The sequence below is a fragment of the Camelina sativa genome, chromosome 12 (assembly GCF_030686135.1).
Source record: "Camelina sativa cultivar CO46 ecotype springtype chromosome 12, ASM3068613v1".
NCBI classification, from domain to species: Eukaryota; Viridiplantae; Streptophyta; class Magnoliopsida; order Brassicales; family Brassicaceae; genus Camelina; species Camelina sativa.
This window is the reverse complement of record NC_141891.1, coordinates 40,916,864-41,054,183: the sequence shown is the minus strand read 5'-3', so window position 1 is coordinate 41,054,183 and position 137,320 is coordinate 40,916,864. Positions and strand designations below refer to the sequence as shown.

Sequence of the window (137,320 nt, the reverse complement as noted above, 5' to 3'; positions counted from 1 at the left end):
GCCGGAGAAGTTCAAGTGGTACAAGTTCAATCCTGCGACAACTCAGCCGATCTCTTCACCAAATCATTACTGACATCAACAGTTAAGAAGCTCACGCACCAGATTGGAATGCGGAGACTTAAGGACTTCTAGTGATGCTTAGAACAGGGGGAGTAATACGTGTTGTACTCTTTTTCCTTCATCATGGTTTTGTCCCACAGGGTTTTCCTGGTAAGGTTTTAATGAGGCAGCATCCCAAACCGTTTTATGGTGATCTCTTAGCATCTGCACGATTATGTCATCCAAGGGGGAGTATTGTAAATCACTTAGGATGGATCTCCATAACTGGCCCCCTTATTGTCCAAGTCCATAAGGCCCATCTGCCACCTCCTTTGTACTAAGTCGGTTTAGTGTTTCCTAAAGTAATCAGGCTTTGTCCTTCACTATATATATGTATGATTATCGAACATAATGAATAATAATAAGAGAATATATCATTCGAGTATCTCTAGTTTCACAACAAAATCGTTGTTGATAGATCCATAGGAGATTGGAGACAGAGGCTACATCTTGGTGTGTCAAAGAAACTTCCATGAGTACATTGAGAAATTTAACATTAGTTACTATCAAAAGATTTTGTGACGTTGGAAAAGGGTATTTAGTTTCATTAGTTGCTGGAGCAAGTCACTTTGAGATAGCTAAAAGATGTGAACATGATCTCTCCACACAGAAGGAGGGCAGATCCGAGGTTCTCTATGGTGGAGGAGGTTGGATGCAAGGTTATCTCCCCAATGGAGGAAGGTGGGGGAGGTTGGACGCACGGTTATCTCCCCAAGGGAGGAAGGCGAAGCGAAGACTCTCTCCATGGTGGAGGAGGTTAGATGCAAGGTTCTCTCCATAACGGAGGAGAGCAGAACCGATGTTCCCTCTATGATTAGTCATACACTATTGTGATGTAATTTATTGTTTATCCAAAATGGTTTTAAGCCAACAATTTTAGTGATTATAGAAACTATGCAAAAGTGTGAAGTGACCTTAGTGCAGTGGCAGGAGGTAAGTCCATTTGTAGAAGGCACCATCACACCTGAGATCGAGTCCCGGCTCCTACGAATGTAGGAATTTGGCTAATGGGCCGGCTAGTTGTGGCCCAATGGTTGACAAAAAAAAAAAACTATGCAAAAGTGAAAGTAAAGAGACATATAATAGTTGGCTTAATTTGTTCATATAGAAATTTTCTAGGTGGTGGTGGTAAATAATATATTTGTAACATATAGTATACCTAGGTGTAAAAATACACTTTTAATGGTAACATATATAAAATATTTATATATGGATATAAAGCAGTGTATTATAGAAAAAGAAAATTTATAATAAATAATGTACAATAAATTTTAATATATTTTTTAAAAATTTAATTTAATTTACAAAACTTTAAATCGCACAACGGGCGGGATCCTTATCTAGTATTAAATATACGTTGGTTACAAAAAAAAGTTATAGATTAATTGATCAATCAGTGGGCTATATAAATACATTTAAGAATATCCCAAAAAATCTTCTAAAAAAGAATATTTCAATGATTTATACAATTTACAAAATAAAATCTTTAATATTCTATGTATTGTTACAAAATATATACAGTTAGACATAAAAATATACTGTTAGACATAAAAATAAATAAAAGTTTGGCAATTTATTACACTAAATCGTGATTTCTGAGATCTTATTGTGCAGTTGAAAATAAAATCTTACCTAAGCACGGGTTATATTAAAAACTTTCACCAAACATTTTCAAAATTAAAATAAAAACAAACAACAAGCATAACCATTTCTCATACATAAAATTACAAAATTAAAAATATAAGCTTACAAAATAGGTGTTTTTTTCAAGCCATCATATTTAACATATGATTTTATTGCATGATGTTTTATCCAAAAAAACTTTTAAAAACAATCATATAAATTATATTATTTTCTAAAATTATAATATCTATAAACAGGATTTCAAGAGCATGGTCATAATCTAGTTAGAAAAATAATAGGGGAAATGAATACATAAATATGTAATTTATAAGCTATTGTTGGATTAAGTCACAATTTTACCAATGATTTAATTGTTTTACAAAATTTTACTTAAATTACCCTGATTTAATATGTCTAATATTCTAATATTAGTGGTATTGACCAAATAATTAAATAAAGATTTAATCCGTGTTTCAAAACCAAATTAATAATATTTTATACTTATACTAATGTTAATTCAAACCGTCATGTTAATTACATGTCCCGTCGTATAACAACAAACCGTCATATTAGTGGTTTAACTCGTGTTTCAAAACGGTCAATTAGTGGTTTTGGTTGTGGGTGTTGTGTTTCGTTTGTGAAGTTGATATTTATACGTGGAAAAAATGTTTGATGAGCAAGAAGTTTACGATCCGTAGCAATAAAAGAGAGATTTTAGTGTTTTCCTATTCGAGTTGATAACATTATCGCAGAATAATATTCATTTTCTTAACGCGATATATACTATATTAAATGTATTTCCTGATGCTAAAGTTAAATATACCCGATTATTGAGTTTCTAAATTTGGGTTTTCGTTTTTATGAACTTTATTAACGTTATAATAATTATTGCGACTGTAATCATTTGTTACTCATATTCGGCTATATCATTTAAATTTAAGAGATCATACAGTCTCTAAAGATCTAATAAAATAGTTTTGAAGATTTTTATGGGATTAAAAATTTAATGCATAGAGTTGTTTTTGGAAAAATCGAAATGTATAAATGTTGTGAAGCTATTTATGGCATATCAAATTAGGTCAATTTAAATAGTTTCATTAATTGAGTTTCTACGAAATGTTATTTTAGGAAAATCGTTAGAAGTTAATGTTGTAAATAAAACAAAATAAATAAGCAAAACTTAAAGGGCGGAAACCAAAATGTACTTCAAAAGTGTTTTTAGATCTCTTTACCAAAAAAACATATGCACAAATCTTTTGGTCAGCAATCAAACGTATATTTTGGGAAATAAATTTAAAAGGTCATACTACAACCTTTATACAAATAATTTACCAATTTTTTCGTAGATTTACTAAGATGTTTGCTTAAATAATATTTAAATAGCCAAAATATTCCACCAAAACTTATTAAATTAATTATATGTATATTAACCTTTTTGAAAAACATTTGGCAATCTATCATTTTAGTTATATTTAATTACACAAAGGATCCTGGTTTTAGGGATGAGAATGAAGTGGAGTGGTGATGTTGTGGCGTGGAGGAGGAGGGAGAAGCACTGCTGGTGGTGAGGTGTTGCTCCTTCTTCAGATTTTGTTCCTAATCCAAGGTAAGTGATGATGCTAGGTTTTTTCGAATGATTGTGGTGGATTGGTGATGGGTAAGATGGATTGAGAAGAATCTATGGGTTATTTTTATTGTTGAAATCCTTATGAATACGTTGGATATGTGATTAATCGTGGGGAAAAGAGTATTGGTCATCAACTTAGGATTTGGTGGCCGAGAGGCGCTTGAAATCGACTTTGGGTCGTGTTTCAGGCTTGGTGTCGTTCGACACAATGGTGGTGTCGGTCGACACCAACACCCACGTGCGGAGCAACGTTTGGAGGATGAAACGGAGTCCGATTTGGCTGAAATTTGGTGGAGAGTTTTGTAGTGCTACAGACTCCATATCCAATGGTGGGTGTGTGAAATTAGCGGTTGGTTTGTGATTTAATCAAGTGCTTGTATTGTGGTCTGGCATAGACGGTTTTGTGCTAAGGTTTGGGTGTCGAACGACACCAAGATAGTGTCGGTCGACACCAGGATGTTGTTGTGTGTTTGGGTCATAGGAGGACAGCTGGAGTTAGGATTGGGTGAGGAGATATTGACGGAAGTGATGTTTTGGGAATCGGGGGCGCTAGAGGAGTTGATAGTGAACTAAAGTATTTGTGGGAAAGTGTTGTCCGTGGCTGGACGGAATCAAATATTCCAGCCCAACTGTCTTGTTACTCGGTTGCTAGGGCTGGTTGGTTGTGCGACTCAGTGACTAGATGAGGTGCGATTTGGTGTATTTGTGGGAATTTTTGTAAAGAGTGATTTCTATGCCGGTGTCTCGTTGGAATTATGGGGTTCCAATGAGATTGTTTTTCGTGCATCTTGTGTGAGGATTGGGAATCCGGGTGCGGTCGTTTCAATTTGGAAACAGAGCATATATGGTTCTAGGACAAACTCTATAATGGTTATAGTCTTTTCTAGGTCGTTTGGACGTGGTAAGGTCTACGGAAAAAGCATGAAAATGTTGTTGAGGTATTTGATCCATAAGTGAAAGTAGAAAAAAATTGTTTGGTGTTTGAGAAGTTAGGTCGGGAACTTACTTCATTGGAGAGGCTTGGAGTGCCACGGGATAGCAGGTCAGGAATTTGCATGCAGGTCAAGAGGGGTATGAGAGTGTGGCTAGTGTGGGTGCCACTTCAACAGGTGCAGTGAGTGTGGCAGTAGGTTGCTCAGGCCCAATGGACCGTATTGCAAATTTTTTTGACAATGCTGGTGAGAGAGGATTTATTAAGATGATTAGTTCCTATGGAATCGTGATGTATAGTGGCTGAATGTTTATGCGATTGTTGAAATGAAAAGTTTCCATAATCAGAAAGTTCCATAAATGGAAAGTTTTCATAAATAGAAAGTTCTAAAAAATGAAAGTTATATGATTAGTAAGGACTTATCTATTTTTGGAAAGAGATGTGAAATGCCGGAGTGGTGGGAATGTTTAGAGGTTGACCGGAAGAGTGGTCATATATGAGATGATTAGTTCTCAAGGATTTGTTTGATTGGTAATGTCACGGTGTTAGGAGAATATGCGGATTCTAAAAATGGGAAGTTTTATGAATAGTTAAAACTTACCTATTTTTGGGAGGTAGGTGGATAAACAGCCTTAGTGGCAGGGATTTTTGATGTTGGCCTGAAAAGTGGTCATGATGGTGGTGATATTCCAGTGAGGGAATATGGTGGTTGGTAGGACATTGTGATGTTTTACGCAAACCACGGGAGGTAGTTCCGGTTGGGAGATGCTTGTAGACGTTAGGACTTGTTTGCTCATGAGGAGATGATTAGTTCTCCTGAGGGAGATGATTAGTTCTCCTAAGGGGATGATTAGTTCCCTTGGTGCACCGCGGGCTTGACGGGTTGTGACCCTGAGAACGGCAGAGGAGATGATTAGTTCTCTAGGGGATGATTAGTTCCCCGGAGGGGATGAGTAGTTTCCCTAGTACCGATATCTCGAGAGTGAAGATCCAAGAGTGAGATGGTATGGCTCGAAGACAACGGTCTGAGAGTGCATACGGTGCAGTTCGAGGGTTACGACCTGAGAATGTATGAGTGAGAGAGCAAAAAATGTCTAGAACGTGGTTATGAGCATAGAGACTGGATGTAGACCTCGGGGGTCAGGATTGATCTCGTGTATGGATTGTGATGACTAGTGGGGTCAGGGTTATGTGGACCGTTGGTTCACGTAGATGTGCGGGCTGTTGCGACAGTTGCACGGAAAATCTTGGCTGACGGTGTTCAGTCTGGTTGGAGGATGTGTGGGCCGTGGTGATGGTTGAACGGAGATCCTTGGCGGATTGATGGTGTTGCGGGATTCAAGGACGAAACCTTCTTGGTGGGGGAGAATTGTAACGCCCATGAACTCTAGTTTGGTTTTTGAAGGTAGGTGTCGACGACACCATATTGTTTAAAGGTTTTCGGTTTGTTTCGTTCTTTGTTTCTGTGCGGTTTAGTGGTTTTGGAGAAATGCTAAAGTATCCTATAAAAAGGAGAACGCCCACTTTGTGTTGGGGGTTCCTTTCCGAAGCCGTTTTCCTGCCCTAGAGAAGATAAGAGAGATTTGGGTATCTTTTGATGTTAGGGAGGTGAGAAGATGGTTTTGGGGATGAGAATGAAGTGGAGTGGTGATGTTGTGGTGATAACATGTTTTTCACCCAGGGTATCAATTCCCTATGCAGTTGTAGTACACAGAGTTATCAATCCAAATGGTTGTTATGCTAGCAGATAAAATATGATCAGAACAATGCAAGTCAAACCAAGCAATAGTGGGGGTTTATTTCTAACAACCTAAAGTAAGCAAAAGTAAATAAAAGAACAAGAACCACACGACCTAAGCACTCGATGCAAGCATTCTGGTGCAGGGTCAAGTGGACAAAAGAAATCAAGAACACAAGGATGAACAGCTCGAAGGTATACACGAGGCTGGTGATCGAGTACCAGTTCAGGTAAGGGGTCGAGTTATAGGTTAAAAGCTAAACAATCAGGATGCGAAAGCTCCTAAGGATGGGGTAATCGACTCATAAGTGCTCCTGATCAAATTGGGATGTCTTACATGCCTCAAGCAAATATTCCCTAGACAATGAATCTCTAAACCTTGCTAAAACACTCTCGTGATATAAACAATCAACCTTAGTCACTCCCCTACCCAACTCTCGTTGGAGAAACATGACTAAGCAGGCATTAAAATCCGATTCATTATTGTCAATAAACTTCTTACACATCTAATCTCTTAGGCTAAGTGAGTAAATCTCTAGCATTGATTGATTCAAGCATTTCAACAACATCTCTCTATTGCAAAACACCCTAGATCTAATCTCAACCTCTCGGTCTGAAAATAGCATTGAGAACACCAATCTAGAAAGGAATTTTTATAAAATAAACATTCAAGCTAAGATTTCCTAACCGATCAAGAACACATATTTGTCTATCCCATCCTTAGAAACCTTGATTCACTACTCAGATCTCATAATGAAAAGCATAAAAACACAAATGAATGAAAGTTGCATTGAATTGAAAATAAAATAAAAGTGATAGAGTACAAAATTGAAACTGAAAAGAATAGCAAAATAAATAAAAATTGAATCCTAACAAAGCAAGAAAATGTGTAAATCACTCTCTCTCTCTCTCTCTCTCTCTCTCTCTCTCAGAAGCTCTCGCTCTCTGGTTCGTGAGTGTCTACGGCCTCCTAGGGCGAGAAGAAGAAAGGGGGTTTATATATGGAAACCCCTTTAACCTAGCTTCTCAGTTCTGCCAGAACGTCTGCTCGAGACGGTGCACGAGGTTCAAGTCGGGTAGTTCCTCGGGTAAGGCTTTGGGTTGTTCTTCCTGCGCTCAGATCCTCTTTGATCGGGTTGAGGTTTGGACTGTTCTTCTCGCACGATCACTCCTTCGGGTACATGTTTGGGTTTTACCTCATTCTTCCCCATTTTAGGCTCTAAAGCACCTGTTTTCATCCAAAATGCACAAATGCAACAATGCAGCACCCTAAATGGCCTAAATGTAAATTCCTACGGCTAAGGACCAATAAATGCTAAGGTTAGGGTATATATAATGCAAAATATGGACAAAAAAGGGTGTCTAAACATGTAAATTGGAGAGTTATCACACCTCCAAACTTATCTCTTGCTAGTCCTCTAGCAAGGAAATAAGAGGATGAGGTTTGAAAATGGGGACTCATAAGCTCATAGTACTAAGCGAAGAATTCAAGTTATAGTCCTTAAAGATAGTTTAACGGTGCTAATATCAATCAACATACTTACAAATATTTGTCTATGCTCATCGCCATGCGTCGATCTAGTTCATCCTCCAACTATCAGTAAAGACTTGCGATTCCAAAGAACATCTCTTTCAAATTTATTAAAGTGTTTGGCAAATTCTTGCAAATGAAAAGTGAATCAAGCTCGATCGGTTTCAAGGTCAAGGCGTTTTGGTAGGTAGGTTTCAAACAATAGCTTTTGGTGGCGTACTCTATAAAGAAGGAATGCTAGACAGTTGTGAAAACTATCTAAGATTGAGAACAATTGAGGAATACAAAGCTTAACTCTTGATTACCTACCATTTACTCATTCACTTTTTTTTTATAAAACACCGTAGAGTAAAACTGCCCACAACCTTGATTTTAACTCCCTTTTTTACAATCTCTAAAGTTTTAACTTTAAACATCTAGCTCTCTTTTACAAAAAAAAATTTCTTTCTTTGCTATACTCCTAAATTTTTTTTTGTTTTGTTTTCTTTTTTACAATCCCTAAGGTTTTAAGTTTAAACATCTACCCTAGAGTAAAACTGCCCGCAACCTTGATTTTAACTCTGAACCTTAGGGACTCTCTTCTTTTATTTCTCTTTTGATCTTCTACTAACCCATCCCAAATAAACATGCTAACCACCTATCTTTCAAAACCGATTCTATTAGATAGTTCAAATGGTTCTAAACTTAGCTTAAACAAGAGCCAGTTCTTTGTCGTTCTCAATACTCTCAAGGTTTCACAACCTATAGCACTATCAAAGCTGAAAAGGCCTCACTCAACAAATCACAAAAAGGCTTGAAAGAAAGGTTTGGGTTCAAGGGCAGGGAAAACAATTCGGGTTAAACGAAAAGATTGGCAAAAATAGAGTGTTTACCCGAATTTAGAGTTACCATGAGCAAGCTTTCAAGTTCCATAAGCAAGATAATTTAAGTTCAGGTTAAGTCCAATAATATAGAGATGATACAATGTTCAAGCAAGTTTCACACAAGTGGAAAAAGCTTTCAAAAGACACAAGGTTTTAAACAGAGATTTTTCATTTTTTCCAAAGATTGATTTAGCCACAATGAACTGTGATTAAGAGCTATAACTTCAATCCTAAGGTTGGACTTAAAACAAGGTGGTTTTAATCATTGTCCCCTAAAATGTATATGCAACAATCCTATATGAAGCAATCTAGACTCAATCCTAATATATAAATGCAGCTACATGAACACTCTTTTTTTCTTTGAAATTTTCAAAAAAAAAGATTTTGGGTTTTTTCATGCGATTACATGCAGACTCAAATGAATAAAACTAGTATGCAAAAAATTTGAAATAAGAAAATAAAGCACAATGTTAAATACATTCTCAGACCCTCCCCCAAACTTAAATTACACAGTCCCTTGTGTAAATGAAAGTCTGAAAAGAAATCTGAGAATCACACAAAAAAAATAAAACACAATACAATGGTATAAACAATGGTTTGGATGAAGGTGGTACCTCATGGGTTGGTGAAGAAGGAGGTTCTGACAGCCTCCATGTTCGCCAAAGTGTACCTAGATTGTCGCCGGCTTCAGCAGGTGCTAGGATTTGCTCATCAGAAGGCTCGGTTATGTGCACGGACAACCTGATCGGACCAGCATCCGAGGGGTTGATCAGGTAAGGCATCACGTAGCTCACCGGGTAGGGCATCAGATAGTACGATGGGTATGGTGGGAAAGGTCCAGAATGTTCATTTGTGTAGCTGCTCGTAGGATGCATCGGGTATGGCATCTGGTAGGGCTGAGGGAAGGGATCTGATTGGTCACTCGAATGGGTGCTCGATGGAGGCATCGGAGAGGGCATCATCTATGCCATCGGGTGAGGTGTTGGATAGGCATCTGAGTGACTTCTATGTGATCTATCAGGTCTGGTTGCACCCTCCTCTTATTGTGGCTGGTATGATGACGCGCTATGAGGCTTTGCAGGTGCCAAACCTCGGATCCCTCCTAGTGGTCCGCTCCTCCCCTTCCATGTGAGTTCGTATGCTGAAGTGGGAGCTGAGGCACAACTTGCCTTGTCATGTAGCTCCCTGATCTGACCTCCCATTAACTTGCTGTGCCGGTAAGATCTATCACTTTCCTTGCTAGGAACTTGTTCATCCTCTTCAACCATCCGATCTTCTTGTGTGCTTCTCTCACCCCTACTGGTTGCTTTTGAGAGCAAACATACTCCTCAAAATCATAGTCTTCCGAGTCGTCTCCATGTCCTTGCCTTCTTGGCTCACTCTCTTCGGCTTCTGATCCTTCCTCTGGGTTGTACAACGGTTCCAAAGGAGGTATGAAATCGATGTTTGCGCCTAGCCAAATTTTTGTGGTTCCCATGTTAGGCAAGATCATTTGAGCAGCTCCAACCGTGGGGTGCACGAACCTGAAAAGCAACCTCTCGTTTGGCCTTTCGTAAGCCAATAATCTCGCCAAGGTGAGGAACTCTAATGTAGTACTTTTCTATCAATTAAATTATCAATCCACAATTTGCATTAATAACCTCACTAAGAATACATAAAGATGCTTAATCTATACTTAAACAGGAAAATGTTCTTTTGTAACAATCTTAACTAACAAACTGATTCAAAGAAATAAAACAAGACAATTCAAACAAAACAAACTCAAAGAAACATAACACAACTAGCAACAAGCTTTAAATCAAGATTAAACAAGTGAACCTTGGGCAAGGTAATTGACTTGGGAGATAGCTAATCAATCCTAGATGTCTAAGCAACAATCAAGAACAATCCTAAGGCTAAGAACACTTTAGCAAATCAATCCATTTCCATGATAGAGATTCCTATGCTAATCAAGTGATAATCAACAATTTCAATCACAAGGTAAGCATGAATTAATATCAAGTCTAAATACCACTAAGCACCCTAATCATCAATTTGCATTGGCTAGGAATGCAAAGCTCTTGATTAATTTGGTTCAGGAATCTCATCAAACACCTTATGGGCGTGGAAATCCTAATGTCTAGATTCAAGCATGATCAAGGTTATCTAGCATTATTAACACTAATCAAGATAGGAAACACATAAATAAAGCCTTAGACATCAAAGATCTATCATCTATCTCCCTAATCTACCTAGCCCAAAGCTCTAAAAGATCTACTCACTCATCATCATGATCACACAAAGGAAAAAGTTTGATCTTTGTGAAATCAAAATAAGAGATTATAGATTAAGAGATTAGAAGAAGAAACTGCTATTAAAAACTTAGAAGTACTCAATCATTCAACAAACTAAGAGTAGATAATTAAGCTTAAGAACCCAAAGTGGCTGCTAAAACAAAAGATAAGTCTCCTGTTAATAGGGTTAGAGTATTTATAGGAAAGTAGAAGAGAACTCGGGTCAACCCAAAACAAACTGGGTCAAACCCGGTTCAAAACTAAAACAAATGTGGTATTGTCTCCAACGGCCATGGCTTGGCCGCTTGGTGTGATCGCGTGGCTCCATCAGCCATGACTTGGCCGCTGATGGTGGCGATCTTCGTCTTACTGAACTCCATCGGCCAGCTATTGACCGATTGGGATGGCCGCTGGTCTTCACCCGGCCACCGTTTGGCCGCTGGTCCTGGCCGCTGGTGGTGGCGATCAGTGTGTGTCTGTCGTTCCATCGGCCGGTGTTTGGCCGCTGGTCTTGAGCGATTGAAACCATGGCCGTGTATGCTTCCTGATCCCTTGTCACTTCTCCAACTCCACTCCTCTTTGCTTCTTTGCACCAAAACAAGTCTAAATGCTCCAAATCTGTTGAGATTACTCCAAGAACCTGAGAGATAACACACTAGATGCAAATTCTCCTAAAACAACCTGGAATGACAAGATTATGCAACAAAACTATGCAAAAACAAGAGTTAAAACCCGACAAAAACACAAGATATCAACTCCCCCAAACTTATCTCTTGCTAGTCCTCAAGCAAGAACCAAACAGAAGTGAGAGAGAGAGGTTTGAAAAAGGGATTCAGAGCCAAAAAGTATCAACAAAGGATTCAAATCACAATCCTTAAATGTAATTCAATGGTACTAAGATTAATCAAAGTCCTTACAAATATTTTTCTATTCTTTTCACAATACACCACTCTAGTTCACTTTCTATCTATTGGTAAAGACTTGCAATCCTATTGAGCATCTCTTTCACATTCATTAAAGTGTTTGGTGTGATCTTGCAAATGGAAAATAAATCAAGCTCAATTGGTTTAAGGGAAAAGATTTTTATAAAGTTGTTGGCAATGGTGTTTTTGGGTGGTTTACTCTCAAACAAAACGGAATGCTAGATAGTTGTGAAACCAATCTAAGACCGAGAATAATTTAGGCATACAAAGCTTAGCTCTTGATGTTCTACCCACCTAAATGTTTTTCTACCCTTTTTCTCATCCTTCTTATCTTTCTTCCAAACCCAAAAACTCAATTTGATTCAACTTAAACCCTTTCTCTTTTTTACTTATGGTCTTAAACTTTTGAATATCTCTAAAGCTTCTCCTTAAACATAGGCTCTCTTTTTTTTTACTTCTTTGAAACTTCTCTTTTGATGAACTCCTATTCTTATAAAACTATGCTTTAGCATTTTTTTTTGATGAAACTTTTCTAGGAGACAACAGCCAGATTTTTCTTTTTCTTTTTCTTTTTAAGAGACTTAGAGCTTTTAACCAAACTTAACCTTCGAGATAAATCTTTTCTGTTCTTTTGACCAAGTAATTCTTTCCCTTTTTTTCTTAATCTCTCTTATTTCCAAACATTTACCCAAATCAAAATTCTAACCACCTATTTCTTTCAAAACCAGTCCTATTAGCTAGCTATAAAGATTCCAAAGCTAGCTGAAACAAGAGCCAGTTCTTTGTCATTCTCAATATTCTCAAGATTTCAAAACCTATAGCATTATCAAGAAAATGCCTCACTCAACAAATCAATACATGGCTTGAAAGAAAAGGTTGGGGTTCAAAAGTATGGCAAGAGATTGGGTTAAACAAAATAGAGTGGCAAATAGAGATAGTTAACCCAAATGAAAAGTTCCATGAGCTAGCATTCATAGTCCATTAGCAAGATAATTTAAATATCAAATTAAAGTCCAAATAATATAGAGATGCAGCAATGATCAAACAAGCTTTACACTAGAAGAAAATGCTTTCAGGTGACACAATGCTTTAAGCTTAGACTCTTCATTTTTTCCCAAAGATTAAACAAGCACCAATGAACTATAAATGACGGCTGTGGGTTCAATCCTAAGACTCTACTTTTACAAGGCAATTTCATCATTATCCCCAATGCAAATGCATACTAAATGTCTCTAGACTCAATCCTAAACACAAGAATGAATATGCAAAGCTACATGCATTTTTTTTGTTTTTTTATAACAAATTTCAATTTTTTTTTTGATTTTTCTCAAAACATAGCTATTAACAAATGCATGACACTAAAAGGAAAATAAAAACAAAACACAATGTTAGATGGTTAGTCCCTCCCCCAAACTTAATTCACATCATCTCTGATGTGAGAAAAGCTGGGAAAAAGACTAACAAGAAAAATAAAGATGAAATGAATAAAAGACTCTATGTACATGGACTTGGAGTGTACCTCTAGTTCATGGAGAAGTCAAGAGAGTAGGAGGAGTTACTAGTGTATGGTGTTGGAGACTTCTCTGCTCTTCTCTTCCTCCTTTGTCTCCTCTCATATGAAGAAGCTCTTGGTGGTGTTAGAAACCAATGACAGTACTAGATTCACCATGGACTGAGTGTCTCTCTATCTCATCCTCAACCTCATCTGCTTGTTCCTCTTTTGATTCCACCACAACTTCAGGGTTTGGATTTGAGGTACTTGCAATGTCAAGTTTTGCTTCCACATGCTTCAATCTCTTTTGAAGACCTTTCATTCCCTATAATAACTTCTTGATGTTCTTCCCTTGCCATTTAGCCAAACGCTAGAGAAGGTGGATGTGGGTGCGTGCTTCTCTAAGAGACTTGCTTGTAGTGGCTTCTTCAAATGGTTGGAAATCATACCTAGCACTGCCATAGACTGGACTAGGAGGAGCTGCTTGAGAAGTGTCCTCAGCTTGACTTCACCCCTTCTTTGAAGTTGTTATTGGAATCACTGGCCCATCATCCTTAAAGGAGTAGAGGAAGTCATCTTTAATGTGGCAGCATATTCCATATGTGAGATAAAGGGATGTGACATCCTTTTGAGGGAGCAGAAGCCTCTTATTCCTGAAGCTTTTGAAAATGTATCCATAGTAGGCATAAAATCCCTTATCAGTTTGGTCATCCAAATAAGTAGTATTCTTGAGATAGACTGGATCAAGTCTTGCAATGTCATGGTCAAACTCACCAAGCTCAACTTCTTTTGCTTGCAAAATGGGGGTGACAAGTCCACCCATACTTAGAACTGGGGTCTTATATGTTGTTGTGCAAACCCAACCTTGGTAGTGAAGCATTTGGTGAAGGAAAACAGCAGCAACACATGTATTTTCAGCATTGGACAATGGAGGACTCCTTTCTTCATAGGTTCTGAGACATGCAGCCCTGCTAGAAGACAACCAAGTTAAGTGGCTAGAATTCCTCCAGCCTCTCTTCTTGCAAAAAGAGTCTCAGAGAGAACCTTGTGAGCATATCTCACTGTATGATGTTAGATGCCTGAGTTCTTAACTTGACCAGCTATGTATTTTCCCACACCAATATCTTCGCAAAAAGAATCATACTCCTTTGGGTTAGTATTGTATTCTAGCCTTGTTCCTGGTTGAAAACCATAGATAGCTCCCAACTCTCCGAAGGTCATCTTGTAGTGCTTCCCTTGAACTTTAAACTCAAAATGCCCAAAATAATTAGTCTCCTTCACCATCTCATCTTCATAATAAGTCACTGACAAGGATGCAAGGAACTCTCTTGTTGGCTCAACATAGGTGATAAAAGCCATATTGAAGAACTGTCATAACCCCAAAGTTGTGAAGATAGTTTGCATGTCTTCAAGGAGGCCAGCATTGTGAAGGAATTCATGATATGGGTATCTAGTTGGAGCAAACTTGATCTTCTTAAGGCGCCGCATCAGTTGGGAATAGGTAGGCTTCTTTTTGATTGGCTTAATCTGCTTTTCCTTGGCAGCTGGAGGTGGTGGAGAATCAGACTCACTCTCACTCATATCCCTTTCCTCTGAATCATTATCCTCAATCACAAGCTCCTTACTCTTCTTTTTGCTTGCTAGAGCTTTTTGTTTACCAAGTGAAGACTTAGGCTGAGTTGCTTTCTTCTTTTTCTTCTCAACAACCCTTTCTACAACCTCCTTTGTCTTAGTTTGTTTCTCTCCAGGTCTCAAGTTGGTTCTACCCATTGTTTCTATCAAAAATACAAAAACACTTGAAAAATATTAGTAAGACTCACTAGGAGCCACAACTTGAATCCACATCTAGCAAGTGCTAAGTATTTAAGAGATATATCAACAAAAATAAACCATGGAACAAATGAGAACCAACTTAGATACAAACTTCACAGTCAAATTCAAATTTAATTCTTAAAAATTTAAGAACTCAATAAACCACCGAACATGATCAATTGGTCTCCAAAACTGCTAGTCTCTTCCAAGATGCGTAATTGAACAATAGACAAGGTAAATAAACAATAAAACTTAAATTTCCCCAAATTTTTTGATTTTAACAATTCTAAAAGAACCCTAAGTGCTCATAAATCAAAAATTTCGAAATTTAACATTAAACATAGCAATTCAAACGAAATTGGAACCAGCTAACATTAATATCAAGCTAAACAACCTAAAATCAATGCATAAATAACTTGAAGGTCAATTCTAACACATATTGGATTCAAACTTGAATGAGAGAAAAGGAGAAATAGAATGTCTTACCTTGTTGTCGATGAGGAGTGAAGAAGAACTAGCAGGTGGGGTTAGAAGTAATTAAAAGAGCTTGCAAATCCAAAACCAACACACCAAAAATCTTTGAAAACGTTTGAGCGATGAGAGAGATACAAAGATTTTAGTGTTCTAAGGGTTTTAGGAGTTTGAAATCGACAAAGAGAGAAGAGAGAAGAAGGATTTCGGGTTTTAGAGGTTGAGAGATGCAGTAAACCGGCCAAAATAGATTAGAACTAGGTGAAATTGAGACCGGTTTACTTAGATTGGCCCAACTAAACCGAGAAGGGAAAGGAAAACTTACCTGCATGAGCTCTAGCGGCCAGCCTTTGCCCGATGGTCACGGCCGATGGCTCCACTCGGCCACGGTTTGGCCACTGGTCCTGCCCGCTCATAGCTGCGATAAAAAACTCCTCCTCGTTTCACTCATCACTCTCAATCGGCCAGCCTTTTCCCGATGCTCCCAACCGCTCATAGTCGCGATCAAAGTGGCATTGTCTCACACAACCACGACTTGGCCGATGGTCTTGAACCGATGGCATCACGCGGGCACGGTTTGGCCGCATCTCTTGCCCGCTCATGGTCGTGATCGAAGACCTGCTTCACACCCATGAGTCTTAATCAGCCAGGCTTCATCTATTCAACACCAAGTTCACATAAGTCTCCCAAACTTCCTATTGTTCAAAACTCAAAAACACAAAACCTTAAACACACATACTAAAATAAATGTAGATGATATTTACATAAGGATACCATGGGAATGCCTCCCAAGTGCACTTGTTTTATGTCTCTAAGCTTGACGTTACCGCACAGCTTAGGCGTCTTGAGGTTCTGAGAGAGAAATAGTTGTTCCCTCCTCAATGAAGTCGTTGGCTAAGTAGTGCTTCAACCTTTGTCCATTAACCACAAACTCTTTTCCAGCCTTGTTCAGCAACACCAAGGCTCCATAAGGTCTAACCTCCTTGATCTAAAAAACGGTCCGGACCAGCGGGATTTGAGTTTTCCAAGGAATAGCTTCAAGCAGGAATTGAACAGTAACACCAAATCTCCTTCCTTGAAAACCCTTGGAAGAATTCTCTTGTCATGGAATGCTTTTGTCCTCTCCTTGTAGATCTTTAAACTCTGATAAGCTTCAAGGCGGATCTCTTCCAACTCATTCAATTGCACCAAGCGTTTCTCAACAGCATTCTTGATATCAAAGTTAAGAAGCTTGACTGCCTACATTGCTTTATACTCTAATTCAACTGGCGAATGACAAGACTTTCCATAGAGAAGGTTGAATGGAGTGGCTCCAATTGGTGTCTTGTAGGCAGTTCTATATACCCATAGAGCATCATCCAATTGGTGTCTTGTAGGCAGTTCTATATACCCATAGAGCATCATCCAACCTCTAAAATAGGAGTTTGTGGCATTTCATTTCTCCTGCTGATATTTCATTTTCTTTGACATGAATCACACTTGGAGATAATCTCTTGAGTGTCCTTGAACATTGTTGGCCACCACAAACCAGCTTGAAGAAACTTTTTGACTGTCTTGAATGTAGCAAAATGACCTCCATATGCTGCTCCATGACAAAGCTCTACTAACCCTTCTATCTCTTCTTTAGCAACACATCTTCTATAAATCTTGTCCTTACAAAGAGTGTAGAGGCAAGGTGCATCCCAATAGTAGTTGTTGATGTCCTTGAAGAACTTTTTGGTGGCTCTATTCCACAAGCAAGATAGTTAACAAAATCAGCATACCAAGGACCATTCTCCAAGCTTTTTCCAAGTCTCATGGCTCTTGTCAAGGAGTTGAATTGCCATTATCTGCTCTTCAGGAAGTGCATCATTGATTGGAATCTCATTGTCAATCATTAATCTTGATAGATGATCAGTTACTCCATTCTCAATACCCTTCTTGTCTTTAATCTCCAAATCAAACTCTTGAAGTAGCAATATCCATCTCAACAGCCCTGGTTTAGCATCCTTTGCTAAAAGATGTCTCAATGCTGCATGATCAGTGTGAACAACTACCTTTGAACCCACCATGTATTGCCTGAACTTTTCAAATGCAAAGACAATAACTATAAGCTCTTTTTCTGTGTAGCATACTTGACTTGAGCTTTATCCAAGGTTCTACTTGCATAGTATATAACATGAAGCTTCTTATCTTTTCTTTGACCAAGCACTGCTCCAACTGCATAGTCACTAGCATCACACATGATTTCAAATGGCAAATTTCAATCTAAAGCTTGAACTATTGGAGCACTAACCAACTCTTCCTTTATCTTCTTGAAAGCTTGAAGACACTCATTAAACTCAAATTCAACTTCCTTACACAGAAATCTTGTAAGAGGTCTAGCAATCTTTGAGAAGTCTTTAATGAACCTTCTATAGAATCCAGCGTGGCCCAAAAAGCTTCTTATTCCCTTAAATGAATTTGGTGGTGCTAGATTGGTCATCACATCAATCTTAGCTCTATCAACTTCAATGCATTTCTCTGAAATCTTATGTCCCAACACAATTCATTCTTTCACCATGAAGTGACACTTCTCCCAATTTAAGACCAAATTTGTTTCCTCACACCTCTTTAAGACCCTGCACAAATTAGAAAGACAACCAGAAAAAGAGTCTCCATAGACAGAGAAGTCATCCATGAAAACCTCCACAACATCCTTAATTAGATCAGAAAAATTGACATCATGCATCTTTGGAAAGTAGCTGGAGCATTACACAACCCAAATGGCATCCTTCTATAAGCAAAAGTACCATAAGGACATGTGAAAGTAGTCTTTTCCTGATCATTGGGATGTATGGAGATTTGAAAAAAAACCAGAATAACCATCAAGAAAGCAATAATGAGTATAACTAGCAAGCCTTTCTAACATTTGATCAATAAATGGTAAAGGAAAGTGATCTTTTCTAGATGCAGCATTAATTCTCCTATAATCATTACACATGCGATGACCAGTTATACTTCTAGTAGGAATTAGCTCATCTTTATCATTCTTAAAAACTGTAACTCCTCCTTTCTGTGGCACCACATGTACAGGTGAAACCCATGTACTATCTGATATAGGATATATGATACCAGCATCAAGGAGTTTAAGAATCTCTTTCCTCACCACATCTCTTAAGTTAGGGTTTAACCTTCTTTGTGGTTCAATGGAAGTCATTGATTCTTCATCTAAATGAATTATATGCATGCAAAGAGTTTCAGAAATTCCTTTAATATCATCAAGTGAATAACCAATAGCCCCCCTATACTTTTTTAATTCACCTAGAAGAGTAACAGTTTCTTGTTCACTAAGTTCTTCATTGATAATGACAGGATAAGTAGAGTTTTTACCTAGAAAAGCATACCTTATCCCCTTAGGGAGTGGTTTAAGTTCAATCTTGCGTGCCTTAAGCTCACTCCAATCTTCATTTGAGTCTACTTCAACCGAACACACCATTTGCTCTTTTAACTCAAGGAAGCTTCCATCATCATTAGAAGGTTTGTGAGAGTCAAGGATCTTTTCATAACCTTCACTATCTTCCTTTAGCAAACCAAACTCTCCTTGTTTAACTGTCAAAGTGCTTTGGAGCTCATCTTCTATTGCCAATTCCTCCAAAATCTCATCAGCTAAAGTGATGTTCATATATTTTACCATGTTTTCCCTTAGTTTATTCACATATTTTGCATTTTTTGCTATCCATTTTGACCATTATTGCATAGCTTTAGCACTAATCATGCATTAGAGTTTAGTTGCATTGCATTTGCATCTTTCCATGCATAATCAGGTGATTTTGGAGCTTAAGGAGCATAGAAGCAATGCTGAGGAGAAGTGAAGCAATCATGAAGGGAAAGCAAGAGAGTGAAGGCTGAAGAACCAATGTCCAGAGTCCAACTCGACCCCACACTCGACCGTGTGCAGAAGAGGACTCGACCGAGTGGAGGAAGCAGAAGAAAAGCCAACTCAACCAGCCACTCGACTGAGCACAGGGTCGAGTTGACCGAGCTGTTGACTATTTTGTCTTTTAGTATTTTTAGGGCTTCCACCTCCTCTCCTATATAAAGCCTTGTACCTGCAGCCACCAAAGAGGGCAGCTTTTAGAATAGTCAGAAACCTAGTTTTTACCCTTTTGGGAATTATTCCTTTTGCACTTTTATTTTTCTTAGATCTTGAACTTGTTTTAGAGGAAGAACAAAGAATCTCTCAAAATTGTTGGTTCCATAACTTTCAATATATTGAGAATTTGAGTTTGATTCCTTTTTCATTATTGTAGATCTCTGTCTTATCTTTCGTTTGATGCAAGTTTCGAGTTTTTCTGGGTTTATGATTTTGATCTTCATCATGTGTTCTTGTGAGTAGTAGCTTAGGATCTTGAGGATGGGTTAGGCTGGGCTATGTTTGAGGTTTGTTTGCTTTGGTCAAGCTTGATTGTGGTAGAATCTCTTCTAGGGTAGATGTTCTTAATGCTAATCCTGAACTGAGAAGTTAGGGTTTGATTTCAAGCATCTTAGCATCACACCAATGTTTAAGGAGCATAGATAAGGCTAGATCTAGAGCTTACCATTAGGCTTGCTAAGAGATTAGAGGTCTTGTTTGGTATGAGACATATTGCTTAATGCCTGCTTGTGTAGATTATTTTCTTTGTGAGAACAAGTCTAGAGATGCATGAGTTTGATTGTTTCTTGCCATGAGAGTGGATTAAACTTGTCTTAGATTTATATGTCTTGAGATTAGCTCAAAGTTTGCTTGAGATTTGTTGACCAAGTTAGATAACCTCAGTCCAGCCCATGAATCCCTCCTCAAGGTCTTCCTTGTTTATTGATTTTTAAGTCTTAATCCTGCTGTTTGATTCGTTCTTGTGTTGCTCTGTTTTTCTTGTATTGCTCTGTTTCACGAATTTGTCCAGCTCGACCCTGCACTCGATCTACACTCGATCGAGTGCTGCTCGAGTTCATTCCCAGAACTCTTGTTTATGATTTGTAGTTGTCCTGTCTTATCTCTAGTCTCATTCTATTTGCATTTCTGTTGCATTTACTTATTTTCTTGTTCATTATTGTCTTGCATTAGTTCATTAGTATAGTTTCTATTTCAGTTCTAGGTTTATTTTAGTGACAATCATTCTGTTCCATTTACATTCAGCATCTAGTTCTAGTAGTTTTACTTTCTGTTCTTTACATTTCATTAATAGGATTGTTAGTGACAAACATCCTTTGCATATTTGGCTTAACTTAGGCTCATATACACTTCCTGATTGTTCACAACCCTCAGATTGGATTGACACCTCTTGTACTACTATTGCATAAGGGGAATTGAAACACCCTGCCATCCATTCATTTCATATCTCACCATTGCATACATCCATCAATCCATACCACCAACATATTGTGTTTCATAAAGCTTCTATCTTCTCAATGTAGAAAACTTGACCATCAATTGTAGGCTTCCTTATCACTTTGTTGATATCAAAAGTCAAGGCTTCCTTTCCCAAATTCAAATGAATCTTCCCACTTTTCACATCAATCATTGTTTCTGCAGTTCTTAGAAATAGTCTCCCCAAGATGAGTGGATCTTTTGGTTCTTCATCCATTTCAATCACAATAAAGTCAGTTGGGATCTCAAAATGGCCAATCATCACTGGTAAGTCTTCAAGCACTCCAACTGGTGTTCTAACTGACCTATCAGCAAGAACAAGGGTGATCATACACTTCTTGTAGTGATTGAAACCTAGTTTTTTGGCAACTGAGAGAGGCATCAAGCTCACACTAGACCCCAGATCACATAAACAATGGCTAAAAGATAGAGGTCCCAATGTGCAAGGGAGAGTGAAGCTACCAGGATCTTCAAGCTTCTTTGCTATTACCTTGTTTTGAATAATAGCACTGCACTCATGAGTTAAGATAACTATTCCTTGTAGAGCTTTCTTCTTCTCCAAAACTGCATCCTTGAGGAACTTGCTGTATGATGGGTTCAGCAAGAATGCATCTATGATAGGCATTGTAATAGCAACATCCTTCATTTGTGCATCAAATATAGCTCTATACTTGTCCACTTGTTGCTTCTTAAACCTACCAGGAAATGACAATCTTGGTTCATATGGTGGACGCAGAAATAGAGTTTCTTTGGCAACACCTTTACTTTTCTTGAAAACTTCATCAATGGCCTTGTCTTGCTTTGGTTCCTCAACCACTTTACTCTTCCCTTTGTCAACCATAGCTTCTTTGTCTTTACCCAAGTCTTTCAATATCAACTCATCTTCATCCTTAATCTCAACCACTACCTCCCCTCCTGTAGGCTCAATATCTCTATTGAGCTCCTTTAGGCTTACCACTTCTCAACATGATGGCATTAATGAATTCCTTTGGGTTTGGTTCAGGTTTCCCTGGTTCTCCATCTTGTCATTCAATGGGTGGTTGCGGTAATTGGGATTGAACTTGTTATACCATTGTACACCTACATAGTTGACCTCTTCTTGTCCCTCAACCCAGGCTTCCATACCTTCTTGATACCCTTGATAGACATCACTCTCTGTAACAAAGTGGACTGGCTTTTGATTGGCAAGAATCATCTTATCCATCTTGTAATTCAATGCTTTGATCTCCTTGTGGTGCTGCTCATTCATATCAGAATGATCTCTTAGAGTTCTATCATAATCCTCCCCATAGTTGCCATCACTTTGAGCAAGATTCTCCACCAAAGTCATACCAACATCAACATCTTGGCCAAGAAGGTTACCATTACTTGCTGTGTCAAGCAACATCCTTATCTTTGGTAGCACCCCTCTGTATAATGTATAACATCCTTATCTTTGGTAGCTCTCTTGCATTGATCCCAAGAGGTGACTGATCCCACTGGTAGGTTCTTCTCCCAAGTCCTAGCTCTATCTCCAAGAGAAAACGGAAAGAGGCGGAGCTTGAATGCATCTTCAGAGATACCATTGATTTTCACTGTCCCACACATCATATCAAACTGATCTAAGTGGTCAAGAGGGTCTTCCATAGGCAAAATATGAAACTTTGAGCTCTGCACCATGTTGATAAGACTTGACTTGATCTCATAGTTATTGTTCTCAACGGGAGGTGCTCTAATTCCCATGGGTTCCCATGAATGTTTGGCTGATCAAAAGTTCCAATGACTCTTGGTTGTCTTCGAGGATGGAGAGGAGCTTGGTCATCATTGTGCTGGTCATTTCCATTATGACCAGCAGCAGGAGGAGGGTTATTCTCCATAGCTTGGCGGGCTAATCGGTGGTTCTCTCCTTCAAAACGGTGAATGTCTTCAACAGGCTCAAATAAATTGGCTTGGCCTTGACTTCTCAAGTTCATACACCTTGCAAAAGAGAATTCAAAACACCAAAGCAAACCAAGTAAGTAACAATGTAAAGTAAATGAATAGGCTAAAGCAAAGTTGAAATCCTAAGCAGGCATTAAAATCCGATTTATTATTGTCAATAAACTCCTTACACATCTAATTTCTTAGGCTAAGTGAGTAAATCTCTAGCATTGATTGATTCAAGCATTTCAACAACATCTCTCGATGGCAAAACACCCTAGATCTAATCTCAACCTCTTGTTCTGAAAATAGCATTAAGAACACCAATCTAGAAACGAATTTTTATAAAATAAACATTCAAGCTAAGAAATCCTAACTGATCAGAAACACTATTTGTCTATCCCATCTTTAAAACCTTGATTCACTACTCAGATCTCATGGTCAAAAGCATAAAAACACAAATGAATGAAAGTTGCATTGAATTGAAATTAAGATAAAAGTGATAGAGTACAAAATCGAAACTGAAAAGAATAGCAAAAGAAATATAAATCGAATCCTAACAAAGCAAGAAAATGTGTAAATTGCTCTCTATCTCTCTCTCTCTCTCTCAGAAGCTCTCGCTCTCTGGTTCATGAGTGTCTGCGGTCTCCTAGGGCGAGAAGAATAAAGGGGGTATATATATATAAACCCCTTTAACCTAGCTGCTTATTGCTGCCCGAAGGTCTGCTCGAGACGGTGCACGAGATTCAAGTTGGGTAGTTCCTCGGGTAAGGCTTCTGGTTTTTTTTCCTGCGCTCAGATCCTCTTTGATCGGGTTAAGGTTTGGACTGTTCTTCTCGCACGGTCACTCCTTCGGGTACATGTTCGGGTTTTACCTCATTCTTCCCCATTTTGGACTCCAAAGCATATGTTTTCATCCAAAATGTACAAATGCAACAATGAAGCATCCTAAATGGCCTAGATGCAAATTCCTACGGTTAAGGACCTAAAAATTATAAGTTTAGGGTACATATAATGAAAAATATGGACAAAAAAGGGTGTCTAAAACATGTAAATTGGAGAGTAATCATGTGGCGTGGAGGAGGAGGGGGAAGCACTGCTGGTGGTGAGGTGTTACTCCTTCTTCAGATTTCGTTCCTAATCCAAGGTAAGTGATTGATGTTAGGTTTATCTAGGCTTTTGGGATGATTGTGGTGGATTGGTGATGGGTAAGATGGATTGAGAAGAATCCATGGGTTACTTTTATGGTTGAAATCCTTATCAATATGTTGGATATGTGATTAATCGTGGGGAAAAGAGTATTGGTCATCGAGTTAGGATTTGGTGGCCGAGAGGCGCTTGAAATCGACTTTGGGTTGTGTTTCAGGCTTGGTGTCATTCGACACAATGGTGGTGTCGGTCAACACCAACACCCACGTGCGGACAGCGCGAACTGGTCCAAGATGGCTATTTCGGAGCAACGTTTGGAGGATGAAATGGAGTTCGATTTGGCTGAAATTTGGTGGGTAGCTTCGTGGTACTATAGGCTCCATATCCAACGGTGGGTTTGTGAAATTAGCAGTTGGTTTTTGATTTAATCAATTGCTTGTATTTTGGTCTGGCATAGAAGGTTTTGTGGTAAGGTTGGGGTGTCGAATGACACCAAGGTAGTGTCGGTCGACACCAGCATCTTGTGTGTTTGGGTCATAGGAGGACAGCTGGAGTTAGGTTTGGATGAGGAGAGATCGACGGAAGTGATGTTTTGGGCATTGGGGCGCTAGAGAAGTTGATAGTGATTGAAGTATTTGTTGGAAAGTGTTGTCTGCGGCTGGACAAAATCAAATCTTCCAGCCCACCTCTCTTATTACTCGGTCGCTAGGGGTGGTTGGTTGTGCGATTCAGTAACTAGATGAGGTGGGATATTGTGTATTTGTGGGAGTATTTGTAAGGAGTGATTTATACGCTGGTTGTCTCGTCGGAATTATGGAGTTCCAATGAGATTGTTTCCTGTGGATCTTGTGTGAGGATTGAGATTCTGGGTGCGGTTGTTTCAATAAATATTATGTAAAAGATAAAATTATCCCGCGGTATGCTAAAGGTTAAATCATAAAATTAACAATCAAATATAATTCTAAAAATTTTAAACACTAAAAAAAGAAACAAAATTAAAAATATTACAACTTAACTTTTATTTTTTTAGTCACAAATAACTTATACAGCATGTTAAAATTACTTATTTTTCGTTAACCAAAACATATTTTCACATTATTTATTTTCTTTTTATTCATTTTAATATTAGGGATAATGATTAAGACGGAAGAAGAAGAAGAAAGGTCTAAAAGAAATTGGGCTTAAAATTCGCTTTAATATTGAACATTATCATTTTAAATATGAGTCTCGATTGGACTTTGGTAAAAAAAAAAAAAAATTAGAGAAATTTTATTTGTATTCATACTTTGAAATTAATTGGTTGATATATATATAGAATTCATCAAAGAGAGTTATAGATATGTGTTAATATAATAGTTTGACGAAGTGTTAGAACAAGAGGAGACTCCATGGTTTGAAAAGCCGAGGGAGAAGTGGATTGTTTGTGAAGATCGTAACACCAAATATTTTCATACCTCCACTATCATTCAACGGAGACCGCATTGAAATGTTACAGAATGTTGCGGATCAGTGGATTTCAGATGCGAAGGAACTTGAACAACTGGTGGTACAGTATTACAAACGCTTATATTCACTGGATGATGTTCCGAGTGTGGTTGACAACCTTCCAGTAGAGGGTTTTGCGACCCTCACCAGTGATGAGCGACGAGGCTTGAATAGACCTTTTACTAAGGAGGAAGTAGAGACAGCGGTTAGGAGCATGAGGGGATTCAAGGCCCCGGGTCCGGACGGGTACCAACCTATTTTTTATCAAGATTGTTGGGAGCTGGTTGGAGCGTCGGTGGTGCGTTTTGTACTGGAGTTTTTTCAGTCTAAGGAGCTGCCTATGGAGACGAATGACGCGCTTGTGGTTCTTATACCAAAAGTTACCAAGCCGGAACAAATTACTCAATTTTGGCCTATTTGTCCGTGTAACGTCTTATTTAAGATAATTACAAAGATGATGGTCTTGCGGCTAAAGCGGGTGATTGAGAACTTGATTGGTCCAGCTCAATCCAGTTTTATCCGGGGTAGACTGAGTATTGACCACAGTGTGAGTGTTGAATGGTTTAGACAGAGTGTCAAGGTCTTTCCTGTAGGGTAGTATTGCGGCGAAGAAAAAGCAACATTTGGTGGCTTGGGACAGGATTTGCAAGCCGCGACGTGAAGGGGGACTTTGGATTCGCTCCTTGAAGATGATGAACAGAGTGCTTCTGGCCAAAATAGGACGGTGGATCATTAATGACCGTTCGAGTTTCTGGGCAGGGGTGTTACGTAGCAAACACAGAGTGGGTGGGATTCAGGATCCTCGTTGGATAGAGAAAAAGAGGCCGTGTTCTGCGGTTTGGCGCAACACCATTGTTGGTCTCAAGGAAGTTGTCTTGAAAGGGTGTCGGTGGGTGTTAGGAGATGGCTCTGTTATACACTTCTGGAGTGATAGCTGGCTCTCGAAGGAATCCTTAATGAGTCGGGTGATTGCAGACCTGCCAAACAATTACATAGATTTTCGTGTCAAGGAGTTTTGGCGTGAAGGTCCATGCTGTGATCTAAGTAGGATACTGCCATATATTCCGCAAGCTATTCAACATGAGCTACGATGGTGGTTGTTGATGATGTTACTGGAGCATGAGATTGGCTGTCATGGGGTGGGATGGCTGATGGGTCCTTCACGGTTAAATCTGCGTTGAATAGCTTGTTGACGAAGGACGACATGCCTAGACCAGATATGACAAGTTTTTTTGCATTGATTTGGCGAGCTGTGGTCCCAGAGAGAGCGCGTGTTTTCCTTTGGTTGGTTGGTAATCAGGCTATTATGCCCAATGCAGAGCGGTTTCGGAGGCATCTTGGGGAGACAAGCATTTCTCAGTTGTGCAAAGGGGGGGAGGGGGGGGAAGAGACTATCATTCATGTGTTGAGAGACTGTCCTTCGATTGCAGGGTTATGGCAAAGACTATTACTGGTTCGCAAGAGACAACAGTTCTTGATGGACACACTGTTGGAGTGGTTGTACAGGAATTTACGCTCCACTGTTGCCGGGACGGAGTATGCTTGGTCAATGGTCTTCGGTTTGGGAGTTTGGTAGGTTTGGAAGTGGAGATGTGGTTATGTCTTTGGCGAGGTTGGTAAGTGCCGGTGAAGTACCTTAAGGATTGTGCTATTGAGGTAAGCTGCGCTTATAAGCAGGTTCAGGAGAATATTGGGTTGAGGGAGAGATTTGAAAGGTTGATTAAGTGGCAAGCACCGAATGATGGCTTGTTTAAGCTGAACACTGATGGAGCTTCACATGGGAACAGTGGTTTAGCCACAGGTGGAGGTGCGTTGCGGGATTCATTGGGTCGATGGAGTGGAGGTTTTGCGTTTAATGTTGGGATCTGTTCAGCACCGTTAACAAAACTGTGGGGTGTTTACTACGGCTTACACATTGCACGGGGTAAAAGAGTGTGAGTGAAACAACCCGACCCCTTTTTTTTTTTTTAACAATTAAATACAATGTATAATTAAGCATCCCATACTACTTAATTAACCAACCCAAACCACAACTCAACATTAAACCAGCAATAACATTAAGCACAGCGGAAACATACCAATAATACAAAACCAACAACATCATCAATACAATAACACTTCTATCCATTCTATCCAACAACCTAACATATCTCTATCCAAGGTTCCATCCTAAACAATATAACAAAGACCAACAACACACAAACGAGACCCTAGTTCATCCTCCTCCTCATCGCCATGATTCCACATCACATACCTGCACACCACAAACAACAATTGAGATGCGTAAGTATTATCATAAATACTTAGTGAGACCGTCCTCCCATCTACTGGGTTATACACACAAGCATATGAGACCCTCAAGTTTAAGCAAAACAAACAACACACAACAATACATCAAACCAGGAAATCAAGTCCCGACTGAGACCAGTGTCGACCGATGCCTCACGGTGTCGATCGATGCTACAAACAATGGTGTCGACCGATGCTGAACAGTGTCGACCGATGCCACTCCAAATGGTGTCGACCGATGCTTCCTAGTGTCGATCGATGCTTCTTCTGCAGACACGATCTGCGCGAAACCGAACATCGAACTCTCCTTCCCAATCATCACGAATCCGTCTCAAACTCACCCAATTACCTCAGAAATCACTGGGAATCACAAAAGCAACGAACCCAAGCAACAAAACAACACAAACAGCAAAGAAAACACACAAACAAGAGAGATCTCATGCTTAGATCAACCATGGTCAAGCACTCACCTCAAGAACAGGAAGATTGGATTGAGAAACGTGGAAAACAACACCTCCAGAAGCTCCCCCTTCGTTTCCAGCAACAGCTAACCCTCCTACAGCCTCAGATCTCTCCAAAAACCCCAAGAACAAACCCAGAAAGTCACCGAAACGTTTTCTCCCTTTTCTCTCTTTCTTTCTCTCCAAAAACACAAACGGCGACAAAAGAGACTTTCTGAAACCCTCAGTTCGTCCCCGACACTTAACAAAACGATTAGGGTTTTAATTGAACCAAACCGAACCAATCAGCAATTAAATCAAACCCGACCAAACCGGAAAAACATGGTGTCGATCGATGCCAACAAGGGTGTCGATCGACACCCACACCAAAATTACAAAAATTGGTTCGCGGATGTTACAATTCTCCCCCACCAATAAGGATTCGTCCTCGAATCCCGCAGTACCGTCCATCCTCCAAGGACCTCCGTGCCACCGTCATCACGGCCCGCACGTCCCCAGACCGGACTAAACACCATCAGCCAAGGTTTCCCGTGCCACTGTCGCAACAGCCCGCACACCTCCGACTGACCCTCGAGGTCTTCCTCTAGTCAATATACTCACATCAAAAGACACTATTTGCTCACAACTCAGTGCTTCCCCCGTCCGTGGTTGCAACCAACGAATCATGCCGGCTCGCTATCAGGCCAACCGCCTTAAGCTACGGCATCCAGGAAGTCACTCACACACACACTCCCCCCGCTCTCAGGTCGCAACCTTCGAGTCATACCGGCTCACTGCCAGGCCACAGCCTACAGCTACGGTATCCAGGGAGTCTCAAAATCCCGCAAAACCGTCCAATTGTCAAGGACCTCCGTGCCACCGTCAACACGGCCCGCACGTCCCCGACCGGACTAAATACCGTCAGCCAAGGTTTCCCGTGCACTGTCGCAACAGCCCGCACACCTCCGACTGAACCACGAGGTCTCCCTCTAGTCAATATACTCACATCAAAGACACTATTTGCTCACAACTCAGTGCTTCCCCCGTCCGTGGTCGCAACCAACGAATCATGCCGGCTCGCTATCAGGCCAACCGCCTTAAGCTACGGCATCCAGGAAGTCACACACACACACACTCCCCCCGCTCTCAGGTCGCAACCTTCGAGTCATACCGGCTCACTGCCGAGCCACGGCTCACAGCTACGGTATCCAGGGAGTCTCAAAATCCCGCTCTAAGGTCGTCACCCTAAAGCGCGCTCACGGATCGTCATCCGAAGCAAGTATACCACTCCCACTCTCTGGCCACAAAGTCCATTGAGCTATCGGTATCACATGAGTTGGGCTCACACTATCCTGAGCAAATAAGTCCGATGTCAACGAGTATCTCCCGACTAGATCTACCTCAACACTTTCCATTTCCGGAAACTTCTATTTTTAGAAACTTTCCATTTATAGCAATCTTCTATTTATGGAAACTTTCCATTTATAGCAATCTTCTATTTATGGAAACTTTCCATTTATAGACTCCCGTGCTATTTCCTTTCCAGTGATTTTTCACAAGTCCCAAAACCAAAGAACTCCAACTTTTATTAGAACCTCAAATGCAATAATCGTTTACAACTCCAAATGAAAATACATAATGAAAGAAAGAATACATAAGCTAAAACTAAGCGCCGGAATGGACACCCGGTCCTCCCTTCGGCTGCGCTGCAACCTCCGTCATCTGCCTCCTCTTAGGACAGAAAGGCCTGATATGCCCTTCCTCCCCGCAATGATAACACACTCGACGGTACTCCTGCAAATCACCTCCCCTGGCCCCGCTTGCCGACACGTGATCCATGCTCCCGCTCCCATAACCTCTCTGGCCACCTTGGTTCGCCACTGTCGTCTCTTCCCGCTTCCTTTTACGCCTTTGCTCTAACTGCCTATCCTTGTTTGGAATGCTCTGCTCCAATGTCTCCTCTGAACGAACCGTTGGACTGACCACCACTAACTGTGACCTCAAGTCATCCTCTATCCCAGCTGCAACCTCAACCAGCTCCGCCCTCGTGGCATAGCTCCTCACTCTGCACCGTGTCCTCAAATCATCTCACAAAGCCAGCAAGAACCTCCGCACCTGAGCCGACTCTGGCTCCCAAGCCCGGCCTGCATACCCCACAAGCCGACTGAACTCTGCATCCAGTTCCTGCACTGTACGGTCCCCCTGAGTCAAACCCAAGAACCGTGCCTCCATATGATCAAGAGCCTCCTGAGGAAAATACTTGGAGTTAAACTCCCCCACAAAATCTCCCCAAGACATACCCCGCTGCACCCTCTGTGCTGTCACCGACCTCCACCACACACGAGAATCTCCTGACAAGTAAAACACTGCCAGATCCACCCTGTACCGGTCGGGACACCTAAGCAAAAGGAAAATATCCTCCATCCGCTCTCTCCACTCATCCGCTACACTCGGATCGGTACTTCCTGAGAAATACCCGGCTCCCACATGCCGCAGCTGCTCCATCATCCGCACATACTGTGCATCCACTACCTCGGCCCCCGGCTGCACACCTGCCTGCAAACCCGCCACAGGCTGCACCACTGGACCCTGCCCACCACCCACTGGCGGCACTACTGGACCCTGCCCACCAACCACTGGCGGCACTACTGGATCCTGCCCACCAACCACTGGCGGCACAACTGCTGGAAGTCGCTGCAAAACCTGAGCTAGCAAGTCCATCAAGACATCCTCCCTACCTGGAGCACCTCCCGCTGCAACCCCCACACCCGGGGCAACACCGTGACCGACACCGGGCCCATCCGCCCTGCCGTCACCCAAACCAGCCTGGTCTCCAGACACACTAGGATGAACCTGTGACTCCGCCACCTCCTCACTTGCCATGCTCTGGGCTACACTCACACTGGCCTCAGGAACCTGACCTCGTCCCCGACCATGACCACGACCACGCCCACGACCACGACCACGACCGCGACCAACAGCACCCTCTCTAGCCATCTGCACTACCCAGAACAGAAGGCTAAGCACACAATTCAAAAACCGCACATAGAGTACACATCTTACCGTGGAATCTCATTGAAGGCTCGAAGAGGATGATACTAGGACTCCATACCGCAAACAAATTGACTAACTACTCATAATCAATTCCATCACACAACATCATGCATCAAGCAAAAAGGAAAATAATTCACCCAATTAAATTCCTAACCGCTCTAACCATCCATTTAACCATCCTAGAACCGTAAAGGCTCTGATACCAAAATGAAACAACCCGACCCCTTTTTTTTTTTTAACAATTAAATACAATGTATAATTAAGCATCCCATACTACTTAATTAACCAACCCAAACCACAACTCAACATTAAACCAGCAATAACATTAAGCACAGCGGAAACATACCAATAATACAAAACCAACAACATCATCAATACAATAACACTTCTATCCATTCTATCCAACAACCTAACATATCTCTATCCAAGGTTCCATCCTAAACAATATAACAAAGACCAACAACACACAAACGAGACCCTAGTTCATCCTCCTCCTCATCGCCATGATTCCACGTCACATACCTGCACACCACAAACAACAATTGAGATGCGTAAGTATTATCATAAATACTTAGTGAGGCCGTCCTCCCATCTACTGGGTTATACACACAAGCATATGAGACCCCCAAGTTTAAGCAAAACAAACAACACACAACAATACATCAAACCAGGAAATCAAGTCCCGACTGAGACCAGTGTCGACCGATGCCTCACGGTGTCGATCGATGCTACAAACAATGGTGTCGACCGATGCCACTCCAAATGGTGTCGACCGATGCTTCCTAGTGTCGATCGATGCCTCTTCTGCAGACACGATCTGCGCGAAACCGAACATCGAACTCTCCTTCCCAATCATCACGAATCCGTCTCAAACTCACCCAATTACCTCAGAAATCACTGGGAATCACAAAAGCAACGAACCCAAGCAACAAAACAACACAAACAGCAAAGAAAACACACAAACAAGAGAGATCTCATGCTTAGATCAACCATGGTCAAGCACTCACCTCAAGAACAGGAAGATTGGATTGAGAAACGTGGAAAACAACACCTCCAGAAGCTCCCCCTTCGTTTCCAGCAACAGCTAACCCTCCTACAGCCTCAGATCTCTCCAAAAACCCCAAGAACAAACCCAGAAAGTCACCGAAACGTTTTCTCCCTTTTCTCTCTTTCTTTCTCTCCAAAAACACAAACGGCGACAAAAGAGACTTTCTGAAACCCTCAGTTCGTCCCCGACACTTAACAAAACGATTAGGGTTTTAATTGAACCAAACCGAACCAATCAGCAATTAAATCAAACCCGACCAAACCGGAAAAACATGGTGTCGATCGATGCCAACAAGGGTGTCGATCGACACCCACACCAAAATTACAAAAATTGGTTCGCGGATGTTACAGTGAGTGATATGGACATTACAAGTCTGAGTTTCGAAACAACAAATGAAAGAGTTCTCTGCAGTGTTATGGGTGTAAGGGTTGTGGTCATACTAAGTCTGATTGTCCTTCACGTGAGAACAAGCAGAAATCTTACATTACCTGGAGTGAAAGCGATTCAGATGAAGAAGAGAGCTAAGGTGAGATTCTGAACAGCTTTGTGGCACTGCTGGGTATCATTGTGGAAGATGAAGAAGATGAGGTCTTGGTGACAAATGAAGGTGTAGATTAGAAGATTGACTCTGGCTCGGATGGAGAGGAGGCTGACTTGTCGGTGAAAGATTAGATAGAGCTTCTCATCAAAACAGTGCTGCAAAAGACTCAAGACAACACCCAATTAACTTCCGAGAGGGATACACTGTAGCTGAATACTGCAATGCTTTCTAAAGAACTGACTGAATAGAAGGCTAAGACTCTGCGACTTGAGAAGCAGTTAGAGGAACAGCTGAAGAACATCAAGAAGCTGAGTAAAGGAACTAAAGATTTGGATACCTTACTCAGTAGTGGAAGATCAAGCAATTTGAAGTGGGGTATGGGTTATCAAGGAACAAACACTAGCATATCTACTCAATTTGTCAAAGGATCGGAGTCTGAGTCGAAGCTGAAAGAGAAGATATTTCCTAAAACGACTGGTCCGTATGGTCAGTGTCCTCGGAAGGAGAATTCGAAACACAGAAGGATGAGTATGCAGACTGGACTGCCTTTAAGACATCCATATGCTCCAAACAGCTATCAGCAGACTGCTCAGACACATGTCCAGCTCAGCAGAAGAAGAGGATGCTGGTAATGTGGTCATATGAACCATTATAAGGCCCAATGCTACAAATTTCAAAATCGAGTGTCATATCTGATACAACATGGCATGTTCTATCCAACTGTAAGAAGAAACAATCTGGGGTATGTCAGGAAGGATGATCTCTATTGTAAAGTGGCATACACAGCCGAAAGAATAGAGGTTGATTAAGCCAAATGGTAATTTGACAGTGGGTGTTCTAGACATATGACAGGTACCTATGAAAATATATCACATATAGAAGATGTTGCTGGAGGAAGAGTTCCTTTTGGAGATGGAGGAAAATGATCAATCCGAGGAAAGGGTACAACTGGTGGTGAATCTTAACCACATCTGAAGGATGTTTTTTTGGTTAATGGTTTGAAGGCAAATCTGATCAGTGTCAGTCAACTGTGTGATGAAGGCTTGGATGTTACTTTTACCAAGAAGGGGTGCAAGGCAGTTGATCAGCAAGGGTCTGTAAAGCTCAGAGGAAGGAGATCTGGTAATAACTGTTACATGTGGAAATCAACAGTGCAATGCTTCAACACAACCACTGAATTGGACACGGAACTGGGGCATCAGAAACTTGGTCATTTGAATATTCGCACAATGATGAAGCTGGCTAATCAAGAAGTTGTGCGTGAGATTCCTAAGCTGAAGGGTGATCCACATTTCATATGTGGTCCATGAAACAATGGCAAGTAGGTCAAAGCATCTCATGGGTTATTGTCAGACATTCGAACTAGTCATGCACTTGAACTGGTTCATATGGATCTGATGGGTCCTATACAAGTCCAAAGTATATCTGGCCGACGGTTCATTTTTGTCATGGTTGATGATTTCACTCGTTACACCTAGGTGTGATTTCTTCATGATAAGTCTGATACCCTTGAATGTTTCTATATACTTGCCTTGCAGATCATGAGTGAAAAATGTTTTATCCAAACTATTTGTAGCGATCATGGAGGAGAATTTCAGAATGACAGGTTTGATCAATTATGTGGTCATCAAGGTATTACTCATCAATACTCCGCACCAAGAACACCAAAGCAGAATGGAGTTGTTGAGCGTAAGAACAGAACGCTGCATGAGATGGCACGGGCTATGCTGCATCAAAATCAGGTCCCTCATCGGTTTTGGGATGAAGCTGTTAACACAGCCTGTTATATCATCAACCGAGTGTATGTCCGACCAGGGACCAATAAGACTCCCTATGAGCTGTGGAAAGGGAAGTCTCCTACAGTAAGCTACTTTCATCTGTTTGGATGTCTCTGTTATATTATGAATGACAAGGATCAGTTGGGTAAGTTTGACTCCAAGAGTGATAAAGGGATCTTCCTTGGTTATTTTGGACATAGCACTGTATTTCGTGTCTACAATAAATGCATACGATCTATTCAAGAAACTGTCAATGTGGTCTTTGACGATACTTCGTTCCAACGGGTCACTATGGTTCCTGTCATCTCAGACAAGGACCTGGTAACTGATGATGAGAAGTCAGCATAAGAACCTGCAAGCCATGATGACTCAGTCAAACCTATGTCATCACCCGATGCTCTTCCTTCACCTTCTCAGGTTCATCGGAATCACTCCTCTAATGATGTTTTAGTTGCGATTCAGGGGGGAAGAGTTACCAGAGGAAAGCAAATTGATTTTGCTCAGCTGGCTGGAAAGAAACCAAAGGTTGTTGTTCCTGCGACTATCTCTCAGGACTCTGATGTTGTTCAATTTGCCTGTTTTGTTTCAACTATTGAGCCAAAAAATCATAAAGAAGCGCATCTTGATGAGTTCTGGGTTGCTGCAATGCAAGATGAGCTGGAACAATTTGAGCGGAGAAATGTGTGGGAACTCTTTCAATGTCCTGTGGACGTCAATGTAATGGAAACAAAGTGGATCTTCAAGAATAAGAGTGATGCTAGTGGGTGCATCGTGCAGAACAAAGCAAGATTGGTGGCTCAAGGTTACTCTCAAGTTGAAGGAGTTGATTTTGATGAACCTTTTGTTCATGTAGCAAGGTTAGAATCAATCAGGTTTATGTTCGGGATGGCGTGTGCTCTCAAGTTTACCTTGCATCAGATGGATGTAAAAAGTGCCTTTTTGAATGGAATTCTACAAGAAGAGGTCTTTGTTGAGCAACCAAAAGGGTTTGAGAACTCACAACATCCTAATCATGTGTATCGGTTGAAGAAAGCACTATATGGTCTTAAGCAGGCTCCGAGAGCATGGTATGAGAGGTTGAGTACTTTTCTCCTAGATCAGGGTTACAATCGAGGGAGTGTAGACAAGAAATTGTTTGCTCTTAACAACAACAACGAGCTAATGTTTGTTCAGATCTATGTCGCCGACATTGTCTTTGGTTCTACCTGTTAACCTCTAGTAAAACAGTTTGTGGAAAGCATGTCTCAGGAATTTGAGATGAGTATGGTGGGAGTGCTAAAATACTTTCTGGGGTTGCAAGTTAAACGGTTCATATCCTCTGAAGCTGCTCGTAGGTATGGATTCTTTGCATCTCGAACCCTTGCCTCTGAAGTCTGCTACTCCCTAGGAGTTGATGACAAAGCTAGGGAGCTGATTGATCAGGCTGGTTTGTTGAAAATTGTCTCTCAAGTCGGGTATTTTGACTCGGACGCTGTGTATGAGTTTTGGGCAAATCTCCCTGCGGTGAAGGTGGAGGGGGAGTCTGTTGATGTTCTTGTTCACGACTGGGTGTATGAGTTCTCTCCTGGTCGAATCAATTCCCTTTTCGGTCTGCAATCCGTTGATGTGCGCGAGCAACGCCTGCAGACAGCAGCCATTCTTGAGGAGGATCTGGCACTCTTCCTATCCGGTGGTAAGGTGAAGTCCTGCAAGCAGTTGGTGTCAACAGCAATCAAGAACACGGTCATAAAGAATCTGCATAAGATATGCTGCAGCAACTGGTCTCCCATGGGTGAACACCAGTTACATCTCGACGAACAGAGCAATAGTGATCTACATGATCATGCATCGCATTCCGTTCGACTTTGGAAGGATGATCTATGATCAGGTCATACAGTTGGGTCTGCAAGCTCAATCTGGCTTCAGGTTGACGTTTCCCAGTCTCATCTATCAGCTCTTGGAAGCTCAGCGACCTGTTCTGAGTCTTCAGCCACAGGACACAAAAAAGACCAAGGGGAAGAAGACTGCTTCACTTCCTACGGAGCCTGTTCTTCATAGTGGTTCGTCTGCAGAGCACAAAGCCATCTGGTTGGCCATCAAGATTTTGCAAGACGCCTTGGGCGATGGTAAGTAGTTCTCTCTCTGCTTGTATTCGTTTCTGGCATATCCTATTGATATTTTTGACTAATCTGTGCCAAACAAGCAGGGAGAGATGAGTCTGAAGCTTGAGGGGGAGTTTGGGCTATGGGGGAGCTGTTGTTTATTTTTGCTCTCTTTTGCATTTTTTTTTTTTTGGATTTTAAGACTCGGTTTGGATCTGTAGGATGATTTAATTTGTTTTAACAAGTACTTGTTAATCGGTTAACCGTCTGTGTTTTGTGAGATGCAATACTTTGCTGGTACGGTTGTGTTTGTTTTGGCTGTTGCTGTTTGTGCATTTTCAGGTTTGATGCTATGGATGCTTGAATGGCAAGATTCAATCAAAAGGGGAGATTGAAAGTGCATCAGAGCTCTGATGGTGACACAATGCTGTGGAGAGTCCTAGAGTTCTGATTAGCTGACGTGGCATAGAGTGCTGATGTGGAGAAATATTGTTGGACAAGATGACGAGCCATGGGATTTGGAAAGAAGAAGCAATCGTGATATACTTGAAGATATTGAGAGTATATCTCGTTAAGGGAATAAGGATGTAATATCCTTGGGGATCAAGGATATATTTTTTTTGTTAGGATGCACAAAGATTTAGGTTAGAGATCTTTGGTGCAAGTATAAAAAGACTAGGGCTAGGCACGAAAAGAGCTAGCACTTGTGGGGTAAAAGATTGTGAGATCTGTAACCTTCAAGCATTCATAAAAAGGCTTAGAAGGTGAGTGTGTTTTAACTCTTTTAGATCTACACAGGGTGTTGTGTTAGATAGATAGGAGAGTGAGGTTAGTTTCAAGTCTTGTAAGAAACGAGAGTTTTTCATATAAGATTAAACAAGAAGCATTTGCTTGACGCGTTTTCAAGTGGGTTACTTGCGGTGTGTGTTCTCTATACTTAACATCTACAAGGTAACAATGTTCTTTTGTTTCACAATCTTTACAATCCTATCAAGCATATTCTATCATTAAACAAGATTTACTAATATTTCAGACTTTCCAATCAATCTACACTCAAGACTCAAGAATATATCTTTAACTATTGGAAAACAAATATAGCTTACTGGGAAAACAATCAGATTGTTCGGTTGTCTAATATGTAGACACATGCAGGTCCTCTCAGGTTGTATCTATTGTAGATTCACCCTTCACCCTTGGTAGTGGAAGGTCTGGCGTTGGGAGCAATGATCGAATCGGTTACGAATCTGGAGATCTCAAGAGTTATCTTTGAATCAACATATTAATCAGAGAATTAACCTATAATTCAAGCTTCTCGAATCCTCATGGTTTCTCCGACAACGCCTCTCGTGCCTTGTCGGTTGTCTTTATTTTTGTTTCAGTTCCTGGATTAGCTAATGAAGAAGCTGATATTTTAGCATTAAAGGCCTTAAGCCTATTTGTATTAAGCTCAAATCTTTATTTTTCTTTTGGTATAACGCCTAAATCTTTATGCTAATGAAATAAGATAATAACTTTGCCTTACTCAACTTTACCAAAACAGTATCTTATTTCATTTATTTTTCTTTTAAGTTTTCTGAGATCTATTTTTCGTGTTTTTTTCTCAGTAACAAAATCAAATACTTCATATACATTATACTTACGATCTGCATTTGCTAATTTAAAATCCATATGTAAGTTAAATTATCTAGTTACAAATGTCTTATGTAAGTTATTTATTTATTTTTTGTCGTCAACATTTTTCATTAAAAGTTTTAAACCCACTTCATCATGGTTCCCACTTCATCATCAACTGCATCCAACCAGACTTTACTCTCCTTAGCTTCTTCATACGTTTGTGGTATTTGGTGCTCATCTATTTTTCCAAGAAAAGCTTGGTGATCGGTTGGGAGAAGAGCAAGTGAGCAGACAGCTTGAATTGGATGAGCAATGGCTTCATTGTTATAGTAGACTCTTTTGTCTTGTGACTTGATTTGTGCACTCTGTCTCGGTTGTGGATGTGGATCGGTGTGGTCAGTCAAGAGAAGTTTGTCTTGTGACTTGAGTCATGCACTACGTCTCGGTTGTGGAGGCGGATCGGTGTGATCGGTTGAGAGAAGTGGTGATTCTACCAATTCTACTTCTTCTTCGATCATGCTGTCCTCCCCTTCCGGCTCAAGAACCGTAGTATCATGTGACGCATCAGTTGGATCAGTCGTCTGCAGTTGAGGTAAAGTCGAAGTAGGCTTGCCAGTTGAGTCAGGTGTAGTATCCTGGGACATAGTTTGATTTGGAGTTGATGATGCTCCAAGGTGATCTAGAAGGAACCGGAGGCTTGCCGACCGATCATTTTGTGTTGCAAGGTCTTTTAAGTCCTCCCAATCTTTCTTATCGAAATATCCTTGTTCTTCAAGGAATTTGACATCACGAGAGACCCAAGTGCGCTTGTTGATAGGATCGAAACATTTGTATCCCTTTTGAGTTATCGAATAGCCAAGGAAGATACACTTGATGCTCTTGGCTTCGAGTTTGTTTCGGAGCTCTACGGGTACTAAAACAAAACAAACACACCCAAAAACTTTTAGATGACTAATGGATAGTTTAAATTGATTTAATACCTCAAATGGTGACTGATCATCTAGAATTTTTGTTGGAATTCGGTTGATGAGATAACATGCTGTCATCACCGCATCCCCCCAATATCTCTTAGGAACATTGGTATGAAACATCATTGATCTCGCCACTTCCATCAAATATCGGTTCTTCCTTTCAGCGACTCCGTTTTGTTGAGGAGTATATGGGCAGCTTGTTTGATGTATAATGCCATGCTTTGCTAGATGTTCTTTGAATCGATTGCTAGTGTATTCACCTCCATTATCTTTTCTAAACACTTTAATCTTAGCATTAAATTGGTTAGTAACATAATTTTGAAAGTTTGTGAAGGCATCAATCACTCTATCCTTAGAGGGAAGTAAAGTAACCCAAGTATATTTTGATTTTTCATCTATGAAGGTCACAAAATACTTGTTGTTATCCCTAGAGACACAAGGGGATGTCCAAACATCAGAATGAACTAAGTCAAAGCATCTTTCATAGAAGGTAGTAGACTTAGAAAATACGGTTTTACAATGTGTGCCAAGGATACAAGCTTCGCAACTAGATGATCAAAAGAAACATTAGGAATCATCAATTCAAGTGCTCTAGAATGAGGATGACCTAGTCTAGCATGCCACATAACATTAAATGAAACTCCAAGATGAGAGCTAAGAGAAAAAGATTTAGGTGAGCTTGGTGAAATATCTTCAAGAACATAGAGGTCGTCTTTGGTTCCACCTTCACCAATCAATTTTCCAGACTCAATATCCTGAAAGTAAACATCATTAGGCCCAAATATAGCATAGAAATTAAGGTCATTAGTGGCTCTTTTAACCGACAAGAGATTAGAAGTGAACTTAGGCATGTAAAAAGCCTTAGATTCTTTATTAAACAATTTTAAGTTCCCAACACCTTGAATTGATATTTTATCACCATTTGCAATTATAACACTACCTCTAGCCGGTTCAATATTGTTTAGGAGATTCGAGTTACTAATCATGTGGTGAGAGGCACCCGAATCTACTACTAGAGAGTTATTAGGCTTTAGGGTGAAGAAAGTTTTACCACTTGACTCCTTGAGAGCCAAGGATTTGAAGAAGGCTTCTAGGTCTGACTTCTTCACATAGTCTCCTGAAGTAGTCTCTTACCGTGGAATCACATTGAAGGCTCGAAGAGGATGTTCCAAGACCCCATGCCACACATAATTGACTAACTCACATAATTAACTTTAGCATGAAATCCCAAACATCAACAGCTAAAGCTACAGTGAATCCTAGACCTAGAACCATATATGATACCAAAATGAAACAACCCTTCCCGTTATTTTACCACATCCTGAGAAGTGAGAAGTAAATGCCAACAGGTAAATAAAAGTCATGAAATGTGGAGTGATTAAAATTAAATATTTGCAAATGTGTTGAAGTTTATGTAGTCAAACTGCATCTTGAGAAGTAATAACATTGCTCTTTGTATTTTGAATAAAATGATAAGCCTAATAGATTGTAAAAAGTCATGAAATGTGGAATGTGAAGTGTATTTATGTAGTCAATCTGCATCTTGAGAAATAAAAACTCCCCCCCCCCCCCAATGTATTTTGAATGAAATGGTTAATTAGTTACCGGTCATGATATGTGGAATGAAGTCCCATTTCTTTTTTTTTTTACTGCTAATACAATGACTAATGAGGGTTGTTTTTTCATGAATTAAAAAAGATGACATATCCAATTATAAATATTAAACTATATTTTAACCGCGATACACCGCGGGATAATCTTTTTATTAAAAAAAATCAATTTTTTTTGTTTGTAACATTTAGTTTGTTTTGTTTAAAGTTTGAGATTATATTTATATTGTTAATTATTAGAACAAAGAATAAATAATTTATAAGCTATTGTCTCATTAAGTCACAATTTTGCTAATGCTTTTTAATTGTGTTACACAATATGACAATATTAGTTAAAAGTCCGTTGATTTGATATGTGAAATAGATTCACGGTATTGACCAAAGAATAAAATGAGGTTTTAACCTGTATTTTACTACTGAGTCAATGATATTTAAATTTTTAATAATGTTATTTCAAACCCGTTTTGTTTATAACCTATTCGGCCATATAACCACATTCTATCAAATTTAAACTTTTTATAAGTTTACATATTTATAATATTTTTAAGTTCTTATTAAGTTTATATCAATAATAATATTTTAAAATGTAAAAGTTTAATTTTGCGGACATCTTTCAAGAAACCAAATGTTGCAGCCATTTCTCTCAATTTGTTTAGCTATAGCGTTGTAGGTTTTAGTTGTGGGTGTTGTGCTACGTTTGTGAAGTTGATATTTATACATGAAAATATGCTTGATGAGCAAGGAGTTTATGATCCGTAGCAATAAAAGAGAGATTTACGTGTTTTCCTATTTGAGTTGATACCATTATCTCAGAACAATATTCAGTTTCTTAACGCAATGTATACTGAAGTAAATGTATTTCTTGTTGCTAAAGTTATATATTTGCGATTATTGCGTTTCTAAATTTGGGTTCTCGTTTTTATGATGCTATTAATGGTATAATAATTATTGGGATTGTAATCATTTGTTACTCAAATTCGGTTGTGTCATTTAAATTGAAAAGATCCTACAGTCTCTAAAAATCTATTAAAATAGATTTTGAGATTTGTATGTGATTAAAAATTTAATGCGTAAAGTTGTTTTGGGAACAATCGAAATGTATAGATTTTGTCAATCTTTGTATGGCAATAAACATATCAAAATAGGTTGATTTAAATAGTTCCATTAATTGAGTTTCTACGAAATGTTATTTTAGGAAAATCTTTAGGGGTTAATGTTGCAATTAAAACAAATTAAATAAGAAAAACTTAAAGGGCATAAACCAAAATGTACTTCAAAAATGTTAATATAGATATATTCATTGATAAGAAAAGAGCTAAAAATCAATTAGTGGTTTCATTTCTTCCTATTTTACTAAACCTCTAGAGACACCTTAGACCATCATTATCAGTCATACTTATAAAAGTGACATAAGAATAATTAAGATTAAATTTTAAGACATCATGATTTGAGGATGTAAAATGTTTCTGTCTAGATCTTATTTCTCCTGTTCAAACATCTAAATACACCATTATTATTATTATTTTTTTTTAGTTTTAAAAATATTTCCATAGAATGACCAGTGGAAATGCTCTTAGATAAGTTTTTCGAAAAAAAATAAATTTTAACATATAATAGTCATTTAAGATCATGGAAAACCTAAAATGGACAGAACATCATAAACAACTTTTACTACCATTTGGAGTGACCAACTACGAAATGATCAGAATAAATATTCTCATATTGCAAGAGGAGAAATTCTTGATTGCCCATGTTATCTTTTTTTCTTTCAAATTACTTTTAACTGATCTTGATGAAGAATCTTCACAACCAAATTGCTAGCTAGAACATGAAAATAAGTTAAATCCTAGAACTCGAGTGGCACACAACCATATATGTTAATTAAAAAATTGAACAATTTTTTTTAACACAACCCAAAGGAAAGAGACGTAATCGCAATCGTTAGGCGGATGCTTTGGCTAAAGCGACCCTCTTCTTAATGAACCTTAATTACTTTCTAGTCAAAACAAAAAAAGAGAAAGTAAGATTACAATGTGAATTCGAAATTTGTTAAAGTGAGAAAAACAGTAACTTGCGCTCACACATACACAAAAACGATTCTTATAAGTAGCCAAGTTTCAAGAAAACGAAGGGTCACTTAGCTTTAAAAACAACCAACAGGTTTGAGCTACCGGAATGTGAAATAGCTTCCTGAAAATTTCATATTGAACAGGTTTGAGCTCGGTTTCTGTTACGGTTATTGAAAAATCAAAACGTTGAATGGTTAGTACTTAGTACACAAATTTTAATCAGCTTTTGTTTGGGTTTAATTACTTCAGATTATCTTTTTGATTTGCGGTTTTATTAATGTATTTTAAGTAACGTAAGGAGTATCCCCCTAATACATAATATTTTGTGGTATGCCACACACAGTTAACAAAACTCAAAGCATTCTCCTAAAAATTACTCCATCCATCAAAAGTCTGTCCAAATCCCCAGTACCATGGCACCACATTCCAAAAATCTTTTGTAATCCCATCACTCGTCGTAACCCTGAACGATAAAGCTTGGCCGGTCAATACAACACCAGTGGTCCAGTGTTGTCCCCAGTTCTTTGTCATTGTTATCCACCCTGTCTTGTTTCCCTTGACTTGCATGTACTTGATATCTCCGGCTCCTCCTACATTGTATGGCAAGATCATTAAGAAGTATGGGTTTCCTTTGGTTTCAAACTTGACACCACCGGTTTTCCTACAAAGAATACGTCTGTATCTAACTGGGACAACCCCGGCTCTGTACTTGGCGATCTTGAGGAACATGGCTAGGGAGAGATCAAAGTGTTTATGTGGTGGGTTGCACCAAACGCCTCTGGTTTTGGTGTAATCTGGTGGACAGAAATTTGTAGCGGTGATCTTGATGGATCCGCGCAAACACCATTGTGGATCATTGGTGCAATAGATCTCAAAACAAGCCCCGCATGTGTACCCGTCGTTGAAGAGTGCCGTGCTTAACGCTGCTGTGGCTAGACCATAGCCTTGCCTGAATAGATCACCGTATCCACAAGCACCCTCTATTGAATGTAAAATAGAAAAAAAAAAAAGTGAGTATATATGTAATGATAATTCAAAAAGTTATTTTTACCCAAGGAAAAAAAAAACAAATTTAAAAGTAATTAAGAATTTAAGACTTTGATTGTTTTTTTTTCTTGTGTTTTTTTTGAACAAAGAGATTGTTTGTTTACATGAGTTGGTTTTATGTTTATATCTTGTCTTCAATTTTTGGGTAAAAATTTTATGTTATCATATATATATATATATATAGTGATTTTTTGGCATTTCAAAACTAATATATGTATATATATATATATATCTTTATAATACTAAAAATAAAATAAAAAATCTCTGGTGTTTATATGTAAACGAAAGAGAAGATCCTAGCTGGCAATTTGCATTATACTTTATAAATATACATATGAAAATGTAAATGCAATCACAAATGAAAAAAAAATAGCATTTAAGACATTCAATTCAATAATAAGATTCGTCGTAACCAAGAACGATATAATTTTAACAGAAATAAAAAAAAGTAGCTAGATATAAAAACTATTAATAGTATTTGAACTTACGTTGAGTGTCTCCACCACGGATGTCACCGTAAAATGTGGCTCGTGCATCATACCATTTAGTGTCGATTGACCTGCCTCTGGCTGAACCACTGATCTCGGGTGCCTCAGCTGTCTCGGGTACTTCGGCTACATGACCGTAACTCATGGCCATGGGAACGACCCACATCGCCATTATTATCATCAAAAATTCTACATAGATCATTTTTTCTGAGAGATTCATGATTAATATACTATGTTTTTGATTTATGATGAGTTTTGATGGGAGCCATTTGGGTGGGTATATATATAAGTAGAGAGATGTTCATAGAATTAGTAATTGTATTGAAGTTTATGTAGTCAATCTGTATCCTAATTTTGCCATTATGTAGTCAGCCAGAAATTTAAATGCTTTTGCCATATACATTTGTATTCTGAATAAAATGGTTTGAAAAAAAAATATTTAATGTTGACTATTGACTAAGCTTTGGGTTTGGTCCAGTACTGATCTTGTTTCAGCATATGTTATTGATGGGAACCATGTGGGTGGGTATACATAAAAGTACAGTGTAGAGAAATAGAAGTGATCATCGTAACCTTCTTCAATATCTCTCGAAATATGCATTGAGCTTTTGATCTTTTGTAGTCAATCTGCATCCTGAGAAGGTGTCGGATTTCGCACAATCTGGCCCATTTCATTATGAACCCCATAATCTGATAAACTCGAAGAAGAGTCTTATGTTTCGCTAACGTATAATCAAATAGTCAATTGTCAACATTAATTTGGGATTATCATTAGAGATCATATTGTAATTTCTGAAATAATCAATAAAGCAAGTACTCTTCTACTTCGTCACTGTGTCCTATCAAATAATATTTAGCTATGGAAATCAAGATTTGTAGGAGCCATATTCGTAATCGTATGAAAGATGGCAAAAACAGAGATCTCATATCTTTCAAAAAATTTGAATGCTATTGATGAATCTTTGTTTAAGCTCATTTTATATATATAGTTATAGGAATCCATAAGTCAATAAATAAAAAAACAAAAGGTTTAGGAAATTGGTAACAAAGAAAACGTAAAAAAAAAAACAAGATTTTGATTAGAAATAGAAAATCATCGAATATTCGAATTCGTAAACCAATAACAGTGAATTATTTTTAAAAATTACAAGTAACCTACCAATACCCTCCAGCTTCTTAACAGATTGCAAGCGTTAGCGAAGACTCAAATTCTTCTCTTAAAAGTTAATCTTTCCATCAAAGCTCTGTCCATTACATCCCCAATTTGGCGGTGTCACGTCAATAAAATCTTTTGTAACACCATCACTTGTCGTGACCCTAAACGATAAACATTGTCCGGTCAACACAACACCACTGCTCCAAATCTGTCCCCAGTTCTTCTTCATTGGTATCCACTCGGTCTTCGTTCCCTTAATCTTCATGGCCCTAACATCTCCAGCTCCTCCCACATTGTACGGTAAGATCATTAGGAAATGAGGGTTTCCTTTGATTTCAAACTTGACGCCTCCGATTTTTGCACAAGGAACACGTCTAAATTTAACTGGGACAACCCCAGCTTTGTACTTGGCGATTTTTAGGAACATTGGTTGCGAGAGATCAAAGTGTTTTTGTGGCGGGTTGCACCAACATTCTTTGGGTTTGGAGTAATCTGGTGGACAGAAGTTTGTAGCTGTGATCTTGATAGAGCCAAGCAAACACCATTGTGGAGCATTCGTGCACTTTATCTCGTAACAAGCCCCACACGTTGACCCATTGTTGAATAGTGCCGTGCTTAGTGCCGCTGTTTCTAGACCATATCCTTGTTTGTGTAGATTACCATATCCACAAGCTCCCTCTATCAAAAAACAAATTTTTTTAAAAAAAACATGCATGCATGCATTAGTTTAAAAACAAAACTAATATGCGTGTACTTTAACGTTTGCATGTTCTAAGATGGGGTTTTCAATAATTTACTTATATTGGATTTTTCATTTTCATTTAACAAAAGGTTAACAAGCTTTATTTTCAAAATTCTTACCGCAAACATATATAGGTGCACACAAAACTTGGCCAATCAACCATATTATTCTTACCTAGTGGTCAAAGATTGAGTCCCATTTTACTACGTCTTATTTAACATTGTACATGTCTCGAGATTATTGAATTATCAGAATATGTTTAGCTTACGTTGAGTTTCTCCACCATTGATGTCACCGTAAAATGTGGCACGGCCATCAACCCAACCAGACTCGTGTGGGTGCGGATGTGGGTGTGGGTGTGGGTGTGGCTCATGACCGTATGTGGGCACAATCCATATCACCATTACCAGCATCAAAACGTCTGCATATATAAATAAGTTTAGGAGTTTCATGATTTTATCTCTGTTTTATTATATTTTCTAAATATTTATTGATGATTATTATTGATGAGAATGGAGGTATTTATATAGCAAGGTAGAGAAAATTTTGGGCTTCTCGATCGATGTTTACGGGATTCAATTAAAATTCTACGATGTTGCTTATACGAAGGAGATATAAGTTTGTGGATTCTAGACATGATTGGATTGGATTCTCCGAAATCTCATTAAAGCTTTACCGACGTCAGGTATATATCGTGCAACGTTGATGATCCAGTACTAATTTATTTTTAAAATTTTAAAGTTTTTTCTTTTATATATAGTACGATTTTTTAAATCCAAATACAACGTCTTGTACGTACGAATCATTCTGAATTTAGTTTAACTTTGTTCGAATTTTGTTTTTATTTAGAAAATTTAGGTTTTAATGGGACATATATAAACATTATTGTTTTCCTTAGTTTTAAACTTGACAGACTCTCATCACCCCTCCCCAAAAATATTTCATTTTACGTGGTGTAGAAATTTTTATTACTACAATGTTGATATTAATTCAGTGATAAAAACTTGCAAAAAAACAAAAAAAAAAGTCTTCATCGTTATATAGCCAAACATTTACTCTAATCGATATCATCCGACAGATAATAACTGATATATAGTAGGAGAAAGAAGAAGGCCAATGGACCATTGTTTTAATTAAGGAGAGAATGAGTTTAAGCTAAGAAGCTGAACAAAATCCAACAGAGACATGCATTATGCCATTTTGGCATTATCCATCCACCACATATATTCAACGAAAATAATAATCCATATGATTTTCTTAAATAATACATGCATAGTTTTTATATATCAGTAATGCACATATATAATTGAAGAAAACCAATAATAACCAATTGAGCTTATAGAACTCAGCCTAGTTGAACTCGATTCGGACATATAAGGTTCCAAAAGTTTCAAAACTAATATCCCGGTGTCATGAAATTTGGCTACCTATATCACCAAAATTAATTATTTGATCATTTATATCATCAAAATGCACTTATCGTTTTGATTAAATTTTGTAAAAATAACTCTACAATTAAGTGTGTTTGAGCTCTAGCAATTTCAGGATGATTTTCAGGAAAGTGATTGTCAGAACCATTCAAAGGAGAACAAAATACGAGAAAATATCATTTAATGATTTATAAGGTCGGTAAAACAAGTTTTTAAAGCATTTCAAACATGGCAAACCGTCTGTTTGATAAGGGATGGACCTACGAACCGAGAGAAAACATGGAATCCACAAAAAAAAAGGTGATGGTCAGGGGATTACAAATAAATAAAGAAAATATATGATTGAATTTGACAATATTTAGAGAAAAGCTCAAGAAAAAAAGAAATATTTGTTCCGAGTAATAAGAGAAATGAGCATATCCAAGATAGACACTCTCTAAGTATATAAAACATAGGTATTGAGTTGGAAAAAAAAGTAGACAGACTATTACATCAATATTGTAAAATAACTCTTTGACAAAAAAAAAATATTGTAAAATAACTTTTTTCATTTATTGTACTACTATTCGGATTAAAATCCGATTAGAGTTATGGGGACAAGAGGTTTGATCAGCCGGCTCGTCCGTCGTGCATAGACATTAGACAGACTATGTGGAAAAAAAACGTGGGAGGACATTATCGTCATTTCATTAATCATTCCAACAAATTTTCCGTTTTACCCTTATGCGTTTTAACTGAAACTCTCTTCTTCTATAAACTGTTGTTTCTTCTTCTTCTTCTTCTTCTTCGTCTCTCGTCCTCCTCTCTCAAGAGAAAACATTCAACTTCTTCTCTACGAATCTTCGGAGGTAAACGTCGATCTCTCCTTTACAATTCTTCAGTTTTACGTTAGAGATTTGTTTTCTATTTTTATTTTTCTCCCGAAAATTACAACAGCTGAATCTGATCTGATCTCTCTTTTAAAAAATCGTTGAATCAACGCATCACTCGTTTTTCTGATTTTTTCTGTTGAGGATTCTCGAAATGTATATAGATCCTGTTTGAATCGTGATCATTTGATGGTTTCTACGTATCGATTGTGTTTAGATCCGTGTGATTTGAGTAATTTTTGGATCAGATCGGATCATGACTTGTCACTTGTTTTTTTGCACATTAAGTGTTCGACGTTTTGCTTACTACTATAGAATACAGATCTGATCCGATTTTTTTGACTTTTGTACATTAAGATCTGTTGTAGTTGTTCCTAGATGTGATCTTAATTTCGGGTTTTTGGTTTTGCAGAGTTGATCAAAAATGGTGAAGATCTGTTGTATTGGAGCTGGATATGTTGGTGGACCAACAATGGCAGTGATTGCACTTAAATGTCCTGATATCGAAGTAGCTGTTGTTGATATCTCTGTTCCTAGGATCAACGCTTGGAACAGTGATCAGCTTCCCATTTACGAGCCAGGTCTTGAAGATATCGTCAAGCAATGCAGAGGGAAGAACCTTTTCTTCAGTACTGATGTGGAGAAACATGTTAGAGAAGCTGATATTGTCTTTGTCTCTGTCAACACACCCACTAAGACGACTGGTCTTGGAGCTGGCAAAGCTGCAGATCTCACTTATTGGGAGAGTGCTGCTCGTATGATCGCTGATGTCTCGGTTTCCGACAAGATTGTGGTTGAGAAATCGACTGTGCCTGTCAAGACAGCTGAAGCTATTGAGAAGATTCTGATGCATAACAGTAAAGGAATCAAATTCCAGATTCTTTCCAACCCTGAGTTTCTTGCTGAAGGAACTGCAATCGCTGATCTTTTTAACCCTGACCGTGTCTTGATCGGAGGCCGAGAAACGCCTGAAGGATTCAAAGCTGTTCAGACGCTTAAGGAGGTTTATGCCAATTGGGTTCCTGAAGACCAAATCATCACAACAAATCTCTGGTCTGCGGAGCTCTCTAAGCTAGCTGCAAACGCTTTCTTGGCTCAGAGGATTTCATCAGTCAATGCCATGTCTGCTCTCTGTGAATCCACCGGTGCTGATGTCACTCAAGTGTCTTACGCTGTTGGTACTGATTCAAGAATCGGTTCCAAATTCTTGAACGCTAGTGTTGGATTCGGTGGTTCTTGTTTCCAGAAGGACATTCTGAATCTCGTCTACATCTGTCAATGCAATGGTCTTCCAGAAGTTGCGGAATACTGGAAACAAGTGATCAAGATCAATGATTACCAAAAGAACAGGTTCGTGAACAGAGTCGTCTCCTCTATGTTTAACACTGTCTCCAACAAGAAGGTTGCCATCCTCGGATTCGCATTCAAGAAAGACACAGGTGACACAAGGGAAACACCTGCCATTGATGTGTGTAAAGGTCTGTTAGGAGACAAAGCGCAAATCAGTATCTATGATCCTCAAGTCACAGAGGAACAGATTCAGAGAGACCTTTCGATGAAGAAGTTCGATTGGGACCATCCCCTTCACTTGCAGCCAATGAGTCCAACCACAGTGAAACAAGTGAGTGTGACTTGGGACGCATATGAAGCAACAAAAGACGCACATGCGGTCTGCGTTCTGACAGAGTGGGATGAGTTTAAGGCGTTAGATTACCAGAAGATTTACGACAATATGCAGAAACCTGCTTTCATCTTCGATGGAAGAAACGTTCTGAATGTTGACAAGTTAAGAGAGATTGGTTTCATCGTTTACTCCATTGGTAAGCCACTTGACGCATGGCTCAAGGACATGCCTGCCTTTGTCTAATAACAAGACAAAAACCTGATCTTGTGTCTTCCTTCAATGTTTGTGCTTTTTTCGCTTCATTTTCATATATACTTTTAGTCTCAAGGCTCCATTGTTGAAGTCCTGAGGAGTTCATTTTACATTTTACAGTGTGTTTTTTATGTAAGCTCTCTTAATTGTGTTGTCAAAAGACTTTTGTATTCGATGCGGTTGCAACATTTTTGTTGTTTTCTTAGAAAAGCAATAAAATAAATTTTACTAGTTTTTAATTCAAAATCAAATATATTAAGCTTATTTGTCAAAGCCTAGGATTCAAATCCCAATTATTGCAGATTTGTGTATTATAATCTCTTTAGATCGGATCTGAAAACACTGAAACAACATTTCTCTACCTAAGTAAGATAACCAGAGACTTGAGTTACAAGTACCAATTTTCGAAACCATTTAAAAGTCATGGCTCCGAGACAATATTAAACTTTTTGCTGTTATAATGTTTTTTTCTTGTGGTAAATTCACAATTGTGATTTGTGCATAAGATCTAGTGACTGGTGAGAAGAATTGTAGTGAAAGTGTGTAATGGGTGAAACGTGGGACAGAACATGCGAGTCCGTGCAGGTCGCAGAGTAGTTGCTTTGCACGTAATTTTTGTAAGTTGTAACTCATCAGTGTCATAATGATATATATATATATATATTCCTTTGATTTTATAGCAGTATAATTCAAACTATGTTTTAATATTTACATTTTCAAATTTTGTACTCATTCCTTTTCAAAATATAAGATGTATTAAAAATTAATTAATGATAAAAAATAGAAACTGCATATAAGTATTCATAACATATTAAAATCATCTATAAATTATATGAAAACTTGAAAATATCTTATAATAGGCAACAAATTTTTTTTTCTAAAACATCTTATATTATAAAACGGATGAAATATAACATAATATATTTTCATCACAAAATTTTAAGGTCTCACAGAACAAAATATAACATTTTCATGGTGCATGCATGTTAAAATAATTGTATTTAATTAATTTCCAATAATTTCTTTAATGTATTTACTACGTTTCAATATATATATATATATGTATATTAAAAAATTATATATTGTGAATGTTTCAAAATTGTGATTATTATTTAAATAATTTCATTTTATTTTTTAAAAATATATTCTTAGAATTTCTTTATATGACATATTTTTAACTAAAGCATCATATATTTTGAAAGAATAAGAATGTTTATTGGAGTGCGAGTCTGTGACATCTATGTAAAACGAGATTATTGAAAATACAAATGTGATATCTAAATTACCATCAAGAAAAAAAATAATTCCAAAACCACTATAATTTTTTTAATTAAAATATCATCCATTTAAGGCCCATGACCCTTCTAAAAACTAAATTCTTAACTTTATTTTTTTGAAAAAGTTGGACCCTTATTATGTCAATTGTTTTTTTTTAAATGATTATGGCTCATGGCCCACGCCACTCTTGTATATCACTTATTAGATTCATAGAAATTTAATAATACATTGATGTTTAAGGAACTCTTTGTGTTTCTAAGAAATTGATTTTGTAGATTAAAATACTAAAATGACTTATTTTTTATATATATATTTTTCTTCACATGGCATGTTATCTAATGGTTTATATTTTCTTTTTCACCAAAAAATAATTATAAATTAATATATAAATAAAAATCTAACTAAGCATATAATGGTACTTAAAGATCAGCATTATAATCATACATGGAAAATATTTACTCTTTAATTGAGATAGAAAATTTTAATATATAATATAAATGAATGTCAATGATATAAGATATAATATTTTATATAAAATAAAGAATTTCTAAATAAAAAATAAAACTGATAGAAACTGCATTTTAGCATAAAATTTGCAAATCTAGGTTTGATACAAAGTTTATATAATTGGAAATCTTGTGGAAAAATTGGTAACACCCCAAAATACAGCTTTTTATCAACAAAAATTCATTTATAGAAGGTAATATTATTTTCCACTCTCACATATTTTTTGGCTTTTCAATCATATCAAATCTTTTTTTATTTTAATTTTTCTTACACACTAAGCAAAAATTTAAAGCATAACTTATAAAGATAAAGAATATATCAATACAAATTGAAAAAAAAAATTACCCAAAAAGAAAAACAAAGAAGGTAGATATATTGATGTAATTAACATTGACAAAAGAATAAAATATAAGTTCCTCTCATTCTCGCTAGCTCTCTGCGTTTCAAAATGGAGAAAGAAGCATTAGTTCCCAAACTCACCTCTGTATCACGGACGCCACTAAAAGAGTATGTTCAGTTGATCCTCGGAATATTTGTCTTCTTGGTCATTCTCTCTTTCACCATTGCCGGGATGGCCTATTGCCTTAGCGCAGCGCATGAAGAAGATAAAGAAAGAGAAAATTATGTCCCAAATATTACAATACCTTCTATGGATTTCACGGTTCTTAATATAACCGAGACTAGTCTTAGTTTAAAATGGAATTTATTGATAAGGATCCCTAGAGATCTTCCTGGTTGGTATATGTGTCTCAGGGGAGATTTTAAGTTTTTCATACTATACAAAGGTGTGACCATCGCTACTTCATCCATAGAGAGGTTAATTACGTTCACTTTTTTTTCATCATATACTCCTATATGTTAGAAAATTTTATAACCTGATTTAGCTTGGTTGTTCACATGTTTTTTTGTTTAATTCATCTTCATGGTCGATCAGTTACAATCTTATACCATGGTGGGCTCAGCTGATTAGTGTTTCATCGATTGCTTCCGAGGAAGGTATGGACAGTGTGATTATGAAAGATATTATGGAGGGTATTAAGGAGAAGGGTGAAATACGGTTCGGATCGCGGTTGCTTCTTCCGGATTGCAGATATGGGACGAGCGCAAAGATGAACTATGCGTGTGATGAAGCCATGTTACGTTTCGAGTCTGGCTCTCTCAGGAATGCAACTTTGTTTGGAAACCTCCCTATCTGCCGCTACCTTCGCTAAAGTATACTTTTCGTGATCAATATTTAGCATTTCCAATATATTTTACACCTTATTTCCTCAATCATTATATGAATCTTTCCCCATCATTTTTTACTATATATATGCCAAGTACTGTATTTTCTAACTAATTAAACCTTATAAATTTGTTGATGTACCCAAGAGTGGACAAGACCAATGTTTCATTTTAATATTGTACGGCCCTCGTCATACGGACACCGTCAAATAGGAGGTACACAACGCCTCATATTGTGTAGTACATTATCTAGTTTAAGGCTGTGTAGTACAATCTGAATGCCCCTAATCAAAAGCTCTATTCTTTGGATCTCTTACCTTTGGATTGGTTACGAAATAAACCCGGACAGGCCTCCTTAATTTGGCCTTACAACTTACATTTGGATCGTTTACCGGTATAAAACCGACTTGCCTCCTTAATTTGGCCTTACTACCAAAAACTACTCAAACCAAAGTAAAAACTACTCAAATTTGTTTCGTATGTCAACTTGATGAGTATGTGATTCTGTCTAAAGCTCGGTCAAGAGAATCATCAAACCAAGAGTGTTGTCCACACGGTAAGATAGGCTCATAGGAAATTCTCTATTATATATTTCTCTGTGTCTCTGTCTAATAGAGAATCTTCCAGCGTGAGAGATTCGTAATCTTGGTGTCAGTGGTTTGAAATCACCTAACGTTGAAAATGTAACATAAACGCAGAGAATGTGAATGAGTGAATGTATCAATCATGTGTCATGAATGAGATGAGAGATTCCATTTTTCATGGCCTAAATCAATGTTTCTTCTCCCACTTCTAAAAAGGTTGTCTTTTGTGACAGACAACTAATCATATTCTAAATTCTCTTTTTTATGGGAAAAAGTTTTGTATTTCTTTATTTATTTATCTCCAGATTTGATGATCTGTAAGAATCTCTCTTTTATTGGGATTGCAATTTCGAAAGTCCAAAACTTTAGCCAACTCTGTTTTTTTTTTTTTTTTTGCATTAATCAAAGATCAAACTTCACATCTCCTCCTTCTCTCTGTTTCGCCATGGACACTCTCATTGCTCAGTTACAGAGACAATTTCGTGATTACACCATTTCTCTTTATCAGCAGGTAAATTTTAGCATCTTCCCTTGAGAGATTTAGGATAAAAGTGATTACTTTGCTACTGAAGCAAACTTGGAAGTTTTAAAGGTGTCTCCTTTACAGTTTTTTTTAGGGTTCTTACTGAAGCTTCTAAATTGGAAATTGGAGATTTTAGGAATTGTGTTTAGTGTTTGTGTGAAATGGGTTATGGTCTCCTTCTTTAAAGTTGTCTCCTTTCTAGAGATGGCTCTCTACAGTTTCCACGGTTCTTACTGAAGCTTGTATATGGCAATTGGGGATTTTGGGAAATGGGTTAGTGTTTATTTTCTCAAAATTTTCTCCTTTTTGGAGATGGCTGTCTGCTGTTTTTAGGGTTCTTGTTGAAGCTTGTATTTGGAATTGAGGATTTAAGAATTGAGTTTAGTGTTTATGAAATGAGTTTAGTGTCTCTTTTTCAAAGTTGTCTCTCTGCTGGTTTTAGGATTCTTATTGAAGCTTATGTATTGGGAATTGAGGCTTTTAAGAATTGGGTTTAGTGTTTGTTAAAATGGGTTTCTGAGATTCTTTATCTTTTGATTTGTGAAGGGGTTTCTGGATGATCAATTCACTGAATTGAAAAAGCTGCAAGATGAATGTAGTCCTGATTTTGTGGCTGAGGTTGTTACTCTTTTCTTTGAAGACTGTGAGAAGCTTATCAGTAATATGGCTAGAGCTTTGTAAGTGTTTTCCTTACCATTCTTCCATTAGTTTTATCATCAAGACATCACCAGCTAATTGTTCATATGTATATTCAGAGATCAGACAGGAAATGTTGATTTTAAGCTGGTGGGTTCTAGTGTTCACCAACTCAAAGGTAGTAGCTCAAGGTATGTTTCGTTGATGGCTACTATCTCAGTCTTATTGTCTAAATCTTGGATCTAGTCTCAGTGAAGAGCTCCTTTCTTGTTTTTATGAAGTGTTGGCGCCAAGAAAGTCAAAGGTCTTTGTGTTACCCTCAAGGAGTGCTGCGACTCTCACAACTTCGAAGGGTCAGCTTTCTTTTTTTCCGGATCTTGTATGGGAGAATCTCATATTTCTTCTATGTTACATATGATTGCTGAGACTAATTGGTCTAGGTGTTACAGGTGTGTGAGATGTTTGCAGCAGGTGGATATCGAGTACAAGACATTAAGGGCAAAACTTCAAGATCTGTTCAATGTGAGTGAAAAGCTTATGTGAATTGTTGTCAGTTTCTTGCTTTCGGGTTTCACGAATTATTCTTGCATTGTTTTTTGTTGCAGCTTGAGCAACAGATTGTCCAAGCTGGTGGTAGAATCCCTCAGGTGGATATATAAAAACTAGACTGGTCAAGAACAGAACAAGCAAAGATGATGGTGATGATCCGTTTGCATTCTTCAGGCACTACTAATACGTGGATTTGTTGTTTGGAAAATGACTCTTTAGAATGTGTGGTAAAGAGAGATGATTGTTGTTCATAGATCAGTACTATGTAACTTTTTAATATCATCTATTTTGACTCTTGAATCTTGATGGTGATCTTATTCTGAATAGCATGAATTTGCATTTTGTAAGACCATATGAACAAACCAAGAATGATGCTAGAAACAAGATCATCATAAAGTATCACAACTGTCCCCAGAGAAACCTGAAACCGTCACAATTGTGGTAAGGGAACAAACCAAGAGGAAAGCTAAAACCTAAGTGGAACCGTTCAGCTAATGTTAACATTTCAACGACAGAAAAGTTATCTTCTTTGGTTGACTCAAGTCATAACCAATAGGTCAGACCATCTTTCAGTGGCAATGGAGGAGAGAACATTGAACTTCTTTTTCGAAGCTGGAATTCACGCTTGCGTTCATTTCTTCCCGTGTGACTGACATTTTCGATAGCTTGTGCTTCTTCCTTTCTTTACTGCCCTCTGAAGATGAGTCTTCTCCATTCTTCAGTGAGAGTTTCTTCTTTCTCTTAATCATCTTTAAAATTTTCATTATCCTTGGCCACCTCCATCTATAAAGCTTTTATTAGCAGACCACATGCAGCTTCCAAATGTGGCCATAGAATCAGGTTGTTCTAAGAAAACATTGTAACCTCTGGCTTTCATATCCCCAAGAACAGTGTAGAATTTTTGGTCTTTGAAAGGTTTTGAGATTATTAACATCAAACTGTCCCCAGTGAACAGCCTTGCCTTGGAAAGCATGTGCACAAACATTTGAGTAACTGTTCCATAACTATCGCCTGAAAATAAAATAATATTAACAGAGATAAAAACGGGAAAAAAAAAAAAGAAAGAAAGGGAAGAGTTCAAGTATAAGAGAACTCACCTTCAGGTATGACAAAGGTGAGGAATTTTTTATACTCAGAGAGCAAGTCACCCTTGAGCTTTCCCTCATCAACATAAACCGCCATACACACACCGCCATAATAACCCTTCTTCCAAAGAGAAGATCTGATTAACGAAAAGAACAAACGGGGATTGGAACAATCGTCTGCAATCCAATAGAGGTAAATTTCAGAACCACTAGACTGATTTCCGGAGATTCTCCTCCTTTCACGAGATGAGCACAAATCATAGGTGCGCGATGCTGAGATAACATTGAAACCTTTGTTTTTCAAAGCTTGAATAACACGGCCAAACCTGGTTCCTTTTGGGGGTTTTAACATAAGCATCAAAATTGCTGGTGCATCATTGTTCATTCCCCAAAAAAGAATGTCCAGTAACATCCGAGTATATTTTGCAAATTTATCATCCCCTGGAAAATATATTATCTAAATTAGCAGACAAATATGTACATAAAAAAAAACGACAAAACACTGAACTCAACTCCGAGTATATTTTGCAAATAATCCATGTCCCATATCAAAAAATCCCTGTCCAATATCAACATAAGCCCTGACTGATGCATCATCACCATAACCCTTCCTCCTCAGAGCTAAAATAGGATCCCAAAAAACGCCATCTTCTTCTTTGATTGGGAAACCTTTGACGTCCCAAAACACATCTATATCAGTGGTGAATCTGTTTGGTATTCCAATATTAGAAAAAGCAATAGGCTCCTCCTTTCTGCTGCTCTTGATTGGCTCCTCTCTGCTCTTGAAGAAAGGCATTTCGAGTGGGCCTCCATGAGATAGGCTACTCTTAAGCAAGGATAATCTTACACTAGGAAGCTTACTTGCTGAGATATCATAATCATCAGGTACTGCTAAGAAAACATGGTAATGCCTGTCCTCCAAAGCTTCAAGTGCACTCAGTAAATACGTTTTTTCTTTGATGTCTTCTGACATTACCATCAAAGTTAATGTTTTATAATTAACCACAGGATTGTTAAATGCCCACAAAACAATATCCACTAACATGTTATGAACTCTCGAATCTTTGTTCCCTGAAAAAAATATAACGTACGTTAGTAGAGATACGTATACAAAAAAAAAATAAAAATAAAAACAAACATAGATAGGGGAAGGAATTAACCTCGGACGATTTTGATTGGAGAATTCGGAGGCAAACGAAGACGGGGGGAATTCTTATCAACATAAGCCATGATTGACAACTCACCAACATCAGCCTGAAGTAAACATCTCAGACGATGATATATATAATCATAAGATCCACAACTGTTATAACCTGACAAGAAGTCATCATCATCGAAACAGTCCCAGAAGACGCATGTCATAGACTCTGCAAAACAAACATCAATGATACATAAAAAACCAAACCGAACTACTTAGAAGAACTAAGTACATATATAGAGATAGAGGGGTCTTACTTGCGTCAGAGTCTCCATCAGAAAAAGCAACAGTCTCCTCTCTACTCTTTCGCCTATGGTCAAGACCTTCTGGGACGGTCTTGGGCTTTCCTCCATCTAATAGGCTTGCGCTAGTGCAAAGCCAGTCGAAGCTTAGCGTAGGTAGCTCATATGAAGAAGAGAGATGAGGAGGCAGTGCTAACAGAAGAACATTGTAGCACGACGATTCTTTCAAATTCTGAAGGCTTTCAAGGAAATACGTTTTCTCTTTGATGTTTTCTGAGATTAACATCAAATCTAATGCTTCAGAATTAAGCTCACAATTAGGAGATTGTTTTAGTGCCCACGATAAAATGTCTAATAACATACTTCTAACTCTGGCACATTTATCCCCTGGGAAATAAATATATATAGATAGATTATTATTAGAGACACATATCATAAGAGTCAACAAAACAAAAAAATTTCAATTTACCTTGGACGAGATGGATGGTGATACCAGCGTTCCGATAAACATCAAGATCATAGGGGAACTTTTCCTTATCAGCATAAGCCATGATTGACAACTCACCAAGAACATAACCATCCTTCTCAAGAGAAGATTTCAATTTTTGATAAACCAAATCAGTACGCAGACCAACAGGAAACGGGAAATCCTCAACGTCCCAGAAGACGCATGTCATCGACTCTGTGCAAGAATCATAAACAATCAGAGATCTATATACTATGAGTTTATTTACGACCATATGAAATCAAATCAAACTAGAGAGAGAGACATCTGATAGGCTCAAATTATCCCTAGAGCTACTCTCTCAAACAAGAGATCAGTTGCAGTACTTAGGGGTCGAATCCACAGAGACTCAAGATCAAACACAATAGACTGTAAAGTTTTGTAAATTACGCTAAACAAGTTAAATTGAATTGAAATAAAGCAATGCAAATATTTAAATAAAAGTGATGTGAATTCAGAAAATCAAAAGAGCTAAGCCTAGGGAATTTCTCAGGAAATTATGAAATATTAAATCAGATAAATTAATTAAGGTTCAAGCAATAAAAATCAGATCTAGAACTCTAAACTTTTGATAAATTAAATCAGTTCTCACTGCAAATAATATCTAAATTTAAAACCAGAAAATCCAAATCTCTTTGTAAAATTCCAAGTAATAAATCAGCTTTAAAAACAGGTTTAGATAAGTTCACAGAATTATTCATTCAAATCTCTTTGTAATAAACAATTCTGCTCATCAATGGTTTAATCAGGAAAACAATTATATTCTCATATCAATTTATTTCCCTAAGATAACAATTCTAGGTGATCAATCAAGAATTATTGTGAAGAACAACCAAGGATGAAGATCATAAAAGATTAAGAACCCTAAAAATCTCAGATCTAATAAATCATAAAAACCCTATGAAAACCCCTAAACCTAACAAGCAAATTACTCAGACATGTTTAATGAAGAACAAATCATAATTCTGAATAACATGCAATAGATATTAAAAGAATAAGAAAGAGTTTAGAAATTCTTCTCTACAAAGCAGATCAGATCTCTCCCAAAAAGCTCTCAATATCTCTCTCTCAAAAACTGCTAGAAAATAACTTAAGGGTTTGGAAAATCTAAAAACACTATTTATATGTCCTAAAACACGTCAGGGACTTATGTTGCAAATATGGAAAACTTTGGGGCAACTTTTGTAAAACTTCCAATTTTTGGGTCTTGAGTCGGCAGAAAGGGGTGTCGACCGATGCTCTTAAGTGGTGTCGATCGACACTCTTGTCTTGATCCGAGATTTCTGCTCCAAAACGATCCAAATTGCTCCATTTCGCTCCTTTCATGCTAAAAACCTGTAAAGACTCAAAAACAATCTAGAAACAAATGAAAAGACACTAAAAGACTCCTTATATCATGGTTAAAAACCATAAAAACCATGATATATCAACTCCCCCAGACTTAGCCTTTGCTTGCCCTCAAGCAAAACATAAGCTTAGACCTGTGAAAGAGGTTTGAAAACAGGGAACTCACTCAACTGCATAATGATTCTTATTTGCACTCTTCATTTACCTGACTCAAGAACTTACTACTTATACTTAACCATGATAAGCATCAACATTCCTTACTCAAATCCCACAATCCTTTGGAATCTCTGAAATCTCCATTGTCATCTCATTAGTCAATATTAAAGCAAGTACAGGTGAGTTCTTACCTTGGGTGTATTGAACAGTGGCATATGGACTCTTTTCAGGCCAAGACATTCTTCTTACATCTCCTTTCCTCTCCCTTTTCTCACTTCCATTATTTTTTTCTTCTTTCTATTTTTTTTCTTAATCAAAGGTGTAAGCGAATACCGAGGTCATCGGTAATTTACCTACCCCTCACTTCTAAGCTTTGTGTGATCATTTGACTCAAGAGTAGAATAATGAGGTCACTGGTAATTTACCTACCTCTCTAAACTGATCAAAATCATCTCATCTTTTATTCTCTTTTTTTCTGATTTTTTTTAAGCACTGAAGGGAAGAGAGAGGGGAGACATACTTTGAAAAATTGCACTGTCTTGTATGGCCTGAAGAAGAAGTCTAGTCCACTGATTTCCAACCCCAAAGTAAGAGATTAAGTCCGGTTAAAATCCTGATAAAAGTTGAGACAACGTTAGATCAATCAGATATCCATTGAATAAGGGCTTTCAGGATTGTTGATAAGGCTCATAGTCTTTCTAAGATTCAGTTTTGAGATCAAGCATAAACAAATAATCATTAGAGTGTTAGCCAAATAAGAGAAATCATTAATCAAGATCATAATTCCCAAAGACAAAAAGAAAAATTTTGAAAAATTTGACTCAAACTTTATGGTTTTGACTGACACAACTGAAACTCAAAAACAAAAACATAGTTAGTACTAACCTCCCCCAGACTTAAACAACACTGTCCCCAGTGTTATCAAGTAAGAGGAAAGCAAAAATAAAAATAAAATAAATAGAAATCAAAATCAAAAGAAAAAGAAAAACTTACCAGTGGGTTGCCTCCCACTAAGCGCTTGTTTTCAGTCATTAGCTTGACTGTGCTGGAGCTCAGGAACCTGGTGGAGCAGAACATGACATTGAAATCCTCTTCATCCATGGTGGTGTATAAGCTTTAGGTGCATGAGGTCTTGGCCTTACCTGAGGGCTCTGGAGTGTGGAGTGAGAGACTTTCTGTTGGGGAACAGGATTCTGACTTGGAACATCAGTTTTGGAGCTGTTCTGTCTCGGTCGTGGAGGGGTGTCGATCGATACCGTCTTGGTGGCATCGATCGACACTGAGCCTGATGCTCGTGTTGCAGAAACTTTTTCAACAGAAAAAGTCTGTCCATCAATAGTAGGAGCTCTCCTCAGCTTATCCATCTCGAAATTCAAACTCAAACCATCCACATTTAGTGCTATGTGTCCCTTCTTCACATCAATGATGGCACCAGCTGTAGCCAAGAAAGATCTTCCTAAGATGAGAGGATCTTTAGGCTCTTGATCATACTTCAGCACCACAAAGTCAGTGGGAATCATGAAGTTGCCAACCTTAACTGGAATATCCTCTAAAACACCTTCAGGAGTTCTTCTGGATCTATCAGCTAGGATTAGAGAAATCTGAGTTGGCTTGAATTCTGTCATCCCAAGTCTCACAGCAACAGAATGTGGCATCAAGTTGATGCTAGAGCCAAGGTCACAAAGTGAGTGTGAAAACCTTCCTGCTGAGATAGAGCAATCAAGTACAAAGCTTCCAGGATCTGGTAACTTCTCTGCAGTCTTACATTGAATGATTGCACTCACTTCCTTAGAGACAACCACCTCTTGCTTTCTCTCCTTCTTCCTCTGAACAGGCTGGTTCAACAGAATTGCACTAACATCTTTTGTAAGCAGTGCTCCTTCCTCAGGGCTCAAACCATTTGATACCATTCTCTTGACATAGCGCCTAAGTGGTGGTGAAAGCTTTATTGCATCAATCAAAGGCATCTCAATCATCACCTTATCCATCATTGCCTTGCATCTAGCTTCTTCCATCTCCTGCTTAGACTTTCTTGGCTTGGGAAAAGGAACCTTAGGCTTGTAGACCCTTTCAACTGTTGGAACCTGAGATTTTGCAGTTTCTGGGTTCGTCTGGCTAGAGTGTCGATCGACACCCAGGTGGTGTCGATCGATGCCATCATCTGGATCCGACAGATTGGCCGATTTTTCTCCTTGTTCTGCAGAAAAAATGTCACCATCATCTTCATCTCTCACTGATATGGCATTGCAAGCATGCTTGGGGTTTAACTCAGTTCTTCCAGGAAGAAAACCCTCTTGTCGTTTGACAGACCCAGCAGTCTGAATAACCTGATTCTCTAACTTCTTGACATGAATGTTCAATGCTTCTATCTTCCCATTCAGCTCAGTGTAGACATTGTCAATCTTTCCATTGAATGTCACTGTCAAATTCTCTTGACCTTGTAGAATCTGCTCAAGCATGGCCTCCATTCTACTCTCAGAAGAAGTCTTAGGAGGTGGAGACTGATAAGATGAGTTCCCATATGTCCTTGTATGGCCATTATTCTGTTGTTGCTGCTGATACTCTGGCTTGGAAGTGTAGCCTGAATAGTTCCCACTGTAAGGCCTATTGCCTTGCTGAGTTCCAAACTGCTGTCCCTGATACCCAGCTCCATACACATAGTTGACATCCTCCTCTGAATTCTCTGGCTCTGGCTCAAATGTCTCAACTTCAGCAGCAAATTGGACTGACTTCTTTCCCACAAGAAGATTGTGCACTGAATCAAGCTTAGCATTGACAGAAGCTAACTGGTTTGAATCAAATCCTCCATGCAATCTCTTCCTTTCAGCATCTGCTCCCTTAGTGCTATTGCTAGAAGCCAAATTCTCAATCAAAACTTCAGCATCTTCTGGCATTCTTGTCTTGAAATTCCCATGACTTGCAGCATCCAAAGCTAACTGATACTTCCAGTCACACCCTCTGAAGAAAATACTCAGCAATTGAACCCTTGAAAAACCATGGTGTGGACAGTCCCTCTGATAAGCTTTGAATCTCACCCAAGCTGCCTTGAATGCTTCATCTGGTCTTTGCTTGAAAGTGGATAGCTTGACTCTCAACTCATCTGACATTGCATCATCATAGAAATGGTTGAGGAAAGCCACTTTGACTTGTTGCCAAGATGTCAAAGATCCAGCTGGCAACTGCTTCAACCACTGAGATGCCTCTCCTGCAAGTGAGTATGGGAAGAGCTTGCAGAATATGAAGTCCTCAGTCACTCCATTAGCCTTGATACTGGTCACAAGATCCTCAAAATGCTCAATATGGTCCAGAGGCTTCTCATGGGGCAAAGCAGAGAAAGGTCTCTGCCCAACTAGCTGAAAGTAAGCAGGCTTCAGCTCAAAGTCATTTCTCTGGAATGGAGGAGGAACAATAGCAGACCGGTTCTCATACACCAGATCGGCCCGATTGTAGTCAGCAATGGTCCTGATCAGATCCCGGTTGTTCTCTTGTCGTCGAACTGGGTTCTGTACGTGGTTGGCAGCTCCACGCACGTCTGCAGGTGGGTGTCGATCGATGCCACCTGGTTGGTGTCGATTGACACCGAGATCCGGATCAGCCTGCTCGTTGACAACAGCCTGACCTCCAACGACACCACCTTGCTGGTTCACAACAGCCTGCTCGTTGACAACAGGTTCAGGAATCACGTTTCCTTCTGCATCAAGCTTTTGGCCATGCTCATTGCGCAAGTGGCCCTCTTGATCCCTCAAAACACCAGCCTCATCACGCATCAGAATGATCGTATTAACCATCTTCAGAGATTTAGCTGCCTTTCTGTTCTCACGTTCAAGCTTTCCCAACTCTTTGTTTGACAAATTCACAGTAGGACCAGACTTGTTGTTCCTTGTGTGAGGTTTAGGAGGCATGCACCTGAAACACCAAAGAGAAGAAAAAAAGACAAAAACGTGTAAGTAGAAAATAAAAAGAAAAATTTAGACGAAATTAAAAACTTAAATCTAATGGTAGAATCAGAGAGTCCCCGGCAACGGCGCCAAAATTTGATAGGCTCAAATTATCCCTAGAGCTACTCTCTCAAACAAGAGATCAATTGCAGTACTTAGGGGTAGAATCCACAGAGACTCAAGATCAAACACAATAGACTGTAAAGTTTTGTAAATTACGCTAAACAAGTTAAATTGAATTGAAATAAAGCAATGCAAATATTTAAATAAAAGTGATGTGAATTCAGAAAATCAAAAGAGCTAAGCCTAGGGAATTTCTCAGGAAATTATGAAATATTAAATCAGATAAATTAATTAAGGTTCAAGCAATAAAAATCAGATCTAGAACTCTAAACTTTTGATAAATTAAATCAGTTCTCACTGCAAATAATATCTAAATTTAAAACCAGAAAATCCAAATCTCTTTGTAAAATTCCAAGTAATAAATCAGCTTTAAAAACAGGTTTAGATAAGTTCACAGAATTATTCATTCAAATCTCTTTGTAATAAACAATTCTGCTCATCAATGGTTTAATCAGGAAAACAATTATATTCTCATATCAATTTATTTCCCTAAGATAACAATTCTAGGTGATCAATCAAGAATTATTGTGAAGAACAACCAAGGATGAAGATCATAAAAGATTAAGAACCCTAAAAATCTCAGATCTAATAAATCATAAAAACCCTATGAAAACCCCTAAACCTAACAAGCAAATTACTCAGACATGTTTAATGAAGAACAAATCATAATTCTGAATAACATGCAATAGATATTAAAAGAATAAGAAAGAGTTTAGAAATTCTTCTCTACAAAGCAGATCAGATCTCTCCCAAAAAGCTCTCAATATCTCTCTCTCAAAAACTGCTAGAAAATAACTTAAGGGTTTGGAAAATCTAAAAACACTATTTATATGTCCTAAAACACGTCAGAGACTTATGTTGCAAATATGGAAAACTTTGGGGCAACTTTTGTAAAACTTCCAATTTTTGGGTCTTGAGTCGGCAGAAAGGGGTGTCGACCGATGCTCTTAAGTGGTGTCGATCGACACTCTTGTCTTGATCCGAGATTTCTGCTCCAAAACGATCCAAATTGCTCCATTTCGCTCCTTTCATGCTAAAAACCTGTAAAGACTCAAAAACAATCTAGAAACAAATGAAAAGACACTAAAAGACTCCTTATATCATGGTTAAAAACCATAAAAACCATGATATATCAGAGATCTATATACTATGAGTTTATTTATGACCATATGAAATCAAATCAAACTAGAGAGAGAGACATCTTACTGGGGTCGGTGTCTCTTTCGGCCATGGTTTGGACGGCGGAGATTAAGATAATTAGAGAGAGACTTGAGAAGAGAGATTTGGTTGAAAGGGTGGCGCGAACAATTTGTTTTTTACAAAATATTAATTTAATCAACTTAATTAGATATGTCTATTATTTTATTATTAATAATGTTAAAAAATAATAAATTGATAATTTAACTCGCTGTAAACCGTGGGACAAACTATTTCTTCATTGGTAACATCTTAATTTTTTGTATTTTTATATATATTATAAATATTAGATCGAGTTAGTTTATGAATCTTTTTTTATATTAAAAATTTTAGATTGAGTTAGTTAAAGAATATCTTAATTTTTTAGAATATAATTTAACTTTTATTTTAAACTGATCATAGTTTAAAATTTTAAATATGTTAATGAGAAAGAATGGAAGTAAATTTTAAATTTATGGTAGAATAAAATAAAATTAGGTAATTGTATTTATAAAATTTAACCAAGAAAAAAAAAAGTGAAAGTGAAATATTAATTTATAATATGATCAATAAGGAAAACAAAGTTGTTATTTCATTGCTTTTAATCCAAATTTGAGTATTTGAGTATAGAAAATAGTTATAATATGTATTGAAAATCAATTTACAGTCTAATATGTGTTATATGTGAGCCAATAGAAGGTGAAAAGAAAGTAAATGTCAGAAAGGCAACGAGTGTATTGATATAAAGTAATGACGAATGAATAACTAAAATTTTGAAAATAAATTACTAAAACTGAAAAATATAATGATATAAAATTGAACCTATCCAACTTATGATCAGTCAGTGATCATGAGATTCCAAGCTTAATCCCACGGAAGAATGGAAACGATGTGCAGGTAGTGTGATTGACTCGCTCAATCAGTGGGTTAATCGAATCATCAATGAACGAAATACGGATGTTAAACTTATCAACAAACTTAATCCGCAGATTCAAATAGGCCTAAGAAACTCATTCTCTTAAGACTAATGAATAAATGACAAAGACTCAAACTTTGACAAAAGAAAAGTTTCTTCTTACTTTAAAGATGAGCAAGGGTGTGTTTACAAAGAGGAACGAACTGAGCTTATATAGACTCGAAAATAAGACTACTCTAACGTTCTAAAAGTTTAAAGAACGAAACAAATGAATCAAACTTAATGCATATGGCCGTTGGAGACGAGACTGTGGTGTATCCACCAAATAAGGAATGTCTTGTTGCTCGAATCTTGAGAGCTTGGGAAGGTAGGTGTGACTTCTTGGAAACACTCTGGGACGTGAGGAGTATATTTAAGACGCATCAGCTTTGATAGGGAAAGAGGCAAAGAGCCGTTGCTGAACAATCTTCTTAAGCTCCAAACAAGGCTCGGTTTCGGATATGGAAAGTGAAAGTGTGGGAGGATCCGACTGATCCCATGTGTCTTGGTGCACCTTAGAGTGTTGTAGGGAGCTTCTAGAATTAGCATAAAGTATCCTGGGAGCCAATGATACGTTTGGAGTCTCCAACATCTGCAAGGTTCCAAATTAGTCAAGTCAAGGATCCTTCGGTTTAGAAAAATTTAATATCTCCTATACCAAAATTGGTATTAAATAGACTCCAATTTGACGAACTCCTCTGATGGGTTAAGTTTCCAAAACAATTTGACTGGCTATCGGCATACGGCATTCCCTTGGATATGTGGTATATTTGGAAAGCGAAGAATGCATGAGTTTTCGAGAATAAGGATGAGCGTCCTGAGGAGGTTATTCAAGTAGCAGAAGGTGAGGCGACGACATGGCATCAGACTCAGGTGGAGCGTGATGATAAGGATTTCCCCTCACCCCCGTTAGACACTAACCCTCGACTGAGGGTGGCCGCAACTCCCCTTCCCACTTTTTATTCCAGCTATCGGTGCTTTGTAGATGAATCTTGAAAAACGGATGATAAGTTTGTAGTGCCGAATGGTTTTGTACGTTGTTTCAGGATTTTTCGCCGACTATGGGAGCCACTATTTTCCGGCGTAGTCTCTCTCCCTTACATGTTGAAGTAGAAGCTTTCATCTGGGTTATGCGGTGCATGATCATACATGAATATCGAGATGTTGCTTTCTTTACAGAATGCTCAAGACCTGGTGAAAATAGTGGTTTCTCCTTTTGACTGGCTGACATTCTTAACGTACCTCGACGATTTCAAAATTGACAGGAAGAAGTTTACTTCTTTCTCTTTATCTCTTATTTCTAGATATGTAAATGTAATTATGGATTCTTTAGCACGCCAAACATATTCTTCTCTGCAGAATATTTTGTATGTAAATAGTTTCTCTCACCCAATTGACTCATATGAACTAATTTTCCGTTGTAAAAAAAAAAAAGTCTAATATGGAGGAAAGAATTTACGAATGCAGTTGTGTTTTGTCATATATTAATATTTATATATCTATATATATATATATATGTGTGTGTGTGTATTTTTCAGCTATTAATATTTTTAATTTTGTTTGAATGCATACTACACGACAGGAGTATAACCATTCTTTTACACAGCTTAGAAACCATAATTTATCTAATATTAATTAATTACAATTAAAAATTGTATTTGTTTATCAAAAGTAAGTTTGTATTACTGCAATTAAGTGGAATAACACAGTCAAACAAATATATCATCCGACAACAATTTTTTAAAAAACTACCAAAAAAAACAGTCAAAAATAACATATTAGGGTAGAGACTTAAAATAAACACCTTTAATAAGTCAAAATTGTTGAAATCATTTATCACCATTATTGTATGGTTGGTCAAATTAAAACATTTCACTCATATGGTAAATACTTAAAACCACAATATACTATATATCTTAGTAGTGTCTTGAGAAGAATTAAGTAAGCCACTAGTACTCACTTCTACAGCCTTCTCACCAAATTCGGGTTCGAACCCGATCCCTCTCAAAGAAAGATGTATAATTTGTAATGTTGTCAAAAAATAAAACTTAATAGTGTCTCATCAGTCATTTCATAGTATTGGCGGCGCCGCATTTTCTGTTTAGCTTAATCAATCCGGATTCTAAGTTTCACAACAATGCAATCTACTTTATCAGCTCTTGAGGTATAAACATATCATATCTTTCTAACAAGCTAGTTCAATCACTCTTTTTGTTATCACATATAGATTCATCATTCTTTGTCTTCATCATTGACTATTAGCAGAATATTAATTAATCTTTGAAAAAAAATGGAGCAATATTTCGTTTGTACCGATAGATATGTTTAGGAATACCTAGATCGATGAGATCCAAGCAACAAATTTATAATTAAAGAAAAAAAAAAATCTCAGATTATTGAAATGGTTCTTATTACTTCTTCGCAAAACAAGAAAAAAAGATGTGTGTGTTTTAATTATTATTCTCTTTGCACGCTCTCTTCGGATTTCCGGTTTTAAAAATCACATTCACATAATATATAAATGTACGTACGTATATATGGTTTTTGAATGTAAGGAACTGAGCTTTTGATACACATATGTTAATCAATATACGCCGGTGACGTCCATTTGTAGAGACCATCCAATGAGGTTGGAGAAAACAATATTGCATCATTGGAAAGGATGAATCACGAGGAGAAGAACAAGGAGAAAGTTAGCTCGTCTAGAGAACAATGGAAGCCTTCAGAGGATTTGAAACTCAGAGAGCTTGTGGCTGAGCATGGTCCTCGAAACTGGAATCAGATTGCAGAAAAAATACAAGGACGAACAGGTAATAAAATGTGCTTTTAATTTTGTTTCTCATCAGTATGTTTTGAAATATATATACATATATATATATATATATACATAAAAAAATATCTATATATCTTGTGGTTTTGTTTATCACATTTCTTCGTTTATTGTTTGTTGAAGGCAAGACTTGTAGAGCAAGGTGGTCTCGCCATCTTGATCCAATGATCAACAAGGCAAGTTTCACTGATAAAGAAGAAGCAATACTACTTGAAGCTTACGAAAAATTGGGTAGCAAATGGTCTTTGATCGCTAAGCTTCTCCCTGGAAGATCTGACGAAGCAGTGATAAACAATTGGACCAGAATCATGAAAAGAAAGACAGAAGGTGAGATAAACATATATTTATACGATACCGTCTTTATATAAACAAATTAAACCTTACATTAATCTCATCATGTAGATTTTGTTATAAAGTTTTGAACACTACAACCCATTTAATTCAGAGTCTTTTTTCATGTTTTTGATTGTGTGGTTTACAGATAGTGCAAGTGATGAGAGTAGAGAGATCAATAACTCTAGCAGGAAGATGCCACAAGAGGAAACCACTGACCTGATCACAGATGCAATGCAATGTTCAGCTCTTCATCATCACTTGTCTATCGTACATGCAGTTCCCTTGGCAATGTCCGCACCACCGCATGTCTCCATCTCTCAACCATCATCATCATCATCATTACCATCAAAAGCAGAAGATACAAAGGTTAAGATACCCCCGAAGTTTATAGATTTTCTTGGGGTAGGCGATTCTTAAAAGAAAATAAAGTATTCTCAACTTAAAATATTATGCTTTTCATATATATGTAAAGAAAGTTTATGTGATTTTAATTACAATTATTTTCAAACTTACTGCAATTGGTTTCAAATTTTGAGCTTAGTTAAATCTACAAGATTTTCCATTCAATTAGTTAGATCGCGTGATAACTGCAGCCACTTTGATTATTGTTCCGCATTTCAAAATTTAGAAGTACTTTACCTTTTTTTCTATAACCTTTGTTTCTCAATATCAGTTACTCCCTCCATTTTATATTACTTATCATTCTAGGTGATTTCACACATATTAAGAAAACAATTTAATTTTCTATTTTACTCTTCATTTATATATTATTTCATTTGTTTTAAGTAATTAATAAGCTAAAAGTGAGTGATATAAGACTGGAAATTTGATTGATAAAGTTGCATCGTAAGATCATCTCCAATGGTTTTTCCTATTTTTTCCTCTATAATAGAGATGAGTTTTACTCCAATGGTTTTCCCTATTTATTCCTCTATAAAAGAATATTCTAAATATATACTATTTTTATTCTATAATTAACACCTTTTCTTTATAAAAATTACAAACTAACCCATTTTACTTTAAATTTTGTAACACTTTTATAAAATTATCTTTTGCAAATGGTAGTCTCAATATTTTAGAATAAATATTTATACTTAAGTTTATATTATTAGTTCTTAAAAATACTTATTTTATTTATTTTGGTAAATAAATTTTTTTTTAAAAGATTAAGAGGACTACTTTGTAAATAAAATAGTTCACCTCTATATATAGAGGAACTTGTTGTAAATTAGGGAGTTTAGGGAGTAAATCTCTTAGGTTATTATTGATAGGAATTGAGGTTACAACATGTATATATAGTGTTACAAGTCCTAAGGTAAAACCGACATACTAATGCTATCGCCGATGGGCTTCGACCAACGGGCCGAAGGCTCTCGACCAAGTGTGGTCGAGAGGCTGCGCACGGACAAACTGATAATGGGCCGGTTGGATAGAGTCCACCAAGTGTTTTACAACACTCCCCCTTGGACGATACAACCGTGCCTATGCGAGGAAGGGATCGATGCAATGTGCTTTGGGGATGCTGCCTCATTAAAACCTTACCAGGAAAACCCATTGGGACAAAACCTTAGTGAAGGAAAAAGAGTACATCACACATTGCTCCCCCTGTTCCAAGCATCACTCCAAGTCCTTAAGCCTCCGCATTCCAATCTGGTGCGTGAGCTTCCTGAATGTTGTTGTCGGTAATGCCTTGGTGAAGAGATCGGCTGAGTTGTCACATGACTGAACTTGCACCACTTGAACTTCTCTGGCCTTTTGTAGTTCATGTGTGTAGAAGAACTTCGGCAGGATGTGCTTTGTCCGATCTCCCTTGATGTAACCTTCTTTGAGTTGTGCGATGCAGGCTGTATTGTCTTCATAGATGACCGTTGCTGATTTGTCTATGTCCATGCCACTGTCTGTCCGAATGTGCTGAGTCATTGACCGCAACCAAACACACTCACGGCTGGCTTCATGCATGGCTAGGATCTCTGCGTGATTTGAGGATGTGGCTACTAGAGTCTGCTTCATAGAACGCCAAGAGATCGCTGTACCACCGTGTGTAAACACATAACCTGTTTGTGATTTACCATTGTGTGGGTCGGACAGATAACCTGCATCAGCAAAACCAACTAAACCTTCTTTGTTATGGTTAGTGTAAAATAAACCAAAGTATGTCGTTCCTTGTAGGTAACGCAGAATATGTTTTATACCATTCCAGTGCCTTATGGTTGGACAAGAACTGTATCTTGCCAGAAGGTTTACTGCGAAGCATATGTCAGGTCTAGTGTGGCTAGCCAAGAACATTAATGCTCCTATAGCACTGAGGTAAGGCACTTCAGGACCAAGAATTTCTTCATTGTCCTTCTTAGGAGCAAATGGATCTTTATCCACTTCTACACTTCTCACAACCATTGGGCTAGTCAATGAGTGAGCTTGCTCCATATTAAATCTCTTGAGTACCTTTTCTGTGTATGCCTTTTGATGCACAAGGATCCCATTGTTTATGTACTCAAGCTGTAACCCCAAACAGAATTTTGTCTTGCCTAGGTCTTTCATCTCAAACTCTCTTTTGAGATATCCTACTGTTTGGGCGATTTCCCCAGAGGTTCCAAGGATGTTTAAATCATCCACATATACTGCTATTATCACAAATCCCTTATTCGCAAATTTCTTTATGAATATACAAGGACTGATCGGGTCATTCCTATAACCTTCTTTGGCTAAATATTCACTTAGCCGGTTATACCACATACGACCACTCTGTCTCAGTCCATAAAGCGATTTGTCTAGCCTTATGCAGTATTGGTCTCTAGAACTCTTCTTATCTTTGAGTTCTATACCCTCTAGTAATCTCATATAAATTTTATTATCCAGTGGACCGTATAGATATGCAATTACAACATCCATTAACCGCAAATCTAAACTTTCTCTTATGGCCAGACTTATTAGATATCTAAAAGTCGTTGCATCCATCACAGGGGAGTATGTCTCCTCATAATCTATGCCAGGTCTTTGAGAGAATCCTTGTGCTACGAGCCTTGCCTTGTATCTGACAATCTCGTTTCTCTCATTTCTCTTTCTTACAAAGACCCATTTGTGTCCAACTGGTTTAATTTCTGGTGTTATCCTTAAGGTCGGACCAAACACACTTCTCTTCTTTAAAGAGTTTAGCTCCACATCTATGGCTTCTTTCCATTTAAGCCAATCTTTGCTTTATGTACACTCTAGTATAGATGTGGGCTCATGATCCTCATTTATTTCAAGTGCTACCTTGTATGCAAATATATCATCAATGTCGACATCTTTTCGGTTCCATTGTATTCCAGACATTATATAGTTTATCGAGATCTCATTGTTGTCAACTCCTTCAGGCTCTTGAGGTTCAGCGTCCTGAGCCTCATTTGGTGCCGTAGGAGTTTCTGTGACAACGTCTGGCTTTTCTAGAATTCCCTTAGCCTCGGTCTATTTTGCACTCTTTGTTTTCCGAGGATTCTTATCTTTGGAACCTAATGGTCTACCCCGTTTCAAACGTGGCATAGACTCTGTAGTAACTTGATTATTGTGTTCCTTGTGAACATCAATACGTACTGGTGCATTGCAAGCTGGTATGTACGATTTTGTTACTCTTTTCGGGTCAACAAAGGAATCTGGCAATTGATTAGCTAGCTGTTGAAGATGTATAATCTTCTGAACTTCTGCATCACATGCTATAGTTCGAGGATCTTGCCATTCTAAGGATGTTTGATTCCATGTCAATTCTTTGCTCAGCTTGATGGTCTCCCCACCTAGCATAGGGAATTCGGACTCAATAAATTGACAGTCCGCGTATCTGGCCTTGAACAGGTCTCCTGTCAGTGGCTCGAGATACCTTATTATGGTGGGAGACTCATACCCCACATATATTCCCATTCTCCTCTGTGGTCCCATCTTTGTTCTCTGTGGTGGATCAATTGGTATATAAAAGGCACAACCAAATGTCTTAAGATGGGATAAGTCTGGCTCTTGACCCGATAGGAGTTGGGATGGGGAATATTTGTGTTCACTAGATGGCCTGATGCGTATGAGTTCTGCTGCGTGTAAGACCGCGTGTCCCCAAGCCGACACAGGAAGCTTCGATCGCATTAACAATGGTTGAGCTATCAATTGTATTCGTTTAATGAAGGATTCAGCTAATCCGTTTTGTGTATGTACATGTGCCACAGGATGTTCCACACTCACCCCCATGGACATACAGTAATCATTAAACGCTTGGGATGTAAATTCACCAGCATTATCTAGACGTATAGTCTTAAGTGGAAAGTCTGGAAAATGTGCTCTTAATCGAATGATTTGAGCTAAGAGCTTAGCAAATGCTAAGTTTCTCGTGGATAACAAGCATATGTGGGACCATCTGGTTGATGCATCTATCATCACCATGAAATATCGAAATGTCCCACTAGGTGGGTGTATCGGCCCACATATGTCACCTTGTATCTTTTCCAGAAAATGTAAAGTCTCTCTTGTGACTTTTACTGGTGAAGGTCTTATAATAAGTTTCCCTTGTGCACATGCCACACATGTGAGATTCTTAGGGAGAACTTTTCTTTCTTTAAGGTTGTGCCCTTTTGAACTCTTTATCAATTTACGCATCATGTTAGTTCCCGGATGGCCAAGCCGGTCATGCCATAAAGTGAAACTTTCTTTGTATATTTTGTGCTTAGCCAAGTTGGCTTCTATCATGTTAATCTTAGCATGGTATAGACCAGAGGCTAAGGCAGGTATAGTCTCTAGGATCTTCTTTTGTCCTTTCACATTTTCTGTAATGTAGAGGAACTCTTTAGATCCTTCACCCTTGGTTTCAATATGATAACCATTTGACCTTATGTCTTTAAAGCTCAATAAGCTTCTCTTAGAGCTGGGTGAGTATAAAGCATCACATAACTCAATATGAGTTCCGTTAGGCAACAATATGTGTGCTTGGCCGTAGCCTTCTATAAGATTTGCTATACCCGCAATTGTATTAACATTTGCACTTTTCATTATAAGATTTATGAAATATCTCTTATCTTTTAGTATGGTGTGGCTGGAGCCACTATCCACTACTAATTCACTCATGTCCTCGGCCATGTCTATAAATAGGACAAGAATTTCGGATTTTAATAGAGTAGTTTATAAAATAAAATCCATTGAATTTAATTCAAAGCAATTATCCATTACATTAAAAGGAAATAAAATCATAAAGCATAGAAAATAAACCAAAATAAATTCGAAATTCATTCAACATCTTTGAGGCAGTCGGAGGTCTCATATCCTAGCAAGTCATCATTCTCATGATCGAAGTCTCCTTCATCATCGATGTGTACATAGTTTGCTTCTGGATTTTTCTTAAGAGATTCTTGGTATGCATCAATGAGGTGTTTGGGAGTTCTGCAGTTCTTGGCCCAGTGGTTTGACATACCACATCGGTGGCAAGTCGATTTGGCCTTGGATTTTGGCTTAAAGGACCCACGGCCCTTACCACCACGTCCGCGGCCTCCTCGACCAGCCTGGCCCCCTCGACCACTACGTCCCCTGCCACCACGGCCACCACGGCCATAGTGTCTATCTCTGTGGACGTAGTTGATCTCACTAGGCTCCTTAGGCTCATTAGACTCAACTACAGCTTTCTTTCCCAAGTCGACCTTATTTGCTTCTGGTAATGGGGCTGTACCAGGAGGTCGCATAGCACTGTTCATCATCAACAACTCATCGTTCTGCTCAGCGAGCAGTAAACACTCAATGAGTTCCCCATAGTCAGCAAGCTTTTGGTGCCGATATTGTTGCTGGAGTACTCTGTTATTAGGGCTGAAAGTAGACAATGTCTTCTCAATCAGCTCCTGCTCAGTCACCTCTTTCCCACACAGCCTAAGGAGTGAGACAATCCTAAAGAGCTCAGAGTTATACTCTTCCACGGATTTGTAATCCTGGATCCTTAGGCTCTTCCAATCAAACTCTGCCTTTGGAAGGAGCACCGTCTTTTGGTGCCCATAACGGCGTTTAAGCTGTGTCCAAAGGGAGAGAGGATCTCTTAGGAAGAGGTACTGGCTTTTGATACTCTCAGCAATGTGATGATGTATGTGCTGGAGACACTTACTCTTGTTTCTGTCCGTAGACTCAATATCCTCATCGATGCACCCTTTCAGGCCATTTGATGACAAGTAGATTTCGGTGTCATTGGCCCATTGCAAGTAATTCTTTCCGGAAGCTTGCAGGATAGGGTAGTCTAGGCTCTTGAGATTAGCCATCTGCATAAATATAGACAACCGATAGTTAGCATGCGGTATTTGAGACCGAACCATGCAACAAATAATTTTCAGGTCATGCGGTATTTGAGACCGAACCATGCCTTAGGTCATGCAGTATTTGAGACCGAACCATGCCTTGCCTCTTATAGTTTTTCGGTTTAAATTCATGCATGCAAGACAACAAAACTAAATAGCTATATGCATGCAACAATTTCCTTATTCCTAGATAGGATTTCCTTATCTTATAATTTCCTATTTGATTTAGGATTAAATATTTTTTTTGATTTTAAGGAATTTGGATAATTACTATTTTATTAGGAACTTATCCTAACTAATATTTTAATTTCCGATTTAAAGTTTAATTTATAGAAACTTAACAAAAGTTTTTATTCAATCGGATTAACTTAGGATAATTACTATAATTTTAATTTGGAAATTATCCTAGAACAACTCTAAAATTTTCGAGTTTATGAATTTAGGATCTAGGGGATTTTCTTCTTGAATTTCTCAAGAACAGTTTAAACAATCCTAAAATATAATTCATGCAATCGATTTTATAATAACCTAAGCATGGTCCGATTTTAATTGTTATGCATGAATGATCCAAGTTTTAATTTCCTAGAACAATCTGTAATAATCTGATCCTTATGAATCTAAAACAGTTCTAGGTTCTTATGCAACAATCAAGCAGTCAATCAACAATTTTAAAGCTTGATATAATTTGGTGCAATTTAACAAACAATCTAACAATCCTATGTGAATAGATTTTAAAGTTTATAGGATTATAGATCTTAAATTTGTTTGTTAGTTTACTTGGATATTTTAGGGTTCAATAGTTTTTAGTTCCAGATTCAATTATGTGGTTTTAAGAAGTTTGAATTTTGTTTACCTTAACACCACAAGGATTCTGACTGGAATTGATCTGGGAGCTAAAGACCTCAGATATCTCTTGACCACGAACCACGAACAGCTTCCCTATGAACAGCTCCTTGCTTCCCGCGAACAGCTTCTCGCACTCACCCCCGATCGACGAACCGCGAACAGCAAACCTCGACCAAGCTGTCGAGAGAACTTTGATCACAAGCTAAGGGTTGCTTGTGAACAAGAGGATCTTCGAACAGGAAGGATTTGATCTCGGATGGAAGTAAGAACAGAAAGTCGGTTTTAGGGTTTTAGGGTAAGGGAGAATAGGCGGCTGCTTTAGGGTTTTGGGAGAGAGGCTATCGTGCTGATAACGTGTTGTAAATTAGGGAGTTTAGGGAGTAAATCTCTTAGGTTATTATTGATAGGAATTGAGGTTACAACATGTATATATAGTGTTACAAGTCCTAAGGTAAAACCGACATACTAATGCTATCGCCGATGGGCTTCGACCAACGGGCCGAAGGCTCTCGACCAAGTGTGGTCGAGAGGCTGCGCACGGACGGACTGATAATGGGCCGGTTGGATAGAGTCCACCAAGTGTTTTACAACAGAACTCTATTTTTTCCTCTATAAATAGAGAAAAAAAATAGCAATCTCTATTATAGATGTGAAAATAGAGTACCATTGGAGCAAAAATTACTCTATAATAGAGTATAGAGGCAAAAATAGAGGACCATTGGAGATGTCATAAACATAAAACGACAAGTAATATGAAACAAAATGTTTCCTCTCGAATGACAACTAAAAGAAACCGGATGGAATATATTTGATAGAAAATTGTCAATTATAGTTTAGCACGATCGTGTTTAATTAATACTTCTTTGGATTCACAAAAAAATATCATTTTGATATATTTCATACAAATTATACATATATATCCCTATTTAATAAATAGTTAATGATTTAAATTCAATAATAACTAGCTTTGAGTTAAGGGTAAAATTATGAAATTAGTGTAAAAATTATATTGAAAATGTAGAATGACACTCTTTGTGAAACAAAAGGAATATATTTTTTAGTTTTGATTTGTTAAAAATTGATTATACCTAATATTTTGATTTTGATACAATTACAGTTAATTAATTGTTACATATAATATATTTATAAAAAACCATAACTATATATTTTTATGGTTACAATTTTAACAGTTGTATACAGTTACAGTTTTAAAATAGTATGGTTACGGTTTGATTTTTGATCATGCCAATTATTTTCCAAGTTCAAGGGTTAATATTACAAAGCGTAAATAGTCTGATGGCTGCTTTGTATTCTTTTTCCTAGAAAAGAAAAACTGCTTAAATGATCGTTTCGAGAGAAATATAAGGTCATTGATACAGACTAATTGGTATCAGATTGTTGACTGTTCATAGCGATCAATGAGTTTTGTAATACAATGTACAATTTGGTATTTCTATAAAGAAAAGTTAGCTATGCACAACTTTCATATAAGAAGATCGATTACAGTAGAGAAAAATAACGGTTTCAAGTGGCCGTTAGCGAGTAAGGCTTTAACGTAAGCATCGTTGAATTTACTCCTTAGTTTATATCATCTTTGGCTCGTATTTCTGCTAAGGTAATAATTTTGACTTTGTAAACTAGTTACCATATAAATTTGTTTTTAGCTGGAAAAAAAAAAAGTTTACCGTTTAAATGAATAAGAAAAAGAAAACGACACACAGTTCTCGTGGTAAAATTACAATCCGGCACGCACTTCGGTCTGCTCTATCGCGTTCTTTTTACAAACCCGACCCCAGTAAAAAGAGAGTCTTTACGCTTAAATGAGCGAGGTATTGCGCAGAGCCAAACACGCTCTTAGCGTCAAGCGATACCAATCTCTCTTGAATCACTATGCAGCTACTCAATCAATCTCCAAAACCAAGGCTTTACACTGCCACATCATCACCGGAGGTAGAATCTCCGGCCACATTGTCTCGACTCTCTCCGTCACATATGCATTATGCGGTCACATCGCTTATGCACGGAAGCTGTTCGAGGAAATGCCTGAAAGCTCTTTGCTTTCATATAACATTGTTATTAGAATGTACGTTCGTGATGGATTGTATCACGATGCTGTTAATGTGTTTATTAAGATGGTTAGTGAGGGAGTTAAGTGTGTTCCTGATGGTTATACATACCCTTTTGTTGTCAAGGCTGCTGGAGAGTTGAGATCGATGAAACTGGGGTTGGTTATGCATGGGAGGATCTTGAGAAGTTGGTTTGGTGCTGATAAGTTTGTGCAGAACGCGTTGTTGGCTATGTATATGAACCTTGGGAAGATTGAAATGGCGAGGAAGGTGTTTGATGTGATGCAGAACAGAGATGTGATCTCGTGGAACACTATGATAAGTGGGTATTATAGGAATGGTTATATGAATGATGCTTTGATGATCTTTGATTGGATGGTAAATGAAGGTGTTGACCCTGACCATGCCACGGTTGTTTCCATGTTGCCTGTTTGTGGTCACTTGAAGGATTTGGAAATGGGAAGAAATGTTCATAAATTTGTGGAAGAGAAGCGTTTAGGGGATAAAATAGAAGTGAAGAATGCGTTGGTGAACATGTACTTGAAGTGTAATCGTATGGATGAGGCGAGATTTGTCTTTGACAGGATGGAGCATAAGGATGTGATCACATGGACTTGTATGATTAATGGATATACTGAAGATGGGGATGTGGGAAACGCTTTAGAGTTGTGTAGATTAATGCAGTTTGAAGGCGTAAGACCTAATGTTGTGACTATAGCCTCTCTTGTTTCGGCATGTGGTGATGCTTTGAAGCTGAATGATGGTAAATGTTTACATGGTTGGGGAATAAGGCATAAGGTTTATTCTGATATCATCATGGAAACATCTTTGATCAGCATGTATGCTAAATGCAATCGCATAGACCTATGCTTTAAAGTATTTTCAGGGGCTTCAAAAAACCATACTGGTCCTTGGAGTGCAATTATTGCTGGTTGTGTACAGAACGAACTTGTGAGGGACGCGTTGCATCTTTTCAAATGGATGCGACGGGAAAATGTAGAAACCAACATTGCTACATTAAACAGTCTTCTTCCAGCATATGCAACTTTGGCAGATTTGCGCCAAGCAATGATTATTCATTGCTATCTAACCAAAACCGGGTTTATGTCAAGCCTTGATGCTGCTACAGGGATGGTTCATATTTACTCAAAGTGTGGAACTTTAGAATCTGCTCACAAGATATTCAATGGAATCCAGGAGAAACACAAAAGCAAAGATGTGGTTCTATGGGGTGCGTTAATATCTGGCTATGGGATGCACGGAGATGGTCATAACGCTATGCTAGTTTTCATGGAAATGGTTCGGTCTGGTGTGACTCCAAATGAAATCACGTTTACTTCTGCCTTAAATGCTTGTAGTCATTCCGGTTTGGTTGAAGAAGGCTTGACATTATTTAGGTTTATGCTTGAAAATTATAAAACGGTAGCTCGATCAAACCATTACACTTGCATCGTTGATCTCCTTGGTCGAGCAGGTCGGTTAGACGAAGCTTACAATGTCATTACAACAATTCCATTTGAACCGACCTCAACCGTTTGGGGCGCATTGCTTGCTGCTTGTGTCATGCACGAGAATGTCCAGCTTGGAGAAATGGCAGCATATAAGCTGTTTGAGCTTGAACCAGAGAACACAGGGAATTACGTGCTGTTGGCAAATATCTATGCAGCGTTAGGACGATGGAAAGATACGGAGAAGGTGAGAAAGATGATGGAGGATGTTGGATTGAGAAAGAAACCGGGTCGTAGCACAATCGAGATGAGAAGTAACTCAGGTTGATAAATTATGCGAGGGATTCAAAGCAGAGAGATCCTTGGCAATTTTTGGGTCGAACAGTTATAAATGTAACAGAAATAAATGCGTCTATTACAATTTGCAAGTGTTGTTCATACATATACATGTACAAAATCAACAAATGGTTTGTAGATGCACACCAATGGTAGATTGAGAATCTGAAATCCTTAACTCTCTTCTTCAAACCTTGTAAACCTTCAGCTTTCACAGTTTGACACCAACTCTGTGCAAAGTGATGATTTCCCAAAGTCTAGCAACAACAAATTCACATGTAACTAGAAACAGAGAGATTCAAGCATTTCCTACAAAGGAAAAAGCAATGTCTCCAATCACTGAAACTCGGTAGCCCCTTCAGAATCAGACAAGGGTAAGAGTGTACAAACTCCAAGCATATGCCCATTGAGGCAAACATAATACTCAATGCTATCTTCATAAGCACCCAATCTACAGCTTGCACTTTGTGGTATCATTTTCGCCTGAAGCATACTCCACAGCTTCGCTTTGCAATACGGACAAACTTCTGTAGGATGAAATGGTGTGCCTTTCTTAATAAGCAACTTCCTCACCTTAGACATTGAAAACGATTTAAAAATCCCACGGAAGAATCCCAAATCACCATCTTCTCCTTGATCAAGATGTTCACAAGGATCAGAAACATAGAGAATATCATCAGTTCGACATTGTGGAGGAAGAAAGCTCCTTCCAGATGTTCTAGAGAAGCGAGTTCTATGAACAAAATGACCAGGGATTTGAACATCGGGAAAGAGTCCACCTTTACTCGAACCAGAGCAGTAAATCAAAAGTTTCCCAAGCGCTCTCCAACTCCCATCAACACTATGGCTACCACTAGATTGAAGGTCAGACATCATCTTGGGCGCTCTACCTCTGCAGAACTCTTTCCAAAGTAACCGCTTAGCGAGATCATCAAACCATTTACAAACACAAGATAGAGTGGCGATTACATTAGGATTCCAGTTTAGATGCTGAACCATAAGAAACAATACTTCTTCACTAATATGTCCTTTCGTACAATGACAAGTCGCCGAGTGAATGCAACGGTATTGTTTTGCTATAATCATTTCCTCAACCTAGCAGAACAACCAAATCGAGAAAAAACCAATCTTTAGATAAGATAATTATCATACAGTATCTAACCACACAAGTTGCAGTTTTCATTGAACAAATGCATTAAGTAAAGCAAAAACACTTAAACTAATTGTTAAGCTGACCATAAATGCTACACCAAATCAAAGACGCATTCTTTATAGATATATAAACAGCTATGCAATCAAATTAATTTATAGGTCAACCTAAATTAAGTAAAAATAGGACCTTTTAAGATGCCCACAAGACCAAAATCAAAATATTAAGAATCAATCAGATACAAATTTACATAGAAGTTCGATAAAACCAATGAAGACCCTAAACCCCAAGATGACTAATGAACCTTATCAATTTCTTTTCCAGAACCATGATTCTTACAATGTGAAAACATCTTCATGGGAACAGAATCTCTCACCTTAGCTTATAGAAGTGCGAAACTTTTGAGTAGAAGAATCGAGATTAGGGTTTTGAGCTCTAAGGAGAACACAAAATCTGACCAGAGACAAAAGGGTAAAGGTTCAACATTTCAAGTAATACAGCTATTTCCAGCAATACCCAGAAAGGAATTTTTTAATATATGAGCAAATGCATGCAAATTGTAAAAGAATCGAGAGAGAAGGAAGTCTGCTTTGTTTCCTAATTTTTTTTTTTTTTTTTCTGATTATTTTCTAATGTAAAAATTTGTCTGGCGACTCTGAGCTATGTTCAGGTACGGTGAGGTGTATGTTACGGTGTTTTTTCAAGAAGAGTTTGTGACTACCGAAGTCCCGTTAACAGTAACGGCCCGTTCGGCAAGGGATTTTTTTTTTTAAAAGTCTCAATCATTACCATAACTAATAAGTTTAAGGGTAATATTAGAGCATTTTAAAAAGGCAACTATTTTTGGTGTTTTTAGATTAAATATAGGAAAAATGTTTGTCAGCTACTTGAAATATACAATATAAACAATATAAATGTTTATATACGCCAACACATAGCCACACATACAAACAATATAAATGTTTTCTTAACTACGTTAACTATTATCATTACATAAGGACATCCATAAACAAACATAGGTTATGTGTACAACACCATAAACATTCAGTTCCGGTGGTTGATTCGCCGGAATCTGGCGTTGACCAGTGTTGACCGACATTGACCAGTTTTAACCGGCGTTGACCAGTGTTGACCGGCGTTGACCAGAAAAAGATTAAAAAAAAAATATTTTTTTCTTTTTTCCTAAAATTAAGAATTTTTTTTTCATGTATTTTGATAAATAAATAAAAAGATAAATGATTTGTATAATTTACAAAACAAAATATAACAACAAAAAGTTATACAACAAAATTTTATGTGTAGTAGATTTTTTCATAAAACTATAACAAATATATACTTTTTCCTTTTAACAATCATTTTTTGTTTTGTATTTTCAAAGGTGGGGATTTTAAATATATCTTCTTTCTTTTTAATTATTTATAAGATTATGTCATTTGAAATATATCCAAGGCATTGCCAACTATTTTTTTACAAGACCAACCTTTGATTTTACAAAATCAACTTTTGTTTTTTAAGTATCTTCTAGATATATTTCTTTCATGTAAATAAATACAATTTTCATTATTTTCTTCCTTTCTTCTTCTTATTAAAAATAAAGAAATAGTTGGCAATGTCTTGGATATATTTCAAATGACATAATCTTATAAATAAGTATATATATATATATATATATTTAAAATTCCCACCTTCGAAAATACAAAATAAAATGATTTTTGAAAAGAAAAGGTATATATTTGTTATAGTTTTATGAAAAAAATCTACTATACATAAAATTTTGGTGGTATAGTTTTATTATATTATTTTATGTATATTTTCTGTATTAACAAAATTAGTTACTAGATATACCATAAATTTTGTTTGTCAGATAATTTTTAATATTTTTTTTGGTATATAATTGTCTTGTATTTTTTTTGTATAAATTTTTGTTGTTATATTTTATTTTTGTAAATTATAAAAATAATTTAATTTTTTATTTATTTATCAAATATACATGAAAACAAAAAAAAATATTATTTTTAGAAAAAAGAAAAAATAATTTCTGGTCAACGCTGGTCAATAGGTCAACGCCGGTTAACAATGGTCAATGTCGGTCAACACTGGTCAATGCCGGATTCCGGCCAACCAACCACCAGAGTTGAATGTTTATGGTGTTGTACACATAACCTATGTTTGTTTATGGATGTCTCACTAGTTGACGTAATTAATAAGACATTTATATTGTTTGTATGTGTGGCTATGTGTTGGCGTATACTTCAAGTAGCTAACAAACATTTTTCCTTAAATATACTAGGATAGTACCTGCGCTATGCCGCGGGGAGGATTTTGTATTTTTTTTAATGTTTTTTGTGTAATTTTAATTATTGTGTGTATGTTTTTTTTCTTTATATTATGTGTTATTTTGTATGTTTGTGTTGGAATAGAAATTCATTATATCTTTAGCATCTTATTTGTGAATTGTTTTGTGAATGATTCATTGTGCGGTTTTGATTTGCTGTATTTGTTTTTTTTTATTGATGTATTTTTTTATATATGTCAATTAAAGTATACTATGTACTTGGTTTGGATATATTGAATTATTGAAAAATATAATTGTGTTTGAATTCTAATTAAAATTAAAAGAATTTCATTTTAAAAAAGTTAATCATATATAATTTGAACTCTAAAGTCATGCTCCATTAAACATGCCTCTCTTCTTGAAAAAAAAGTCTACAGGAATAGTGTAAAATTATATATCATACATTAATCACTCGATTCTAATTTCTTCGACCGAAATGTCTTTGCTTTACAACGTCACCCAGGAAAAAGTGAGAAGATTGAGAAGAAAAAATGTTTTTATTTCTAAATTTGCTTATCCATTTTTAGAAAATCTCCTTAAAAAAAAAAGTGGCATTTCGGCTTTAGACCTTCAAATTTTCAACTCCAATAATAAACTACTAAATGATTTTGTCACTTAAAAATCTACAAAATGGCTTATGTTTTAACGGACACACAAAAATTAATGGAAAAATGATTCTATCAGCTGTATAGACCAATATATATATATTAAATAATGACGTAACTATAATAGTTATTTTTTTAATTAAAAATAATATTTATCGCTAATAATGTATTTTAAAATTATTGAAAAGTAAATGGGAAACAATTTTTTAAAAAGTTATCATTTTTCATTATAAATATCATTACAACATTTTTCAAATTTTATTTTTATCTTTAAATTAAATTGAATTTTTGTTTCTCTATTCAATTTTAGAAGATAACATTTTAAAATATCAGTAATAATTTTTGTCACATATATATATATATATATTAATGATATAGAAATCACATAATCTAAAGTTATCAAACAGATCTCAGGGAAAACATTTAGACATCGAGATAAAGGGCTTACTTGGATATCTAGATTGAGGATGTGAAGAAAGAATTCGAGTACATATAAGGGTGAAGGAGCTCTAAGTATAGTTGTCCATCTAAGGAGCTCTAAATATTTACTAAAAAAATAATTAAGATGGAAAGGAATCAAAAGGGTTTGTTTGTTGTCACTGTAAAAGAAGGCTCCTAAAACAACGTGACTGCTCCACGCCTCTCTGCCTTTCACTTCACTTCTCTATTTCTCTCCCCCAGCTATGGCTCTTTCTTCATCACCTCTTCGTACTACAAGGTAATACCAAGTCTCAATTTTCTTTCTTCTGATAAATGAGAGAAAATGGAAAAACGAAATGATTTTGGTTATTAGAATCATCCTCTTGATCTGGGTATATATATGGTGTTTGTTTATTATAAATTTTATTTTACTCAATTCTTTTTTGGTGGCATGCACTGAGATGAAAACAGTGAAGCGGATGAGAAGTATGCGAATGTGAAATGGGAAGAGCTTGGATTTGCTCTGACTCCAACAGATTACATGTATGTAGCCAAATGCAGACAATGTGAGAGCTTTTCACAAGGAAAGATCCTTCCTTATGGGGATATTTCAATCAGCCCTTGTTCTGCTATTTTCAATTATGGCCAGGTACGTTTTCTTTTCTTACCACTTGTGGCTAAATCTCACAGATTGTAGGAACTTTGGCTTTTATTAAAATACAGGATTAAGATATTTGAAGCCTTTAACCTCTAAATGAAGGAGAAAATGATCTGCAGAGTCATAGATTGTGTAGAGTTGTTTGAACTGAGTGTGATAGATAGCCAGCAAAAGTTTATAACTTTAGCGTCTACATATACGTTTTGATTATTGGTTAAGAGTATATGTCAATATAAACCTTTTGAGAGATTCTCTAAATGAGACTTTTGTAGCTGAGTTATCTTCAGTCACAGCAGGTGTAGCAGTTTTATTTGCAGACTCATTGAGTGAAGGAGAATTAAAAATAAAAGATGACAGCAGCGGATCAGAATCGATATTGGTTGAGGAAGTGAAACTTGTAGAAGCACCAAGAAGAGACTGTAAGTTTGCTTTCCGGAATTCCTTTTTCAAGGCGAGATAAGTAGAGCTATATCCTCCTCTTTGCAACCTTCTCTTTCGCTGAACGTAAAAACCTCTCATCAAGGAATTAAAAAAATCCACTTTTAAGTTCTACCAAATGATTGTTATATGTACTGTAGAGAAGCAAGATAATAAACAGATTAAACCATCATATATTGAAAGTTGAAAGGATATCTTAAAAAAATTGGCATGTTGCGTCGTAATATGGCCAACGATATTCAATCCCACCCTCTTAGTGCATACAGGACAGACCTGGGGAAAACAAAGAAGAAATTTTTTCAAGTCCATGTTTAAAGAGCAAACAGAGAAGTAACTTCAATCTAGATGATCATTAAAAGATCACTGATTTTGATAGAAAAAAACTGAATATGCCAAAAGAGAGAGACATGTAGAAAAGACAATGTTAAAAAAACTTACACAAAGAAGGAATCATATACTTATCTTGTGACCGTCCACTGCTTCTAAACTGCAAAGAAGATGATAGGAGAACAGTTTAACAATGTTGTGAATGAATTAACACTACTTGTAACAATATAAGCACTATCATGATGAAGTAAGGTCATGGAATAAAAGTACAATCGAAACAAAATTAGTCATTCAAGTTATATACCAAACCAAAGTCCTTTGTACTTTATACGACCAATTTAAGGAAACAAAACTCGTCTAAGATTGCTGTTTATGAATGTAGGAGTTTCACCCCTTCCGATGATGACGTCACTGTATTTTTATCGGCAATGCTTAACTTGGTTTCGACAACCCAGCCAATAGACCCGAGTCTCAGGCGCAATCTATGGCGAGATTGTTTGTTCTGGGAAAAGTCAATGAAACAGATCACCATCGACACGGCTCTGAGCTCACTCGTCTCTTATTCTAACTTTTCTGGCGGATGAGGATTAGGTGGAGACAATTTCATCATCACAGAGCTCATCGTGAAATGGGGTAACATCGGCGAGATCTATGGAACTCCAGCGAGCAATGGAAACATCTCGACCTCCTCTTACGCAACTCCGTTAAGCAGCTCTCTACCGCCAAGACATATGTTGGTGATGAAACCGCCGACACCGTTGGCTGAATTTTTTCAGCCTTTTGGGTTTCGCAGAGAGGGAGAGAGAGAGAGAGGCCATGATCTCTTGTTTCATTAGCCGGAATTAGAATAGAGAGAGAAATGGAAGAGGAAGAAGACTGAAATCAGAACTTTGTGAACAACCAACCAACAATCCAACAACTGACCTTGCTCCACTTTGGCTTTCGTTTGTTTTTTCTACGGATGATCAATTCTCCTTCTCTTCTCCTTCTTGTTCGATCTTCATCTTCATTTAGCAATTGATTAAAGGCAGTGTTACAAAGCTTTTGTCCACATAAGGAAGAGAAAAGCTGACATGTATTAATTGTTATAATTTGATAGGTTGTTCATTTTTACTGAGGTGTCAACACCTGCTTCAATACAGAAGCTGATGTGTCAGAAGAGGAAAGCAACACATTGTGTTTTTATTGTATTGATTATGAAAATAATGTAAGATCTTTTGTTAAAAAGTTAGTTATTGGGAGAACATGTTTAAGATCATAAAATTTAATAATATAATATTCTTAAACATATTACTATTTTAAAAACTTATAAAAGAACATTTAAATTTCATAACTTATAAAACTTTTACTAAAATTCAAAGTGTAATACCAAATTTTAATGAAACAACAAAACATTGTAAATAAAATTTAAAAAAAAAACACAAACCCACATGAACAAAGGGATTACATGAACAAATTTTTATGAAACACAAACCCACCTTCTCCTTTGAAAACATGACCAAGATGTCCACCACATGCTGCACAGTTGATCTCTGTTCTTCTACCATCTGGGTCTGTCTGATAAAAACAATACAAATCAAGAGCGTTAAGCAGAACAAAAAAAGAAGAGTTCATTTTTGTTATCAATTTGATGGAAAAAGTGTATGTGTTTTGAGAGTTTTTGATATTACGGTTCTGGTAATGGCACCAAGGATTGCGTCAAAGAATGCTGGCCAGCCACAACCGGCGTTGAACTTTGTGGTTGATTTATAAAGAGGAGCTTTGCATCCCGCACAACCGTAGATTCCTTCTTTGACGAAATTTACATATTCTCATGTCCCTGGATATCTGAAATTAACAAAACACAAACCCACATGAACAAAGGGATTACATAACCATCCATTCATTATTCAATATGATACTCAAATACTAGAAAGACTGACACCCAAAGACAAAGCAGACGTTTTCATGGTCATTTACATATAGAAATACATTCTCAGACTCATACAGGACCTGAAGAACTACAACCTTTCATGAAAGCTGCTAATTCCAATCACTCAAAAGAATTATGTATGACATACCCAACTTGTTCAACATCTATAGCAGAAGATTTCTATGTATGCTATAGATATATAATTTTCAACGTATTTCTCATCAAGAATATGATCTTAAACCAGTGTCTCGTTGTATATACTAATGTTGAAACCTTTTGATTCAGCCATACCCATCATGAAGTGTAGACTTGAATTCAGAAGTATCAATGTTCAACAATTACAAAAAAACAAAAGTTGAAGTTTTTATTTCTAAGAAACACAAATGAAGCGTATCATGATGTAAACACCCAAAGTTTCAAAAACCAGAGGCCTAATCGAAGGGGGAAAACGGCCTATTCCCCCACAAACTATGTTACTTTATCGCATTTATACATGAAACTTTTATATGTGCTTAGAACTACATAAACTTTTATTAAATTTGAATTTCATACACAATCTAAAAAAATCCGGCCTAAACCCACAAATCTCCAAACGCCGTTTACTATCCCGTTAATACTATGCTGACTAGGCTGCAACGTGGATAATAAGACAAATAGATAGACTATATACTATTAAAGTTAGCTTTTACATCAGAAGTTAAACTTGGTGTAGTGGTCGATGATGTTTTAAATCTGGTCCAGCCCAAGGTTCGAACCAAACGGAGGACCATAAGTTTTATTTTCACTTAAATGAGAAGGACAAAATTGTCATTTCACTAGCATTATCTTCTTCCACAGTAAAACCCTAGCCGCCTCCATGGGTCCTGCGTTTTCTTCTTCTATTATTTAGGTTTTCATCTCTATTTTCATTATTTTTGCACAAATATTAATAAAAATAACTCAAATTTACGTTTTCATTTATCCGAATAAAAGCAACTTTCACACTCACGCACCAATCCGTAGCTCAATCATTTCTCTCTCAGTCTCTGCTACTTTCGCGCGGATAAAGTTACAAACATAGTGACTGAGTGAGAATTCCAGAAATATCGAATTTGCCAAGGGATTCAGAGGTTGACGCTAAGGAACCGTCGTCGTTGGAACTTGGAAGCTCGTTAGCGATGGAGGTCATCGTTAGCGATATGTGGGAAAACAAAGTCACTATAAAATTGTTTATATAAGTTTATTTGTTTTCAATAATGTCGTAAGTCGAGGTGGCTCATTTGGTTTAGTATATGTTATCCTGTCTTCATTGTCAACAGTTCGAGTACCCAGTTTACAGATGTTATGTAATTTTTTTCCCTTATTATCCACGTGGCATCCTAGTCAGCATAGTATTAACGGAATATTAACAGCGTTTAGAAATTTGTGGGTTTAGGCCAGATTCGTTTAGTTTATGTATGAAATTCAAATTTTATAAAAGTTCATGTAGTTCTAAGCACACATAAAAGTTTCATTTCGAGTACCCAGTTTACAGATGTTATGTAATTTTTTTCCCTTATTATCCACGTGGCATCCTAGTCAGCATAGTATTAACGGAATATTAACAGCGTTTAGAAATTTGTGGGTTTAGGCCAAATTCGTTTAGTTTATGTATGAAATTCAAATTTTATAAAAGTTCATGTAGTTCTAAGCACACATAAAAGTTTCATGTATAAATGCGATAAAGTAACATAGTTTGTGGGGGAATAGGCCGTTTTCCCTAATCGAAGGTAATAAATTCCCAAAGTTGCAAACTTTGAAAACAAAATTGAACCATATGAATCGCTGATGAAAGGTATTAAAAAAACATACTCAGTGCCCTTTTGACGAAGAATCCTAAACTGCTCAGGTGAAAGAATCGCACGCCACTCTTCATCTCCTTTCTGAACCGATCCTGGAGCCGCCATAGCCACCGTAGAAGCTAATTCGGAAGAGAGACAAATCGAATCGAATACAACGATTGTTGATAAAAGTAGCGTGAATGAGAACAAGCGAATCTTTGAATTGATGATGTTCATATAAAAGTCACAATCTTTGAATTGAATCGAATCCAACAAGACCACACAAAAAAAAATCAATTTTGTGATAATTCTTCATTGCAAATGAAAAATGAAACGATCTCTTCGTTGCAAAAAAAAATTGTTTCCAATGAGACAACGCCACGTTCACACAAGAACAAACCCAAAAACTGTTCTAGATTAAGATCTATAAACCTGTTCTAAGTCTACTGTTACAATTTTTTTTTTTTAAAAGGCCTTAGAACACCCTATTAGTTGTGCCGATAAAGATGGCCTTAGTGAATGCCACATATATGGAAAGAAATAAACAAAATACCACAAAAGAAAATTTTTATAGGAAAATACCAATGGACCCACAGTTTTGGAAGAGTAAAAAGACATAATTACCCTTTTTGTTTTAGAATTAGATAGAATGAGTAAAAAATAGCATGTAATATTTATATTTTACATGTTATATTGAACTAAATAGCATTTTAACATATAAAAATAGCGTGTTAAACGAAAAAGTAACATGTTAAAAAGAGAAAATTTCTAAATATTATTGTAATTCAAAAAAATAACATGTTCCAAACAAAAATAACAGAAATTCTAACATGAGAGAAGAGAGAGAGAGTGAGAAAGAAAGAAAAAGAAAGAGAAAAAAAATTATAAAAGTTTTCACGTTATTGGTATAAAGAAGAAATAAAAGAAGAATGAGAGAAGATGTTATTTATGTGAATTAAAAAAATAACATGGTATTTAAATAAATAACATGTAATATATGTAATGGGTATAAGAGTAATTGTAAATGAAGAGAGAGAAAACACTGTTACATCAGTGATATTTTCTTAATTACTTTTGGTTTCAACGGTATCCACTACATATTCTCTAAGTTTAAACCAATGGTAGCCTAGCCTTTTACTTACATAAGCTGAAGCTGCTCTCTCTTCTCCTTTTTAGCCAGATTTTTAATGTGGTCTCGCACTTGCATGATGTCCAAGGTTGGGAACTGAGTTCCCATGTAAGCATCCACCAAATAGGCATATTCGGTATCTTATACAAGGGGCTTGCTTGCAATCTTGGCTTTCTTATTCTCATTGGGAGAAGCTCTAACTTCTTGTCATTGAGAAAGGATACATAGATAGGATTATTCCCATTGGCAAGGGAAGCAATACAGAACAACACGTATTGCGTGTTTTTAGTTAATTAGTGGAAAGTTAATTAACTTTAACTGATTTTTCCATGAAATGTATTAAAAATAAGTTGACTATAATAGAAAATTAGAAAGCAGAGAAATTATTAAAATATATTAAAATAAGGTGACAATAATAACAAGTTAGTTTCGTAACTAAATTAAGCTCGAGTGAATATCATAGACGTGTGTGTGTCCATGGTTGAGAATCAATGGTTAGTTATTGAGATTAAAAAGAGTGTGTGTTGTTGATTTGATAGTTCTAATACGAAGAAAAAAACCTATGATTCAAAAATTTGTTTGTTCGGCTAATGATCATTTTATACGGTGTGTTTGATGAGTATTGTAAACCAACCAATTTTTCATTGCCAAACACCAATAAAGTTATTGTCAACTTCGAGAATGATATAATCATTTATATTTATATACATACTAAAGTTAATATGTATATAAATATATATATGTATCTACATTTATATATAACTACACAAATATATAAATATTTATAATCTGTAAATGTAGTTATAAATATAAATAGAAGATACATATATATTTACATATAAATAAAAATTATGTATAGAAGATACATAGATATTCATATACATAAATATAAATATAAATAGAAATAGAAGTATATATATCTATATAAATATTAACATTAGTATGTATATATATATATATAAATGTTATATCATTCCTAAAGTTGACAATAGCTCTATTTGTGTTCGACATTGATAATCATGTCTAGGTTTCCGAATTTGTTTTTTTGTGTCATCGTATAAGTAGCATCAAAACTATGCATCTGACTCTGAATTATGCACGAAATGAAAAGTTAAGGTGTAATTTGAATTTTTTTGAAGGTTTAGGTTAAATTAGCACTACATATTTGTACAAGTTGAAAAATACACTTAGCAAATTGTTGGGTTGAAAAATACACTTTTACCGTAGACTAAACAAAATATTATTTTTTCCCAAACATAATACTCACTCTTTCATGTTTGTTCATAGGTTGTGCAAAATAATGGTCTTCGGTAATGAAATCAAATTCTTAGGTGCCCTATCATCGTTTGCCCAACTCTACATGGTCTCCACAATATGATTGTCATCAATTAAATTGTTATTGATGATATGTGGTTAGATCAAATCTAGCTAGTTTTCTCAAAATTAATTGCAGAAAAAATTAATATGTTTGTTAGGCTCAAACTGGAAGAATGTATTAAAAAGTCTTGTCAAAGTCAATCTTGATCCAACTACACTCAAACCATTCAAAATGGGTGTAATTACCACCGAAGAAAAAATGAGAGCAAATAGACTGTCTGTAATTCATATATAAGAATTAATTTAGTATTCTTGTTAGTTTTGGTCTTTTCTCTAGTTTCTCGGATCATGATTTCTAGTTTTCATGATTGATCTTAGAATATGACGTACGAACTTGGGTTAATATATTTTGTCTTGTATTTAGATTAACTCCATATATCATGTTAAGTTGGGTGTTAAACAGAAAAGAAAAATATATCACATTTGGAAGTCATAATTCAAGGAACCTTAGGATTTGTTTGAAACCACATGTTTTTCCTTCCGTGGTTTAAGCTTGTATTTCCTAGTTCTTGTTTTGGAACCATTAGTTAAAGTGAGGTCCATTTCTATACATGTCTCAGAGAATATCTTCAAGCGAAGATGAGCTTCTAGGAGACGGTTCTCCTTCTTCGGTTGTAAGATCCAAGGACACAAACATATTGCCGAGGAAGATTTTGTGTGTTGACACACTCTGTAACGATTGCTCTGTTTGGTTTTAAGATAACTGACATTTTCAGGTTGGCCATCCATTTATTCAGGTTATGCGAAACCAGAAAATATGGTTAGTGCAGCAAAGAAAACATGCAGAAGTGCTTTTGGGCTCTGGCAACAAGAAGACTTAAAGCAACAACAAATGTATGAAAAAACATACTAGAATTTTTCTATACAAACTGAATTACAAACCGAAAACATCCAAAATAAATTATATAAAAAAAAACCAATAAACTGGTCTACAATAACCAAAACCAAACACAAACCCCAATCCCATCAAGTATTATTCACAAAGCACTAATATCAATGTTTGGCTGAGACATATCCTTTAAACTTTGTATGAACTATGAAGCATCAATCTTCTTTTAAGTTCAGCAAACCGAAACGATTCAAACCAGCTCAAATCTAGATTAGTTTCTGCAGACCAACAAAAAACCAAAACCAAATCAACTATTACTAGAAATAAAGATTTAATGTTTCAGCTTTGCTCATGCTCAATGCACATACCAGAGTGTTAGCAGGAGGTTTTAAGATTCTTGAAGAGAAATGACGGTTTCGAAAGCACCAACCAAAGCTTTAACTTTGCTTTTTCGAGCTTCAACGAGCTTACTCGCTGTTTCTTCAATGACATTGTTGAATAGTCCCTGTGCATCTTTCTCCTGAACATCTTGATGCCTCAACACAACCTTTTCACCATTCTCATCGACTTCTTCTTCTTTGATATCTTCCCTCTTCTTAAAGCTTCTCCTTACTTGTGCATCTTGAGCTTTATCTTCCCCGAGACCTCTTCCTTTTCTAAACTTGAGCTTCCTTGCACTCTCACCCACAGCATCAGCATCCACAACTTTTCCTCTACGGAAACGTAACTTCCTAGCGGCTTCATCTGCAGAATCACCCTCCTTTCTAGCCGCTCTTGGTTTCTTCTCTCCATTGGCCATTTCAATCTCTTCGTCTACAGTGTCAGCCTCGTTGCTTCCTGAAGTGTATTCATACTCCTCTGTTTCTGAAACAGTACACTCCTCATCATTTTGAGTTGATTGAGTCGGTGGAAGAGGAGGAAGAAACGGTTCAACAAAGCCCTGCTGATTCTGATCAGTTTCAGAGACGACATTGTCAGTTGTTTCCATTTCAACAACGTGCAATGTTTTCTCCTCGACTGGATAATCATCTAACTGCTTATCAGATTCATCAGTGCAATTGATCACAGGTCTTGGTTTCTGATTTTGTCGAGAAGAAGAGGAAGATGAAGCCTTTAAGCTCTGACTCTTTCTCAAACTTGAATTCCCGGATAGTCTTACTGATAATCTTGGAGAAAGCGAAGCTCTTGGTCTTGGAGTCACCGGAGCCTTCTTTGAAACAACTCTAGAGGAGACTGTAGCCTTCTTTATCTTTGTATCTTCCTCTTTCCCTCCACTTTTAGCCCCCATTTTGGGTTTTAGAACTGGTGAAGCAGCAACCTTTCCATGGTTTACTTTAGATTTCGACGTTGCTAGTGCTGAATATGATTTCTTCAAGATCTTCGGCTTCAGGGCATCAACATTTCCAGATGAACGAGATCCCAAATCTGGTAAAGGTTTAAGTTTGGAACTTAATGTTGTTTTCTTCTTCATCTGCTTCACAGGAGTTTCATCAACACCGGATGGTATTATCAATACCTCTGGCTTCTTCGTCCCACCACTCACTTGATACTTCACAACCTCTCTTTTAATTACCTCAGAAGAATCATCAGTAACCTTGTTTTTCTCGACTTCCATCACCTTCTTCTTTAATTTAGAAGAACCCGGCTTCAAAGTTTCATTCAAATCATAATCAAGATCTTTCTTGAAGATCTTTTTAGTAGTCGAACGCCATGGTTTCTCCAAAGGTACCTGCCTCTTCCCGTACTTGCACAGATCATGACACGAACCAGTTGATGCTCTGAGGTAATGAGGGATCTTTTTCTCTTTAGGCTTTGAAGCCATTGCCTTCCCTGTAGAGTCTCCTCTCGGGCTACAACCGTCTTCTTCCTTATTCATCATTTCAGGCGTTCCAAATGTTATCACAGCAGCATCTTCGTCCATCAAATAACACCAAAAAGAGACAACAACCTGTTCATCATTTAAGGCATAGACACCAAACTAAACATAATCATTACTTCATACATATACAAACAAGAAAAGATTTAAAGAGTTGACAACTCAAGAAAAAAACAGATCAGTGAAGAGATTAAACACAAGAACCTCTAACAGAAAACTAAAAAATCAAACTTTGAGCCATAAAAGATCAACTAAAAATAGGAAATGTCATAAGATAAACGAGTAGCAGGCAACAATATTTTGATCCAATCCACCGCAAGATGCCAACAACTAAACTCTTTTGTTTGTTATTAGCACTGAAAAGAAAAGAACATATACCTATAGAAAGATCTCAAATTTAGTTGAGCAGACTTGGGGGATCTTGGTTATCAAAAGAACAAAGCTGATACACAAAAAGCAGAGAGAATAAGTTAACTTCAACAACATTGTAAAACAAAGAATTTATTCGAAAAAATGTAAGCAAACAATGTCATAAATGCAACGTAGCTTCAAGGATTCTCTAATATATATATATTTTTTTAAATAAAATCAAATGAATAAACCTTAAAGCAAAACTTCATCTTAAAGCATTCACTTTTCTCATAAACATCACCAATCCCACTAAGAAATAAGCACAAGATCCATATTTTACGTTTCTATTGAAAAATCAGATTGTGTAAATAAAATGCAACAAAACTAATCCCAATTCCAAAACTAATAAATAAAAACTCAAAATTGAAAAGAACACATTCACATTATCAAATAACAAAAAAGCTTACACGAACAGAATCATAATGATCTCAAAATATTTCAACCAAAAGTTAAAAAAAGCAAAGAAATAATTTCACCTGTTTTGAGGACCTGATTCAATAAAAGTAAAAGACTTTTTTTTTTTCAAAAGACAGAGACTTTATCAATGGCGAATTCAGAAAATAAAAAGGTGAATCCTTTTCTTCTGGGTCGGTGTTTTTTCTTTCCTTCTCCGAGAGATCGTGCAAAGGACTCAAAAAGATGAGTTTTTTTTTTCTTTGGACGTTGGGTGGTGTGGTGAGGTGGGGTTAGGGGGGCTTTTCTTCTCCAATTTCGCTTTCCGCGTTCGTCGCAGAATCAAGAGAGAGATCGTATTAAATGTTTTGTTGTGCACCTCTCCTAGATTTTAGAGAGACACAACAAAAAAAGGTCGTGGGCGTGGTGGGGTTACAAGAATGGTACGGAACTCTCTACTTTATTTATCACATGGTTCGGTTGAGTTCGGTTTTTATATACTATAACCGGATCTAAACCGGAGTTAAGGACTTTGAGAGGGTTATATTCAAGAAATTAATTGAATTTTTCTACTATATAAGGTTTACTTACTTACTGGGTTTGACTATTTATAGTAATTCTTCAAAATTTAAGTGCTAGTATTCAATTTTTATTTTCTTGAAAAAAAAGGAATCATTTTATTACTTTATCAGTTTCATTTAATGTTAGTGCTATCTAGTCTTACTTTTTCTTTTTCTTTTGGCAATTGTCATTTGAAATAAATGTAATGAAATTTCAATGTAAATAACTAAATATAAACCTTTTAGCTGTCACTTTAATAGAATTACAATGTAAAGAACTAAATATAAACCTTCTTTTTACAATACTTCTATAATTTCTCTACATACTTTTAAATTCTAAATTTAAGATATATAGTAATAATTAGAAAAATACTATAATTATTCTATTTAAATCATTATGGATAGATATTGAGTCTGAGTTTTTTTTTTATTTATTTCTTTTTTTCCTTTCAAGTATTTAGTGATATTGTTCCTTCAACATAATTTTTATTTTTTCTTTTGATAACTCAGGAGTGATCCTAAAAGTTTTTTTTGGCTCAAACATTAATTTTCTGGAATCAAGGGAATTCATGTTAAATTTTGAACACCCTCGCCAATACTATTCAAACTCAGGTGACGGAATTTTCTTCTATTTACAACTGGACCAAAGCTACTTGACAAACAATAATTTTTTTTTCTTGACATAATCTTACCTAACCAAACAAAGAAAATCATTTTCTAAAAACTTTAATTTAAATCGTCATAACTAAAAAAAAAAAGCTACTTTATGGAGTTTATAATCTAAAAGTTTGGAATTTAAATTTTTACACAGTTTTATTTATTTTAAAGTTATTAACATTGATATAAATTTTGTGGTATATTATATAAGTATTCTCATGCAAATGATAAAAAAATATCCTTGAAACTCGAAAGCTTAGTTTTTCATTTGATTTTTTCTCAACGCTAACCGAACTATCATTTGAATTAGCCCATCCCGAGTCTCCTTCCTTACATTTTCATTGGAGGAATAAGAAAGTCAGTTTTGAAAACAATATATATTTAATAATGATTAATGAGTGGTCGGTTTCTAAATTAATACTATCTCCAACCTCAAGCAATCTTTTACCTTTTTCAAAGTTTTTCTGACTTCGTCAAATTGAAAACATTAGCAGAAATTTATGCAATAGTGTATTACAACGTAAAGGAAGGTTCGTGTACATAGTGCAAAAACCTTTAGAAGAAAATAAACTTGTTTAAAAAAAAAAACAATATTAGAAAAAAGTTAGAGGGTGCATGTAACCAAGGGTAGTGTTCTATAAGCAAATTTAGTGTGATGAACATTCTCTCTAGATCATGGGTGTATCATACACCTGTATGCATTAGATATATAGTCAAATTCGATTTTATTATTTGTCAAAAAGTATTGAAATAATAAATAAGTTGGTTTATGTATAATGTGTGTTATATTTTTAAGGCATACATATTATGCATGTTTTTAATTAGTAGCATGTTATTTTACTATATGTAACAAATGATTTTACATGATATTACGTTATTTATTGAAATTACATTACATTATTTATTGAAATTACACAAAAAAAACTATTTATCTTTTTATTTTTTCTTTGTTTTTCACCGCATCATTTTGAATAATATAATATAATTTGGTTACTTCATAGGTAAAATAACCCTTATTTACCAAGCGTCAATAACTCAACTAGTAAAGACTCTCTGGCAAAGTCTAGAGGTCGCCGGTTTGAGAGACGGCGCTTGGGAGGGAACAATATAAAATGCTCTGGTCCCTAGTCTGAGAGGATGTGAGGGGATGTACCGGGCCTAGACCCAAAACCTCTTAGTAATTCAAATAAATAAATAAATAAATAACCCTTATTTTAAGAAAGAACCCCCATATTAGCATGTGTTTGGGCAAAAGTAATCGATTCGTTTAGAGACTACGAAAACAAGAAATAGATATTGAATAGTCTTTTTTATTGATCAAAGTATCGAGCTCAAATACAAGAGTTTAAGGCACAACGAATAATCCTAGCAATGCTTTGGAATTGAGTCATGTGGCTGTGTTTTAGGTCTCTTGTTCTGCTCTCGATTTCGTCCTGTATTGTGTTGATGTGTGACAACCCGTCCCGTTGACCCCACTAGCCCACTCCTAGCTTGCCCCCATAGGCCCGAAGCTGGCCCTACAGGGCATCGATCCTAACCCCTCACTGGGCAAATGGAACTATTCATCCAAATCCACAGTAAGTTATTGGTGCGCTAGGCGTTCCTCGAACCCTGGTCCCCACCCTTTAACAACCTTCCCACAGGACAAGCTGTCACCAATTGATCTGCAGGTCAATTGGTGACAGCTTGTCCTGTAGGAAGGTTGTTAAAGGGTGGGGACCAGGGTTCGAGGAACGCCTGGCGCACCAATAACCTACTATTGATTTGGATGAATAGTTCCATTTGCCCAGTGAGGGGTTAGGATCGATGCCCTGCCGGGTCAGCTTCGGGCCTATGGGGGCAAGCTAGCGGTGGGCTAGTGGGGTCAACGGGACGGGTTGTCACATGATGTAGCTCTCTTTTTATAGAGAAGTCTCTTTACCCTAATCCTTATGGGATTTGGGCTTGAGTCACCATCTCTACATGAGATAAGGTTGTTTTGAATATTCTCCTCAAGAGATAGACTCGAATATCCTCTTAACGATATTGGTAGCCATATCCCGTTACGGCCCGTATTGACCCATTGCTTACCGTTACGGCCCATATTGACTCAATGTTCACCGTTGTGACCGGTATTGACTTAATGTTTACCGTTACGGTTGGTATTGACTGAATATTCCAGAGAATGCATAATTTTCTATTATTCATAGAATATATCATAATTATAATAGAATTTATCTATTATAATTTATATGATTAAAATTATGCCCAACAACATGCATATCATTTTGCCATTAGAATGTTTTTTTTTGTCAACCAAACCCTTATTAAAAATATACTCCAGAATTGGTGACCCAACTCGGAGGAAAAAAGTTTACAAATAAAATGGATGAAATTAAAGATCTAGACGACCGAGCAAGACAATCCGCCTTTAAATTCGATGAACGTGGTATCTTGGACAGGGAGAAGAGGGCCCGTAGCAGGTGGAAATCGTCAAGGATATTAGAGAAAGCCGGCCAATCTTCAGGAGATTAAATCATCTCTACTAATTCGGCACTGTCCGTCTCAAAGCGCTGACAAACAACTCCATTAGCGAGGAGACACTCCATGGCCCAAAGTAGAGCCTCCAATTCTGCGTGAAGGGGGGAAGGCTTCGACAAATACATCTAGCACCCAACAATAAAATCTGATCTTCGCCAACACCACAGCACCAACCTAAGCCTGAGTTGGGAGCCGATATTTTCCAGGAACCATCTATCTGACAGCAGGGGCCCTAAACCGGAGGCACCAAGGGAGCTACCAAATCCAAAGGATCTGAAGTCCCTGTAGCAACCACTACCGGAGACTGAGCATCCTCCCAAAACAATTTGTCACTTGCAGCCTGATTAATCACCTCATATGGTTCAAGCTGTGTACCTTGAAAACCTGTTATATTCCTATCTGTCCAAATCGACCATAAAATGCAAGGTAGCGAATGAATTGAAGCTTGATCGCCGAGCTGTGAGGAAGCTCCCCAATAAATAAAGTCCAAAAAATCTGAATAAACGAACTCATATGGAAAACTCCCTGGAGAAACCGGAATTGGAGACAAACCCCAAATTTTCCGCGAATGAGGACACTCAAAAAGAGCATGATTAATAGTCTCACACACTAAGTCACATCTTTTACACGTAGAGTCAAACTGGACCCCAAGATGAGCCAATCCATCACTGGGAGAGTGCTCGAAGCAATTTCCCAAAGAAAATGTTTAATTTTTGGGAGAGTGTGAAGCTTCCAAGCTTGGGCTCTTAAAGCCGTACATGTTTGTCCATACTCTATCACCTCCACCATCTCCCTAGCTAATTTATAACCCGATCTTACTGAATATTTTCCAGACTTTGAATAATGCCATACCAACCGATCTGGTTTGAAAGACTTGCTTATAGCCATACTCCGAATAATCTGAATATCCTCCGGATCCATAAACTCCTATAGAATTGATAAATTACATACCCTGGTGACCGAATTAATTAAATGATTGACCATTGAATTTGGATGCAAAAGTCTACCTCTCCCATTCGCAGGACGAGGATATTGATCAGGAATCCACGGATCACGCCACACCGAAATATTCGTGCCAGTTCCCACCAGCCACCTTGCACCTTGCATTACTAAATCCTTAGTCGAGTAAATAATCTTCCAATCAAACGACGGTGAATGAGGCTTTTTAGCCAGTAAAGGGTGTTTGTTCCAAAAATACCGACCCTGCAACACCCGAGCAAACAGAGAATTCGAGAATTGAATCAGTTGCCAATACTGTTTAGCCAGCATCACATCATTGAATTTATCCAAAGCTCTAAATCCCAAACCTCCATTATTAATTTCGTCACATAACTTGTCCCAAGCCACCCAATGTAAGCCCCTATCTTTATCATTGGAACTCCACCAGAAATTAGAAATGGCACTCGTTAACTTGAAAGTTAAATCCTGAGGAAGTTTAAAACATGACATAACATGGGTTGGGAGACCGATAGCCACGACTTAATTAATATTTCCTTCCCACCCTTTGATAGGTATTTTGCCGACCAGCCATTCATCCGGTCATCCAACCTGTCACGGACATAGCTGAAGGCCTTATTACGTGAAGCCTGAAGATTTTTAGGAATACCCAAATAAGAACCCATTTCTCCTTCTTTAGAAATTCTAATGACTGTTTTAAGCTGCTGCTCTCGAACTTGTCCTGGTACTTTTTTCCTAAACAAGATAGAGGATTTTGCAAGGTTATCCTCCTGACCAGAGGCTTTACCGTAATGATCAATGATCTCCATAACATTTTTTGCATTCAGCCTCCTCTGCCTTACGAAAGAAGAGACTATCATCTGCAAATAGCAATGGGAAATAGGTGGACAGTCACAGGCTAATTTGATATATGTGACCTTTTCCTCTCTCTTAGCCTTTTTAATATTAGCAAGCAAAACTTCTGGACAAAGTATAACCAAATACGAAGAAAGAGGATCCCCTTGACGGAAACTCTGCTCCGAGACAATAGAACCAGGCGGCTGGCCATTTAAAAGAACTTGATAAGAAACTGAACTGACACACCACATAATCCATGAGGTCCATTTATCATCAAAACCCAACCTACAAAGAACCGCTTCCAAGAACAACCATTCTACACGACCATAAGCTTTGCTTATATCCGTTTTAAAAGCCAAGAAATCCGATTTACACCGTTGATTAGTATTTAACCCATGAAACATCTCTTGTGCAATAATTATATTATCCGTAATAAGACGTGTAGAAACAAAGGCCGACTGAGTCTCCGAAATAAGAGAGGGTAAAATCCGCTTAAGCCAAAAACACAAGATCTTTGAGATAATCTTATAGCTTACATTACAAAATGAAACAACCCTTCTTGTTTTTTTTTATAATAATAATTCTCTAGTGGTCACGTACCCACTAACAACCTAGCAACCTAGCAAAAAACAACAATAGCAGATAACCAAGCAATATCATTAAACAAATAAAGATTCCAACAATAAATAATCCAATAAACCAACAAGGTCAATAACCAAATTCCAACATCCTACAATGTTCTATCAATTCTACTTTAGCAACCTAACAATAGCTAGACCACAATCAATCAAGCCTCTAGAACATCCTCCTCCTCATCGCCTTGATTCCACGATCATACCTTGCCTTTACCTGCACCACAAACACAAATTGAGATGCATGAGTATTGTCATAAACACTCAGTGAGGCAATCCTCCCATCTACTGAGCTATACACATAAGCAACTGAGACTCCAATGTTAAGCAACACAAACAACACAAACAAACACATCAAACCAGGAAAACAAGTGTCGGATAAGGTTGGTGTCGACCGAAACTGACTGCTGGTGTCGACCGACACTGACCATTAGTGCCCATCCGCACACCTCCATGGTGTCGACCGACACCTATCTGGTGTCGATCGACACCGACTCCGCAAACGCGATATGCTCGAAGCTAAACATCGAATCTCTGTTTCTAACCATCTCCAATCTATCTCAAACTCACCCAAAAGCTTTAGGAACCTATGAGAACCATAAAACAACCACTATAATCAAAAAAACACTATAAACAACATAATACACACAAAACAAAAGAGATCTCAGGCTTAGGTCAGCCATGGTCATGCACTCAACTCTTTTGCAGGAAGATCTGGCCCAAAAACGCTAAATCCACTCTTTAGGAAGATTCTCCTTTGATCCCAGCACTAGATCCTCACTCCACAGGAACAGATCTCACCAACAAGCTAAGAAAACCTCCAAAACCCTCAAGAACACTCAAGCGCTTCTTTTCTCCCTCACTCTCTCTGGAAAACGGCGACCAAAACAATAATAACTCGACTAGGTTGACTTTTTCCCTTAAATACTCAGTTTGGGGATCCCAATTAAATCAAACCAACCCAAAATCGACAATTAAAACAATCTGGTCGAACCAGAAATTGTTGGTGTCGATCAACACCCACCCCCAAATCACAATATTTGGTTCGCGGATGTTACACAAAGACTAATCGATCTAAAATCCACCATTCTCAGGTTTATCCACTTTCAGTATCATACAAATATTTGTTTCATTTAACCTATTATCCAATTTACCAGACAGGAAGAAATCTTTTACCAAATTTACCACATCCACTTTTAAAGAAGACCAAAATCTCTGATAGAACAAAGCTGTCATTCCATCTGGTCCATGTGTTTTCTCAGGATGCATAGCAAATAAAGCCTTACGCACTTCTGACTCGGAGATTTCCTTTGTTAACTCCCTATCCATACTCTCCATAATCATTAGATTCACTTCATAGACCATTTCTGAGATACCACTCACATTGGACCTTCAAAAAAGATTCTTAAAGTAAGAAGAAGCAATATTCTCCATACTCGAATCCAACTCATGCCAGGAATCATCAGGACCATATAAACCCAAAATTCTATTCCTAACATGCCGCTGCATAGTAGAAGCATGAAAAAACTTAGTATTCTTATCCCCAACCCGTAACCAAAATTTCATACTATTTTGTTGCCAATATATCTCCTCGTCACGATAAGCCTCTTTTAATTTCTTCTCTATAATATTAATTTTGGACTGTGAAATGGAGTCATCCATCTTAGCATCCTCAAGGGCCGTCTTCAGAGAGGAGATAAGGGAAGGACCAGGTGGTACATTATTTTTCTTCCACCAAGAAATCAAATTCCTACAGTTTTTAACTTTATCCAATAATCGTTTTGTACATTATTTAGAAATGTTTTAAATGGTAGAAAACTTGACATCTTATTATATAAAGTTGGGTTTTGAAAGTTATTATTGGTGTGAAAGGTTGAGAATGTTTTCTCTAGCAAGTCTTCCTCAGTAACCTCCTTACCACATAGTTTCAAGATCGAGACTATCTTAAATAGCTCTGAATTATACTCATCCACGGATTTAAAATCCTGGATCCTTAGATTTTTCCAATCGAATTGAGGCTTTGGTAGAAGCACCGTCTTTTGGTGACCATATCTGTTTTTCAACTCTGTCCAAAGGTTAAGAGGATTCTCAATGGTAATATACTGGTTCTTGAGACTCTCAGCAAGATGATGGCGTATAAGCAAAACCGCCTTATACCTTTCCTTTTCAGTGCAATCATTATCATCCTCAATGCATTCGCATAGGTCCTTTGATTTCAGGGTAATCTTAGTATCCAATGCCCATTGTAAATAGTTGTCTCCAGAGACATTAAGTGCAGCATATTGGAGATTGTTGATCTTTGACATCTATAAAATACAAAACATGCACCCGATTATGTCATGCGGTTTTTAAGACCGAACCATGCAATCGTTTTAGTCTAGGCCATACGGTATTTAAGACCGAACCATGCTAGTTCTAGTAAATAATTTATTGTTTTTATTAAATAGATAATATATGCATGAAACAATCCTAGACAAAATTTGATCTAGTATGAATACGGAAAATATGCAAATTATTTTGGTTTTTAAAGTTTTCCTTTTCTATTAGCTAGATTTTCCTCTTTTAGTTAGGATTAAGACAAGAGGTTTTAGGGAAATAGTTTTCTCTAGGATTCCAATTTTAATTTTAATTATAGGGTTTCATGAAAGAATATAGAACAATCATACAATAACAATCAACCTATCCTAAGCAATTCTTAACCACAAGACAATCAGATTTTAATGTTTTAGAATTTAGGGTTTAAGGCTTTAGGGTTTTGATTTGTTGATTGTGTAATTGTAGATTTTAGGGTTCTAATATAATTTAGGATCAGATTCGATATATGTGTCCAATAAATTTGATTGTTTACCTTAAACACCGATGGAGTTGAATGGAATTGATCCAGGAGCTAAAGACCTCGGATATACCTCGAGCTTGATCAGGAACTGGTAACAAACCTCGGACTGGTCACGAACACGAACTGATCACGAACACAGATTGATCACGAACACGAGGTAGTCACAAACTTGTACGACCGCCGAGCTTGAATGAACACGAACTGATCCGGTTGCGAGCTTGAACGAGCAAGAGCTTGATGTGCAGCGGTTTAGGGTTAGGGAATTTTTTCAGTGGAGTTTAGAGCAAACTTGTGCTGATAACGGGTTATAAAGTAGAGAAACTAGAGGTTGTATTCTCTTGTGTTATATTCATTTAATTGATAATGTTACATATATATAGTAGTACACAAAACCCTAAACACAATAGGAAACCTAAACCGAAAATGAGTAAGAAGTGGTAAGACGATGGACCTTGTGGACTTGGACATGTATGAGCCGGTTACGGAGATCCATCCTTTAATGGTTTACAACAAAAAACTAGCTAAAATTTTGAAATTAAATTTACCAGTTTGCGTAGTATCTTTATATATATGTTTTATTGTTTTTAATTTTTCTAAGTTATTTTTTTCTTCCGAAACTCTAAAAGTCTATCCCAATTCAAAAAGTTGTCCCCTTATTTATTGTTTTTATTTAAATTGTTTACTTTTTGCTTTCTAGCTTGTTATTTTGTAACTTCGTTTATTAAAGTCAATATAATAAATATGTTTTCTTCAAAAGGTCGAAAATTCAAATGGGGTTACGGCTTAGACGGACGGATAAAATAACAGATTTTCGTAAACAAGTGAATACATAAACACGAATGCATGTAAAGGACATAAACTTGAAAAAAACACTAATTAAAGAGGCTTTTTCACTCTTCGCTTTCTTCGGTGGTGGGGCAAAAAAAATTGCTAAATTCTCGCCACTTTAATCATTCCGTCTAAGTGGACAAATCATTGAAGCAATGTTTATGCATAACCCATTAGACGATATAGATACACACACTAACACACACACACACATCTTGGTATATAAACAGGAGTATAGGACCACTGTCAATGGTTTACACGTAAGAATCTCATTTCGGGCCAAACTTGAAGCAATCACAAAACTATTTAAGCAATCACAAGACTTGAACTAGAAGAGTACTAGCTACTAGAAAAGCTCTTTCATGGCTTCACTACTGATAAAATGGCGCATGAGGACTTGTGACATATGTTCTAATATTACACTACAAGAAATATTGACATCACTAGCACACAAAAAATGCTACTATAAGGATTTGGTAGCGCTTTCATAAACGCTAGGATATGAAAAGCTACAATAGCCCCCTGACATATCATAGCGTTTTTAGTACGCTATGAAATGTTGATCTATTATAGCGCTACTAGTCCGCTATCGTACAATTTATTCTAGCTCCTTTTCCGTGCTATTGTATTTGTTTATATGGCAGACTTTTTGTGCTATTTTATATATTATCATAACACATTTAAAGTGCTGTTGGATATTGTCTCGTGACTTTATGGTTTTTGAATTTAACTCTATAGTAGCAGAAACGTAAGCTATAGAAAAGTATTGTATAGCAATTCTATTATGCTATTTTGTATTATTTAATGGTTATTGTTATGTGCTATATTATCGTTTATAGTAGCGTATGGAAAATGCCAGTGAATATTGTTTTATATATTTGTTTTCGTGCTATGATATACGTTCTCATGGCTTTTTTTTGTAACATGTTTTTATTTATAATGGCACTTAGAAAATGCTGTATAGCTTGCAATGGTGTATTTAAGTAGATCTATATTGAATACATATTAAATTACATCATATATAATATATTATTTGAATCATTGTATAAAATATAATTTGATTTAATTGATGAAAGACAATGAGATCAGAATATATGAAAAGTTAACAAAGTCTAAACATAAATATCAAAAGTTAACAAAGTTTAAACATATTAATATAAAAAGTTAACAAAGTTTAAACATAACAAAGACAATGAACTCTAAGATTACAATCTTCAAGGAGCGTTGCGAGATTGAGAGGACCCTTCTACTTTTGGGCGTTTGTTTTGGATGTTTCAGATACATCTCTTGTACAGTGGATCAATGTCTTCTTCGTCTACCTCGATGCGTATTAAGTAGCCTAGGTGAGCGAGAGATCGTCTGTACTCTAGCCTTGTTATCTCCTTCACATCATCATCCGCAACACTTCCTTGATCTTGCTCACCTTGTTGTATGAGTTTCGGTATGACGTTCTTTGCTGGGAGGCCACATATGATTCTTTTAGCTTCCATTAAAATCGTTTCTACATTGATAAAAATGATCCCATAGTTTTGGTTTCTTTTTTGTATCAACAATCAAAAGAAAGCAATTAATTTCAATCAAAATTTACATACTTTTACAATCGATTGAACAAAGGAGAATATCCAAAACCTGAAAACGATAGGAGAAGATCTATTACAATCAATTGAACAAAGGAGGAAAATAAAGAGAAACCTGGTACAATCGATTACAATCAATACAAAGAGGGAAACGAAAAGATTTCTAGATCTAAAAACTGAAAACGAGAAGAGAAGAAAAGGGAAATGAGAAGATCGTTAGATTTGGGACCGTAAAACCTTTTTTTGATTCGGAAAAAATGAGGAACACAAAAGCTCTAAACCTTTTAGATCTGGCAGAGAATTGTCGAAGATTGAAAACCAGAAGTTGCGACTGAGTTTAATTGTTGATTATATAGACAATAAAAAGTTATCGAGATGTACAAAAGTAAGAAAGAAAGGGTTAAGTAAGAGTTGATTGATGACCGTTAGATTGCATCTAATCGACGGTAGATATGAAGAATTTGGTGATCCACACCTTAGTGAATCAGCCAATGAAATAATTGTTTAAGTATTAACATGTTAATAGTATAATATTTTGTTATGTTTATTTGTATTAATTTTAAAATATGGTGAAAAAATAAATTAAATTAATTTGTTAAGTTCTACATTGTCAAATTCATGTTTTACTATACTTTAAAATTTATTTGGTAAGTTCTACATTGTCAAATTCATGTTTTATATACTAGTGGACTTTCAACAAAGAGATACAAATTTAGGGTATAGAGTATAGGGTTTAGAGTTCAGTATATGAATGGTTAATGGTGTAAAATTGAAATACAAATTTAAATTTCATATTTTAGACAAAATATAATATTAAACTTTAAATTAAAATTTTATACATTAGAGATTGACCACATGTAGTGTTTAGAGTATATGGTTTAGGGGTTAGATAGTATAAGAATGGTGAATGGTGTAAAAAAATAGAAGTTTCATATTTTTTACTTTATAAAATTTTAAAATTTTAAAAATAGAAGTTTTATATGTTAGATTTGATAAAATTATAAAATTGCCAAATAATTTTTTTAAATAGGGTTTAGGGTTTAGTTTACGGTATTTTCACAATCAATATATGATTATCTTATTTTCTAAATTTTCTCCAAACTATTAGGAATATTTGTATATTGAATTTTTTCTTTGTCCGATCTTCAAACTATATGTCCTATAAAGTTGTTTTTTTTATTGTGTATATTCTTAAGTAGGTGTGAAACATTATATATAGAAAGATCCAATAATTAAATTGTTCCAACCGAGTAGATTAATATCTGAAAACTTACATAGTCTGATTTATTAAAACCTTAGAATTCAAAATAAACAAACATCATGGAAAAACAAGTCAACGAACAAACAAAAAAACCAAGGACATGTCTAAAACTTAGAAAAAAGTTCTACCATCTATAACATCAGCTGTTGTCATTCCTGAAAAAACAGAATAAGTTAGCCAACATCAGCTGTTGTCATTCCTGAAAAAACAGAATAAGTTAGCCATCAGTTGTTGTCAACATGTTTTGCACACATGTAAAATTAAAGTATATACTAACCAATATTATTTTATCTTCTAGCCATGCAATAGAAGTTCCAAGTGCATCTTCCATATACTCGATTTCAGAAGATTGCCTCCAAACTGCAGCATCTTTAACAATCACAACATCGACCCATGCTCGACGAACATTAGGCACCAAAGGAACGTGATGTACAACTTGCTCAGGATTGTTAGACGACCACCGTCCTTCAGCAACATCAAACTTCTTCCCGGATATATCCATCAACTTGCATTTTGAATTTGCTTTGAATACGAGACGCTTCAAGAACAACCAGCCAAAAAATAAAGGCATAACTCAACATGACCAACCACAACCAATCATGCAAATTTTATCCACATCCCAATAAATTATATGTAAGTTATTAAAAATAAGTACTTGTGATTTGCGACGAGGAGATGACTCTATCAGAGTAGGTTTAGATTTGGCTGAAGGTTTCTTCAAAGGAGCTTTTGGAGTTACTGGAGATTTGTCATTCTGGGAAGTTGGACTTGCTGAGTTACTCAAAGATACTTGAATAAGAGGAGATTTAGATCTTTCAGGAGACTTCTCATTAGATGGAGATGGTTGACAAACAGGGGATTCATGAGTTGTCTCCAACACAACTCTATTTGCAGGCCATGCTATAAAACAGTTCAAAGAATCCTGCAAAGTTCTCATGTCCACTGTAGGCCTCCATAGATATGCCTTTGGGTTAACTACCGCATCGACATACACTTTGATTGCATTTGGACCCAGAGGAAGTCCATTTACCAATGCTTTAGGTTCTCGAGACTGCCATCTGCCTTCAGCGATCACTTCATCATTCCTAGCATAATCCATGAGTTTGCATCTGTTTTTTGAACTAGTGATAGGACTCTGCGGATCAGAAAAACGTGCAAAACTGATGGAAGGATTATTTAACGAAGTATAATCTATATACAACAAACAGTCAATAAAACACACTTAACCTTAGGTGCAATGTCTTCTGTAATGGCACCTTCAGCTGGAACAATACATAAATCGGCATCCCATGCAATCATTTCTCCAACTACATCCACAATAGTAGACATGTCAGGCACATGTCTCCATAGAAATGCGTCTAGCTTTATAGCTGATTCAATTAAAACCTTCACGGCATGAGGTCATAAAGGAATCCCATGCACTAATTCATCAGCATCATAAGAAACAACATGATCCTCAGCAACATTCTCATCAGACGAAGTCCAGTCAACCAAATAACACTTAGGAAGTGATTTGGTATTTACACTCTTATGAACAGAGTTTTCACCGACATCAGCCTCTTGTCTCTGCAATTTTAGAAACATATCATTCAATTAATATAAGTACCTAAGTATTACTATCACTAATATGTATAAAGTAGACTAACCTGGATATGAAGTTTTTCAATTATTTGCTCTAAGTCGTGAATATTATTCTCCATTTGAATATGATTTTCTTCCATGGCAGCCATCGAGTTGCTGTTGACTTGGAAACAAGCCAGTTTGGTTAAGCTTATACCTCTACCAATTGTCCGTAGTCTTCCTGGATTATCAAGTCCCAAAATCTGTGTAAGCATATCTTCCTTTGGATTTGTTGTAGCTGAATCCTGAACACCATCACTGTCTATCTCTGATGCCTTTCTCTGCAAACAAATACCAAATTAATATACAGCACCCACTTCATTAATTCCAATTTATAAAGTAATCGAAAAGGAAGAAACATAACATACAATCTTTTCAGCCGCATCGATGTTAACAGGAGTACCATCTTTCTTTGTCCGTGACTTCACCCACACTTTTAGCCTTGTCACCTTAGATGGTTCTGAGCTACTCTTGACCAATTCTTCTCTCAATCTGACCATTCCTTTACGGCCACAAGTATGAGGTATCTGCTTCTGCCTTCTTCTCTTATATGAATCATTGACTACATTAAAAGCATTACTAGTCATATCTTTGACATATTTACGCCATTCAGCTGTAGACACATTATTCGGATGCAGACCCATCCTATATTTTAGGTTCTTAGCTCCTCTGACCTATCCGACATGGTGTGATTTAGAGGACCTCCACATACATCCCACCTGCTTAAACGCAACATTTTTTTTATATTCTTCATCAAGATCAAACCTTGCCTGCATACAAAATACACATGTGAGTCACCAACCTTTAGTAATTTAAACTTAGATACTGTTAAAAGTAAATTATATTACCTGAATGGATTTCCACAAACCACTTTTGATATCTTCACCAACCTTTTTCCAACTCTCAATTGTGATAGGAACATGTTCCCGTACTAATGTACCTAGATATGATGACAAAGATACTGACCCTCGACCACAAGGTTCTCTCATGATAGTAAATTCAATGTGATGTCGTTCATTTGGGTCCTTGGCGATGTGTTTCATCCTAGTTGGTCCTCATTTCTTCTTACGCTTTGGTTCCGTCACATTTTCAGCATCATCCAGAGTATCCTCTTCATTGTTAGCAGCAGCAGAAGTCGGAGTATCCTCTTTATTGTCAGCAATAACAGCATCATCTAATGGTTTTTCACCTGAACCATTCACTACATTTCCTTCAAGATTATTGTCCTCGTCTCTTATCTCAGCCTCCAAATCGTTTAGTTCTTCCACAGGCTGTTGTTGAACAAGGTCCTCTCCTAACTCAGTGAAACAACCCTCTTTTTTTTTTAATAATAATAAATACAATATATAATTAACCATCCCATACTACTTAATTAACCCACAATACAACAATAAACCATCAACAACCAATATGCACAGCGGAAACATACCAATAATACAAAACTAATACATCATCAATACAATAACACTCCTAAACATTCTATCCAACAACCTAGCACAACTCTATCCAAGGTTCCAACATAAACAATATAGCCAACAACACAAAAACGAGACCCTAGATCATCCTCCTCCTCATCACCATGATTCCACGTCACATACCTTCACACCACAAACAACAATCGAGATGCGTAAGTATTATCACAAATACTTAGTGAGACAATCCTCCCATCTACTAGGCTATACACAAGAGCAACTGAGGTTCCAATGTTTAATAATTAACAAACAAACACCACAAACCAGGAAAAAAATCACGAATCAGGCAAGTTGGTGTCGACCGACACCAGAGTGGTGTCGATCGACACTGGTCCAAACATGGTGTCGACCGACACCTAACTGGTGTCGATCGACACTCCCTTCGCAGCCGCGAACTGTACGAATCTGAACGACGAAGCTACGTTTCAATCCGCCTCTAATTTGTCCCAAACTCTCCCAAAAGCCTCAGGAACCTATAATAACCACAACACAACCACCACAAGCAAGAACAACACCACCAAACACAACAAATCAAGAAAACAAAGGATTCTCAGGCTTAGATAAGCCATGGTCATGCACTAACCTCTTTTGCAGGAAGATTCTGACTCAACAACGACGAATCCAACCCTTAGAAGCCTTCTCCTTTGTTCCTAGCACAAGATCTCCACTCCACAGGAACTGATATCACCAAAACAGCTTAGAACAAGCCAAAATCTCTCAAGAACACAAACTCTCTCTTTTCTTTTGCAAACGGCGACCAAAACACTCTAATCCACGACCCTAGGTCGACTTTTCCCTTATATACGTCGGTTAGGATCTTCAATTGAATCAAACCAAACCAAAACAGCAATTCAAACAAACCTGGTTGAACCAAAAAATGATGGTGTCGATTGACACTCTCCTTGGTGTCGATCGACACCCCTTCCCAATAGCCAGAAATCTATTCGCGGGTGTTACAATTCTCCCCCTCTAACAAAAGATTCGTCCTCGAATCTGTAACACACCACCACCAGACCGCAAAACTCATCCGACCACCACCGCAATGGTTCGCACCATCCAACCATCTGGTCTGCCGCAACCATGACACCACTGGTCCACACAATCCTGACCCCACCAGTCAACAAAGTCCTGACCCCACCGGTCAATCCAAACCATACTGTCCCAATCATCACCACTCTGGTCCCCCCGACCAGCATACACCTGACCCTCCCGGTCAACACACAGAAACCCCGAGATTGAAATCCCATCAACCCCGAGATCACATCCGATCTCAACCGGAAACCTGAGATTGAACCCCCATCAATCTCCCAAACCGCATCCGGTCACAATAGAAAATCTGAGATTGAACCCCCATCAATCTCCTTAATCCACATTTTGATACAATGCTTATTCCCACGTCATTGACACTTTTGCCACCAACTCATCTGCTCTTATGTCGCAACCTTCAAGCCCTACCGATCACACTCTTAGACCCCCCGTCTTCGAGCCATACCGTCTCACCCTCAGGTCGTCACCCTCAAGATCTCGGTACCAGGAGAACCCCCATCTCTTCTGCCACCCTCAGGACCGCAGTCCCTCGAGCTATCGGTATCTAGGGAACCCCCCGTTCCCTCAGGAGAACTCCCATCTCCTCATGAGTTGTTTAGGACCCCCCGTCCCTATAGCAAACAGTCATAATGTCTATAAGCATTTCTCCAACCGGGACCACCCCCCGTGAACCACGTAGAACATCTCAATGTCCTACCAACACCATATTCTCTCCCAGAATATCACCACTACCATGGCCACCCCAAGCCTCACTCCTATCATCTCAACCACTTCGGTGTTTTCAAACACCCTTTCCAAAAATAGACAATTTCTAACTATTCATAAAACTTTCTATTTTTAGAAACTTTCTATTTTTAGAAACTTTCTATTTATGGTAACTTTCTATTTATGGCAACTTTCCATTTATAGAAATCACGAGCGATTTTCTTTTCCAGAAGATCCACAAATCACAAAACCAAAGAACTCCAATTTTTATTAAAACCTTAAATGCAATAAACGTTTACAACTCCAAACAAAAATACATATTTGAAATAAAAAGAAACAGAATTCAAACTAAACTCCGGGTTGAGCACCCGGTCCTCCCTTCGGTTGTGCCGCACCCCCCATCATCTACCTCAACTTAGGACAGAAAGGCCTGATGTGCCCCTCCTCTCCACAATGGTAACACGATCGACGATATTCTTGTGGATCACCTTTCTTGGGGAAGTCTGCCAACATGTGGCTCTTGCTTCCACATTGGAAGCACCCTCGCCCACCTTGCTGCATACCTGACGTGTCTTCCCGCTTCCTCTTATGCCTTTGCTCCGACTTGTTACCCTTGCTTGGATTGTTCTGCTCCAAAGTCTCCTCTGTCTGAACCGCTAGACTGACCACCACTACCTGTGACCTCAAGTCATCTTCTATCTCTGCTGCAGTCTCCGCCAGCTCCGCCCTTGTAGCATAACTCCTCCCTCTGCAGTTGACCCTCAAGTCCTCACGAAGCGCCCTCATGAACCTCCTGATCTGAGCCACCTCGGGCTCCATCGCCCGACCCCCATAAGCCAGAAGTCGACTGAACTCTAAGTCCAGCTCCCACACTGACCGAGTCCCCTGAGATAGCTGAAGAAACTGCACCTCCAATCAGTCTAATGCCTCTCTCAGAAAGTACTTGCGGTTGAACTCCTCCACAAAGTCAGCCCAAGTCATCTCCCGCTGCACACTCCTAGCAGCCACTAATCTCCACCATACCTGAGCATCACCAACCAAATTGTGGACCCCTATGTCCACCCAAAACTTCTCAGGACATCTCAGAGTCTGGAAGTTATGTTCCACACTCATCCTCCACGCATCTGCAGCGGTAGGATCCGTACCACCCAAAAACCGCGCAGTATCAAGTTTATGCATCTCCTTCAGCTATCACATCGGTACCACCCAAAAACCGTACAAATAACAAGCATGAGCTCTCACATCCGCAGCAAGTGGCTGCTGCTCCTCTGCCACCACTGGTGGCACTACCTGAGCCTGAGCCGGACCCACCCCTGGTATCTGCTCCAACAGCTGTGTCAACAAGCTCGCCAGGTCCACACCTCCCACAGGGGCTCCACCTGCTGGGATTCCCACACCCGAAACCCTAGCACCACCGGCCACTCGAGCACCGACACCGCCCGCACTGACCCCCTCAGCGCCTACGGTCCTATCAGTACCACCACCGGCCACACTCATGGACTCCTCCTGGAAGTCCTGCGACTCGCCGACACCCTCAGCTGTCACACTCTGCTCAACAGACTCACTCACTGCTGGGACTCTGACCCTACCACGACCACGACCGCGTCCCCGACCACGTCCGCGTCCATGACCAGCATCAGCTCCACCCTTAACCATCTGCACTACCCAAAACAGAAAGCTAAGTACATAATTCAAAACCGCACACAAACACACATCTTACCGTGGAATCTCATTGAAGGCTCGAAGAGGATGGTACTAGGAGTCCATACCACAAACAAATTGACTAACTACTCATAATCAATTTCCATTTCATAACAATATGTATCAAGCAACAGGAAAATAATTCACCAAATTAAATTCCTAACTGCTCTGACCATCCACTTAACTATCCTAGAACCGTAAAGGCTCTGATACCAAATTGAAACAACCCTCTTTTTTTTTTTTTTAATAATAAATACAATATATAATTAACCATCCCATACTACTTAATTAACCCACAATACAACAATAAACCATCAACAACCAATATGCACAGCGGAAACATACCAATAATACAAAACTAATACATCATCAATACAATAACACTCCTAAACATTCTATCCAACAACCTAGCACAACTCTATCCAAGGTTCCAACATAAACAATTCAGCCAACAACACACAAACGATACCCTAGATCATCCTCCTCCTCATCGCCATGATTCCACGTCACATACCTGCACACCACAAACAACAATCGAGATGCATAAGTATTATCACAAATACTTAGTGAGGCAATCCTCCCATCTACTAGGCTATACACACAAGCAACTGAGATTCCAATGTTTAACAAATAACAAACAAACACCACAAACCAGGAAAAAAATCACGAATCAGGCAAGTTGGTGTCGACCGACACCAGAGTTGTGTCGATCGACACAGGTCCAAACATGGTGTCGACCGACACCTAACTGCACGAATCCAAACGACGAACCTCCGTTTCTATCCGCCTCCAATCTATCCCAAACTCTCCCAAAAGCCTCAGGAACCTATAATAACCACAACATAACCACCACAAGCAAGAACAACACCACCAATCACAACAAATCAAGCAAACAAAGGATTCTCAGGCTTAGATAAGCCATGGTCATGCACTCACCTCTTTTGCAGGAAGATTCTAACTCAACAACGACGAATCCAACCCTTAGAAGCCTTCTCCTTTGTTCCTAGCACAAGATCTCCACTCCACAGGAACAGATCTCACCAAAACAGCTTAGAACAAGCCAAAATCTCTCAAGAACACAAACTCTCTCTTTTCTCTCTTTTCTTCTGCAAACAGCGACCAAAACACTCTAATCCACGACCCTAGGTCGACTTTTCTCTTATATACGTTGGTTAGGAACTTCAATTGAATCAAACCAAACCAAAACGACAATTCAAACAAACCTGGTCGAACCAAAAAATGATGGTGTCGATCGACACCCCTTCCCAATAACCAGAAATCGGTTCGCGGGTGTTACACTCAGCATCGACTTCATTAACTTCATTCTCCAAAGCTTGATCAGTACTTTCAATCTGCTTGGCTACCAATTCCTGAGTTTTCAACTGTTTTTCTCCTACATCGTTAACCTTCTTCGTTTTTTGTGTTCGCTTTTTTTGATTATGGACCATCTTAGTTCACCTGAAACCAAAAAATTTTATCGAGATTCAGCAAAACAGAGACTTGTTCAGCAAAGCATATAATTATTCAGCAAAACAAAGATCATAACCAATCATATATTCAAAAAAACAATCAATAACCCGATTGTTTCACACATAAATCCGTTCACAGTCAGATCGGGCATTCCTAGCTTCATCAACCAAGTCATCTGCATCCATGTTGACTGATACTGGCAATGGCCCAACGTTTGCGTTTCCAGATTCAGCATCTTCTACACTATATCTTCTTGTAGAACCTCTTATAGCTACATACCAACTCGATGATTCATCTACCCTTGAATAAAACACTTGCTTTCCTTGAGATGCTAGTATGTATGGATCTTTTGCGAACGAAACTTGACTTTGGTTAAGATTGACAAGGGTGAAGCCATCTTCTTCCTTTACTCCATTACCTATTTTTGCCCATTGACACCAGAATATAGGAATGTAGAAGACATTGTAATCAAGCAGTATAATATCCACCACTCTGCCATAATAGGACACAACATCAACCATTGGAGAATTGTCTTTTGCACTAGCTCTACACATTGTTGTGGCCTCATGTAATACATCACTGTTCTGAGTTTGCCTATCAACTAAAATTGTATGAAACTGATTGCCAATGACTATGTAACCCGTGTACGATCTTGCGCAATGACGAGGACCATATGCTAACCATTTAAGTATATCTTCATGATGATCAGAATTGATAGGTATCTATTTCAAAAAATTATCAAGTGTCATTGACTGGAAATAATTATATGATATATAAAACCCAGAAAAATACAAAACATACATGTTCTTTTAACAGGAGGCAAATTTATGAGTATGTGTACTCCATAACGTTGCCAAATCACGTCTACATCTTTCACTAGAATCTTGTAGATGTTGTAGGTGCATGCTTAAAAAAAAAGAAGAAGCAAAGCTTCAATTACATGTAATTAAAACAAACTTAACCAAAGAGACTCTTGATAAAACAACGTACTCTACATAAGGATCAAGGAAGGCCATATTATGAATCACAGCAAGATGTGCTATGTTCCTCTCATTGTCAGTAAGAGGAAATGAAGTGGCTGCTGATATAGGACGACCCTCCAGTATAGAGCAATTCTCATAATCAGCATTTCTATCGAGTTCCTCATCAGCATTTATTGTCTTTTTCAAGAAATCACTATAGAATCGCATGCATTCCTCAGAGAGATATGCTTCAGCAATACAACCCTCTGGTCTTGCGGTGTTTCTAACAAAGTCTTTCATAACTTTCATGTACCTGGGGATGAAACACATGGAACTTATAAGTATAATAGATTATTATAAAGGAATCAAAGATACAAGTTACGAGATTGTACCTCTTAAATGGGTACATCCAACGAAAATGAACTGGTCCACATAACCGAGCTTCTCTGCCTAAGTGTATTGTCAAATGCACCATTATATCAAAGAAACTTGGAGGAAAGAACCTCTCAAACATGCAGATAGTTTCCACAATTTCATGCTCGATTACAGAAATTGTCTCTCTGTCAATAACTCGCTGACACAGGTGGTTGAAGAAAGCACATAAGCGTCCAATAGCTATCCTTACACCTTTAGGTAACAAACCTATAAATAAAGAACATGGGAGATTAAGAACATAACAGCAAATTGTTGAAATAATAAAGCTAAAATAACTCATGTTATACCTCTAATTGCAACCAGAAGAAGTTGTTGCATCAACACACGATAATCATGTGATTTAAGTCCTTTGACGGTACAAGCTTCCATCTTAATGCATCTTGAAATATTTGAACAGTAGCCATCTGGACCTCTGAAGTCAAATAGACGCTTACAGAATACTTTCTTCTCAGTTTTGGACAAAGACCAAGGAGCTGGAGGAAGATATGTTCTTTTTTCACGGACTTGGGGATGCAAATCCTTCCTAATACCAAGAAGTTGCAGATCGTTTCAAGCATTAACACCATCCTTTGATTTCTCACAATGCAACAGTGTAGCAACCAGACTAGCCGCAACATTTATCTCCACATGCATCACGTCTAAATTATGTCTGACCGACATTTCCTAGACAAATTCAATCCAGATAATAAAAAGAATGGTTAAGACTTTTATTTTTAACAATATATGGTATATAAAGTATGATCCAAACTAACATATAAATCATACCTTCCAATAAGGTAATTTAAATAAGATTGAGCGCTTCTTCCATCTGGATAGCTCCTCTTCATCTACCTCTTCTTCTTCTTCTTCTGATTCATCATCAGTATCAGACGGAGAGTCAACACAATCTTTCATCTTCCTCTTTCTTCCAGTTACTCTTACATTTCCAAAATCATTCTTGTAGTTTTTGAATATTTGATATATGTTATGACCAGTCAGAATCCTACTTCTTCTTCCACGCTCAGATTTACCATCAAACCATGCTTTCTTTCCTCTATAAACATGTCTGGGTGGCAAAGACTTCCGATGAGACATGTATACGTGCTTTCTGCAATTACTCAACCACAAACTGTCTGTGTGTTTCCCGCAGACAGGACAACCAATTTTACCTTTTACTTTACAGCCTGCTAGATTTCCATATGCCAGAAAATCCTGTATGGTCCAGAGAAGCATTGCCCTTAACGTGAATGTAGTGTTACTGAATGCATCATACGTTAACTCTCCCTTCTCCCACAGATGGTTGAGATCCTCTATCAGGGGTTCTAAATACACATCTATATTGTTTCCAGGTTGAGTGGGACCAGGTATCAACAATGTAAACATTATGTTCTCCTCCTTCATACACTTGTCAGGTGGCATGCTGTAATTCACTAGCAAAACAGGCCATGCACTATAGTTAACATTCTTCATGTGGAAAGGATTAAACCCATTTGTGGAGAGTCCAAGCCTAATATTCATTTCTTCTGCAGCAAATGACTGGTACTTCTCATTCATTTGATCCCACGTCACAGAATCCACGGGATGACGCATTTTTCCATCGGTGCTCTTATTAGTGAAATGCCATCGTATGTCTTTTGCCATTTCCTCTGACCTGAACATTCTCTTGAGACGTAGAATGATCGGAAAGTACCTAAGTACTTTCTGTGGAATACCTTTCTTCACCTCACCAGTTCTTGTGTTAATCTTCCATTGTGAAGAATTGCATTTAGGACAATTGTCCAGCTCCGGCAACTGATGTCTAAATAAACAGCAGTCGTTTACACAAGCGTCTATCTTCTCATAACCCATATCAAAAGATTTCAGAAACTTCTACACCTTGTACAAGGAAATGTGCAAGACATTATCCTTGGGTAGCATCTGTGACAAAGTCTCAAGCTGAAGATCGAAGCTTCTGTCAGACCAACCACTCTGTGTCTTTAGCCTAAAAAGTGAAACAATCGCCGAGAGCTTGCTGTGGTTTGCATATCCTGGATATAATGGTGTTTATGCATCAGCTAGCTTCGCTAAAAACTCATCCTCTTCTTTTTCATCACCCTCAGCAACCTCACTTAAATCACCCTGACTAGCCAGCTCTTCTTCATCTATAAGTTCAGCAGCTTTGAACAACCCTAAAATCTCCTGGTTCCACTGACTTGTGTTCTTTCTACACTCAGTCCCTGATTTCACTTCTCCATGATGATACCAGTCCTCCCGCAACTTGTAACTCAAATCCATTCCCCTTGTTACTAGATGATCAACAACATCACCGGCTGAGTGACGATCTACGTTACGACAGTCAATGCACATGCAAATAATCATCGCATTCTCTCCTAAACCTGAAGTCACAGACCTCACAAAATCCCAAGCACCTCTCTCGTACGGTCGTACCCATGATCAACTCTGCAGTGAAGTAAGATGAAAGCAAAAAAAAAAAAATTCAATGATAAACTTTTAAATCTCTTTAACATAACCATAAAACCAATAAGTACATAACTAGAATGGTCTCACATACTTGTTAAGATGAACCCATATCTTTTCTACCATTATATATGCTTATCCAGCCGGAAAAGAAAACAAACCCATAAGAATAACTCAAACACCAAACAAGCACATTCACCACAATTTATAAAAACGAAATATCAAACATCCAAGTCATTCAACTCTAAAACCAATCAATCAAATATCCGTCTGAATGAGATGTGATTGTGACAACTAACCTCTGTGTTCTGATGCAAACAGGCGGAGATCGGCTAAGTTCGACACTACTGAGACAGAGACGGCAAAAGACGGAGATCGGCTTAGCTACTGAGACAGATGCGGCAACAGACAGAGATCGGCTAATCTACTGAGACAGAGACAGAGACGGAGAGATACGGAGATGGAGAGAGACGGAGGCGGAGAGAGACGGGGCGGAGAGAGACGGAGGCAGAGAGAGACTGAGGCGAAAAAAAACTGAAGCGGAGAGATTCAGAGATAGATGGAGACAGAGAGTGACGGAGAATCGAGTTTTCATCAATGTGAGTCCAGAATTCGAGAAATGGATATTGAAATTTCAGGATTGAGGTGTAAAAATTTGAGGTTTCAGACTGAGATCTGATGTAGTTGAAAAGTTTTACAAAGCTTTTTTTTTGTTTTTTTCTTGTTTGGTCAAAGTGTAATAAAGTGAGATATTGAGAATCGATATTTTTTTGGTAAGGGGGAAAACACGAAAATATTTTGCCTCCACAACCACTTTCCAGCTACAATAGTTATTTTTATGTTCCTGCTTAATGAAAAACATTGTCAGCGTTAATCTAATGCTAAGAAATACTTAACATCCAATTTTGGTACTTTTAGTAGCAGTTTGTAAATTCGTGCTACAACGAACTGCTACCAAAGCTCATATTTCTTGTAGTGTTATTTATGTATAAACATAAAAACATTCAACAAAAACAAACGATACAGAGTTTTCATTCATTTAAACATATTCCTTATCAATCTTGTAAACTATTCTATCTTAAAAGACATTTCCAAGAACAAATATAAAGAACAAAATCTTCCTCGGAAATCTTGAAAATGGAAGGGAGCTTGCATCGATCGTTACAAATATTGCAAAGTTGTCTACAAATAGAGGTGTTGGATACCACTTCTACATTCAAGCTTATTATCGAACCTGGCATAATATATGAGAAATCTCCCACGACACAGGAGATATGCAATACGATTCCACAATCGATGCATGTATAAAACCATTTCTCCGGTAAGAAAAGAGGATGATCGTCGTACTTATGCCTAATTACCTTTTGTGGTAAAATAGCACACTTATAATGCAAACTAAAGTCACACTCATCACAACTAAACACATCTCTAGTAGTCTGTTTCCCACATGCAGCGCAAGACTTAGACATATTTTTAGAGTAGTATAAGGGATGTGGATGGCTTTCATGCTCAAATGGTTCTGAAACTGAACCACATCTCACAACTAAACTATAACCAGAATTACGAGACTTGTACCTGAAACCGGTGAAATTTTGAAGACAAAGATGACACCTCTCATCTTTCCATTGAGTATTCATTTCTAGTGTGAATGGTTGGTTGTGGCACATATGTCGTTTCTTCTGAGGAAGGTAAGCACATTTATTGTGGAGAATGAAATCACATTGCTCGCAACTGTAGAACAGTTCTGAACAAATCTGGAAGATACAAGCTTGACAAAGTGTGCTTTCATTTAAAATCCTCCCATCCATGTTGACTCGTAAGTTATGATCATGACTAAAATGTTTTATGGTGTTTTCATTAATCACCACAAATGGAGTTTCCTCGAGCTCTTCGGGTGTCCCCTCTAGTTCGATCATATCCCATACATCTTTTCTTCTTGCACATCTTGAATGAACAACATAGTTAGAACATTTGGAACAAGAAAACCCTCCGTGGAATCCATCCACTTTTTTACGACAAACTCCGCATGTCCGGTTTCCATGTCCAAGACGACGGGTGTAAGAGATACGATGATCATGGCGATTGATGTTTATGACACGGGGTAAATCGATACTCTTGATGAATCATGAAACTGCATTGAAGACAAAAATAAGAGCTTCGGTCACCTTGAGTCCCACATGTTGGAATTTATACCGATTTATAACAATTTATAAACTAGTCATAAATTCAATTGCCAGGATTCATGTAAATATTGAATCAAAACTATGTCATAAGTTTATGAATATACCTGGATAGTTCGCAGCGGAAGATGAACTAAATTAAACTAAGGTTGTAAAGCACCCCAACTGTTGTGCCTCTACTGGAATCCACACGCAAACAAACTGGATCAAACAGGATGCTAGTACCGTAGAGATCAAATCTCGATCGTGACAAACACTTTTGTCTTAGGTTAGGTTTCGGCGAGAATCTTAGTGTTGCAATTAATCAAACGCAAAACGTCAATTATATATTGATCGACGTTAAGCTAACTCGTTTAGGTTTGCTAATGGGCCAAGCCCAATTCTCACTTACGTGCGTTTATAAACATACATATATATATCAAATATGACATATGTATTATATTAACATATTTTATAACTGCACAAATATAAATATATATATGTATATCTCATATAACATATATATATTATATCAAACCCAACATTACATTAATCCAGTCTGCTTAGGTGTGTGACCCTGTAGGATCGAATAATATTAGCAATGAGCTTCTAAAGTCATTGATCATAAGAGGCTTCTAGCAAAACATTATGATCATATAATATTATTCGACTTTCGAGCCTTGACTATACAAGAGTAAGTACAAAAGATTTCAGGATATTCCCAACAATCTCCCACTTGTACTGGAATCATCTATTCCGATAATCCTTTTGTCGCTATATCTCGATCTTAGCATAAGGCAAGAAACAATGTCATCCTTATTAAGCTAAATCATATTTATCGAACTCCGATTTATACTGATAAAACAAACGATTGACATTCACCTCGTTTGAGCACGGCCATGCATTTCTCAGTATCAAATCTTCGATAGGCCCAAAGATATTTATCTCCTGTTATATAGGAGGGACAAATCCCATCTTGTTCCATCCCTGTTCCTTACACAGTTCATAATATACCCAATCACTGTCTTTATAATCACCTGTTACGGCTGACGTTTGACAGGATCAAAGCAAACTAATCCATGTATAAGAAAACATGACAAACTCACGTCAAAGGACTATACTCTATAGTTGTGATGAGAAACTCTTATGACACTCATATAACATTCTTGTAGAGTTCTCACAGCGGGTCAGTCCAATACTGTGTTCTCCAACACATATTAATGTGATTGACTTTAATACTACATATCAATGACTCTATGAAACTTAGTCATCAGTCACCTCACATACTAGTCATTTATAGTTATTAATGTCCCATTTTAATAACCTTGACTAGGGACCTCAATAATTTATGTTATCTTTCTTTTATAGGGTTTCATGATCAAGTCACGTACTTGATGATCTATAATGATAAAATAAATTATTTTGGGATAATTATTTAATTATCCAATAACCAAATAATAATGAAACAAATTTCATTAATTGAAAATACATCAAATGTATGTAAACATGAACATCATAACATGACATAAAATTCTCCCACTAGAATTGATATCACATCTTTAGAAATCTAATGCCACATCAGGATGAGTACATAGCATATTAAACATGTGGAGTACCCTACTCCCACTGTTCAACTTAGAAAGAAATTCTCTCTAAAAAGACACATTTTTGAGCAACAAACTCTTTGTTCTCGGTGTGGTTGTAAAAAAATAACCTTTGGTCTCTTTAGGATATCAAAGGAAGTAGCACTTAACAGATTTTATCTATTTTATATGATTCATAATCAAATGAATTCAAAAGTCCATCACTATGAAGCTTTTGAATGTGTAAACGATAATGCCAAAGGAAATTAGGATTCAAGTCATTAGGCTTAAATCTTTTAATCCTAATGTTATAGATAGGCACACTTTGATTCAGAACATAAAGCCCATTCTCTAATGGATCACTACCATAAAATATCACTACGATCAAATGAACAACACTTGTCTTTAATCGAAAAATGAAATCTTTCCAAATCCAAAAAAGAAATAGAAATAATATTTCTGCTCACAGCAGATACATAGTAGTAATTATTAAGTTCTAAAACCATGCCAGAAGGTAAAAACAAATGAAATATTCCTACAGCTAATGTAGCAACTCTTGCTCCATTCCCAACACGTAGGTCCACTTGTCCTTTCTCCAAAGTTCTACTGTTGCTTAGGCCCTGCATATTAACATAAATATGAGTACCACAGCCGGTATCCAATACCCAAGAAGTAGAAATGGAAGTAGCAACTTTTACTTCTATAACATAGATACCTGGAGAAGAAGTCTTCTTCTTCTTCAGATCTTCCAAATATTTCGCACAGTTTCTCTTCCAATGCCCAGAGCCATTACAATAATTACATTTGTCATCACCAGAGGGACCAGCCTTGAACTTTGGAGATGGGTCAGACGCACTAGGATTCTCAATCCCGCTCATCTTACCCTTTCCTTTGTTCTTAATATGTTTCTTAAACTTTTTGCCCCCTTGCACCATGAGGACATGTGGAGTGTCCTTTCTGATGTTTGGTTCAGCAGTTTTGAGCATTCCATGCAGCTCAGTCAAAGTCTTTGTCAAACTATTCATATTGTAGTTCAAAATGAATTGATCATAACTTGACGGCAATGACTGCAAGATGATATCAGTAGCCAACTCTTGGCTGATAGGGGAATCCAGTTTAGCCAGGTTATCAATATAAGCCATCATCTTAATGACATGTGGACTAACTGGACTCTCTGATGGTAGCTTGCAACCAAGGAGAGTCTTAACAGTGTTATACCTCTCTGTTCGTGCTTGCTCCTGAAACATCCCTTTCAGGCCATTGATTATCTCAATCGGCGACTCCAAGTTCTCATATTGCTTTTGCAAGTCCGAGTTCATGGTAGCCAACATAAGACAACACACATCAATCCTATCACTGACATGCTTATCATAAGCATTTCTCTCTGCATGTGGATGATTTGCCTTAGGCTTCTCAAGCGGCAATTCCTTTTCAAGGACATATTCCTTTTTTTCTTGTTTGAGAACAATTCTCAAATTTCGATACCACTCAAGGAAATTTGATCCATTCAACTTTTCCGTCTCAAGGACGGATCGAAGTGAAACAGAACTGTGAGGGTTTGAAATCTCTGTATCAAAAGAATAGCAGATGTTAAAATGATGTTCATAAAATTTGAGAAATCTCAACAATTAAGAAAACTCATACTATACTCTAACCAAAATTTTCCTCAAAAGAGTATAGTGTTCCAAGATTCTTATTTCACTAAAATTCAAGTGAGCTTTGGCTCATCGCCTGAATAATTAGTTATTTGGGTAAGCAACATCCTTACTAATTATATCCAATATAACTCTTGGTTGTTAGATAACATCTTATGTCTTATCCAACATATGCCTCTAAGCCCAAAACCGTTTTGATAGCTTAGTCAAGTAAACCAATCTTTTAATCAAATGGTAACCATTACCATCTGTCTTACTCATGTAATCGTGGACACTCTACTTGGTAGACCTATCACACAATGACACGAGGCTTGACAGTTGACAAGATTGGGAAGACATCAAAAATACTTGATATTAATTGAGGAATTAATTTTATAACTCAATCTTATATTTAAATTTATATCTAATATAAATAAAATATAACTAATACATATCTTATATGTAGTTGATAGAATTATAAACAATCTAATTATTTTAATCAAATTAAAATTATTAATTATTTAGAAAATTAATCTTAATTAATTTAAATTTTATCTAAATTTTATATCTGATATAGAAAAATATATAAATGATATACAACTAATACATATCTAATATGTATAATTATTAATTTGTCAATCGTTCTTAATCACATTAAGATGATTTAATCAAACTAATTATTTTAATCAAATTAAGATTAGTGGAATTTTAATTTACCAAGTCTCTGTGTTCAGCGAACATACAAACCACTTGATAACGAATGATAAACAAAAACAGTTAAGTTTTGTTTAAGTTATACTATTAAATATTTTAATCATATTAAATTATTAATTATTTGAAAACTTAATCTTAATTAAATTTCAATATCTCTAATCAAATTAGAACATAAATTTTAATATTTAGAAACTACAGCTCCGATCAGTGTATTTTATAATGACTTTCATTATAAAATATGAATCCACTCAATCGGACATAAAGTTTCTATCATATATATATTATACGTATTCATCAATCAAACATAATATACATGCTACTCAAAGAAAACATGATGCTATAACAAAATATATCCAATATATTTTATTTAAGATTAACTATTTATATATATGTATCATCATATATGCATAACTATTATGCCTTACAAGAGATGTGATGAAACATATCATAAGTCTCTCATATTGATGATATAAAAACAAACAGACATGTATTGTCGGATACGTGTTGTTCTTTAACTATATTATATTCATAACTATTATGTGTTGTATAATAATACATGCAATGTAAACAACTTTACACAGGGCCGGCCCACCCCTAAAGCAGCTAAAGCATGTGCTTTAGGCCACATAATATATTCTAGTTATGTAGGCACGTTTACAATAATATTTCTTAGTTGAGTTGGTTGTGTTGTACGGGGAATAGTCTCTTGTCATGGGTTCGAAACTCCAAAAGGGCAGTTTTAGTAGTTTCTTTTATTTTTATAAAATATCACAAATAAAAATGCTTGAGGCCACAGCAGCTCTAGGGCCGGTCCTGACTTTACATCTCTAGCTACATGTATCGATTATTAATTTATGTTAATAATACATGCAACGTAAACAACTTTACATCTGTGCATGTATCGATTATTAATTCATCAAACATGATAATCAAATTTAACAAACAAAACAAAATTACTTTGCATATCAAATATGAACAGTAAATTAGGTTTAATTCAAAATTATACAAGTAGGTTCTGATACTACTGTTGGAATTTATACCGATTTATAACAATTTGTAAACTAGTCATAAATTCAATTGCCAGGATTCATGTAAATATTGAATCAAAACTATGTCATAAGATTATGAATATACCTGGATAGTTCGCAGCGGAAGATGAACTAAATTAAACTAAGGTTGTAAAGCACCCCAACTGTTGTGCCTCTACTGGTATCCACACGCACACAAACTGGATCAAACGGGATGCTAGTACCGTAGAGATCAAATCTCGATCCTGACAAACACTTTTGTCTTAGGTTAGGTTTCGGCGAGAATCTTAGTGTTGCAATTAATCAAACGCAAAACGTCAATTATATATTGATCGACGTTAACCTAACTCGTTTAGGTTTGCTAATGGGCCAAGCCCAATTCTCACTTACGTACGTTTATAAACATACATATATATATCAAATATGACATATGTATTATATTAACATATTTTATAACTGCACAAATATAAATATATATATGTATATCTCATATAACATATATATATTATATCAAACCCAACATTACATTAATCCAGTCTGCTTAGGTGTGTGACCCTGTAGGATCAAATAATATTAGCAATGAGCTTCTAAAATCATTGATCATAAGAGGCTTCTAGCAAAACATTATGATCATATAATATTATTCGACTTTCGAGCCTTGACTATACAAGCGTAAGTACAAAAGATTTCAGGACATTCCCAACACCACAAGCATTGCACTTGAAATCAATACGTCTTGGAATAAGATGAAGTTGATGTTCATGAGTTGTTGGACTTACAACACCAAGAGGTGGTGGGTTCTTCATGCACTCTCCGCATATGCTGAAGTTACAAACATCACAGTGGTGGTTGTGAAGTTGTCCATCAAACTCAAACCCGCATAGAAGACATTTCTTGTCGGTGTAATCTGGTGCTACATGTGTAAGGAACTTAAGTGGGTGTTGGGGGTGGGAAGTGTGGTTTGCTTCTGGGAAAAACTTTGCACATTCCTCATGGAAGATCACTTCACACTGATAACATTTATATGCTAATTTTGGACTAAACACTATCAAGTCGCACGTCTTGCACATTTTTTTGTCGTCTGTGAAACTGTCAAGCTTTGTTCCACTCAAAAGCTCAAGCGGATGCTCGTGCACACCGGAGTTATCAAGAGTAAGAAGCGGAGCTGGTCCATTGCCACAACGTAAATCTAACTTAAAATCTCAGATTGAACAGAAATAACCATTGCTAAACTTAGTTCCACACCGACTACAAGTAGATGATTCAAGACTTAGGCGAAGCTTGAGAGGATGGTTCGGATGAAAAGAATAGTTGATTACTGAAAGTGACTCACCACAATCTTTGTGAAAGGCAGATTCACACTCATTGCAACGGTAACCTCCGTATATGTAAAAGTTACCAAGCAAGCATGCGGTACACCAACTCAAATCAAAGCGAGTAACAGGCAATAAAGGATGTTCGTGAATTGGTACCTCTACATTTTTCATGGTGTGATTTGATTTCCCAAATCCAAATCAATAATCCCGAGCTCTCTGTTGTGATGGTTTAGACTTTAGAGTGGTGTACTTTTTTCATAAATTTTAAAAGTAGTACTCCATATAAATGGATTAGTTCTTCTTGCAATGGACTAACTAATATCATTAATTAATCAGTATTTCACGTCAATTAACGCCACGCCACGTGAAAGCTGTCGGCGAAGACTGGGAGAATGAAGAGCACTTTGGAATCCTATGGTCCTTCAGAAATATTAAAAATTTAAAAAAAGAAAAAGACACTAATAAAGTGACCTTAGTGCAGTGGCAGGAAGTAAATCCATTTGTAGAAGGTACCATCATACCCGGGATCAAGTCCCGGCTCCTACGAATGTAGGAATTTGGCTAATGGGCCGGCCAGTTGTGCCCCAAATGGTTGACAAAAAAAAAAAAAAAACACTAACAAAGAATAATTTGAATTTAACATGTGGTACACTATAAATAATTTATATATATTAATGTAATGATGTTAAATTTTTTACGATTTTTATAATTAAGTTTTTTTTTATTATTGAAATGTAATTAAGTATTAGAATCATATTTTTTTTTATTGTTTATCAGATATAATCTGGATTATATATGTAACTTAGTAATTTAGTATTGCGATTACACATTTATAATAAGAGGTGTCAAAGTAATTTTATCATACATTGGACAGACTAATGTCAATTCTAACACACCGCCGTATTCTAATCTGTGAGCTCTTAAACTATATAATAATAATAATCTGAATAAATGTCGATAACAGTTACGATTTTTAGTCATACCTTTTCGTAAAATAAACTTTTAATATTTATTTAAAAAATTATATAGTTGTGTTAGTTTAATATAGAGTTGTGTTTTTTACCATAAAAGAATTTATACGGTTGGATCTATTCATTGTTAAAAAAAATTATATGATTATGTCTGTTTATTGTAGAGTTGTGTCTTCTAATATAAAAAAATAGTATACGGTTGTGTCTGTTCATTGTAGAAAAAAACATACGGTTGCGTTTGTTCATTATAGAGTTATATCTTTTCACCATATTTTATTCACAATTTTTCGTTCCAATAGTTATATTTATCTAAATGTCTATGTCTTTTGAACTCTATATATATGTATCTTCTTAAATAACAAACAAATCATTATTAGCTAACACAAATTTTCTATTTCATGTTGAATCTAAATAATATAGATTTTAAGATCCAATATCCAATATTATTCTATAATATATCTAAAGATTTTAGAAATAATTATAATAATATAGATAGTTAATAACTTTAGTTATGTAACTTACAATTACATTTATTTATCGTAACTATTCGTAAAATATGTGTCTTTCAAGATTTAACTATTTAATATTTTATTTTAAGAAGTTTTGTATATTTTTTTATAATTATTGGTTGATAAATTTTCACTGACGATAAAATTTATTTTATTTTAAAGAAAAATATAGGAGAAAGTTGCATTTATTTATTATAATATTTTGTTTGATATTTTCACTTAAGATCACTTCGTCATAATAATTTTTTTATTAGTAATATTAATATTAATAAATGTTATAATGCTTGTTATTCTTTACTTTAGTTTTTCATAAAATATCTTATATTTATAATACATACAAAACAATTACAAGGTTGCCTCTATACATTATGAGTTTTTATTTAATAATTTTTAACTAAGAATTGAGTTTTTTTGCCATAATATTTTTATATAAGTTTTTATTTTGATGCTTGTGTTTCTTTAACTCGCAGTTATATATGTTTAATATTTATACAGTTTTAGCCCTATTTATTATATTTTCAAAATATATTCTTACTTTTAAATAATTTTATAATTTAAAATTTAATTTAACTTTTTAAAAATATTTCCTCCTTTGATATCGCGAGGTCTGAGCTCTAGTTCAAATAATATGCAATGATGAACAACTCAAGGCTCTACACGAAGCTGATGATCGAGTACCAGTTCGGATAAAGGGTCGAGTTAAAGATAAAAGTTTAAACAATCAAATACGAAAACTCCTAAAGATGCGGTAATCGGTTCATAAGTATTCTCCCTGTTTTAAAAATCGGCCTAGGTGGCCGTGTAATCGCCGATTATAAGCTAGGCACTCCTCTGCCGCCGCGATTTCGAAACAATCGGCTAAAAATCAGGAATCAAAAAATAAATTTTTTTTTTGAAGGTTTTGAGGTTATAACTATGATTTTGGTTGTAAATCTATCATATATGAGCTAAAACTACAAGAATAACAAAATAAAATGACGAATAATTGCCAAGAAAATGAAAACTCAGCTTAAATTAGGTTTTCAGATCGATGGTGATGAGGAAGAAGATGAGGATATTTTTGTCATTCTGTATTTATTAAAGAAAAATCGAAAAAACCCAAAAAGTGATTTGTGTGGCTCAAACCCGAGAACCATGGATTTTCTGTGCAGCTGCAAACCACTGTACCACGAACGAATCTTATTAATATGTTACAATTTTAACATATTATAGATGTATGAAACACATCTTTTGTATGGTTGGTGATATGGTATGATGAGATGATGGATATGAATGATGATGAATGAATAGAGTGCAGAGTGTTTTAATTCCCCTTATGCAGTTGCAGTATAAGAGGTGTCAATCCAATCTGAGTGTTTGCAAGCAATAAGGATGTGCATAAATGTCTAAGTCAAGTCAAATATGAAGGATGTTTGTCACTAACAACCTATTGATGAAATGTAAAATGCAGAAAGTAAAAGCTACTAAGATGGATGCTAAATGTAAAGAAAACAGACTAATCAAAGCTATGATGCAATAAGAACAGAAATAGAAACTATAGTAATGCAAGTAATGAACTAATGCAAGGCAAGTAATGAACAGGATACTAAGTGAATGCAACAGAAATGCAACTAAAATGAAGCAGGAAGTAAGACAGGACAACTACAAAGCATAAACAAGAATTCTGGGGATGAGCTCGAGTAAGCACTCGATCGAGTGTAGATCGAGTACAGAGTCGAGATAGACAAACGCGAGAAACAAAGCAATACAAAAGCAAATCAAACAACAACCAAACAACAGGATTTAAGCTAAGAAATCAATAAACAAGGAAGGTCTTGAGGAGGGATTCATGGGCTAGACTAATGATTGAGGTCATCTAACTTGGTCAACAAATCTCAAACAAACTTTGAGCTAATCTCTAGACAATGATCTCTAAGAACATGTTAATCCACTCTCATGGCAAAAACAATCAAGCTCATATATTTCTAGACCTGTTCTCACAAAAGAACCTATACAAGCAAGCATTAAGCAATATGTCAAAAATCAAACAAGACTTCTAATCTCTTAGAAAGCCTAATGATAATCTCTAGATCTAGCCTTATCTATGCACCTTAGACATTGGTGTGATGCTAAGAGGCTTGAGATCAAACCCTACTCTCTCGGTTATAGGATCAGCATTAAGAACATCTAGCCTAGAATAGATCTACAACAATCAAGCTTGACCAAATCAAACAAACCTCAAACAAAATCTAGCCTAACCCATCCTCAAGATCCTAAGCAACTACTCACAAGCACACATAATGAACAACAAAGTAATAAACCCAGAAAATATCGAAACTTGCATCAATAGATAGATGAAACACAGATCTAAAATATTGAAGAAGGAATCAAACAAGAATTCTCAATATTTTGAAAGTTATCAAACTAACAAATATGAGGAATCTCTTCTTTTTCTCCTTCAAGGAGGTACAAGATCTAAGAAAATAAAAGTGCAAAAGTAAATAATTCCCAAAAGGGCAAATACTAGGTTTGAGAAATATCTAAAAAGCTGGACTCTTTGGTGGCTGCAGGGTACAAAGCCTTATATAGAAAAAGTAGTGGAAGCCCTAAAAATGCTAAAAGACAAAATAGCTAGGCGGCTCGGCCAACTCGACCCAGTGCTCGGTCGAGTGACCGGTCGAGTTGGCTCTTCTTGTGCATCTTCCAGTCCTAAAGCTTGCCAATAGACCAGCTAGAATCAATGTCCAAGTTACTAGTACTATGCTGCAAGTTGAATGAGCTGTACTTAAAGATTTTAGACAAACCTATCACAACCTTTACTGATTTGAGCCTTAGATGTCCACATGCATTCAAATCAACCATTTTCTTTAACATTTATTAATCAAGAACATGAATCAATTCTATGCAATGCTTAAAACTCATTTGGCTTGGAGATAAAGGTTTTGAGACAATGGTGGTCTCTCTTTAGAGTGGGGCTTATCAATATCAAGGTTCATAAAAATGGATTGAGCTTTAGAAGAATGCTAAAGGTAAGAACACTTAGACACATACAAGAACATAACCTTGTCTACCCGCACCCAAAGTATTCATCCTACCAATCTAAACCCAAATGATCCTAGTACTATCCTTTAACTTCTTCACTTCTCTTTCACCCTTTCTCTTTTGGTTTCAAGTCTTAGGAGAGGTTTCTTATTTGATCTTTCTAATGGGATGGGGGATTCTTACTTATTTGCTATGATTCTCTTTTCTTCTTATTCTTAAGACATACAAGCATTTTGCTAGACTCTTCTTTTCTTTTTTTTCTTTTCTTTAACTAGAACCATCTTCAACAAAATTTTACTTCCCATCCTTTCACTAGAGCTTTACTTAAACACATTCTCCTCTTAAAGACTCTACCTTTTTCTTTCTCTTTTCCTCTTTTTTTTTTCTTTTCAAAACAGCCAAGTCCCAAACCCAACAAGTGAACCACCTAGTCCTATCTAGTTTGAAAAATGCAAACTAGAACTACACAAGGCTTTACTCTTGTCAGTTCAAAACTAACACTTTCTACCAAGCTCAATCCCAAATATAGGCCTCACACACACAAGAATAAGCATGGCTTGAAAGAAGGGTTGGTTAAGGGGTAGGGAAACTGATTTTTATGATGAATCAGCTACATGGATCAACAAGAGTGGTAAAAAGGAGAAAGATGATCCAAATATGTATATGGTATCCATGAGTTTAAAGCAATGCTGAAACTGATATTTTGGTATGTGGTGTGAATGATGATGTATATGCAATGGTGAGATATGAATGGAATGATGGATGGGTGTTTCAATTCCCCTTATGCTATTGCAGTACAAGAGGTATCAATCCTAAATGAGTGTTTGTGAACAGTTAAGATATGCATATGAATCTAAGTTAAGACAAATGTAAAGATTGTTTGTCACTAACAATCCTAAGATGAAAATGTAAAATGCAGAAAGTAAACTACAAGAACTAAGAACTAAATGCAAATGAAACAGGATGATTATAACAGTAATGATGCAAGAACAGAAATAGAAACTTCTACTAATGAACTAATGAAAGACTAGTAATGAACAGGACACTAAGTAAATGCAACAGAAATGTAACTAGAATGAAACAGGAATGAAACAAGGCAATCACAAATCATGAAACACAAAGTTCTGGGGATGAACTCGAGCAGCACTCGACCGAGTGTAGGTCGAGTGAGTGGTCGAGCTAGACAAATTCGGAAAAACAGAGCAATATAATAAAAACAGAGTAATGCTAAACCAAAACATACTACAAGCAAGCAACAAGATTAAGACTGTAAATTCAATAAACAAAGAGGGTCCTGAGGATGGATTCATGGGATGAAATAATCATTGTGGTTGTCTAACTTGGTAAACAAATCTCAAGCAAACTTTGAGCTAACCTCTAGACATATAAATCTAAGACAAGTTTCTCCCACTCTCATGGTCAAGAAACAATCAAACCTATGCATCTTCTAGACTTGTTCTCACATAGTAAAGAATCTACACAAGCAGGCATTAAGCAATACATCTCAAACCAAACAAGACCTCTAATCTCTTAGCAAGCCTAATGGTAAGCTCTAGATCTAGCCTTATCTATGCTTCCTAAACATTGGTGTGATGCTAAGAAGCTTGAAATCAGACTCTACCCTCTCAGATATAGAATCAGCATTAAGATCATCTACCCTAGAAGAGATCTACAACAATCAAGCTTGAGCAAATCACACAAACCACAAGATCAATCCATCCTAACCCATCCTCAAGATCCTAAGCAAACTACTCACAACAATACATGATGAACAAAGTCAAAAACCCAGAAAATATTGAAACTTGCATTATTAGAAAGATTAAACAAAAATCTTCAATATTGATGAAAGGATGAAACTCAAATTCTCAATATCTTGAAAGTTATAGAACCAACAAAATACAAGAATCTAGTCTTCTTTCTTAAGGAAGTACAAGATCTTAAAAATAAAAATGCAAAAGGAATAAAGCTAAAAAAGGTAAAAACTAGGTTTAGGGAATATCTAAAAAGCTGGACTCTTTGGTGGCTGCAGGTACAAGGCCTTATATAGGTGAGGAGGTGGAAGCCCTAAAAATAGAAAAAGTCAAAGTAGTCAATGGCTCGGTCAACTCGACCCTGTCTCGGTCGAGTCCATGGTCGAGCTGGCTTCTCTAGTGCACACTCCACTCGGTCGTGTCCATCTACCCACTCGGTCGAGTGCTTGGTCGAGTTGGACTCTGGACCTTGGTTCTTCAGCCTTAACTCTCTTGCTTTCCCTTCAAGATTGCTTCACTTCTCCTCAGGATTGTTTCCATGCTCCTTAAGCTCCAAAATCACCTGTTTATGCATGAAAAGATGCAAATGCAATGCAACTAAACTCTAATGCATGATTAGTCCTAAAGCTACACAATAATGATGAAAATGGCTAGCAAAAGATGCAAAAGATGTGAATAAACTAAGGGAAAACATGGTAAAATATATGAACATCAACACCCCCAAATTTAGTCTTTGATTGCCCTCAAGCAAATAAACAAGACATAAGAAGGTAGATGAGGTTTGAAAGTGGGATCTCAGCTCCTAAAGCTTGCAAATAGACCATCTAGAATCAATGTCGAAGTTACTAATACTATGATGCAAGTTGAATGAGCTGGAATTAAAAATTTTAGACAAGCATTTCACAACCTTTATTGATTTGAGCCTTAGATATCCACATGCATTCAAATCAACCATTTCCTTTAACATTCATTAATCAAGAACATGAATCAATTCTATGAAATGCTTAAACTCATTTGGCTTGGTAATAAAGGGTTTTGAGACAATGATGGTCTCTTTTTTAGAGTGCGGCTTGTCAATATCAAGGTTCTCTCATAAAAATGGATTGAGCTTTAGAAGAATACTAAAGGTAAGAACACCTAGACACATACAAGAATAAAACCTTGTCTACCCAAAGGTACCCAAAGTGTTTATCCTATCAATCTAAACCCAAATGATCCTAGTGCTACCCTTTAACTTCTTCTTTTCTCTTTCACCCTTTTCTCTTTTGGTTTTCAAGTCTTAGGAGAGGTTTCTTAATTGATCTTTCTAGTGGAATGGGAATTTTTTTTTTCTTATTACTATGGTTCTCTTTTCTTCTTATTCTTAAGACATATAAGCTTTTTGCTAAACTTCACTTTGCTTTCTTTTCTTTTCTTTAACTAGAACCATCTTAGATAACAATTTTTACTTCCCATCCTTTCACTAGACTTTAGCTTTTGCTTAAACACATTCCCCTCCTAAAGACTTTACCCTTTTCTTTCTCTTTTCCTTCTTTTCTTTTCAAAACAGCCAAGTCCCAAACCCAACAAGTGAACCACCTAGTCCTATCTAGTTTGAAAAATGCAAACTAGAACTACACAAGGTCTTACTCTTGTCAGTTCAAACCTAACACTTTCTACCAAGCTCAATCCCAAAAAATAGGCCTCACACACTCAAGAATCAACAAGGCTTGAAAGAAGGTTTGGTTTAGGGGTAGGAGAACTGATCTTAATGATTTAATCAGCTACTTGGATCAACAAGAATGGTAAAAAGGAGAAAGATGATCCAAGTATGTATATGGTATCCATGAGTTTAAAACAATGCACACATTGATAATTAAAAGTCAATATTAGGTTCTTATAGATAGGAAATGGCATCAAATCATAA

General features: G+C 37.0%; 11 protein-coding genes, 2 long non-coding RNA genes and 6 pseudogenes across 24 annotated transcripts; 7 read left to right on the top strand and 12 right to left on the bottom strand.

The window, feature by feature from the left end:
* Positions 1-22,140: 22,140 nt before the first annotated feature.
* Positions 22,141-22,473, bottom strand: LOC104734019 (uncharacterized). The gene has a single exon (XM_010453530.2). It carries the CDS (start codon positions 22,471-22,473, stop codon positions 22,141-22,143), a length of 333 nt encoding a protein of 110 aa, XP_010451832.2.
* A 20,561-nt stretch (positions 22,474-43,034) lies between these two features.
* LOC104734016 (expansin-A22-like) lies at positions 43,035-44,575 on the bottom strand. The gene is made up of 2 exons (XM_087479543.1): positions 44,315-44,575; positions 43,035-43,759 (listed from the first exon to the last, which is right to left on the bottom strand). Exons 1-2 carry the CDS (start codon positions 44,532-44,534, stop codon positions 43,146-43,148), a joined length of 834 nt encoding a protein of 277 aa, XP_087335669.1. The 5' UTR covers positions 44,535-44,575; the 3' UTR covers positions 43,035-43,145.
* A 669-nt stretch (positions 44,576-45,244) lies between these two features.
* On the bottom strand, positions 45,245-46,711 carry LOC104732921 (expansin-A24-like). The gene is made up of 2 exons (XM_010452525.2): positions 46,481-46,711; positions 45,245-46,148 (listed from the first exon to the last, which is right to left on the bottom strand). The coding sequence occupies exons 1-2, from the start codon at positions 46,662-46,664 to the stop codon at positions 45,532-45,534; spliced, it is 801 nt and encodes a 266-aa protein (XP_010450827.2). The 5' UTR covers positions 46,665-46,711; the 3' UTR covers positions 45,245-45,531.
* A 1,515-nt stretch (positions 46,712-48,226) lies between these two features.
* LOC104732920 (UDP-glucose 6-dehydrogenase 4) lies at positions 48,227-50,618 on the top strand. The gene is made up of 2 exons (XM_010452524.2): positions 48,227-48,490; positions 48,924-50,618. Exon 2 carries the CDS (start codon positions 48,936-48,938, stop codon positions 50,376-50,378), a length of 1,443 nt encoding a protein of 480 aa, XP_010450826.1. The 5' UTR covers positions 48,227-48,490; positions 48,924-48,935; the 3' UTR covers positions 50,379-50,618.
* Positions 50,619-52,529: 1,911 nt separating this feature from the next.
* Positions 52,530-53,573, top strand: LOC104732919 (uncharacterized). Its single transcript, XM_010452523.3, has 2 exons — positions 52,530-52,988; positions 53,107-53,573. The coding sequence occupies exons 1-2, from the start codon at positions 52,621-52,623 to the stop codon at positions 53,381-53,383; spliced, it is 645 nt and encodes a 214-aa protein (XP_010450825.2). The 5' UTR covers positions 52,530-52,620; the 3' UTR covers positions 53,384-53,573.
* Positions 53,574-53,923: 350 nt separating this feature from the next.
* Positions 53,924-56,035, top strand: LOC104732918 (histidine-containing phosphotransfer protein 3). Of its 2 annotated transcripts, XM_087478807.1 has the most exons (7): positions 54,022-54,491; positions 55,050-55,180; positions 55,259-55,330; positions 55,421-55,492; positions 55,589-55,661; positions 55,745-55,824; positions 55,866-55,988. In XM_087478807.1, exons 1-6 carry the CDS (start codon positions 54,291-54,293, stop codon positions 55,796-55,798), a joined length of 603 nt encoding a protein of 200 aa, XP_087334933.1. In that variant the 5' UTR covers positions 54,022-54,290; the 3' UTR covers positions 55,799-55,824; positions 55,866-55,988. The 2 variants fall into 2 exon arrangements, with proteins under 2 accessions (XP_010450824.2, XP_087334933.1); XM_010452522.3 differs by having other exon boundaries at positions 53,924-54,491; positions 55,745-56,035.
* Positions 56,036-56,057: 22 nt separating this feature from the next.
* LOC147933422 (uncharacterized) lies at positions 56,058-57,194 on the bottom strand. Its single transcript, XM_087478808.1, has 3 exons — positions 57,065-57,194; positions 56,786-56,950; positions 56,058-56,699 (listed from the first exon to the last, which is right to left on the bottom strand). The coding sequence occupies exons 1-3, from the start codon at positions 57,183-57,185 to the stop codon at positions 56,452-56,454; spliced, it is 534 nt and encodes a 177-aa protein (XP_087334934.1). The 5' UTR covers positions 57,186-57,194; the 3' UTR covers positions 56,058-56,451.
* A 16-nt stretch (positions 57,195-57,210) lies between these two features.
* LOC104732917 (uncharacterized) lies at positions 57,211-59,777 on the bottom strand. 2 transcript variants are annotated; one of them, XM_087478805.1, is made up of 5 exons: positions 59,743-59,777; positions 58,683-58,895; positions 58,229-58,600; positions 57,934-58,140; positions 57,211-57,844 (listed from the first exon to the last, which is right to left on the bottom strand). In XM_087478805.1, the coding sequence occupies exons 2-5, from the start codon at positions 58,888-58,890 to the stop codon at positions 57,282-57,284; spliced, it is 1,350 nt and encodes a 449-aa protein (XP_087334931.1). In that variant the 5' UTR covers positions 58,891-58,895; positions 59,743-59,777; the 3' UTR covers positions 57,211-57,281. The 2 variants fall into 2 exon arrangements, with proteins under 2 accessions (XP_087334931.1, XP_087334930.1); XM_087478804.1 differs by lacking the exon at positions 59,743-59,777 and having other exon boundaries at positions 58,683-59,068.
* Positions 59,778-63,212: 3,435 nt separating this feature from the next.
* Positions 63,213-63,313, top strand: LOC147933421 (small nucleolar RNA R71; annotated as a pseudogene).
* Positions 63,314-69,075: 5,762 nt separating this feature from the next.
* Positions 69,076-69,996, top strand: LOC104734015 (transcription factor MYB105 pseudogene; annotated as a pseudogene).
* A 4,817-nt stretch (positions 69,997-74,813) lies between these two features.
* Positions 74,814-75,824, bottom strand: LOC147933420 (uncharacterized). Its single transcript, XM_087477449.1, has 2 exons — positions 75,622-75,824; positions 74,814-75,444 (listed from the first exon to the last, which is right to left on the bottom strand). The coding sequence occupies exons 1-2, from the start codon at positions 75,822-75,824 to the stop codon at positions 74,814-74,816; spliced, it is 834 nt and encodes a 277-aa protein (XP_087333575.1).
* Positions 75,825-78,391: 2,567 nt separating this feature from the next.
* Positions 78,392-80,748, top strand: LOC104734013 (pentatricopeptide repeat-containing protein At5g39350 pseudogene; annotated as a pseudogene). Its single transcript, XR_015575497.1, has one exon. The product of XR_015575497.1 is annotated as a pentatricopeptide repeat-containing protein At5g39350 pseudogene (transcript).
* Positions 80,590-82,378, bottom strand: LOC104732916 (EID1-like F-box protein 2). The gene is made up of 2 exons (XM_010452518.3): positions 82,083-82,378; positions 80,590-81,651 (listed from the first exon to the last, which is right to left on the bottom strand). Exon 2 carries the CDS (start codon positions 81,640-81,642, stop codon positions 80,893-80,895), a length of 750 nt encoding a protein of 249 aa, XP_010450820.2. The 5' UTR covers positions 81,643-81,651; positions 82,083-82,378; the 3' UTR covers positions 80,590-80,892.
* A 2,655-nt stretch (positions 82,379-85,033) lies between these two features.
* On the top strand, positions 85,034-86,435 carry LOC104732913 (uncharacterized). Of its 2 annotated transcripts, none has more exons than XR_759000.3 (3): positions 85,034-85,364; positions 85,538-85,715; positions 86,021-86,435. It is a non-coding gene; the product is annotated as an uncharacterized LOC104732913 (long non-coding RNA). The 2 variants fall into 2 exon arrangements; XR_015573815.1 differs by having other exon boundaries at positions 86,018-86,435.
* On the bottom strand, positions 85,858-87,541 carry LOC104732914 (uncharacterized). Of its 3 annotated transcripts, none has more exons than XR_002034583.2 (3): positions 86,881-87,541; positions 86,601-86,649; positions 85,858-86,435 (listed from the first exon to the last, which is right to left on the bottom strand). It is a non-coding gene; the product is annotated as an uncharacterized LOC104732914 (long non-coding RNA). The 3 variants fall into 3 exon arrangements; XR_002034582.2 differs by having other exon boundaries at positions 86,794-87,539; XR_002034584.2 differs by having other exon boundaries at positions 87,414-87,539.
* Positions 87,542-93,523: 5,982 nt separating this feature from the next.
* On the bottom strand, positions 93,524-96,791 carry LOC104732912 (uncharacterized). Of its 6 annotated transcripts, none has more exons than XM_010452515.3 (4): positions 96,299-96,791; positions 95,790-95,853; positions 93,904-95,483; positions 93,524-93,813 (listed from the first exon to the last, which is right to left on the bottom strand). In XM_010452515.3, exon 3 carries the CDS (start codon positions 95,454-95,456, stop codon positions 93,924-93,926), a length of 1,533 nt encoding a protein of 510 aa, XP_010450817.2. In that variant the 5' UTR covers positions 95,457-95,483; positions 95,790-95,853; positions 96,299-96,791; the 3' UTR covers positions 93,524-93,813; positions 93,904-93,923. The 6 variants fall into 6 exon arrangements, with proteins under 6 accessions (XP_010450817.2, XP_010450819.2, XP_087335415.1 ...); XM_010452517.3 differs by having other exon boundaries at positions 93,904-95,513; positions 96,299-96,649; XM_087479289.1 differs by having other exon boundaries at positions 96,230-96,300.
* Positions 96,792-109,073: 12,282 nt separating this feature from the next.
* On the bottom strand, positions 109,074-114,543 carry LOC147933419 (uncharacterized; annotated as a pseudogene).
* A 2,468-nt stretch (positions 114,544-117,011) lies between these two features.
* On the bottom strand, positions 117,012-120,683 carry LOC104734009 (uncharacterized; annotated as a pseudogene).
* A 1,118-nt stretch (positions 120,684-121,801) lies between these two features.
* Positions 121,802-129,396, bottom strand: LOC109128029 (uncharacterized; annotated as a pseudogene).
* Between the last annotated feature and the right edge of the window lie 7,924 nt (positions 129,397-137,320).

What these genes read in the sequence shown, in the direction of transcription:
- LOC147933422 (XM_087478808.1), bottom strand. Translation starts at nt 57,185, where the DNA reads ATGTTACTGGACATTCTTTTTTGGGGAATGAACAATGATGCACCAGCA. An exon ending in TCAAGCTTTGAAAAACAAAG is followed by an intron (nt 56,951 to 57,064) that starts GTTTCAATGTTA and finishes ATTGGATTGCAG; the next exon opens with ACGATTGTTCCAATCCCCGT. An exon ending in CACCTTTGTCATACCTGAAG is followed by an intron (nt 56,700 to 56,785) that starts GTGAGTTCTCTT and finishes TTTTATTTTCAG; the next exon opens with GCGATAGTTATGGAACAGTT.
- LOC147933420 (XM_087477449.1), bottom strand. Translation starts at nt 75,824, where the DNA reads ATGGCTAATCTCAAGAGCCTAGACTACCCTATCCTGCAAGCTTCCGGA. An exon ending in GCTGAGAGTATCAAAAGCCA is followed by an intron (nt 75,445 to 75,621) that starts GTACCTCTTCCT and finishes CTCACTCCTTAG; the next exon opens with GCTGTGTGGGAAAGAGGTGA.
- LOC104732920 (XM_010452524.2), top strand. Translation starts at nt 48,936, where the DNA reads ATGGTGAAGATCTGTTGTATTGGAGCTGGATATGTTGGTGGACCAACA.
- LOC104734019 (XM_010453530.2), bottom strand. Translation starts at nt 22,473, where the DNA reads ATGGGAATTAGAGCACCTCCCGTTGAGAACAATAACTATGAGATCAAG.
- LOC104732918 (XM_010452522.3), top strand. Translation starts at nt 54,291, where the DNA reads ATGATCTGTAAGAATCTCTCTTTTATTGGGATTGCAATTTCGAAAGTC. An exon ending in CCATTTCTCTTTATCAGCAG is followed by an intron (nt 54,492 to 55,049) that starts GTAAATTTTAGC and finishes TGATTTGTGAAG; the next exon opens with GGGTTTCTGGATGATCAATT. An exon ending in AACTTCAAGATCTGTTCAAT is followed by an intron (nt 55,662 to 55,744) that starts GTGAGTGAAAAG and finishes TTTTTGTTGCAG; the next exon opens with CTTGAGCAACAGATTGTCCA.
- LOC104732912 (XM_010452515.3), bottom strand. Translation starts at nt 95,456, where the DNA reads ATGGACGAAGATGCTGCTGTGATAACATTTGGAACGCCTGAAATGATG.
- LOC104734016 (XM_087479543.1), bottom strand. Translation starts at nt 44,534, where the DNA reads ATGAATCTCTCAGAAAAAATGATCTATGTAGAATTTTTGATGATAATA. An exon ending in CCGTGGTGGAGACACTCAAC is followed by an intron (nt 43,760 to 44,314) that starts GTAAGTTCAAAT and finishes TACATTCAATAG; the next exon opens with AGGGTGCTTGTGGATACGGT.
- LOC104732919 (XM_010452523.3), top strand. Translation starts at nt 52,621, where the DNA reads ATGGAGAAAGAAGCATTAGTTCCCAAACTCACCTCTGTATCACGGACG. An exon ending in GCTACTTCATCCATAGAGAG is followed by an intron (nt 52,989 to 53,106) that starts GTTAATTACGTT and finishes ATGGTCGATCAG; the next exon opens with TTACAATCTTATACCATGGT.
- LOC104732916 (XM_010452518.3), bottom strand. Translation starts at nt 81,642, where the DNA reads ATGATTATAGCAAAACAATACCGTTGCATTCACTCGGCGACTTGTCAT.
- LOC104732921 (XM_010452525.2), bottom strand. Translation starts at nt 46,664, where the DNA reads ATGAAACTCCTAAACTTATTTATATATGCAGACGTTTTGATGCTGGTA. An exon ending in CAATGGTGGAGAAACTCAAC is followed by an intron (nt 46,149 to 46,480) that starts GTAAGCTAAACA and finishes GTTTTTTGATAG; the next exon opens with AGGGAGCTTGTGGATATGGT.
- LOC104732917 (XM_087478804.1), bottom strand. Translation starts at nt 58,953, where the DNA reads ATGGTCGTAAATAAACTCATAGTATATAGATCTCTGATTGTTTATGAT. An exon ending in CACCATCCATCTCGTCCAAG is followed by an intron (nt 58,601 to 58,682) that starts GTAAATTGAAAT and finishes TTTATTTCCCAG; the next exon opens with GGGATAAATGTGCCAGAGTT. An exon ending in TCCAATCAAAATCGTCCGAG is followed by an intron (nt 57,845 to 57,933) that starts GTTAATTCCTTC and finishes TATTTTTTTCAG; the next exon opens with GGAACAAAGATTCGAGAGTT.